The sequence below is a fragment of the Schistocerca cancellata genome, chromosome 6 (genome assembly GCF_023864275.1).
Source record: "Schistocerca cancellata isolate TAMUIC-IGC-003103 chromosome 6, iqSchCanc2.1, whole genome shotgun sequence".
In the NCBI taxonomy this organism is placed as follows: domain Eukaryota; kingdom Metazoa; phylum Arthropoda; class Insecta; order Orthoptera; family Acrididae; genus Schistocerca; species Schistocerca cancellata.
Window position 1 is genome coordinate 685,568,351 of NC_064631.1, and position 129,822 is coordinate 685,698,172.

The 129,822-nt window shown below is 38.5% G+C and overlaps 2 protein-coding genes across 2 annotated transcripts; one reads left to right on the forward strand and one right to left on the reverse strand.

The window, feature by feature from the left end:
* The first annotated feature begins 25,358 nt into the window (after window positions 1–25,358).
* Window positions 25,359–26,242, forward strand: LOC126088473 (piggyBac transposable element-derived protein 3-like). The gene is made up of 4 exons (XM_049906615.1): window positions 25,359–25,553; window positions 25,616–25,866; window positions 25,927–26,042; window positions 26,106–26,242. The coding sequence occupies exons 1-4, from the start codon at window positions 25,359–25,361 to the stop codon at window positions 26,240–26,242; spliced, it is 699 nt and encodes a 232-aa protein (XP_049762572.1).
* Window positions 26,243–39,603: 13,361 nt separating this feature from the next.
* LOC126088474 (chromodomain-helicase-DNA-binding protein 1) lies at window positions 39,604–121,603 on the reverse strand. Its single transcript, XM_049906616.1, has 30 exons — window positions 121,577–121,603; window positions 121,364–121,491; window positions 121,087–121,255; window positions 115,743–115,882; window positions 111,218–111,415; window positions 110,261–110,436; window positions 109,938–110,107; window positions 109,188–109,347; window positions 103,478–103,719; window positions 89,974–90,087; window positions 88,776–88,940; window positions 80,264–80,544; window positions 79,952–80,087; window positions 79,402–79,617; window positions 79,041–79,265; window positions 75,921–76,070; window positions 74,020–74,262; window positions 73,041–73,208; window positions 70,559–70,688; window positions 70,328–70,476; window positions 69,099–69,306; window positions 67,765–67,924; window positions 64,264–64,498; window positions 57,713–58,093; window positions 57,418–57,596; window positions 57,167–57,308; window positions 56,819–56,958; window positions 56,346–56,735; window positions 41,749–41,856; window positions 39,604–41,631 (listed from the first exon to the last, which is right to left on the reverse strand). Exons 1-30 carry the CDS (start codon window positions 121,601–121,603, stop codon window positions 41,382–41,384), a joined length of 5,580 nt encoding a protein of 1,859 aa, XP_049762573.1. The 3' UTR covers window positions 39,604–41,381.
* Window positions 121,604–129,822: the final 8,219 nt, after the last annotated feature.

Here is a 129,822-nt window from a genome sequence, read left to right on the forward strand (position 1 = left end):
CGGAGGTGTGTGGTCATCGAGGTGCTCATCATGGATGATGTGGTGGATAGCCTCCGCTGGTGGGCAAGAAAGGCATTCGATGAGCAATGTTTTCGCCGTTAAATACTTGTGCGAGGTGGGCTGTAAGAAAAGCAGATCACTGATGAGGTCTGGATGAGCATGGAGGTGGCTCACCAGCCAGACGAAACGTGTGTCGTCTCGGGTGTAATGGCCGGTCCCATTGCGACAGTGAGCGGAAGGCGATCATGGTGTGACCACAGAGGGATGATTGTGGAAACTGGCACGATGAGGCGACTGGCGTCGCCGAGACGGCGTGCGGGGAGGAGGGGGGGGTGTCGTGACGTCAGGAATATAAGGATATGCAGCCCCATGCACTTGATTGTTTGAATTACGGTTCTCGAACTTCGTCGGCACATCAAACCAAACTGAAGGAGACTGCATAGTGGAGGGGTGAAACACAAAGTCCTTCACTCGATTATCGGTCACAATGTCACTAAGCGGTGTGCGCTGTCTGTGCAGCAGGCGTTGCTGCGTGGTAGAATTTGACAGTGGCCATGTTGGGCCGGTAACAGTTATGTGGCTGCTGGCATGGCTGAGCGTAGGTTATTGTTCACTTTTAACCAGACGCACATTAAGTACACTTGTATGTTCGTGATCGGAAGCAAAATCAATTAGGTGTACTACGCTTGCACTGGAAGACACTGGTAGATCCATTGTTCCAAAGACAATGTGAACCAGCACACGAAGTTTGTTAATGGTGAAAAGCAGTACAAAATAATTTCCGAAAACACGACGATGATGTCGGGGTCACCACTGTGGGTATTACGTGTTGTAGAACCGTAATAACACACTACTGCAGTCAAATGAACATTTATTTTAACACTGAACAAAGCGAATATAAGAAAAGCTGTCGAACATGGCCCGCAACGAGACATAGACAAAGTGAACTAAAAGTAAAGTCAAAGAACATCAGTTCAATGACGTGGCGCTTCACATCAGAGACACCACTGATCCGTTGTTTTCATAATAAGCGCGAATGCCAAAACAACGATGTGCACCGATCCAGACCATGTTGGCTACTTAAAGGGGTCAATGACTGAACAAGGGCAGACCACGTGCAACTGCCTACCCCTACCACAGCCCCAGCGGTAATCGATAGAAACTGCTTAGTTGGTTCTGCCGCACCCTGTACCTGATAGCGCCATTTCCTGGGTCGAGCGAACATCTGCGTGTGACACTGCCTGCTGCATTGCATCCAAACCTCCACAGCCTGCTGACCATGCCACACATGTGCAGACTACTGCTTTGCTCAGGCAACCTGGCTCCAGCCTACAGCTGACGTCCCATGTCATTTCTGCTGATTGAGACACTGACCCCCATGTGGCTAGTGCTGACAAATTCTCAGCTAGTGGCTCCACCCCACGTGACCTTTTTATCTTGTAAGCCATAAACAATAGCACGGTGAACCACATTAACACTACACCTGACCTACCGGTTAGTCAGCACACACCTGGCCTGCCGGTTAGTCAGCACAGCAGATGTCTACCCCCTGACTGCCTCCACACAGCGAAGGCAGCGATGGATGAGTTGTTACAAGCTGGCATTATTCGCCCATCAGATAGGAGATATGCATATCTCTGATGTTGCTCCAACACATTCTCATTTTTTCATCAGACATAGACACAACTCTGCCCTCCTAAAAGCAAGTTCTCAGTGCTCTCAAAACCAAAGGTGTAATGTTCCACACTGACAAATGCAGCTCCATCAGGTGCATGTCACCTTCTTGGCCCACATCATTAATACTCATACTTCCAGCATCCACCTAACTCCAGAGAGCACCGAGCTGATTCATAGCTTACTGCCACCATCTGATTACCATGAACTCCACTGTCTCTTGGAGAGGGTCAATTTTTATTGCCATCACTTGCCCCACACTGCTGCCCAGCAGGAACCCTTCACACAGGCCCTCAAATGCAAAAATATAACCAGTCACAGGAAGCTCATGTGGACCATGGACATGAAGTGTGCCTTCCAAATGATCAAGGATGGCCTGGTTCAGGCAGCCACCTTAGCTCACCTGATTCTAGAAGCTCCCCTGTCCATCACCGCTGATGCTAGCAATTTAGCGATAGGAGCCATACTTCGGCAAGAGGTTGATGGCTCCCATCAACCCTTGCACTTTTTCTTGTTTAAGCTGAATGACACACAGTGCACATTGTCAGCTTATGGGTGGGAGCTATTGCCCATTTTTGAGGCTGTGCAGTATTTCAGAGACATAGACCACCAGCCCATAGTCGATGCTATATGTAGCCCACTCAAGGGCAAGTGGCTCCACCATTAGTGTCACCTCAAATACATTGCGAAATTCACTAAGGACTCGCCATGGTTGACTTTGACAAGCTCACGCAGGCTCAGCAGGTTGACCCTCAACTACAGGACTTCTTAAATGATGCCTCCTCCACAATCTTCATTGAGCCAAAGTTTATCTCAGGTTCAACGCATGCTGTCCTCTTTGACATGTCCCGGGGATGCAAACACTTGCTCACTCCACAGCAATTCCACAGAATTATTTTTGACTTGTTTCACAACCTCACCCACCCCAGTGTCAAACTTACTACTTACCTTATAACTGAGTGATATGTTTGGCCCATGTTAAGTGAGACTGCAAGTTGTGGACAAGGGCCTACATATCATGACAGCAATGCAAAGCCACCCGGCACACTCAGCCCCTGTTAGACACCTTCCAGACACTGAAGGGATGCTTCCACTCCCTGTCCCCATCTGGTGACTACCGCTACCTCCTCTCCATTGTTGACCGGGTAACACACTTGATAGAGGCTCCCCCATCCAAGACATCACTGCTGAAACAGTTGCCAGAGCTCTCATGTCTACCTGGTTCACGCAGTTTGACTGCCCTGTCTTCATAACCACGGACCAAGGTAGGCAATTTGAGTCCTTGCTGTTTGCCAAACTCTGTAAACTATGTGGCATTACCTGTTACAGAACCACCAAATACCATGCTCAAGTTAATGGGCTTGTTGACGGGTGACGTCACACTGTAAAGGCTGCTCTTATATGCAGTGAGGGTAACTGGTCCGATGCACTCCCGTGGGTCCTGTTGGGTGTTTGCACAGTGCATGAACAATACCACAATGGCAAACTAGCCACGATTTTATATGGTGAGACATTATCCCTCCCCAGCGGTTTCATCTCTTCTGACTGTCCCCTATGCCAACCTTGCTTCCCACCTTGGTTGACAGTGTCTGGCATCACACTGCCAACCTTCATGTCCCCCAGCCCTTCTCCCATACCCTCCTAAAATTTTTGTCTCCAAACACCTAGCCACATGTGAACATGTCATGCTGTGTGATGATACTGTCCATGTTGCAATTCAGTCCCCCTTCTTGGGACCACATAGAGTTCTCCAGTGTGGCTCTAACACCTATGATATTTTGTTTAATGGCAAGTCAGTCACAGTCTCCATCAACCAACTGAAACCTGCCTGATATCTCATTGACGAGCACCCTGATATGGACTCTACTATCACAGTGGCACCCCCCCCCCCACCCTACCCCCAACCTTTCTCCCCCTGCAACTCCTCCCCTCCTTTCCAGATGCTACTCAACATCAAGTCCAATCATCTGGCATGGTCTACAGACCCACCTCAGATAACCTTTGTAATGGGATTTGATAATGACTTAGCGCTTTAAGTGCAGGGAATGTAGCTCTTTACTGAATGCTCTACATATTATTTCCTTTTGGGCCAAAGCAACACTCTGGGGTGTGTCATCCTCTATGTCCTGCTAATATCATCAGAGACAAGGTTATCATCAGAAGTTCCCCAGGAAAGTGAGATAGGACCACTGTTGTTCTCTATATATATAAATGATTTGGTGGACAGGGTGGACAGTAATTTGCAGTTGTTTCTACAGTAAGGTATCGAAGTTGAGAAACTGTAGGAAGATACAAGATGACTTGGCCAAAATTTCTACTTGGTGTGCTGAATGGCAGCTTGCTCTAAAAGCAGAAAAATATAACTTAATGTGGATGAGTAGGAAGAACAAATGTGTAATGTTCAGATACAGTATTAATATTGATAATTTTGTTACATTCCATCCTGGATTTTCCATTGTTAGATACAGTATTATTGTGTCCTGTTTGACACAGTCAAGTTGTTTAAACATCTGGGTAACATTTCAGAGTGATATTAAATGGAACAAGCATTTGAGAACTGTGGTAGGGAAGGCTTCAGTTTATTGGGAGAATTTTAGGAAAGTGTGCTTCACCTGTAAAGGAGGCCGCATATAGGATGCTGGTGCAACCTATTCTTGAGTACTGCTCAAGTATTTGGATTTTGTTCATGGTCAGATCGAAGGAAGATATTGAAGCAATTCAGAGGCAGGCTGCTAGATTTTTTACCGGTAGATTTGAACAACACGTATTACGGAGATGCTTCAGGAACTCAAATGGGAATCCCTGGAGGGAAGGTGACATTCTACACTATTGAGAAAATTTAGACAACTGGCATTTGAAGCTGACTGTCAAATGATTCTTTACAGCATACAAACATATTACACTCCTGGAAATGGAAAAAAGAACACATTGACACCGGTGTGTCAGACCCACCATACTTGCTCCGGACACTGCGAGAGGGCTGTACAAGCAATGATCACACGCACGGCACAGCGGACACACCAGGAACCACGGTGTTGGCCATCGAATGGCGCTAGCTGCGCAGCATTTGTGCACCGCCGCCGTCAGTGTCAGCCAGTTTGCCGTGGCATACTGAGCTCCATCGCAGTCTTTAACACTGGTAGCATGCCGCGACAGCGTGGACGTGAACCGTATGTGCAGTTGACGGACTTTGAGCGAGGGCGTATAGTGGGCATGCGGGAGGCCGGGTGGACGTACCGCCGAATTGCTCAACACGTGGGGCGTGAGGTCTCCACAGTACATCGATGTTGTCGCCAGTGGTCGGCGGAAGGTGCACGTGCCCGTCGACCTGGGACCGGACCACAGCGACGCACGGATGCACGCCAAGACCGTAGGATCCTACGCAGTGCCGTAGGGGACCGCACCGCCACTTCCCAGCAAATTAGGGACACTGTTGCTCCTCGGGTATCGACGAGGACCATTCGCAAACGTCTCCATGAAGCTGGGCTACGGTCCCGCACACCGTTAGGCCGTCTTCCGCTCACGCCCCAACATCTTGCAGCCCGCCTCCAGTGGTGTCGCGACAGGCGTGAATGGAGGGACGAATGGAGACGTGTCGTCTTCAGCGATGAGAGTCGCTTCTGCCTTGGTGCCAATGATGGTCGTATGCGTGTTTGGCGCCGTGCAGGTGAGCGCCACAATCAGGACTGCATACAACCGAGGCACACAGGGCCAACACCCAGCATCATGATGTGGGGAGCGATCTCCTACACTGGCCGTACACCACTGGTGATCGTCGAGGGGACACTGAATAGTGCACAGTACATCCAAACCGTCATCGAACCCATCGTTCTACCATTCCTAGACCGGCAAGGGAACTTGCTGTTCCAACAGGACAATGCACGTCCGCATGTATCCCGTGCCACCCAACGTGCTCTAGAAGGTGTAAGTCAACTACCCTGGCCAGCAAGATCTCCGGATCTGTCCCCCCTTGAGCATGTTTGGGACTGGATGAAGCGTCGTCTCACGCGGTCTGCACGTCCAGCACGAACGCTGGTCCATCTGAGGCGCCAGGTGGAAATGGCATGGCAAGCCGTTCCACAGAACTACATCCAGCATCTCTACGATCGTCTCCATGGGAGAATAGCAGCCTGCATTGCTGCGAAAGGTGGATATACACTGTACTAGTGCTGACATTGTGCATGCTCTGTTGCCTGTGTCTATGTGCCTGTGGTTCTGTCAGTGTGATCATGTGATGTATCTGACCCCAGGAATGTGTCAATAAAGTTTCCCCTTCCTGGGACAATGAATTCACGGAGTTCTTATTTCAATTTCCAGGAGTGTATTAACAACTGTGCCCACTAGATATGACCTGGCAGACTGGTCTTGTGTGAACAGAGAAATTCGCCTAACGAATAGTAAACTGAAACACTTTTGCACTAAGTTTACGAATGTGACACTACTGGATACAGACAGGTATGAGAGACACTGCTTCACAAAGCATGGACTACATCTAAATCAGTTTGGCAAAATAAACTAGCAGCAGACATTGGAAAAGCTTTTCATGAAATAATAGGCCTAAACAATAACAATCATGAAAGCAGACCAGTCATAGCCCTAACTAATGAGGGAAACTAGTGAGCTGGGCCAACTCTAGCAGGATTTGGTCCAGTAACAAAAATCTGCAACAAGTAATTAATACACAAATGAAGTTCACTCAAACAGCAATACAATTAAAGACAAACAAAAGTTAACAGTGTTTCATCAGAACATAAGAGGCCTATACTGCAAGCTGGATCAGTTCACAGCAAATATAGAAGACACAAAAGGTATAAACAGTGCCCACATTCTGTGTTTAACAGAACACCACATCACTGCTGGTATTGGAGTGGTCCCTATTCCCAACTATGTTTTGGCAATGTCCTATTGCAGAAACTATATGGACAAAGGAGGAGTAGCTGTATATTAAAAAACAATGTCTTGTTCACGGCAATAGATGTACAAAGATTCTGCTTTGAGCTACATTTTGAAGTATGTGCTATAGAGGTGCCAGACACTGTCTCCAGATTAACAGTTGTGGCAGTTTACAGGGCACCATCTGGTAATTTTAAAGCGTTTGTTAAACAATTAGATACTCTTTTGTTGTACTTAAGTAGAAAAAATAGGGGCATGGTAGTTGTTGGGGATTTTAACATAGTTTTCTTGGTTAATTCTCCCTGCAAGGTGGAGTTTGAAAATCTCATGTGCACGTACAACCTTGTTCCTGTGGTTAGCTCGCCCACCAGAACCACAACCTCTTCCAGTACTCTCATTGATAACGTTTTTGTTGATCAGAGTAAAGTCAACCATATTAATATTGAAATGGTTATAAATGGTTTGTCTGACCATGACGGACAACGAGTTACTTTCAACAGCTTGGGAATTCCTCTGAGTGACACCTCACCTAGATGGAAAACAGTAAGGAAAATAAGTGAGGAAGCTATTCAAACGTTCACATCATGTCTTCAGCATACTGACTGGACACCTGTTTATCTAGCAGAAACTGCTAATTCAAAATACAATTTATTCACAAATGAGATAGCAGGTATCTTTGAAAGTGTATTTCCAAAAAAGTCATACAGAGTCCAACCTGCTAGGTCTGCAAAAAAACCATGGCTCACTAAGGGCATCATAGCTTCCTGTCAGAGAAAAAGACAACTCTACATACCATCAAAGACTTCTAACAACCCTGCTCAGCTAAAACATTATAAACTATACTGTAAAATTCTTGCCAAAGTAATTAAAAACTCTAAAAGTATGTGTATAGCATCTGAAATTACTAATTCTGAAAATAAAATTAAAACAATCTGGAATGTGATAAAGAGAGAAACAGGGACTGTAAACTACACCAAAGACAAAAATATTGTTTTAACTGTTGACAACTCAGAGAAAACTAATAGTGAGGAAATTGCTGAAATCTTTAACCAACATTTTTTAACTGTCCCAACACAGATAGGTTGCCATGGTTCTGTAGATAAAGCTGCCTGCATAATGAAAAATAGTTTTCCAGAACCTTTCAGTCAAATAAGTGTGCTTCCCATTACTGCCAATGAAATCAAAAAAATCATACAGTCTTTGAAAAATAAACATTCTGCTGGTATCGACGATATTTCAAGCAAGCTGTTGAAGGCTTGCTGAGTGAAGTGACCGAAGTTTTGTCTCACATCTGCAACACATCCATGCAACAAGGAGTGTTTCCAGACAGAATGAAATACTCTGTTGTCAGGCCCCTGTACAAAGCAGGGGATGCTACAAATGTGTCAAACTTTTGCCCTATCTCTCTATTAACAACATTTTCAAAAGTCCTAGAAAAAGCTCTGTACAACAGGATTGTGGCACACCTTGGTGACCTGAACATCATTAACAGTCAGCAGTTTGGTTTTCAAAAGGGAGTTTCAATAGATAACACAATTTTCTCATTCACAAATGATGTTCTAGAGTCTATAAACAGCAAGAGGCTGCCAATTGGTGTCTTATGTGACCTATCAAAGGCATTCGACTGTGTAGATCACCAGATACTCCTCAAGAAGGCCTGTCATTATGGAATTACAGGACCTGTAGGGAACTGGTTAAAATCGTACCTCGAAAATAGGAAGCAGAAGATTATTCTAGATGTTTCAGATAGTGTATCACAATGTATAGTGGACTCTGAGTGGGGAATTGTGCAGCATGGAGTGCCACAGGGACCAGTGCTTGGGCCCTTGCTGTTCCTCATATATGTTAATGACCTGCCTTTATCCATCAATAAGCAGTGTAAATTTACAATGTTCGCTGATGATACGAGCATTGTGGTGGATAATGTGTCAACTACTGACTTAGAATCTGAGGTCAATGATATCCTTAAAGAAGTTCTGGGTTGGTTTAGTATTAACTCCCTTTCAATAAACCTGAAAAAAACAAATTTTATCCAGTTCCAGACAACCCACAAAAACCCAAAAGAAATAGTTATCACACAAAATGATCAGATGATAAAGCAAGTGTACTTATCAAAATTCCTAGGTGTATACGTGGACAGTAGGCTGAACTGGGAACATCACGTTCTACAAACACTAAAACGGCTGACGTCGGCAACATTTGCTTTACGAATTTTGTCACGCTTCAATGACATTACCATCTCAAAGGCAGCTTACTTTGGCTATTTTCATTCAGTCATGTGTTATGGCATCATCTTCTGGGGCAATACACCTGCCGCAAAGAAAATCCTCACAGCACAAAAAAGAGCAATAAGAATCATTTGTGGTGTACCCCCACGAACCTCATGTCGAAATCTTTTTAAACGACTTGAAATACTGACAGCAACATCTCAGTACATATATTCACTGATGTGCTTCATAATAAATAACCCCACTCTGTATGAAACAAATTGCCTACATCATGAACATAACACCAGAAGAAAAGAGGATTTCCACTGTGAGTTAAAGAACTTGACACTTATTCAGAAAGGGGTAAAGTACGCTGGAACGAAAATTTTCAATTCCCTACCCAACAGCATCAAAAGTGTAAAGAGTAGTACATCAGTATTTAAACATAGCTTGAAAAATTATTTACTTGAGACCTCACTTTATTCACTAGAGGAATTCTTTCAGAGAAATAAGTAAAACCCAGATTGGAAAGATGTTTTTAAATTTTTTGACACTGTTTACTGTTAAACTAATGTAATAATGCCCTAATGTAGAAATTCCTGTTTTTCTCATTTCCATTTTTGGGTCACTTTTAAACCCAAAGTGGGAAGTTTTGATTACTGTTCAAGGTTAAAATAGATGCAATAATGCCCTAAATATGAAACTGCTATCTTCACATTTATGTTGACTAGTTTTTAAGCTAATAAGTATGACTTTTGTGCACTGTTATTAATACTATAGCAATGTCTTTATTCTATGTATTTTATTAGGTACATTGACACGTTCCACATCTGAGTGACTTGCTCACATGTACAGATCTATGGAACAAGTATATAAATAAATAAATAAATCTACTGCCACCAACATACATTGCACGGGCTCATACAGAGGCATATAGACAGCTGATTTTGCCCCGCTCTGTTAGCAAGCACCATGCCATGCACCATACGGTAGCTTGTGGAATATCTATGTAGATGTAGAATATGGAATCATGAGCCTGCCTCAGTACTTCATTTCACAGGCTTACCAGTACAATTAAGGAAGGCTACACTGTGTTTGCTTGTACAGTATGTCATTGTCAGGTCTGAGATGTGTTTTCCTCAGGAATTGTTGACAAATCAGATCAGCAGCCTGTGCCAAGCACCATTCTTCTGTGCTCACTCCAATACATTCCACAGCATGTTCTTTGCAGCTAAGTCATCCACATTCCTGCGACATCTTCCTGGACAGTGTCCAACCTCAAAATCAAATTTGATTAGCCATAAGGTGCAACAGGTCAAACTACTTGTTGGATCTCGTAGTCCCAGAAGCCATTTTAGTGCTACATGATGACCTTAAAATGCCACCCATGGAGATAATAACAGAATTATGTGATGCCAAAAATTAGAGTGAGCATTTCTTCTTCAGTAGCTGACTATTATTTTTTCACCTTATTGAGTTGTCTAGAAGTGTATGCTATTGGGTGTTCTTTACCCTCTCTCTCTTGACTTAAAACATAGTGTTGAGGAAGATCACTTGAATCACATGACAAAATAAACTGTTTTTGATAGTCAGGAAAAGCAAGGATGGAAGTGATGGTTAATAATTCTGTCAATTGTTCTAATGTTGCTTCACAATATGGAATTGAGAGAAACTTTACTCTCTTCTTGAAGAGAGTTGCAATACTTTGAAAAAAACCTTATAAAATTCAAAGTTTTGAAGGTAATGTAACTAAATTTGGCATATTGAAGTCATATGTTTTCAATTGTAAACAACTGAAACTTTTTCAACAAGCCGAGTGCAAATATTCCTTCTTTGAAAAATCTTTCAGAATAAATTAATATATTTTTGTACACAGTTTGATTTACCGTTATTACAAAACAGGATATTGATATATTCTTTTGTTAGATTTTTACAGCTCTCCAAATTTCTGCAAAAAAATATACTAAATCATAGGAATTTTCTATTGCAGAAATGTCTTAATATTGTAGTAAGAATGTTTCACTATGGTAATGACTGATTGCATGCCAAAGTTAAGTGCTGTAATGTCAGTGGTTTGTGAGGAAAAGGCATATAAAGTTGACAAAATGTAAGTTACAGGAAACCTGAATCAAAGATGTGACAGTGTTTGTATTAGGCCATACATTATCTGGGTGACATAGTGCAAACCACATGCATTCTCCTCTTCATCCTCAAGCAGTCCTTCCTTTGTTTGTTCTCTTAGGTTAACCTGATTTTCAAATGGAGTAACAACAATGTCCGTTGCAGATGTGGAACTCCTGTACATAGTGATGGAGAATGATAGATGGCACAGTGGTACAGAGTACACAACTCAATTTATTTTATAGAAACTCAATACATACAGGGATACATGGCACAACACACTTGAGTCATAGAACAAACCAAATTGCTACCTTCAACTATCAGAGATAAGACTGTGAGTTGTTTCCTCTGAAGTGCTGTCTAGGTTGGTCTGGCGCAGTATGTAGAAATGATAGTCATGGGAATGCTCGGGTGCTTGGATGGCACAGCCTGCGTAGGTGAGTATAGGAGGGGAAGCTGGGGAAGATTCCAACCCCAGTACGTGTGCACTGGATGGGTCCATGAGGAACTCCTTGTACAGAGAGGATGGGTGAGTAGTGTCCAGAGATAGCCAAGTGGCTGCCATCAGTGAGATGTGTGTGAGTACTCAGGTGAGACTGTGCAGTCATTGTGGGCCCCTCTGATTACCAGCTCCTTGTCTGTAACCTTGAGGCTAAGGTCCTCTGGGAGGAAGCAGCACACACACCAGTATGGAATCGATATGGGTTAACTATAATTCATAATTTCTCATGTTGCTTGGCCACAATCACCATACTAAATAAACAGGTGAAAACTGTGGCACAGAATCTTGTTAATAAATATTTATTGAAATCTGGAACACCAGAGACTGCAATAACTGACCAAGCCACTAAATTTATGCCTAAGTTATTGAAACAAGTATTACTATTATGCATAAAGAAGTGCAATACACCTGCAAGTGAATGGCACAATAGAAAGAGTTCACAGGACTGTGGGAAAAATATTAAGTTATTACACAAATGATAGCCAGAATAATTAGGCCATCCTTGCCACAATGCATCATGATCACGCACAATTAAAAAATCCATAAAAACAAGGGCTTATCTCCCTACAAGGTTGCTTTTGGCCAACTAATGTCCTCCCGTTTTGAATTATGCCAATGTACTTGGGAGAGAAGTCTCCTCCACTCTAGATTTTGCTAAAATGTTAAAACATATATGGCAACAGGATAAAGAGATGAATGCAAAGGTTCTAGGAACACAGGAAGGCACCCACAACAAAAAGATGAAATTCCCTAAGTGCCATGTTGGGCAGTTAGCCATAGTTAATGCCAAACTATAACTCCCAGTCCAAAGCACAACTATACATGTGAGAAGGATTCATCCATTTCAGGGTAAATCAGAAGCACTGCCTAAATTACTGGCAGCTCATTCTGTAGGGGGAAGAGAAGTATTTTGGGAAAATAAGAGAAAAAAAAATACAACTAAGCAACTGAAGCAGGATGTACCTACAGTTGTTCTATCACATCCACACAGCCTGAGACCACAAGATGGCCTTGTAAGTGAGTCTTTTGTGCCTTCTAAATAGTTATTAGTGATATTTGTGACTACGTATTAGGGTTATGTCTACGTTTCTATAGCTTTTATGAGAGAAGCTCATGTAAATCATTTTGTTTAGATAATAGGTTAAAAGAAGTTTCTGGTGAAATTCTATTTGCAGTATTAGTACAATCTTAGCATATCTAATTTAGTTTAGAAGGTAAAACAGCAATGTTACATTGTGCAGTGTGTTTATTGTTTTGTAAATTATGTAGTTCATGTAGAAGTACTTGTGCAGACTTGCACCAAGATGTACAAGAGGCATTCAGTAAGTAATACAAGCACTTAAAAGGTGGTTTTATTCAGGATTTCAATACACAATGTTATCACTTACTCTTTTGTCTACTAAACCCTATTTTTCAACGTAAGTTTTGTTCAAAGTGACGGCCTTACGTCACCTTACCAAGAGGGCCTCTGCACTCACATGGTTTCACTCTACTGGTTGACATCAGAGCCAACATGTTGCTAGATCAAGAACCCCCCCCCCCCCCCTCCCTCCATCCAGGTACTGTTTCCCATGAACTTGCATTCCCACTGAAAACATTAACCATACAGGGAAACTCTAGAACAAACAGCTGGATCACAAAGGGAATAAGGGTTTCATGCCAGAAGAAAAGACTACTTCATGAAATATGTAACTCAAAAAATTCCTCACCTGTAGTACGCGCATACTATAAAAAATACTCCAAAATATTAAGAAAAGTAATAAAAGCAGCAAAAATAATGCATAATGATGAAATCATTTATAATTCAGCTAATAAATCAAAGGCTATGTGGAGTGTTATAAAAAAAGAATGTGGAGAATACAGACAACCTTGGAAAAATATAACACTATCACATAAAAATAAAAAAGTAACACACCCCTTAGAAGTAGCTACCACATTTAACAACTTTTTCACAGGTGTTGCTGAAAATATGTTACAATCAAACTTTAAGAGCATCCAGGCAAATGAAAATAAAATAAGTACATGTAGAGGATCAATGTACATCAGTTCTGTTTCACAAGATGAAGTAGCTAAAGCAATAAAAGGACTAAAAAATTCCAAATCGGCAGGTATTGATGGTATACCTGCAACAATGTTAAAGAAGAGCGCATCAAACCTAATTGAAGTACTCACACATTTATGCGACTGCTCGCTTCAGGCAGGCACTTTCCCTGATGTGTTAAAAACATCAAAAGTTATTCCTGTATTTAAAAAAGGGGATAAAGACAATGTAAATAACTACAGACCCATCACAATTTCCTCCTGCATCTCTAAAGTACTGGAAAAAGTTATGTATGAGAAACTTATGAAATTTATAAATAAAAACAGCATCCTATGTAATGAACAACATGGATTCAGAAATAAGAGGTCAACGACAACTGCTGTCTATGAGTGCATCAATTCCATCCTAAACCTGTTGGACAAAAAACAGGAAACAATAGGAGTCTTTATTGACTTGTCAAAAGCTTTTGACATGGTGGACCATAAAATTCTGCTATCAAAGCTAGAAAGATATGGTATTCGAGGTCTGTCCAACAAGTGGATCAGTTCCTTCCTGACAAATCGTATGCAGGCAGTGTGCGTCAAGCACACAAATATTGAACTAAAAACTGTATCTAATCACTTATCTGACTATAAACAAATAAAATGTGGTGTACCCCAAGGATCCGTATTGGGACCCCTTCTGTTTCTTCTGTACATAAATGATCTAAGCTTAAATATTGATGCACACAAATCAATCATATTTGCAGATGACACCACGATTCTACTAAAAGGAGACGACGATGAACAGTTACAGCAGACAGTAAACACGGTCACGAAAGAACTTAGCAGCTGGGCACAGAGTAATCAGCTTGTAATAAACAGTAAGAAAACCGTTGCTCTAAAATTCCACAATGTTCCTAACAAGGACATGTTTATCCCATCAGTCTCTATCAATGACGAACCAGTTGGTAACAGTACTGAAACCAAATTCTTAGGACTTTGGCTGCAGAGTAACATCAGATGGAATAAGCATATTGAATGTCTCAATGCAGAACTGAGCAAAACATGTTATCTTCTTTGTTCATTAAAATCATGCTGTAGTGAGAAAACAGTATTGAATGCATATCATGCGTACTTTCATTCTCATCTTAGATATGGGGTCACCTTCTGGGGAAACTCTAAAATAGCTAATAGCACTTTTAAACTACAAAAAAGGGCCATTAGAATCTTGTTTGGGTGCAAGCCTAGAGACTCTTGTAAACCCCTGTTTAAGAAATCTGGTATTCCCCCATTACCGTGTGTATACATTATGGAAACCCTTTTGTTCTTTAAATTAAATGTAATAGGCAAGGACCAGAGGCTACAAAAAAACTGTGGTATACATGAGCACTTTACCAGACAAAACAGGAACTTACATATGACTCAAATCAGCACAGCACTGTGCCAAAAAGGTACTTTTCACATGGGAGTTAAGCTTTATAACAAACTTCCTGAAAACATAAAAGCTATCACTGAGGTCAATACATTTGGAAAATCTCTAAAGTCATATTTACAGCATCACTGCTTTTATTCCATTGAAGAATATTTAAATTTATGAAATGTGTTATATAAATACTTGTGTGTAAAGTGTATTATTGTAAGCTTAAATATGTATGCCTTGAAATTACTTTCAGCCTGTATATTTATAACTTGACTTGTCCAATGTCTTATGCATAAGCTGCTATGTAGACAACAGGACCAATAAAATACAATCTACAATCTACAATCTACCACCAGAGACATCCAGCTGCGCAGTGAGGCGTTTGATTGTGATTTGTCAGTCACCTTGCATGAGAGTGTCTTCACGTTCCAACACTGCAGATGTCACAGCTGTGTGCAGCCAGCCAGCACGTGGGAGATCAGACAGGTTTATGCGGCCTTGTTGCGATGGTGACGGATGCCTCGTGTATCGTCTCACTGACCACATCTCCGTAGACATTCTGCAACCCATTGTGAATATCTGAAATGCTCTGGTTTTCTGCCAGAAGAAACTCAGTAACAGCTCTCTGCTTGGCACGCTCCTGTGTTACAGACGGCCATTTTGAAGACTATGTTTAGCGTTGCCACCTGTCAGAACTTCACGAGACCACAGGAGCTGATGTGGGAATATGCCATGACGTCCCACAATGAAGCCCGCATCTTTTAGACTGAAACTAATTGAGGAAAAAAAAGGAAAATTGCATTACTTATTGAATGCCTCTTGTAGTTTGGCAGTAACTGGGAGTGTGTATGTGTGTGTGACACGTGTCGGCATTGTTTAAGGTTAAAAGTTCATCATAATGAATTTTTTTTCTGGCTCAATTCAGTCATTTAAGATGATGGAGGGACTTCAGAAAGTACTACTCTCCCCCTCAGAGTTACTGCAGTGCTGAACTAGACAAGTCACTGTCTGCCTCACAAACAGAATACACACAATCCCTGAGTCATGCAGGTATACACTGTTTCACTCTGAGATGCCTGCGACCAAATGCCACAAGGAGGTTGTTACAAGGGGAACTAAATTTTTTCAAAAGATACAGTTGCACTGGCTATTCTCAGCATCAAGATTGATAATTGTCATTTGCAAATGCTACAAACAAGGTCATTCTGGTGGCCCACATTGAGTAGAGCTGGAGGGTCAGGGATTCCTGATAAGTGGTACACAGTGTGACATTTCAGGACTGACTTGCCGGTAATCACCCACCAGTACTGGAACCGCAGCCCCAAACACCAATTACTCATTAATCTACCTGTCAATTTACCCTTCGAGATCTTACCCAAGGAGAAGTTAACCTATTTCAATGGTACACTACAGCCACCCCTTCTTGCTTTCTTGGAATGGATGATGGTAGCACAAGATGGTTGTGTAATGATGGAACATCTTCTTCATTTTTGTCTCTTCTCACTCTGTGGCATGAATTCTCTGGCAGCATCCCATGCAAAAATTTTATGCAGGAGATACTCATGGTTTTTTGTTTTCACTTACGCAAGTTGTTGAGAAATATGTCAGTCTTCAACACAAACTGTATTATGTTTTTGTCAAATACATAAACATTCTGTCAGTTTGCCATGTACACACTGTCACATTTTCTATTCACATGTAATTTCTGAGAAAACAAGCACATCATTAAAAAATATCTAATATTGTATTAACCTGTACTTGGTAGCACAAAAATAAAAACTTTAATTACATGTTTAATTAAGATTTAATGACTCCTGTATACTAAAATCAGTTATAACATAAAGCTGAAAAAAAAATGTTGCTTATTTTGTCTTTCTAAGAAATGTGTGCACATAATGTAGTATTACCCCCCATGAACCATGGACCTTGCCATTGGTGGGGAGGCTTGCGTGCCTCAGCGATACAGATGGCCATACCGTAGGTGCAACCACAACGGAAGGGTATCTGTTGAGAGGCCAGACAAATGTGTGGTTCCTGAAGAGGGGCAGCAGCCTTTTCAGTAGTTGCAGGGGCAACAGTCTGGATGATTGACTCATCTGGCCTTGTAACACCAACCAAAATGGCCTTGCTTGCTGGTACTGCGAATGGCTGAAAGCAAGGGGAAACTACAGCCGTAATTTTTCCCAAGGGCATGCAGCTTTACTGTATGGTTAAATGATGATGGCATCCTCTTGGGTAAAATATTCCGGAGGTAAAATAGTCCCCCATTCGGATCTCCGGGCAGGGACTACTCGAGAGGACGTCATTATCAGGAGAAAGAAAACTGGCGTTCTACGGATCGGAGTGTGGAATGTCAGATCCCTTAATTGGGCAGGTAGGTTAGAAAATTTAAAAAGGGAAATGGATAGGTTAAAGTTAGATATAGTGGGAATTAGTGAAGTTCGGTGGCAGGAGGTACAAGACTTTTGGTCAGGTGAATACAGGGTTATAAATACAAAATCAAACAGAGGTAATGCAGGAGTAGCTTTAATAATGAATAAAAAAATAGGAGTGTGGGTAGGCTACTACAAACAGCATAGTGAACGCATTGTTGTGGCTAAGATAGACACGAAGCCCGTGCCTACTACAGTAGTACAAGTTTATATGCCAACTAGCTCTGCAGAGGATGAAGAAATTGATGAAATGTATGATGACCTAAAAGAAATTATTCAGGTAGTGAAGGGAGACGAAAATTTAATAGTCATGGGTGACTGGAATTCGAGAGAAGGAAACATAGTACGTGAATATGGATTGGGGTTAAGAAATGAAAGAGGAAGCCGTCTAGTAGAATATTGCACAGAGCATAACTTAATCATAGCTAACACTTGGTTCAAGTATCATAAAAGAAGGTTGTATACATGGAAGAATCCTGGAGATAGTAGTAGGTATCAGATAGATTATATAGTGGTAAGACAGAGATTTAGGAACCAAGTTTTAAATTGTAAGACATTTCCAGGGGCATATGTGGACTCTGACCACACTCTATTGGTTATGAACAGTAGATTAAAACTGAAGGAAATGCAAAAAGGTGGGAATTTAAGGAAATGGGACCTGGATAAACTGAAAGAACCAGAGGTTGTACAGAGTTTCAGGGAGAGCATAAGAGAACAATTGACAGGAATGGGGGAAAGAAATACAGTGGAAGAAGAATGGGTAGCTCTGAGGGATGAAGTAGTAAAAGCAGCAGAGGATCAAGTAGGTAAAAAGGCAAGGGCTAGTAGAAATCCTTGGGTAACAGAAGAAATATTGAATTTAATTTATGAAAGGAGAAAATATAAAAATGCAGTAAATGAAACAGGCAAAAAGGAATACAAACGTCTCAAAAATGAGATCTACAGGAAGTGCAAAATGGTGAAGCAGGGATGGCTAGAGGACAAATGTAAGGATGTAGAGGCTTATCTCACTAGGGGCAAGATAGATAGTGCCTACAGGAAAATTAAAGAGATCTTTGGAGAAAAGAGAGCCACTTGTATGAATATCAAGAGCTTTGATGGAAACCCAGTTCTAAGCAAAGAAGGGAAAGCAGAAAGGTGGAAGGAGTATATAGAGGGTCTATACAAGGGCGATGTACTTGAGGACAATATTATGGAAATGGAAGAGGAGGTAGATGAAGATGAAATGGGAGATATGATACTGCGTGAAGAGTTTGACAGAGCACTGAAAGACCTGAGTCAAAACAAGGCCGCCGGAGTAGACAACATTCCATTAGAACTACTGATGGCCTTTGGAGAGACAGTCATGACAAAACTCTACCATCTGGTGAGCAAGATGTATGAGACAGGCAAAATACCGTCAGACTTCAAGAAGAATATAATAATTCCAATCCCAAAGAAAGCAGGTGTTGACAAATGTGAAAATTACCGAACTATCAGTTTAATAAGTCACAGCTGCAAAATACTAACACGAATTCTTTACAGATGAATGGAAAAACTGGTAGAAGCTGACCTCGGGGAAGATCAGTTTGGATTCCGTAGAAATGTTGGAACACGTGAGGCAATACTAACATTACGAATTATCTCAGAAGAAATATTAAGAAAAGGCAAACCTACGTTTCTAGCATTTGCAGACTTAGAGAAAGCTTTTGACAATGTTGACTGGAATACTCTCTTTCAAATTCTAAAGGTGGCAGGGGTAAAATACGGGGAGCGAATGGCTATTTACAATTTGTACAGAAACCAGATGGCAATTATAAGAGTCGAGGGGCACGAAAGGGAAGCAGTGGTTGGGAAGGGAGTGAGACAGGGTTGTAGCCTCTCCCCGATGTTATTCAATCTGTATATTGAGCAAGCAGTAAAGGAAACAAAAGAAAAATTTGGTGTAGGTATTAAAATCCATGGAGAATAAATAAAAACTTTGAGGTTTGCCGATGACATTGTAATTCTGTCAGAGACAGTAAAGGACTTGGAAGAGCAGTTGAACGGAATGGACAGTGTCTTGAAAGGAGGATATAAGATGAACATCAACAAAAGCAAAACAAAGATAATGGAATGGAGTCAAATTAAGTCGGGCGATGCTGAGGGAATTAGATTAGGAAATGAGACACTTAAAGTAGTAAAGGAGTTTTGCTATTTGGGGAGCAAAATAACTGATGATGGTCGAAGTAGAGAGGGTATAAAATGTAGACTGGCAATCGCAAGGAAAGCGTTTCTGAAGAAGAGAAATTTGTTAACATCGAGTATAGATTTAAGTGTCAGGAAGACGTTTCTGAAAGTATTTGTATGGAGTGTAGCCATGTATGGAATTGAAACATGGACGATAAATAGTTTGAACAAGAAGAGAATAGAAGCTTTTGAAATGTGGTGCTACAGAAGAATGCTGAAGATTAGATGGGTAGAGTACATAACTAATGAGGAGGTATTGAATAGAATTGGGGAGAAGATGAGTTTGTGGCACAACTTGACAAGAAGAAGGGACCGGTTGGTAGGACATGTGCTGAGGCATCAGGGGGTCACAAATTTAGCATTGGAGGGCAGTGTGGAGGATAAAAATCGTAGAGGGAGACCAAGAAATCAATACACTAAGCAGATTCAGAAGGATGTAGGTTGCAGGAGGTACTGGGAGATGAAGAAGCTTGCAAAGGATAAAGTAGCATGGAGAGCTGCATCAAGCCAGTCTCAGGACTGAAGACCACAACAACAAGGTAGTATTGTTCCAATTCTTTGGAAAAACTTTTTAATGTTCATTAACCTGAAGTTAAAATTCAAAATTAAGTGTTAATCTTTCCAATGGAATCTCGTAGCAATGTCCACTGTATATAAAACCCACAAGGAAACAAACACGTTAATAAAAATGCAAAATAAGTACCGTTTTGTTATTTTTGTAATACATGTCTATCGGTCTCTATCAAATACGTGATACATACCACACAACATTTTAAACTTTAATTATTACTATTGAACTGGAAGCATCTGAATTTGTAAGGCATATTTTTGAGTCTAAATTTTCATTGATAGGATTTGTGGAATTACAGCTTAAGTTAAATGTTTAAACTACATGGAAAAGGGGGAGTAAGAGATATTTTTTTTTTTTCCGATAAAAAGTAATATGCTCCGGTGAGAGACACTCAGCAAAATATGAGTCAGCTTAGTGTGAAAGTGAGAAGACCATTGACAGTCAGCACGAGTGCAAACGATGAGAAAGTGACATAAAATTGGAACAAAACCAATACGATTTAAATGTGAGGTGGCATCCGCATTATTATAAAAATATATAATTATTATTTGCTTTAGCTTTGTAACAATACTGTTATAGATTTTCTGGGGTCTTTTGGTATCAGAAGAGAGACATCTGTCAGCATATGGACTCTGAAACGATTTTTTTGAGAAAAATTAAATGTTGTAAACAGAGAAAGATATTGTAATTTGTTACATACTTTAATACAGTACGTACTGGCCAAAGCACTTTTATTTTATGTTATTCAGATTGTAGCTTGCTGTACCTTTGGAGGAAACAATTTCTAGTGATTGGTGTTGCTGTAAATAATTAATTCTTTAATCAGACAACCTCACTGTACTAATGTGAGACTGAATACAACTTTAATTCCAGGGAGCATTGTAGTTCAACCCCTTATCCTCTGGTGAGTAAAACATAAAAATAAATAAAAAGAAAAACAGTTTCAAGAGATTTCCACCACATATGGGACTTACATTGTGGCTATGATGATACACCTACGGTAATTCTGGGCACTCTGCATGTAATGTGGGAGATGCAAAAAGTTTACAGTTCTTGGTGGTGGATGCATATTTTTTCTGTAATTTGCAGCTTGTTACACTCTAAAGCAGCAACAGTAACATTAATATAAAATGAAAACAAAAATGTATTTCTCTTGAAACACGGATAGCAAATGCACTAATCATAACATTACTAACAGCAGACTCACCTCAGTTTTCAGATATGGGTTTTCTGCCTGGTGTCCTCTCAACCAAAGTTTTGCAAATATTTTACTGCATAACGTGCTTTGTTCACTATTCTCTGATCACACTATCTATTACACACACACACACACACACACACACACACACACACACACACACACAGAGAGAGAGAGAGAGAGAGAGAGAGAGAGCGGCCAGCCAAACACTTTTATGGAAAATAACAGTTCATTCTTTGTGACGGCAAAGAATGCTACAGTTGTAAGTGCCAATGTGTGAAATCAGTCTGGTATAGGGCTCTCTCAAAAACTGAGATGATGCAAAAAGAATTTTCTGTAGGGCATACTCTACATCTGATAATGGAAATACTCCTCTGTACGCAGTCTAGTGCTAAACTCCTTACTAATTTTAGGTTTGTATTAAACTATGAAATGGGAGACAGATGACCTGGGTTGTTTGGGCATGATGAAACCTGTCTTGTGAGCCTGTTGTATATAGGCTTTCTCTTTGAGCATGGAACAGTGTTACTTTACTTACAGGATTTTGTTGGTTTCCACCTGGTTTGTATGTCTTAACAGCCCTGGCACTCAGATGTTGATTGATGCTCATTAACTGCCCAGGTTTCTCATCCATTCATTCACTCATCATATTCTGTAAATCTCATAATGAAGGAAAGCTATCAGGGAAATTAACAGACAGAGGCAGCCACTGTAAAGAATATTATCGACAAATTATGACTATTGCTAACCTACTCACAGTGATAAGCATGAGATTTACTTGGAGACTACTTTATGTATGTATTAAAAGAAAAGTAGCACCTTTTTCTTTTTGTCTTTTCTTTTCTTTTCTTTTCTTTGCTTTTCTTTTAATACTCCTCTATCTCTTACACTACTGAGCTGCTGTTTTTATCTATTACTTCATGTTGAGCATTTGTGTAGCTTTACATGGAACACTATCAGCTATTTAAATACTGAGCAAGCAAAAGATTGTTTAATATAACATATGTGTTTAGTCGAATTTACATTCTTGAGTCCAAATAAACTGTAAATTGTGGGAGTAGTGGCTGATCAGTTTTTTTTTTTTTTTTTTTTTTTTTTTTGCTGTTTGATGGGTGATGACTACCTATTAGACACATAGTCTATATGGAATGTATTTATAGTTCTAGCATTGTGGTAAATTTCACAGCTCATCCTGCATTTGCTGTTAGCGAGACAACAACCATCTGCACGAACAGTTCGACGACGTTTGCAGCAGCATGGACTATTAGCTCGGAGACCATGGCTGTGGTTACCCTTGACGCTGCATCAGACAGGAGCGCCTGTGATGGTGTACTCAATGACGAACCTGGGTGCATGAATGGCAAAACGTCATTTTTTGGATGAATCCAGGTTCTGTTTACAGCATCATGATAGTCGCATCCGTGTTTGGTGACAATGCAGCGAATGTGCATTGGAAGCGTGTATTCGTCATCACCATACTGGCGTATCACACGGCGTGATGGTATGGGGTGCCATTGGTTACACGTCTCATTCACCTCTTGTTCGCATTGACGGCACTTTGAAAAGTGGATGTTACGTTTCAGATGTGTTACGAGCCGTGGCTCTACCCTTCTTTCGATCCCTGTGAAACCCTACATTTCAGCACGATAATGCACGAGCGCATGTTGCAGGTCCTGTACAGATCTTTCTGGATACATAAAATGTTCGACTGCTGTCCTGGCCAGCACATTCTCCAGATCTCTCAGCAACTGAAAACGTCTGGTCAATGGTGGCCGAGCAACTGGCTCATCACAATATGCCAGTCACTACTCTCGATGAACTGTGGTATCATGTTGAAGCTGCATGGGCAGCTGTACCTGTACACGCCATCCAAGCTCTGTTGACTCAATGCCCAGGCATATCAAGGCCATTATTATGGCCAGAGGTGATTGTTCTGGGTACTGATTTCTCAGGATCTATGTACCCAAATTGCGTGAAAATGTAATCATATGTCAGTTCTAGTATAATATATTTGTCCAATGAATACCCGTTTATCATCTGCATTTCTTCTTGGTGTAGCATTTTTAATGGCCAGTAGTGTATTACGGATTAGTAATTTGAATACTTAAATGCAATATATAAGCACAAACTGGAAAAGAATACTTCATTTGCTTCTTTGTGGTACTGGCTTATATCTTTACATATGAAATATCATACAGTGGGCAGTAAGGAGTCATTTTCTCTCAGTTGGTCCAATTTATTTCAGATATAATTTGGAAAAGGAGAGGGAATTAGAACGAGGTTCTAATTATCCTGGTCTCCACAGAAGAAGTTGATGAAACTTTGTCTGACATATTTGATGTATGTCAGGAGCTTGAATTTGTACTTGTTCCACCAAATGATGGTGAGGACACTGATAAAGATGATACAGGCAGTGATGCAGAAGGACAACCCGCCACTGTTGCTGATTTAGGGAAGAAGGTTCTGGAACAAACTGCACAGATAAGATCAGTAAATACTGATGGCCTTGTTGAAAATGTTACATGTTTATCCACTCAAGTGGAAAATCCCTGCTGTTCCAAATCATGACAGTGGTCCCGGGTTAGGAAAACAAGACAATGGATAGAAGAAAGACTACACTCTTTAAAAAAATTGAAGTATATCGTGAGGCTACACCTGATATACCGTATTTACTCGAATTTAAGCCGCACTCGAATCTAAGCCGCACCTGAAAAATGAGACTCGAAATTGAGGAAAAAAAATTTCCCGAATCTAAGCCGCACCTGAAATCTGAGACTCGAAATTCAAGGGGAGAGAAAAGTTTTAGGCCGTACTTCCAAATCGAAACAAAGTTGGTCAGCCGTAGTAGTTTGGTTCGAGTCGTAAGCTTAGCAGTTAAGCTTTACCAGGTAGCCGTCGTTATGCATCAGGCGCTCCGTCCGTATTTATACGGGTACCCTTCCTTTTTCACGTGCTTCGTCTGGTTTGAATTGATTGCTTATTTTTCTTTGATCTGACAAGTGCAGTTCTCTTTGTTATAGGTGTTTACGTCACTCTAAGCTGAAAATGCATTACTGTACTGTGTCATGCATTGTTTGTCGCATTCTGAAAATGAGGGTTTACAGCCTGTCGCCGCTCGCGGCATGGCTTGCTTTTGTGCACGCTACCGCCGTTTACAATAAAAAAAAAAAAAAACAAAGAGAGGAATCGTCTAATTAGCGAAACAATGGCAAGAGACTGCTATTCGTTGCTACTTACACTGCTGCTTTCTTTGATAATGATCAACAAGAACCAAATAATAGATTGCATATGATAGAAGATGTTCTGAACGAGAATTTAGCGAAAATTTTTTCCGTTTGAAAATCTTTGCAGACGCCTCTTTAGTACATTACATTATGCACAGAAATTAGAGTCATCTTAGATTTAAAAATCTAGTCAATTTCCGTGCTTCATTTCTGACTGTGTCACTATTAGGCATAAGAATAATACGAATATGACATGGTATGTATATTCTTCCGCGTCTGCTGCTGTCTCACTCTAGTTTCGTAGTTTATTAGGCGGACAGGATTTAAATGAGATAGCAGCAAACACGAAAGAATACATGGCAAAATGTTTATATTCGTATTATTCTTATGGTGAAGACAATACTGTATGTGATTCACAATTCATAAAAGTTCCTATCAGCAACCATTTCTTCTCAAAGTTAGGAAAAAATTCAGAAAGCAGAGTTGGCCATATTGACAAATATCCCAAACAGTCTTGCCAGTCGGATTTTCGTAGTACATTGAAATGCTGCTACGTTCGAAGAGGAACAATACGGAATTTGTATTTACTTCGTTGGATAATGTATGAAAATGCAGTGGTCGAAACTCGGGGCGGAGAAAAAAAAGCTCGTCTTCCACCTTTTTTTTATTTATTTACTGACACAGAGGTTTCGGTGCCAGTATTTGTCTTTGTGCCTGCGAAGCATGCCTGTGTACCGCTACATATATTCGACGACAGAAGTTAGTTGTGGTGGCACCTACCAACATTTTTCAGAACTTCCGCGTACTTTGCACTCGATTCTAAGCCGCAGGCGGTTTTTTGGATTACAAAAACCGGAAAAAAAGTGCGGCTTAGATTCGAGTAAATATGGTAATAGAACATCTCCGCACATCAAACTTGACTCCAATACATCTTTTTCGTTACGTTTTTGGTGCTGAATTGGTTGAGATTCCGACGAGAGACATAGTAAAATATGCTGCTCAAAAGGGACACAACATACAAATAAGTCAAGATGACATCTACAAAGACATTGCTATTTTGCTGTTATCTGGATATTGTAAGGTAATGCATAGACGTATGTACTGGGAGACCAGACCTGACATAAACAATGTCCTTGTTTCAAGTCTATCTCCAGAAATACTTTTGACAAAATTCATAGATTCTTCCATGTCAATGATAATGACAGCATTGAAAAAGATGATAAAGTATATAAGGTTCGGCCATTAATTTCACATCTAAATAAGAAATTTCAAGACATCATCATAGAGACTCTAGGGTCAAATTTCTGCTTGGATGAGGCCATGGAGCCTTATTACGGCTACCATTTTATGGAACAGTTTATAAGAGGCAAGCCAATTTGTTGTGGTTTCAAATGGTAGTGTTTAGCTACATCTAATGGATATCTCATCAAATTTGAGCCATATGTTGTTGCAAGTCAAAGAGATCCCCATAAGCTACTGGGACATTCTGTAGTTGAAAAGCTCTGTGTGGGCTACATCCCTCAGAACAGCACAGAGTACATTGATAATTACTTTAACTTTTTCCCTACTTGTATTTCTTACTTCAAATGGAATCAAATGCATAGTAACACTGATAAATGACTGCATGGAGAAGGCACCCATGCCAGATATAAAGAAGGTCCTACTCATGTGTTACCTGATACAGGGAATTCTGTCACACTTGAAAGATTGAATGACACTAGTCAAGTGACTCGGGGGACAAATGAATGGTCTTATGCCAGAATCAACTAAGCGACATTTAAAAAAAAATTGAGCTCTTCACCATTTTAAAACGATAGGGTTTCATTTTGTCTTATGACAAAACAAACTATCTGACAACTCACCTCGTTTCGTTGCTGTAGCAAGGGATTTCTTTGGCAGAAGGTTGGTACTATTCATTCTCTTATTCCAAAGTGAACCATGCAGCATCACAAGATGGCTACCATGGTATATAGCTCAGGTGCACGTTCCTGCGCAATGGCAGAAAATGATGATAATTGTGAAGACGAGTCGTGTAGTTCTAGTTCTTCTGATGTATATGAACCTAGTGATGGTGCCTCTCAATCATCAAATGGTAAATGGATTTTAATAACTAGTGATACTTTAGTTTATAGAATAAACTCATTAATTGGAGGTTATGTTGTTTACCTCACATGTCAGAATGAACCATGGCCACAAGTAGTAAATCTAAGGTCACTGCACAATCGTTAGTGAGTGTATGTCGATATTTTGGCCAATGCTGCCATAAATAATGAGGGGAGAGAAAAACTGACCCCGTGGAAAGAAATACCTCTTTATTTAGGGCAGGAAATGTGATTTAATGTGGAGATGGTTCACTCTGGCAGAAGAGTTCCTGAAAGACTAGTATTTCGCATATTCGTCAGCTACCAAAGTAATGAAATGGAATATGGTAACTTGGTCACATGATTGGCATTCTTAATAAATCAGTTTTGAAAATGAATTTGTAGATCTAAGTAATTTGTTTTTCAGATGAACATGAAATTTCTGGCAATAAAAGAAAAAAAGGGAACAGGGAACAATGGAAGAAAACCCCAAGGAAGAAGAAGTGAAATAGTGGGGAAACTTACGTTAACAGTAAAGGGGAGACTGTCCCAGGAAAGACGTTTGTTGATTTTAATTGTTCATGTAGACAAAAATGCTGGCAAAAAATAAATTCATCATCATTTAAGACTGATTATGCCTTTCAGCGTTCAGTCTGGAGCATAGCCCCCTTATAAAATTCCTTCATGATCCCCTATTCAGTGCTAACATTGGTGCCTCTTCTGATGTTAAACCTATTACTTCAAAATGATTCTTAACCGAATCCAGGTACCTTCTCCTTGGTCTGCCCCGACTCCTCCTACCCTCTACTGCTGAACCCATGAGTCTCTTGGGTAACCTTGCTTCTCCCATGCGTGTAACATGACCCCACCATCTAAGCCTGTTCGCCCTGACTGCTACATCTATAGAGTTCATTCCCAGTTTTTCTTTGATTTCCTCAATGTGGACACCCTCCTGTCATTGTTCCTCTCTACTAGTACCTGCAATCATCTTAGCTACTTTCATATCCGTAACCTCAACCTTGTTTATAAGGTAACCTGAATCCACCCAGCTTTCGCTCCCATACAACAAAGTTGGTCGAAAGATTGAACGGTGCACAGATAACTTAGTCTTGGTACTGACTTCCTTCTTGCAGAAGAGAGTAGATCGTAGCTGAGCGCTCACTGCATTAGCTTTGCTACACCTCGCTTCCAGTTCTTTCACTACGTTACCATCCTGTGAGAATATGCATCCTAAGTACTTGAAACCGTCCACTTGTTCTAACTCTGTTCCTTCTATTTGGCACTCAATCCGTTTATATTTCTTTCCCACTGACATTACTTTTGTTTTGGAGATGCTAATCTTCATACCATAGTCCTTACATTTCTGATCTAGCTCTGAAATTGTGAGGAGAAAATAAAGTTTTTTGACACATTTTATGGAAGTGGGTCTTGGGATGTGCAGACATCAATAATATATGGTTCAGTTAAAAATGTTCCCATCCAAAGGAAGCGTTCTAAAACCAACAAGAAGAAGTTTTCTAGGAAGTATTATATTCCTAGTGCGGATGGAAATGATGTGAAGGCGTGCAAAGAAACTTATCTAAAGACACTACAGATTTCTGGCAGCAGGGTGCATCGAACCATAGCCAAAGCAAAGACAAGCTCATTATGTGACCAGTGTGGAAAACACGTACCTCATAATAAAAGTGCTGACTCGGTTATTATTCACATCTATAATCATATTAATAGTTTTCCCAGTACATCAAGTCACTACTGCAGAAGAGATTCATCAAAAAAGTACTTGGACAGTAGACTTAATCTTAGTTTGATCTACAGATTATTCATTGATAAGCTGAAAGAAGAAGATCCCAATGTTAAACCTCTCAGCCAATCACTGTATGAAAAAGTATTTAGATGAGACTTCAATCTCAGTTTCAAGCCTCCTCCAAAGGATACATGTCAAACATGTGACAGACTAAACATGCTAATTACAGAGGAGACACTTAGAGCTGGTGAGGCAGACACTGAGAAGCTACGAAGATTAAGAAAGGAGCAGGAATGGAATTGCACCACAGGAAGGCTGAAGCTGCAAGAGATTGTCTGAAAAGGGATATGGAGAACTCCAAGACAGAAGACAATCGTACAGTTTTTTCATTTGATTTGCAGAAAGCATTACTGCTGCCAAAGTTGACAACAGGTGTTGCATACTATAAATGTCAACTCTCCTGCTTTACTCTTGGAATTCATGACTTTAAAAGTGGAAAGGCAGTACTGCATTGCTGGAATGAAAGTATTGCTTCAAGGGGAGCTCAAGAGGTAGGCTCTTGTGTATTGAAGTATGTCGAATCTCATGATATTGGTTCAAGGATGGTAGTATGGTCGGATTCGTGTGAGGTGAAAAATAGGAATTTTAAAATTATGACAATTTGGATGCATTTGGTTCAGAGTGACAAAACTAACATTGAGGAAATTACGCACAAATTTGCTGAACCTGGTCACTCGTATCTTCTGAATGACAGTGATTTTGCAGATATATAGAGGAAACTATGGCATTATCCAGAAATATTTGCCTCAGAACAGCTTTATTGTATTATTGAGAATGCCAGAGTCAAGAAAGGTAAATTTGAAGTAGTAAAAATGGATTGTAGTGACTTAAAAAGTACTATGCTATTCGAAAAAGCAATGACTAACAGAAAAGTAAATCTTTCTGGAGAAAAGGTTGAGTGGCTTAGGATTAAGGAAATGAGATTTTCAAAAGAGAAGCCAGGGATAATGGAGAACAAATACAGCCACAATGACACGAAAGAATACTCTTCAGTGAATTTAAATAAATGCTTAAAAGCTCGCCACTGTTCTCTCAGTCAAATTACACTACCTACACTGTATCCATTAGGGTGCACTCTACGCCCTGAGAAACTGAAAGATATTCAGAGCCTTCTAACATACGTACCCCCAATATACCATGAATTCTATAAAGGTCTCAAAATGATCAACAAATACAGAAAGTTGAAGATACAAAATTCCTGGGTGCTTACATAGACAGTAAATGTAATTGGTCAGTTCACATTCTTCATCTATGTAAAAAAACTTAGCTCGGCAACATTTGCATTACGGGTAATTTCTTCAGTGGCTGAAGTTGGCACCATTAAGGTTGCCTACTTTGGCTACTTCCACTCATTGATGTCATATGCTATCATATTCTGGGTGAACCAACCTCTTGCAAAAAAAGTTTTCACCATCCAAAATAAAGCAATCAGAATGATGTGTGGGGTCCATCAAAGACACTCTTGCAGGCACTTGTTTCAGAAGATAGGTATCCTAACAACTGCCTCACAGTATATTTTTTCCTTGCTGACCTTTGTGTGCAAAAATTATTCTATCTAGACAACAGTAAATTCCATGCCTATAACACCAGAAACAAAAACAATCTACATTTCGAAATGAAATGTCTCACTCTGGTACAAAAAGGAGTTTACTACTCCAGCATTAAGCTGTTCAATGCTCTACCACTACATATCAAATGTGTTCATACAGAACTGCCAAAATTTAAACAAGTTCTCAAAGATTACCTGACAGAGAAATCTTTTTTATACTGTGAATGAATATCTGAAAGAAAATGTATACCCTCACTAAACTTATTGTGTCTAGAGGTAGTTCAATTGATTTTATTGTGCATTTGAGCATTAGCACACTTTTTGTAACAACAAATTGGCTGTACCTCTATTTACTCTTGTAGGCCTAATATCTGATTTAACTTTGTGCTCTTATCTTTAACCTTTATTTGAAACTCCTTTTTCTGTTAAATGGTTGTTATGTTATCTAGCTGGCGTTGTATCTATTACTGTATTTATAGTATGTCTTACTTAAACTATGTACAATTTGGCATTGAATTGTCCTTGTATTTATTGTAAGTTTAAATTGAAACCTGTACAATTTGTGATTGATTCACTAACTGGATCTACGGAACAAGAAATAAATAAATAAATAAATAAAATAAATAAATAAATGGCTGAAGTATCAGAAATGAGCAGTGACAGTAATGAAGAAGATGAGTAATGGGGAAGCATAATCATCGCCTTAAGTATATTCCAATGTCCTCTCCTAATTCTAAAAATTGCTTAATAATGCTGTATTAAATGAATGCTGAAATTATATCTGTGTGTTTCAGTTGCCAAATAGATCTATATACGAATATAATAAAAAAACAAGAAAACTTTACTTTATATTTCGTACTGAAGTGCATTAATGTGATGTTACATCAAAATAACCTGAAGTACATGGATATTTCACATTGTTTCTCTGTAGTTTTAAGTTTCAAACTGTACTCGTAATTAAATAATGTGCTGCAAGGCTCAAAATGCTTGTAAAAGTTTTTCACACCCATTATGCACCAGACCACATGTATATTCATAAATATTTTTGAATAAATAAGTTGCTGTAAATTCATAACTTCAGTTATTCCTCGAAACTAACTAAATGTCACTTAGTTCATTCTGGCAAAAGACCACTCAAATGTACTGGATGAAGGTGTATTAGGTGAAAGTGAATGCTTGAGGTGGACTAGAGAATCAAGAGAGAAGGTTTCCATACCACAGCCTTCCCTTGTACAGGAATATAATCGCCACATGGGAGGGGTAGATCTTTTTAACAGTCTACAAAGTCTATACCACATTCGAATAAGATCAAAGAAATGATACTGGCCAATGATCAGGTTCTGCTTAAATGGTGCTGTTGTGAATATGTGGATCCTATACCGGCAGCTAAATAACAATGTAAACTTACTGAAATTTACCAGACGTATTGTACTTTCAATTCTGACTTCATCCAACATTGAAAAGTCAAGAGGTGTGAGGCCAAGATTTCTGTCACATGTTGCACACATGATTGATGAGCAGAGCAAGCAAAGAAGATGTGGACAGTGTGTAAATGCACAAAATTTCACTGTGTAAAGTGCAATGCGGGACTCCATCCAAAGCAATGTTTCATTTTGTATCAGCAGCGCTAAGAAGACTAAGTTGTGTAATAAACTACAATACACATGAGCTTTATGTGGCTTTATAGACATTTATATCACACTCACAATCTGGATGATTAAATTGATACCGTCATTCCTGGTGACACCATGTTTAACCACCTTACCATGTGGTGGTCACTGAAACGAGTGTACCAACTTTCTTCAGAGAAGCAAAATAAGATTCACATGAATGTAAGACCTCCGGAGTAATATAACAGATGTGGAAAGAAAGTATCAGCAAACAAAAAGGTTCAAGGACATATATGATTCACATCAGCAAAACTGAGCGGTGAATGTCCTCTGACATACAATTTTACCCATTCAGACATACAGAGTGTAATTCTTACTTACTGCTCTGAGGAAAGCACATCATCAGCAAGTATATGAGACAAATTATTTGTGACGTTACAAGCAGCTGCTTTGACTGCCGCAGGACAGACTGAATCTGACAGTTTGGCTGTGGGCTGGTGTGAATGTTTTTGTTGGGGCAACCAGCTGAGCAGAAGTAAAGGCAGCTAGCAATCTGCGAGACCCAGCACTCATCGGCGTTTTTCCATGTAGGAGGAGAGGTGTGCTCCGGTGACATCATTGCGGGATGAGCTGATATGGAGAGACTTGTGACTTGAAAAGTTGTCACTAAAATGATTTTAATGAAAATACATTAAAACTCGAAACAAGCATACTAGAGAAAAACCAATGACAGTCTTGGAACCGTGGCAGTGGTATGAGCTCACTGAACGTAAATCCAGGTCAGAAGCACTAATAGTTAAAAAGACATTATTACCATTATTGTTAATAGTAAATTACAACAACTGAATCCATTACAAAAGTCACACTCCAGATGAAAGAGGATAAGGCCTGGAATATAGTGGACAGATTATTTTCCTAATGAAACAACTATAAAAATATTATAAACAGTTTAGTTTTTTTATGTAAATAGTGCCGTAACTATAACTCCTCCACAGAGACACAAATGATCTTATCAGCATGAGTTCCCTTCCTTAATATTCCAATAACTTTTGATGTGTATTGAACTGTAGTTGTGATTTATAAAATAGGTCAAGTTAGTTTTTTGACTAAGAGTGCCTAATGTTGTGATTTATGTGTTTGAAATTTATTTTAAATTGCTCAAATAATGTGTGAATGAATTTGTTAAGAGATTGGAAAAAGACTGCTAAGTTTTTCATATGGTTTATCATGAGTAATTATATGAAATTATTACGAAAATTACAATGATGGTCAGGATGAAAGTATCTGCACTGAACTGATGTGTGGTCATGTGACCGAACCTTTAAATATGCATGCAGGGGAGAGCTTATGGTCTTTTACCTGTCATCTTGCATCTGGAGTGTTGATGAGGTATTTCATCTGGAGCAGATATATATTCTGCAAATGCTATTTTTGTGTGTTGGGACTTGTTCATTGTGATTTAGCGCATGGTGCCAGATATAATGCTACATCTGCACAAAGTAATACTAAAATTTGCACCGGTTATAGACACAGTTCAGTTATTCAATGAGTTATTTGTTTGTGGGCAGCATTCGCATATATTGCAGTTTCTTTAAAAAATAATTAAAGGAGACTTATATAAAACTTAAAATAAATCTGTTTTGAGCAATGTTATCATCCTTCAGGATTTCAACCAACATACCCAACCTTATTGATGTTAGCTAGCCACGCTCAGTGTTAATGCCCGTACATTGACTACGCCCTGGGAAACGAGTGAAAATGTCACATAGTTCTTTAGCAAAAGATTGACTGGTCATCAGCAATCTCAACAACAACATCAGCCATTACACATCCATTGCTGAACAAGGCTGCCTCAAGAACTTTCCATGCACAACGGTCTTTAGCTACATACATCTGTAATGATCCTTCATGTTTTCTAATATCATACACCCACCTTCTACAGACATATTGTCTATGACTCTTTCTCTCTTCAAATTTAGCAAAAAACTGTTCTGGTCTATCTACAAACTACTCTTGAGGCTGAATATCCTGTCCACTTCTATTTCATTTTCAGTACAATCATAATTATATCTTCCACTTCAGTAATATGTTCTTTGATCCATTTGCTTGTTTTTCTGTCTCTAGTGGTAATTTGAAACCTGCATGTCTCCAATGCTCACTGAGCAACCCTCAGCTTTACACAGGTTTCTGCATTTTTATGTCATCAAAATGAGTCAAGATAGTACATAAAATTGTTTCTTTTCCCTCCTTTTCTGACACATTGGAAGCTAAATTTTTAAAACTAATTATCAAAAGCACACCAGGCCAATTTCACTCTTACAATAATTTTTTTCTCTGTCCATCCAGTAACTGTCTTCAAATGGCCTAAGTAAATAAACTCATAAACTAATTCTTTGGCTTCATTTTTAATTTGTACCATGTTCTACCCTATATGAACCACGGTGGAATGGCTAGTGTGACTCAGGAGTACAGATAACCATACTGTAAAAACAATCACATTGGTGAGGTAACTGTGGTGCAAGTTCATAAAGAGCGGCAGCAGCCTTTTCAGTAGTTGCAGGGTCAACGCTCTGAGTGACTGACAGATTGTAAAATTAGCCAACTGTGCTATGTAGGCACTGTTGACACCTGAATGCAAGAGAACCTGCAGCTGTTACATTTACTGATAGCATACAGCTCTATTGTGTGGCTTAATGATGATACTGTTTTGGGTAAAATATTCCGGAGATAAAATAGTCCCCCATTCGAATATCTGGTAGAGAGGTGGGGGGAGACTAGCCATTAGGATGTGGTCATCAGGAAAGACAAAACTGGTGCTCTCCCCGTCAGAATATGGCCAATTACGTACTCAAATTGGATAGGTAGGTTAGGCCAGTATTACACTATCAAATTTCTTTGTCAAAGATTTGATCAAAGATGTGATCAAATATTCATCAAATGTATTTGACAAAGATCTTTGACATGGTGCTAAAAAGGGGTATTACACTGTCATCATATTTTTCATCGAAGTTCAAGATGGCTGACAACAACAACTTCTTATTAACCACAGTAGTTGCATGTAACACAATTGCACTGTGTGCACATGCGGAAGAGACGCGGGGGAAAAACAGGAAATGTACCTGGGTGAAGCTGTGGGTTTTACGACGACATGATAAAAGCATTCAACAAAACTTGTTAGGTGAGCTAATAGTGGAGGATGTCAAGTCGTACATCAATTACTTAAGAATGGATAAGCATAAATTTCTGTATGTGCTCAGTGAAGTGTATCCTCATTCATAAAGCACAATACTCACTTAAGAACTGCTATATCTGCAGAAGACAGACTCACTGTAGGAATCCGATTCCTTGCTACAGGAGAGAGATAGGTTAGGTTAGGTTAGATTAGGTCGGGTCAGGTCAGGTCTCCAATCTTCTTAATCTATTTTCATATTCAGGGTGCCTCAGGTTGTAAAGCGCCTCATCAGCTTCATACATCTCTATTAATTTTATAGTTGTTGGTACACACCAATTGTATTTACCGGCAATGTTTATAAAAACATTACAGATGACAGAAAGCTGCAGCGATGCTAGCGCTCCACGTGGTAACACGTCACATTGCAGTGAACAGAAGACAAGCGACTTCTTTGATCAAACCTACAGCGAGGCACTAGATTTGATCAAATATTTGATGGCATTTGACAAAGTTCCCTTTGACAAAGAAATTTGATAGTGTAATACCGGCCTTAAAGAATTTAAAATGGGAAACGGATAATTTTAAGTTAGGTGTAGTGGGAATTAGTGAAATGTGATGGCAGGAAGAACAGGAAATTCGGCCAGTCAAGTGCAGGTTATAAACACTAAAACAAATAGGGGAGATGTGTTGAGGAAGGGGAGGGAGAGGGGGAGGGGAGGGGGGGGGGTGAGTAAGAGAATATGTATTGGGGGCAAAAATGTGAAAGAGGAAACTGCCATGTAGAATTTTGCACAGGGCGCAATTTAATCATTCCTAACACTTGGTTTAAGAAGCATTAAAGAATGTTGTGCACCTGGAGAGACCCAAAGAAACTGCAAGATATGAGATAGATTATTTAATGGTAAGGCAAAGATTTCCAGGGGAGATGTTGATCCTGACCCTAATTTACTGGTTATGGGTAGGAAATTAAGGAGATGGGACCTGGATAAACTGAAAGAATCAGATGTTGTTGGGAGTTTAAAAGGGAGCATTAGGCAATAATTAACTTAAAACTGTGGACAGGAATACAATTGAAGAAGAATGGGTAAGTATCAATGATGAAACAGTGAAGACATCAGAGGCAAAAATGCGATGCCTAGCAGAAATCCTTTGATAACACTAGATACTGAATTTAATTGATGAAAGGAGGAAGTAAAAAAATACAATAAGTGTATCAGATAAAAGGTAAAACCAATATCTAAAAAATGAGATTGAACAAAAATGCAAAATGCCTAGAAGAGAAATGCAAAGCTGTAGAAGCATGCATGACTATGGGAAAGATAGACACCACCTTCAGGAAATTAAAAATCTTTGGAGACAAGCATATTTTAAGAATTTGGATGCCAAACTAGTACTAAGATAAGAAAAAAGGGTTGGAAGCAATGTGCTCCCATGCTGGCCACAAGGCTGGTAAGTTCTTGTGGTAGGGCATTCCATTTCTCCACTATCATAGCTGACAACTTGTGGATAGTCATTGGTGCACGTGTGGGCTGCAATATGTCTCCCCGCTGCATCTCACACCTGCTTGATGGGATTTAAAACGGGGAATGGCTGGGACAGTCCCTTAGTGGAATACTCTTCTGTTCCAGGAACTCCTCCATCTGCACTGTTTGATGTGATCGAGCTTTGTTTATCCATAAAAATTGAGTGCACCCCTGAATTGATGGACAGGGGTTAGTGCATATAAGTGTTCAAAGATTTGGAGATCAGTACACCCATGCAACATTATACCTCACCACTCCATAACACCTGCACTACCAAAAGGATTGTTTGACAGTGTTCCTTGGTGCATTAAATGTTCCCATTTCTCGCCATTTGATGGTACGCCCAGAACTGCTACTCAGACTGAATGCTCTCTTCTGTGAAGAATATGCAACCCCACTTCTCACTAGTCCAGTTTCTATGCTCTTGACACCATCATAAATGGTGCCATAGATATGTCAATGGAACACAACATACCCTGTTAAATACGGTTGCAATGCACCTGCTGTTTGAGAGGGGTCCCTTCTTGCCTGTTGTACAATGCAGCACTTATCTGCTGGTGTAGATGACCATGGTCGACTGCCTCCTCTCCTTCGTGCAGCAGTGCCTGTGGTTTGGAATGCTCCCCATGCACATGACACAGTGCTGTGGGTAATATAAAAATCCTGGGCTACACTTGTCACACTTCATCCTAGTCAAGTTTCCCAACGATTCTTTTCCATGTGAAGTCATCCAAATGTTGTCCCTGGGCCATGTTGTAATGAAGAACACCACCACAGAGCATTGTGACTGCTTACTGATTGGCACACATTATCTTTTTTCTATACCTTCAAGTGCTTCATGCTGCCGGTGCTACAGTCACACTGACCTCGCACAGGTGACGTCCAACTTTTATGTGGATGACTGGTAGATCTATGACAACACATTCCCAAACCTACATTTATTTCATCTTCATCTTCTCTTCAGGTATTAGGCATGAATTGCCTGTTACTGTACCAATCACTGTTGCAATCTCCCATGACACTCATAATTTCTTGCCTTTAAGGGAAGTCTCTCACTCTCCATTCTTTGTAGATGTTCATTCCATTTTCTTCTGTAATCTTGAATTTTATCATTGAGGCTGAAGATTTGCAGTTGTTCTCTAATATCTTGATTTCTTAGCCTGACTCCTCTTGTGCAACCTTTAACACCTCTAAGGAATTTCATTTCTTGTGCCTGAATATGGCTTTCTTGCTTCTTGGTAATCACCCATGGCTCACTTCTATAGAGCAGTGTGGAAACTGCAACAGTTTTGTAAAATTTAATTTGAATGTCTTTCCTGGTTTTGTTTTTTTAGGTTCCTGTTGATTGTTCCACATACCCAACTGATTTACTAAGTTTAATTTCAATATCTCTGCTGTAGGCATATGTTATTTCACATCCAAGATAACTTGTTTTAGCAAGTAGATTCCTTTCTGAAGGTCATCTTCCTTATCTACTAGGATCACTGCATCATCGGCATATAGTAAATTATTTAAAAGAATGTTCCTGTCTAGGTAGATGCCTTTCTGAAATTCTGATTTCCATATGTGTATTATTTCATTAATGTAGATGATGCACAAAGTTGGAGAGCCGGCCGCTGTGGCTGAGCGGTTCTAGGCGCTTCAGTCCGGAACCGCGCTGCTGCTATGGCTGCAGGTTCGAATCCTGCCTCAGGCATGGATGTGTGTGGTGTCCTAAGGTTAGTTAGGTTTAAGTAGTTCTAAGTCTAGGAGACTGATGACCTCAGATGTTCAGTCCCATAGTGCTTAGAGCCATTTGAACCATTTTGAACGAAGTTGGAGAGATTCAGCAGCCTTGTCGTACCACTTTGTTAGTTGGTACCTCATTAATTGTTTTACCATTGAGATCTAGAGTGATATTTGTGTCTTGATATAAACTTTTTATTGCATTTACTAGATGCTTTCGATATCCACGATTCGTCATTATTTCCCAAAGTTTCTGTCTATCAACATTGTCAAAAGCTTTTTCAAAGCCAATAAAAGCAATGTGTGTTTCTTTATTATACTCTCTCTGTTTTTCTATTATTTGTTGTAGAATAAAAACTGCATCTATTATGGAGCGTCCTTTTCTAAAACCCATTTGTTCCTCATGCAGTACTGCTTCTGCTATGTTTTTAAGTCTTGTATTTAAAATCTTAGCATACACCTTGTATGCTGAGTCCAGTAAACCTATTCCTCTATAATTACTGCATAGGCTTTTATCTCCTTTTTAAAAATTGATATCACTCTAGCTGTTTTCCAGTCTTTGGGAATACTCTTCTTCTTCCAACATAGATGTAGCAGTCGTTTGTGTAGCATCATTCCTCCATATTTTAATAATTCAGCATTAATGCCATCACTTCCTGTTGCTTTTCTGTTCTTAAGTGACGTTAGTGTAGATGTTAATTCGTCAGACTGTATTTCATCTAATCCTTTCTCGTCTAGTTGTTCAATTTCAGTTTCTTGTGCTGTATTATCATACCATAATTCACTGTAATGATTTATCCACTGTTCTTCTTCAGTACTATTTATTTGTATCTTCTCTCTTTCTGTTATACCATGTAATTAATATACTATGTCACATTACCTATCTCATCCTAAAGTCTCGCAGAATAGTTTATCATCAGTTGCTGTCTTTCATGTTATTCTTTGTTACAGACTTGTGATATGTTACAGAGACAGAAACGAGATTTAGAAGAAATTGGCACCCTGCTCTATAAGATGAAATGAAGGACAGGTCAGTTGTGGTGCATAATGTACTCGCTATTTTTCTTGGTCCTTTTTAGAAAGAAGTTTGGGGCATGTGAATGCCCCTTCCCATACAGATTGTTTCTTTTTTGTGAAGATGTTGTAAACAGCCTCTAAGATGAATCAGGAACTACTTCTCCACTCATTCTAGTACGAAAAGCCTGAACACAGTTGTGCAAAATAAAATAAAAATATCAGCAATGCTACTGCTCACAGTAACATTTTATTACCAAGGGTAGTAAACACCAAACATAATGCGAACTATGCAAAAAGGCAAAGCCAACTACCATTACACGCAGAACACCATTACATCCGACCACTAAAACACTTACAGCCTGGTCTTAGAAGTTCTGTCAGTTCAGAAAATGATGGATGGAGACACCAAAAATTAATGTGTACATTGTATATGTTATTTGCCGTAATTTTTGGCAGTGGTTTTACAATTTTCTCAAACAAATTTTCCTTTTGATACAGTTAATAGAGGTATTAACAATGCAGTGCAACTACCGTTTGAGGAGCAAACTCATCAACTCACACACTGTAGGTACCCAATTTTCTGTTTTGTTTATCAAATTTATAGCTCACAGGATCATCTGTAAAGTGATTAGGTATACTAGTTTCTAAATCGTAAATACAAAATTATTATTCATCTTGTGGAACTTTTATTGCTAATTACAAATAGCAAAGTTTTCAGATATAATGCATACATAAAATTATACGACAACAGATCTTTGCCGCTGTGCTAAGTGAACAAACCAACAAATACTGACAGAAAATTATAAATAATTATTTCTTGGAAAGTCAAGCAGGAAATTTATTCAACATCTTGATTTTCTATCAAGCAAATAGCAAGAAAAATCAAAATCATAATCACATCATAGATAACAACAGCACAACAGAAACTACAATGAATTTGTATCACAGAGTTCACAACACAAAAAGCTTATGGAATGTCACTTTAAGCACTAATTGGTTATCAGGCACAGTGTGTTACAGTCTTACCATTTAATTACAAAGTAGTTATGATAATGCAGGTGATCTCTCCCCACCCACCCTAGAGACACATTGAGCACTATTGGAATATACAGGAAAACAACTCTAAATTTAAAGTTTCATCTGATAACAGTTACTCTTACCTTGTCACAAACAATGAAATACATGAGATCATTAAAACCAACACTAATAATTCAGAGCAGAAACAAAACACTAAGTAAATATGATTTCAATTTTTGGGCATTAAATTCAAAATTAAACAGCAGTTTCTGCTAGAAGCTATTATACAGGTACATCAGATCTGTAGCTAACGTAATCAGTTGAACAACTGTCAAGAATTACACATGCAGCAAAAAGAATAAAAATTAGCTTAACACATCTCTAGACAAAAATCAACTGAATTATGAAAGCACTGCAGTAGCCTCACCTCTTTTAGGACAATATAATAAATAGACTTCATTCTACTACCACTTTGGTTCATTTCATGTCTTGTTATATATTAGGGTACCGACATGCCAATGAATGAAAAAAGAATATAATTTTTTTCAAGAATAATAAGAAAATTGATATTATTAAAAATTAAACATTAAAATGAAGCTTGCAAGGAATTATGTTGAAAAATTGGTGGGGACTAAATGAACTATGTTGAAAAACTGGTGGCAACTAAATTTCATATTTCAGAATAAGGCATTCCAGTTTTTAATTTCTTTATTTGATTGTTTTAGGAAATTGTGTTTGTTTCACAATAACTAAGCATCTTTAGACTGTATCATGGTAACTGCCCTGAACTGATTTTTAAGCTCCTGCCCCAATATTCATAAACCAACTCTGTGCCTTGGAAACCATAGTGCTTATACCTTTCCATTTAGAGTTTTTTGACTAATGGAAATGGCTTCACTGCTTCCAGTACATTTGGAAACCTTTTTAATTCTCAGTTTTTTATGTACTTATGTTCACTATGATGGAGTTAAGGAAAGAGAAAAAAAGAGAAAAAATCACACACACTCTTCCAGGTGACAAAACACATCATCACTGACTCACTTAAGTTTGACACTAAAAATCTTGAAAAACATTTCTTGACAAAGGAGCCTGTATACAGTCTTTGGAAGGAAATGTCATGCGCGCAATCTAAAAAATTATATTTGGAGCTTTATAATCACACTTTGTTTTGCTGTCAAATACAAATTAAGTATATGTACACGCAGTATATATTACTATTTTTCAATGTAAACACAGTTTAGCAGTCCATAAAAACTGATGAATGTCACACTGACGAAAATAAAATTTCACGATTACTATTCACAGTCGTACATGGCACTTGCCCATTTCAATAGTTCACTTCTCGTCTATTTTACAAACAATATACAAATATTTACAGTTGCTCATATTTTACACACGACATTGCACTTCACTACGAATTGGGAGGGGGCGGTCTCCGATCGTAATCTCTCTCATAATCTCTTCGGTAATCCCTTTCCTTTCCCCCCCTCCAGTCGGGGGGAAAACCGCAGCCAGGGCCAGCAACACCCATTGGTCCAAACCTTTCCCTGGCATAATGTGATGGAGGAATTTCACTGGGAGGATAGCCAGGGCCTCCAGAAAATGATGAAGGAGGGGGAATATAGTGATTGCCATAGTTTGATGGTCCTGCTGCATGGAATCTGTAATGCAGTTATTTACTTCAGTTACATTTGCAGAAAAACAGTCTTGGATTTTATATCAAGGAAAGCACAACATTTCAATTTACTTTATTGAACTAAAAAAAACAAAGCAGGTACCTTCTTTTATCCATTCGATGATTTCGATCCCTTTCTCTGTGGTAAGAGCCCCCAGATCCGGGTGGACGCTGGTAACTGTCATACCTATCACGCTTGTGTTCACCAAATCTATAACATTAGAATAAAATTAATTAATAACAATAATGGAAAAGGAGCTGCAGAATATGTAGGAAATTTTCTTAAGCTAATGGCTGAGAAACTATTTCAACAAAGACATGTGTGTGTGTGTGTGTGTGTGTGTGTGTGTGTGTGTGTGTGTGTGGGAGAGAGAGAGAGATACTGATTTTTGAAAATGAGGTACTGAGCAGTTGAGGAAGGGGTTGGCATTGCCATCCCCAAATTAAGGAAAAATGGTGGAGAGCGTAGGGAGGGAGCTGGTGGTATTCTCTAAGTTGACGAACATACTCCATTCATTTTGGTGGAAAAAAGCCCTGAGTATCAATGGAAAGTCCTGGCTGGAATATCAATAATATTATGAAAAGAATAGACTGCTAGTCACCATAAAGATGACACGTTGAGTTGCAAACACGATGAACAGACTGTTAAGTATAAGCTAAAGCCTTCTTCGGGAAAGACAAACGCAAACACATTCATACAAATAAGTACACCTCATATATTCACATGACTGCTATCTCTGGCCAGACTCTGGTACTCTCCCTCTAAAGCCTATACACTTGCATTCAGGCCTGGCCCTGCCCAGAATTAGCACTAATGTGTGTGTGTGTGTGTGTGTGTGTGTGTGCGCGCGCGCGAAGTGTGACGCTTTTGCCAAAGGCCTATATGTAACAGTCTTTTCATCGTGCCTGTCTGCAACTCAACTTGTCATCTTTAAGGTGAGTATCAATCTATCCCTTTCATGATATTGGTGAAGTAAGACACAAGGCATGGAAAAATTCTTGAAAGTTTCACAAAGGCCTAAAGGACTGGACAGTGTTTGATATTTTCTCAGAAATGAAAAGGCACATAAATTACCTTTCCACAATTTTTTTTATTGACTGCAAGGGAAATCAGCACTTTCTCACTCCCGTGCCCATACATGAATGTTGTTGCTATAGGAGTTTTTTCAAAATACCTCTCATGTCAACCTGCACTGAATTTCATATTTTATTTGTACTGGGTGAAACTCCTTAATCATCATACAATACTGTTACTACTTTAATTGGCAACAGAATTCTGCATCTTCTGGGTTCAAGCAAAGAAACATTTATGGCATATTTTGGCTGTCCTTCCCTTACTCGCTTACACATGCAGACAAATTCATTAAGCAAAGGGAGGACTAATAGTTTTCAGATGCTGCTACAAGAAATGGATACTTACAGAAACTTTAACACTGATCACTTGTAAGTTTTTTTTTTTTTTTTTTTTTTGCAGCTATAATGAATCTATGAATTTTGCTTTTACAGAAATCAGTTTCAAAGTAACACAACAGTGCCTATGATTAAAGTTGTAATAAGTAGATCCTGCACCCTTAGCAGAACTGCCAAAGCTGTGCCTCCCCCCCCCCCCCCCCCCACCCAAAATTACCTTTTGGCAATTTTTTCTACAAAGATTTTGCGAATTTTATCATTTTGTAAGTAGGTTCAATAAAGTGATGTAGTATTGGCAAATATACTTACCAGTAATTGAAATACAGTGAGGAAAAATATTGCAGACAACAAATTGAATGTATCACTGTGATAATAAAATTATACATTGTACAAGCTTTATAAAGAAACTGAAAGTAAAAAAAAAAGAATACCTTATTGTTTATGGCCACTAGTATACACTGGTTTTGTTATAACGTGTACTAAAAAACAGATTTTATTTGCTGCTCATAAATTACTGACAGTTGATAAATTATTAATTAGGATTAAAAGAAAAGAAGATATAATTAAAAGTTGAGAAAATATTCCTTTCAGAAATTGTGTTTTGCTATAATTTTGCCCTTCAATGCCTTGCTTTGAGTGAAGTAAACTCAGTTATTCTGTCACTGGAGTCAAGTTTAGCAGCTGTATTGTATCTATCAACAACATAGCTAAATTTGACAGTCTGCATTCACCCATAATTGACCTTAAGTAGGTTTCTATTACCTTCAATGTGCAGAAACCTTATTCACTATGTGCTGTAGTCACTGGCATTGTCATAAATATCCTCAAAGCTATTTTGATAATCACCTCTTAAACCATACTTAAAAAAAAAAAAGCAGCTATCCAAATGGGAAGCTGTGTCAAAGACCTTAATCAGCTTTTTCACCTTGATCTTGACAGCAGCTATTTCATTACCTAGCTACATGGTGCCAATACCTTTGCTACATTTGGCACCAAAATCAGCTGCATCTTTTTCAAGATAAGATACAGAGCTTCCATTTAGAGCACTTCCAGACGAGAAAATTCTACTGAATAATACGTTTGTTCACGTGACCATCTTTCGCAGCAGCTGTTAACATCTGCTATTACAGGTTATCTTTTTAATTAGACTGCAGTCAGCTCAAGACAGATAACCTGTAATAACAAATTCTACTGAATACTTTGAAACAGTGCATCACAAACAGTTTCTCAGCACAGACCAAGTGTTCTGTTTCTCCAACCACCCTCTCCACCTTTCTCAAAATGTTAACAGTAAAACCACACTGGATGGGTATACAATTACGTATTTCCACCCACCTTCTTGCCACAGATGTTTAAATTTTTTTTGCCAAACCAGGTGGCAAATTCAATGCTATATCAGGGTAGCACTCTTTCTTTGCAGTGAATTATCAGCACAGTCCAGCAGCTTCATTTTTTGCTACAAACTCAAAAGAGATTAATATGAGCAGATCCTCTGGAACATTACACCAATGAAGTGCAATACTTATCATGTATCTCTCTAGCCCATTTACATTTCCAATCTGTCATTTAGTGTTTGTTACAAAAGATAACTCTTGCTCATAATTTGTGAGTATATTGTTCTTGGCGAACCTCCTAAAAATATTATTAAAATTTCTTTAGTTATTACCTTCAGGGTGACTCTGCATGTAGTGTAGTTTTACAGGCAGGTTAAAGTGTAAAATGTAGAGTGCAGATTGCAGCTGTGCATACATTCATGTGATAAGCCTTGTTTTATCATCTCATGATTAGTTTGTATATGAGTTACCCATAACATCCAAAGCTTGAACTAACACTGTGTAATAATCTTTACAGCATAACAACTTAACAGTGAAAATAATAAGTTTAAAATTTCAGAACACAGCCATGTCAATTGGAAAAGTAATACAGGGTGTAGATATCTACCAATGAAAGCATTATATTCATATGTGCACATGCAGTCGTGCTCAATTTTTCCTGTGAGCTTATACTGTTCTGATACATTGTTTAGTACACCGAAACACAATACCAGTAAAGGGATGTACTCTCTTGGGGTAACAGTAGCATGCACAGTGATTAATATTACTTGCCAAAGCAAACTTTAGATTGATCGGTTTTAAGCAACATTGCGTGTACCTCCAAGAAACAGAAACAGAGATCCTAACATTCCAACTCGAGTATTCATACAAGTGAATGTGGGCAGGAAACTTGCACTGTATAGTTACCACTTCAAGAATGAATGAGACATGCTCAAACACGGCAGGCAGTCAGTTGTATATGGGCTGGTGTTGCACAAGCTGTGCTTTGTCTACCAAGGAATGGCCACTTGTTAAGTTTATGGTAACATTGACCACTAGTGAAGCCACACACCTGAATGTGATGACAGTAAAGATTTTTGTCTCTTTATGATACTGACAATTTTGTAATAAAATAAAGCTTCTATAAGAATTTTCCTCACTCTAAATTTCAACAGCTTCCATGCTTGAAACCATGATTGCACCTATGTTCCAAATCATACACCTGTGTGTGATATTTGTTTCTGCAACAAAGAGAAGTAAAACAACTTACTTGACTTCAAACTTTTGTATGCACTTTTCACCACCTTTTCCACTGGCATGTGTCCTTCCGTCTCCTTCTCGTCTTCTGCAAATGCAATGGCATCAACAGCAAGTTGCTGTACCTGTATGTGAAGACTTTCCTGTTTGCATAGCTGGTGACAATGCACACTGCTTTCTCAATAGGAACGTGGCTGCACCTAGTACAGTGACCAGGCCAGTTCCCACTATGGCCACGTCAACGTATCGCTTGTCCACTAATACTAACTTTAATAAGATAGCAGTGTGAGAGACATGTTTCAGAACGGCTACTCTTTCTTTCAATGTTCTGATGATGACATAACAATAACTTCATCACAGGAAATGTTGGAAGAGGTATATAAGTGGAAACAGGATTACAGCTTGGCCAAATGAAGTGTGTGCCTGGAGGCAGAATTGTGCCATCTTGTACTGCAGCAAGAGAGAGAAAGAGCTAGACGAGAACTCAGTGTAAACAGAAAATTGAACGATCAGAATGCTTCTCCTCTGCAGAGAAATAATACAAATTTGTGACAAACAAAGGCATCTTGGTATAACCGAAAACAATTTAATGATGAGGAAATGTCAGAGCATGTACACAGTACTGTAACTCAAAGAAATCAAATATGATGCCCAAACTAGCTTTGCAAAGACATATCATGCTCAAAGTGTTTATTTGCTATGGCACTGCTAAAAGAAAAACACAGAGAATACAATTTACCAATGTACATCGCTTCTACCGAACACAAACGTAAACGAGAAAACACGCACTAGAATTCTAGATGACACCACACAAGCCAAGATAAGCTGTGGCCTTAGACAAGGTTGTCCACTGTCATCAACACAATTTCATTTTTATGTTGATGTCATTAATGAATGGTAGAAGAAAATACCCATATATTTCAAAATGAATGACATCACTCTAAATAAAATGCTCTTTGTGATTGATCAAGTGATTTTAGCAGACTCAGAGGACGATCTCCAATGACGACAACATATACTTGTGAAAGTAGCACAGGAATATAATTTGAATATCCCTACAATGAAGAGTAAAGTGATGGTATTCCAAAGAAATGAGCTAATCTTGACCAATATAGTTATCACCAACAAAACAACTGAGCGGGTCAACAAGTTTTATATCTAACAATGAGTTGCGATTTTACCTGTTCGTCACATCACTACATCACTTCAAAAAGCTACAAATGTTTCAGATTTAGTGTGGAACAATAAAGTGGGACTTTCGGAATAGCACACAGGAGACACTTGCAATATTTTAAAAAGTAATGGCCTTGGAAAAACTGCTTTGTGGAAATGAATGCTGGATGGACTCTAATGCAACAAGAGACCAGAGGTATAGAAAGTGCAGAAATAAAATTCTTTAGAAGCATGATGGGCTGCACCTCATTGGATAAGAAAGGAAGCGAAGACATTAGAAGAGAACTTAAGACATTTAACTTCAATGAGGAAATAATAAAATACAGAATGCAATGGAGGGAACATGTGGCAAGAATGGATGGGGTGAGAATACTACAGATGTTGCTCAACTACAAGCTGAAACATATAAGCAGCAATGTTGAATGGCCATAGAAGAGGTGGCTAGATCAATACTTCTGAGGGGAGAACAAAGCAATAATACTTTAATCCTTGATCATAATGATGCTTCACACCTGTTGTGTTGCATGTACAGACTTTGAGTATGTTGTTACGCCATTGAAAGAAACTTTCAGAGTAGTGATGCTGAAATGTAAGTGTTTCATTCTTTCTAGAGTAACAACAAAATACCTAATGCATAAGTAAGGGCTACTTCCAGTGCTCTTACAACACCATGTACTTGAGCAATGCCAGGGCCTATTGCAGAGAATACGTTTGTTTACTTGAGCATTCTACTTAGATGAACAGAATCAGCAAAATGACTAACAACTCCTGTAATATTATAAAACTGCCACAGGAGGTCCCTCTCCTCCCACCCACTTGCCCAACAGCAGACGTACCAACCAAAACTTGGGAGCAGTGAAAGTACTGTCTGGAGGGGCATGTAAATTACTCATCCCCACCTTTTACGGCAGCTTCCTCCAATGTCACACTTCCCTCCAGTACTGAGTCAGCAGAAATTGTGAACCAAACACAATGTTGCTAAATAAATAATGTTAGCAACAGATGGCTCTTGGATAATAGTAATGTGTTTATGAGCAGTAACTTTCAGAGTCTTTAAGCAGTTGAAGTCCCTTAAAATGCTCAATGAGTCAATAAAATAGCTTCAGATATGTGATTACTTTTTAAATGAGTTAATATGTTAGAGTTAGATATTTGACATTAAGCATGTAAGCTAGAAAAAGTTCAGAAAATATCTGAAATTATGCTTAAAGTTTGTTGGAACTTGTTAAATGTTCTCATTATGGAGTACTAGATGAATAGAGAGCTGGTAACTTGAGCTTCATTTTAAGTAAAAGCAAGTTTTTCATGCATCTCAGTGTTTATGACATCATGTCTCCTGAACTTTGTCATACAATGTTATAACTTTACAGGTATATTCGGTGGTATAAGTTGACTTGCAAAGTGTGTTGCAAATAGAGTTTGTAGTAAAGAAGCCTAATGCTGGAGTTTCACTGCAAGAACAATGAAGATGTAGTAAGTGCTGAACTTCTGTCCTTACATCTTTAATGGGAGCAGTTGGGATGGGGAGGAGGTGGTGGTGGTTGTTGGGATGTTTAAGGGGGACTAAACAGCGAAGGTCATCAGTCCCCCATTCCAAAATCAGGCGAGCCGAAAATCGACGGAGCAGGTAAAAACCAAAGGGGGAGGAGACGACCCCCCAGGCGCTAAAAGAACACAAATGGAGCAACAAACATTACAGACAAGAACAGGACAGAGGAACACCAGACAGAAAGAAGCAGAAGAAAGGAAGACGGCCGGAGACTGGTTGACTGACCACGAGAACAAAAAAGGGAAAGAGCCAACCATCTCACGGCACACCAGAACAGCAACAGACACAAGGACAAAAGACACAGAAAAGGAAAGGTGCAGGACCTCCCTAAATCGAACCATAAAACGGACTACCACGGATAAAATTTAAAATGGCATCAGCCATGGAGGCATCGTCAGATAAAACCAAAGCCAAAGTGCCCGGGAGATTAAAAGATTGCCGGAGTGTGCGCAGTCGAGGACACTCCAGCAAAATGTGGCCGACCGTCAGCCGGGACCCACACCGACACAAGGGGGGATCCTCCTGACGCAACAGATGGCCGTGCGTCAGGTATGTATGGCCGATGCGCAGCCGACACAGGACTACCGAGTCCCTGCGAGAAGCCCGCAGGGAGGAACGCCACACATCGGTCGTCCCCTTGACAGACCGCAGTTTATTCGGGGCTGTCATGCCACGCCACTCAGCAGCCCACATCCCAATCAGCTTACGGCGCAACACCATCTGCTGGTCGCGAGCCGTAAGGCCGACCTCCAAAGCCGGGGCGTCGATCGCCCCTTTGGCCAGCCTGTCTACACGTTCGTTCCCTGGGATGCCAACATGACCGGGCGTCCAAACCAGGACCACCGAACGACCAGAACGGGCAATGGCGGAGATGGGGAGGAGAGGTTAGGTTTGTCTGAGAGAAAAAATTTCATAAAGAATTGAAATTTCATTTAAAGTTTAATATTTTGAACAAGGCTGTGCTTCAGTAACTGTCAGAGATCAGTAAATGAATCCAAAGCAAACCAGTTGCAACAAAAGGTGGTTTTATTCAACCTTTTACCATGGTTTTGACGGATGTAAACCTGTCTTCTTCAGAAAAAAATTGTAACAAAATTTCACATTGGAAATCAAAATAATGAAGCGATCTGACATTTATCCAATGAAAATATGCTGTCAGTGTACATCATTATGGGCATTATAACATATGCTGACCCCTACAATCTGGATTTGCAAGTAAAAGTAGTTAAAATCCAGAAATAGAACCCATCAAATGGATTTTAACTACAGCAAATAAACAATGTTTTCAGCCTTCAGTTGCAAGGTAATTTTATTTGTTTACCTAGGTTTCGATTCCAGTAATGGAATCTTCTTCAGAACCTATAAATTAAACCACATATGGACATATATTACTCACTAAAATGCATTATCAGTCTAATGATTGAATAATGAAGAAATTGTGATACTGACAACAATGAAATTATTTTGTGAGCCAAACACTGGCCATGTCACAGATTAAAAATTAAAACATTAAAGACGCATAATCATAAGATTATGTCAGTCAAAATTAAAACCATTAGGGCGAACGTAGACGGAGCTGCGCCGGCCATAAATCAGGAACACACGTAAGCGGCTCGAAAACTAGGTGTCGTGAGCCGTTACGCGGCGAGGCTCGGCCGCGGCCAAGCGCATGCGCAAGCGCAAGCGCGAGAGACAAACTGTCTCAAAATTACTTAGAGCAAATATACATATAAACAAAATGTAACTGAAAGCTGTCTTTCAATTGGACATACCTATCTATTGGTATAGCAACATTAAACAATTTACCTGAGAACAAACTACAAAGCCAAGGTATAAATTATTATTATTATTAAATATTATAGTAAGAGGGGGTAGCCCCACTACAGTAACTAACAATTAGTGTCAAAACCATGTGTGCTGAGCATAAAATGTCTTTAACATAAAAAGGCCTTAGCAACTATGTGTCATTACCAAGCATATAAGGAAATACAAAGACACACATGTACAATCACATTATAATAAAGGGACAAAGCAGATAGGGAAACAGCATCGGCCATTCGAGGCAGACTGTGGGTCAACTTCACTGAAGTAAAGGTTGAAATCCTTCGAAATAACTTCTATTCTTTAATTGCAGCTGATCATTAAGTAAGTTGTCCCTATCAATACTAAGATGTTTAAAAATTTGCAATTCTTCGAGGGTGTCTAGCCTGCATCCCTTTACTTCATTATGCAAAAGCTCTGCGTCTTTTAGAGGCTTAGGAGCATGCGCCTTTTGGACCAGATGTTCAGCAAATGTAGATCCTAGGATCTACATTTGCTGAACATCTGGTCCAAAAGGCGCATGCTCCTAAGCCTCTAAAAGACGCAGAGCTTTTGCATAATGAAGTAAAGGGATGCAGGCTAGACACCCTCGAAGAATTGCAAATTTTTAAACATCTTAGTATTGATAGGGACAACTTACTTAATGATCAGCTGCAATTAAAGAATAGAAGTTATTTCGAAGGATTTCAACCTTTACTTCAGTGAAGTTGACCCACAGTCTGCCTCGAATGGCCGATGCTGTTTCCCTATCTGCTTTGTCCCTTTATTATAATGTGATTGTACATGTGTGTCTTTGTATTTCCTTATATGCTTGGCAATGACACATAGTTGCTAAGGCCTTTTTATGTTAAAGACATTTTATGCTCAGCACACATGGTTTTGACACTAATTGTTAGTTACTGTAGCGGGGCTACCCCCTCTTACTATAATATTTAAAAAAAAAAAAAAAAAAAAAAAATAGAAAAAAAAAAAATAATAATAATAATTTATACCTTGGCTTTGTAGTTTGTTCTCAGGTAAATTGTTTAATGTTGCTATACCAATAGATAGGTATGTCCAATTGTAAGACAGCTTTCAGTTACATTTTGTTTATATGTATATTTGCTCTAAGTAATTTTGAGACAGTTTGTCTCTCGCGCTTGCGCTTGGGCATGCGCTTGGCCGCGGCCGAGCCTCGCCGCGTAACGGCTCACGACGCCTAGTTTTCGAGCCGCTTACGTGTGGTCCTGATTTATGGCCGGCGCAGCTCCGTCTACGTTCGCCCTAATGGTTTTAATTTTGACTGACATAATCTTATGATTATGCGTCTTTAATGTTTTAATTTTTAATCTGTGACATGGCCAGTGTTTGGCTCACAAAATAATTTCATTGTTGTAAGTATCACAATTTCTTCATTATTCAATCATTAGACTGATAATGCATTTTAGTGAGTAATATATGTCCATATGTGGTTTAATTTATAGGTTCTGAAGAAGATTCCATTACTGGAATCGAAACCTAGGTAAACGAATAAAATTACCTTGCAACTGAAGGCTGAAAACATTGTTTATTTGCTGTACATTTCACAGTTGCTGACACGCTGCAATATGTTAAAGATTTGTGGATTTTAACTACTTTTACTTTATAAGCCCTGATCAGATTTTATGTTAAAAGTTTAACACAATAAGAGAAGTATTACATTTAAAAACTGTGTGTCTTGAAGCAGCATAACTGACAGTATACAAATACAAAGACTTTATTCATCCAGTATTTAAGAATGAGAGTGCTTAGCGACTTCCAACAAACTTTACACATAATTTCAAACATTTACAAAACTTGCTGTAAAGAAGGCTAATCCAGTTGCAGACAGGCACAATTAAAAGACACGTACATATATTTTTTGGTCACAGCCTTCATCAGTAAGAGACACACACACCATTCACACACACAAACAAGCACACCTCACACACACACACACACACACACACACACACACACACAAACACAACCGCCAATTCCACCATCTTGCGCTGAGATGCAGGAACTGGCGATCGTGTGTACGTGAGATGTGCTTGCTTGTGTGTACGAATGATGTGTGTCTCTTTTTTATTGATGAAGGCCATGGGCGAAGGCTTTATGTAAGTGTCTTTTAATTGTGCCTGTTTGCAACCTGACATGTCTTCTTTACAGTAAGTAGCAATCTGTCTCTTCCTACATTGTAATTTCCTATACAGAGTTTCCATTGTTTGATTTACAAAACTTATTCTCACTGACACCCACCAGGGTAATAGCCTGCAACAAAATGTTAAGCAAACACAGTGGAATGTGGGCCACTGACCACTAGTAAAGCAGCAGGGTACATTCGGTCATGATGAACAGAGCCTCACGTCATTACCTCCAGCCCATCTCCATAATTACTGCAGTTCTCCAGCTCTGAATTCAGTTGGTCATTAGGTTTGGTGGTGTTCGTACCAAAGCACTTGATTCAATGATTATTATGGTGTAGTGACATCCATATATTAAATGTTCCAGCACGTCTCATGAATATGCAGCTTGTTGTTACTGAGATGGCAACATCCAAATAACCATAATCTGCCGCTCGTATGACTTGCATTACCCACCTACCACATCACTGATGGTGAGGTTGAGAGTCCTCCAATACCAGTACATCTTGCGGTGTTTATTGAACTAATTTCATTGGCACTGCTGGTTGAGAGGACCGTCCGGAGCATCAGTATCTGATTGGTGCTGCAGGCATTTCTCTTTCGGTGCTGCAGGCACTTCCGGGTACCAGGACCTACCTGTCTGCTGAGGCCAGGGTCAGCTGACTACATGGCTTACAACAAGGAGGTACGTCCCAGTGAGTCACAGCAGGTTACCATCATCTTCCACAATGGGATCGAGGAACAATGACACAGTGTGGGGGAATAATATCACATTACAGCTTCATCTGCCAGACAGTAGCTCGCAAGACTTTGGCCAAACGGCTGGTTTAGAAGCCTTTGCTACCACAAAAGCCGAGCCAACAACAGAAGTTAGCGAAATCCCCCTGTGGCACTGACAGAAGGTGTCAGCTGGGGCTGATGTGATGACGTAGAACTGCAAATCTGAAAGACTAAATATTAACTTGCTTATCATGGTTTACTAGTGCCAAAAGACATTCAACAGGTTCCACAACACCATTCTGACTACGAGATGAATCCACTCGGCACCCCTACACTTCTTTACTACGAACTCTATTCACAACATAGTTTTCAAACAATATCCACACATACCACTGAATGTACCTGCAAAATTATATCATTATACAACATGTAGTTCAGAGGTATTACATCATAAACATTGAGATGTGTGAAAAATTTCCTTTTGCTCAAATTAAATACCAGATTACCCAGATCATATTCATCTAGTGTTTCATAATAAGAGCGCTTTGCAACTTCCAACAAACTCTAACCACAATTTAAAACATTTTCTAAAAATTCTCTCACTTACATGTCAAATATTTAATACATTAAGTCATTTCTTAAGTAATCACATGTTTGAAGCTGTTTTATATGTGTCAGTTCGATTCTTTAAAGAATCAGGGGTTTACTGGTAATTGATACTTGGAGGAAGCTACACATCAGAAATGACAACTTGACAATAGTGTGCATTCACAGTCACAGGAAGAGGAAATATGCTTCTTCTCATATGCAGAAGATAGGAAAATGAGGGATAGGAGCACTCACGCACCACTCTCTGCGAATTTTTAAACTGCTTTTCTTTGTTGTTGTTTTCACAGTCCGTTTTTGTGTCCATCACCACTCTATGCTTACACCTTTGACTAGGGTCTTATGTTGCTGCACTTTCACTGTGGTCCTGCCTATAACGATTCTAAGAAAGAATGTGAATACTAATCACTATGTTCATACTTGGTGGTTAATTACAAAACAGTGTATCTGTCTTTTCCTTTTTGCCTTTGTTGTTTCCTTTGCCTTTTCCCATCACTAAAAGAGATGTGTGGTATCATTAGAAGAGGTTTATTTCACAAAGCGAGAGCTGTACGTAAAAGACAGCCATGTTACTAATAAAATGGCCTAAAACATTAATTTCTTTGGAGATACTTTTGAATAGAGTAGGAGATGTCCTACAAAAGGCCTTTAATTCAGTCTTAAAGTTCACTGCATTACCTTCAAGACATTCAATATGCTTTTGCAGTTTTTGAATACACGTGTTGTCATGTACCTGACTCATTTCTGAACTAATGTTAAGTCCATGAAGTCTTTGTAGAGGGTGTTTCAGTCCTCATGTTATATTATGCATCACACTATTTTTGAAAGAAGGGAAATCCTGATGCTGACGTGGGACACCAATGAACATATATATTGTGAGACAGGTGTTAAAATACCATAATATAATTCTTATAATATGCTTTTGTATTATGAGAATACTTTCCTCTTAAAGAGAATATGCCTCACAATATAGTTCTGTAACTCATTAGTGAATGCAAATATGCTTAAAAAACTAGTTTCTTGCCAGCTGCGGTGGTCGAGCGGTTCTAGGCGCTTTGCGCGACTGCTACGGTCGCAGGTTCGAATCCTGCCTCGGGCATGGATGAGTGTGATGTCCTCAGGTTAGGTTGGTTTAAGTAGTTCTAAGTTCTAGGAGACTGATGACCTCAGATGTTAAGTCCCATAGTGCTCAGAGCCATTTGAACCAAACTAGTTTCTTCATTTTTAAAGCACTTATTGCAGTAATCATGGGTACTGCAAATGCAGCTGAACAAAATGTGCTTCAATAATTTTAGGGTGTGGGTTTTTCAGTTAAAGTTGTATTCTGTTTGTAGTCCCAAAAACTTAACTCTTTCAACTTCCTAAATTTTGTTGTTTGTGAAGTTTTATGATAAGTACTGAACTGTATGTACTGGGCCTTCTCAAAATTTACAGATAATCCATTTGCCTCAAGCCAGCTATTTCTGTTTCTGAATATTCTATTGGCTCCATTTTCAGCAAGAATACTTCCACTACTTTTTCTTCCTATACATGTATCATGTGCGTAATGAGCAAGAATTTTAATATTCGCAAAATGCAACTGGCAGATCATTTATATTTTTGTGAAATAATGGAGGACTCAAAATAGAACTGCAGTACACTATGTCTAACTGCTTCAAATTCATACTGGAAAATAAAAGACATGGAATTAATACACTTCGCTTTCTGTCAGGCAGATAAGATAAAGGAAACATCAAACTACTGTACGTACCACTTCATAATATTTTAACAGCTTAAAAATAAAGGAAAGTTGTTCTCAGCATCGGGATTGGTTTGGACAGTACAGTGTTTATCACTGCACACAATACTGCAGTTGGTAGGCCTTCAGCTTTCTTTCACCCGAGAAGTGGCTCATTTATCTAATCACAGGAGTAACCACTGTTTATGCTAATGTAACTTTACATAAGACTACTTTCTACAAAAATCTGTAAGGACACTGAATGTCCTCAAGATTACTGTTTTGGAAACAGCTACACAGAGAAATATCAAATTCATTTTCACTACACTTATTTTGTTTTTTCTCACTTTTGCACTTTATTACGATTACTAGTTTTGGCTTTAGCCATCTTCATATAAGTTACAGCAAATTTTTTTTCATGTATTTTTATTATGGTTATAGCTGTAAAACCTAAATAAATATTCAGGTCAATCTTTAATGTTAGCTCATGTGTTTTCTAAATGACTGTTTATTTTAAAAGAATATTATTCAGTACGTGAAACATTATGAAGCACACTATCTGTCTTGTCTACATATGATTACATAAAGGCACCAATACAGTCCGTCTGTAGCACTTTAAATTGTGATGTTTACTTATTGTAGAGAAAAATTTATGACAGAAAGTGGGAAAAATTGCTACATTTGTACATAGTACCTACGTTACTCACAGAGGCTACACAAATGTGAACTGCAGATTACAATGTTGGTTGTGATGCAGTTGCAAATAATAATTGTTCTTTTACATGTGCTGTAACAGATCTGAAAATGGCTAATGCAGAAACTGGTAATCATAATGACGTCCATATGTGATCAATGATTGAAAAGAATTGCACTAAACATGGCCCCATAATCACTGGCTCGCAATGTGACATTATGTTTGTCTTTGGAAAAAAAAACACCAAATTCAAGAACAGAGCTATGATCAGCAGAAGTTCCTCTACAACTGCCCACCTGTCTCTTGGTTGCTGTGAGCCAGCCCAGCGGTCTCCACTACCATCCATTGGTATGTGCCCCCTGCCATGGGGGCTGGATACTGGACGGCCATCTCCACCTCCAGCAAACTCATGCCTGCTACCGTAAGCAGCGGCTTGTCCACTGGTACTGTTGCTGACTGTACGTTGGGGCGATCGCCCATTGGGGTCTCTCGGACGTGCATATGCTGTTGAGCTTGAACCAGGGGGAAGGCTGCCCCCACTGTCTTTGCGCACGCGGGCTTCTTTATTCCGGTCTCTGTCGTGTTCACGCGACTGTGTCCTATTTCGATCGTCGCGCTGTTCTCCACTTTTCTTACTCCGTTCCTTTTCCCGACCACGTTCTTCTTTGTCAAGACCACGTGCTGAGCTGCAATATTATTGAAGTCATATATAAAATCTGCTTAATCTTGACAATGTTTGACATAACAAAGGCAAAAAACAAACTGTTACCTAGATTCACTAGGAGCATATGGTCTCTTAGCAGGACTACCAGAATGCATTCCATCTTTCTCTTGTTCTTTTTCATCATCCATTCGCCGCTTGTTGTTTCCACGGACTTGTGAGTTGTCTTTCTCTGGTGTAGTACGTGCCTTTGAGGAAAGAAAATAAGGATGTGTTTTAAATTATAAGAAGTGTGAGGAAATGCACGCAAAGAACAGGTTTATGCAGTGTATCAGTATCTCAAAACAATCCTATCAGTCATTCATGATATGTAAGCATAAAAATCTATTAGCAGACCCAGAAAATGATGTAAGTTCAAAATCAATTTAAAAAAAAAATAATAAATAGATTGGTTACCTCTTCTTTTTCTCCTTTTTCAGTTTTAATTTTCTTGTCTGCCCCCTTCTTATCTTCACTCTTTTTAACTGCATGTTTATATAGCTTGAATAGTTTCTTTGCATCAAATTCAGTGAATTTTGAAACAAAGTACCACAAATTGCTAAACAGAAAACAAGAAAAAAATAATGATGAAAAAGCCTCATTTCACCTTTAGATCAGATGGTCAAAACATAAATGGACTTCAGAAGTCACATAAATGGACTGTTTACCTTCTCCATTCCTTAATTTTATCTGGTTCTTTATACTCTGACAGGCAACGATTTATTTGATCACCTATTTGTAAAAGGCACTGTCTTGTATGATTCAACTGCTCTTGTTCTGGTAATGAAGTGTCAGGATTATCTAAAGCTTTGAGTGCTTTCTTTACAGGCCTCATTTTTTCCTTACACTAGAACAGAAAAGAATGCATTAAAATTGCGTGAACTCAAAGTGTCACTGTAAATATTAGCATGTTCATAATAATTAATTCACTATGAATATAATCAAAAAATTGAACTGTAAAACCTCATTAAATATTGCAGGGTCTAAATCGCCTATCACGTCCAGAGCTCTGGGCTCACTGTTTGCAGTAAAGTGCATTGGACCAGTTTCTTTCTTGTTCTTCTTGACCTGCTTTTTCTCTCTCTTCTTTTTTACATCCTTTTTCTCCTCTTTTGGAGTTTCTTCTTTCTCTTTTTCTTCTTCCTCACTCCTTACTTCGTGGTTCTCCGATTTTGGTTTGACAACTTTATCTGGAGTTTTTTTCGAAACTTTCTTGGGAACGACTGCGAGATTATTTGCTGACAGGTTCGTATTTTCATCATTTGAGCTCGGGTCATCCTCAATTATTTCCTTTGTCAGAGCAGGTTTAGTTTCACGAGGTTTCTTCTGTCTTCTGGGTTTTGTCTGTAATTAGGATAAGATTATCACTGGCATTAAACCAAAAGAAATGCAAAAACCAAACAAATAAAATTACATTTTAAAAAGATAGCAGAGTAAAAAGTTAAAACCAAATAACTTCATATGTGAAGTTACACGCTCACTACATACAAGCACCAAGTGCGAAAATTATGCATCCTAGAAAAGGAAAATTAGGAAGCTGCTCATCGTGGTAAAAAATCCTGGTCAAGGATTAAATCAAGTTAGGCTGCCCAGAAGCAAATCACACCATGTAGAAAACTGAAACTGTGGCAGCAGAAAGGAGGTACAATTCCCCCCGAGAAAGCAAACATGTACATTTTTGAGTTTTAAAGTATTAACCTTGTCCTCTTCATTTAAAAGACAGAAACACTTTCCTCCAAGTCATAGGTCACTAAAGGAATGTAAAGTGAGATGGTTGGTTCAAATCTCTGAGAGGAAAGAAAATCCAAAAGTCAAGAGCTACCAATAAATTATAAAAATAACAATAAAATTATGAGACAGAATTCGTGAAGGCAAAATTCTTAATACTGCTGAAAAACACAAATTGAAATTACTTACCTTCAAGGGGGCAAAATTCTTAATGCTGCTGACAAACACAATTTGAAATACAATTACCCTAACTTTTGGAACTCAGTTCCTTTCTTGGGGAAGGTTAAAAATAAAAAGGAAGGGCAGATCACTCAGACCACAGGGAGTGACAAACTTGTAGTGAGGACAAAGGGAAACAAAGTTTTATCAAGTGACTTTTCTTTTCGTGCAACAATTGAAACATTTAAAAGTCAAAGGCAAACCATAAACTACCACTGCACACTGAATTATCAAAAGAGCAATGACGTGCACTGTAGGCAGTTTTGGCTACAACTTTTCTATCAGCATGTATTGTTAAACATCGTAATAACCACTTCTTGTGATCAAAATATTTATTTTTATTTCAACTTTGATCATTTATCATTTTCAAGTACACATTTGCAAAAAATAAAAATTATCAAAATTTGAATAACAATAAAAAATTGATAATCATAAGTTGTACTTAAGATGTTTAAAATTACTTGGAGGTTGTGGGCTTGTCCATTCTCAAGCTACTACGTTCATTATTGAAATATTTTACTCAAAAGTATATCGGTATTGCTTAGTTGACATCTCTCTTTCAAATAGCAGAACCATGACTTTCAACTCTTCTTAAACTGAAATTTTCCTAGAATTCACATGTACTCACTGCATGGCTTTTTATGTACAACTACATGACTGCTCTACAATTCACAGTTAAGTGCCTGGTAGAGGGCTCATCAAACTACTACTGTTCCACTCTCAAACAGCACATGGGGGGAAAAACGAACACTTAAATCTTTCCATACAAGCTTCAGTTTCTCTTATTTTGTTACAATGATCATTTCTCTCTATGTAGGTAGGCATCAACTGAATATTTTTTGCATTCGGATGAGAAAGCTGGTGATTGAAATTTCATGGGAAGTTCTTCCCACAGTGAAAAATGCCTTTGTCTTAATGATTGGTACCCCTACTTGAATATCATATCCTTGACATGCTATCCCCTGTTTTGGAGTAGTACAAAACGAACTGCCCTTCTTTGAACTTTTTCAATGTCCTCCGTCAATTCTGTCTGCTAAAGATCCCATAACGCACAGCAATACTCTAGAAGCAAACAATGGACAAGTGTAGTGTAGGCAGTCTCTTTAGTAGATTTGTTGCATCTTCTAAGTGTTTTGCCAATAACACACAATCTGTGGTGCACCTTCCCCACAATGTTATTCACGTGATCATTCCAATTTAAGTTGTTCGTAATTGTAATTTCTGGTTGAACTGACAACCTTAAGAATTGTGTGATTTATTGTGTGGCCAAAATGTAATCAATTTCTTTTAGTACTCATGTGGATGACCTCCCACTTTCATTATTTAGGGTCAATTGCCACTTTCCACCCACCTAGCTCATTTTGCAAACTTATTTACTAGATACTAAATCAAGGCATCGCAGTGAACAGTTTAAGAAGGCTGCTCAGATTATCTCTTAAATCATTTACATAAATTATGAACACAAGAGGGCCTATAACATTTCCCTGTAGAAAGCCAGAAGCCACTTCTGAGACAAAATAATAAAACCAATCATACAACTGAGATAATACTCTATACGCACACAATATGATTAGAGACCACTTATGAGGAACAGTATAAAAAGCCTTCTGGGAGCCTAGGAATATGGAATCAACTTGAGATCCTCTGTCAATAGCACTGATTTCTTCATGAGAATAAAGAGCTAGCTGTGTTGCACATGAGCGATATTTTCTGAATCCATGCAGACTGTGTGTCAATAAATTGTTTTCTGTGAGGTAAATCATAATGTTCAAACACAGCGTATGTTCCGAAATTCTATTGCAAACCAATGTCAGTGGTATGGGTCAATAATTCAGCAGATTACTCATATTTTCTTTCGTGACCTGTGAAACTTCCCAGTCATTAGATACAGATATTTCACTGAGCGAATCGTTGCAGATGACAACTAGGTATGGTAGTATTATATCAGCATACACTGAAAGAAACCTAACTGGTATACAGTCTGGACTGGAAGACTTGTCTTTATTAAGTGATTTGAGTTGCTTCAATATACCGAGGTTATCTACTTGTAAGTTTCTCATGTTGGCAGCTGTTCTTGATTCAAATTCTGGAATGTTTATTTCATCTGCTTTGGTGAATGAGTTTCAGAAAATCGTATTTAGTATCTCCGCTTTGGTGGTATTGTTATTACAGCCACACAGTGAAATATTGATTGTCTTGCTTCTGGTGTACCTTACATAGACCAGAATCTCTTTGGATTTTCTACCAGATTTCGAGACAGAGTTTTGTTAAGGATGCTGTTAAAAGCATCTTGCACTGAAATCCATGCTGAATTTCAACCTTCTGTAAAACTTTGCCAATTTTGGGGATTCTGTGTTCTTTTAAATTTGGCACACTTTTTTCATTGCTTCTGCAACAATGTTCTGACCTAGTTCATATACCATGAGGAGTCAGTTCCATCTCTCATTAATTTATTTGGTATAAATTTCTCAATTGCTGTTAATACTATTTCTTTGAATTACGCCACATCTGGTCTATGCTTACATAGTTAGTTCGGAAGGAATGCAGAGTGTTTCCCAGAAAGGCATCATGCAAATTTTTATTTGCTTTTTCAAATAGATATATTTTATGTTTATTTTTTATGGATTTGGATGCTAACAGTAGTCAGTTTTGCTACAATGACCTTGTGGTCACTAATACCTGTATCCATCATGATGCTCCCTGCTTGCTCAGGATTATTTGTTGCTAGAGGTCAAATATGTTGCCACAACCATTTACACAAGTGGGCTCCTGAACTAAGCGTTCAAAACAATTTTTGGACAATGTTTTATGGCTACCACCAGCTTTCAACACATATATTTTTACCAACATGTCAAGGGTAGACTCAAATCACTACTAACTATAATTGTACGAGTGAGGTACCTATTTGAGATGACACTCAAGTTTTCTTTGACAATGTAGGAAAAGACAGATTGCTACTCACTGTGAAGATAACATGCTAAGTTGCAGACAGACACAATTAAAATACACTTACACATAAGCTTTCGGCCAAAGCCTTCATTGGAAAATGAGAAAAACACACACACGCCATTCACTCAGAAAAGCAAGCACACCTCATATACACATGATCACCAACTCCCGCAGCTCAGGCCAGAATACCAATGACAGTCATGTGTGCATGCGGTGTGCTTGCTTGTGTGAATAAATGGTGTGTGTTTCTCTTTTTCCGGTGAAGGCTGTGCCTGAAAGCTAGTGTTTTATCTTTACAGTTAGTAGCAATCTATCTTTTCCTATATTGTTGATATTCCTACCTGGAGTTCCCATTGTTCAAGTTTTCTTTGGGTTTTCAGTAACTGCATCATCTGAGTCATAAAAAAGAACCAATTACTAATTTTTCTTGATTCAAAAATCTTTAATAATGGACTGACAGAGATTGAATTACTAATTTATTCCAGTTGTCAGGTATAACCTCTCCACACATATTTACAGGAATGACAACTAACTAAGAGGTTGAAGGCATGAGTGGGCATGGAAAAACTGTCTGTTTTGGGGCAGCCAGTACCCAGTAGCTGGGCATGCTCAGCAAAATGACCTCACTGACTATTTAGATCCTCATACCCAATGTAAGTTTCCCAGAACTCAGGCAATGGAACTTGCTCTCTATCATATCCCCACAACCTGTGACTCCCCTGAACTTAAACCCCATTAACATTCTATTCCCCCACTCCTTTCTTTTATTGTTACTACACGGGTTGCCCAGAAAGTAATGCACCGCTTTTTCAGCCGAAAACACTGATACGTAAGTGAAACGTTATGGATGTATTATTTGAAGTCTCCTGAGTGAGTGAGCCAAGTTTGCGTCACTTCCAACAGATAACGTAGCTGCAGGACAGTTTCAAAATGGTGTTTGTAGGTGATGTGTGTTACAAGCAATGTGCTGTCACTGAATTCCTCACTGCAGAGAAAGAAACTGTGGGGAATATTCACAGATGCCTGTGCAAAGTCTATGGAGCATCTGCTGTCGACCGAAGTATATTGCTGGGCACAGAGGTTGAGGTTATCAGAAGGCAGTTCGACGGAGCTTCACGATTGGAAGTGGTCGGGGAGACCATTCACAGTTGTCAGCAAGCTGATGTTGTCATTCATGAGGACAGATGCATCACGACTTGGCAGTTGGTGCTGCATCTGTCAATCAGCAAAGGAAGTATGATATAATTATCCACACTCTTGGATATTCAAACTTGTGTGAAAGATGGATCCTGCAGTGTCTAACAGTGGATCACAAATTGCACAGAAAAAACATTTGTCTTGATTTGTTGTGAAGTTTTGAAGCTGAGGGGGAGGTCTTCTTGTCCGGATCGTGACAGGTGATGAAACTGCGTTCACAATTTTGAGCCCAAAAGAAAATGACAGTTGATGGAATGGCGGCATTTCCACACCCCACAGAAGAAAAAATTCGAAGGAACTGCTTCCACCGGTAAGTTCATGATCAATGATTCTCATTGATGTGATGCCAAGAGGTGGTACCATTAATTCAGAAGCATATGTCAACACATTAACAAAACTTAACGCACACTTCTGGTGACTTCAGTACCAGAGCAGCCCAGGAGATGTTTTGCTGCAACAAGATAACACTCAGTCCCACACAAGTCTGAGGACTGCTGAACACATCGCAAAACAGGGCTGAACGGTGCTATCCCATCCACCCTACAGCCCTGACCTAGCCCCCATGGTCTTCCTCTTAATTGGGCCATTGAAGGATGCTATTCATGGAAGACATTTTGAGGACAATGAGGAGGTGATTCACACAGTGAAGCACTGGCTCCACCACCAGTACAAGGATTGGTACTGACAGGGCATAGACGCCCTTGTTTTGCCCTGGAAGAAGGCCGCAGAATGGGATGGAGATTACATGGAAAAATAGGGTGTGTAAATAAAACACCATTCTTTCAGGTGTGTGATTCTAATCATGTTCATTAAAGAATTGTTGAATAAAAAAAAAGTGGTGCATTACTTTCTAGGCTACCCAAGTATTATAGAATTTATTGATTTATTGTCTAGTCTTTACAACAGGTGGGTCCTTTCCAACCAGGGCCTGAGTGATTCACCATTCCTTTCTAACCTTTCCCAATCTACCAATTTTCCTTCCTGAGGAAGGAACTAATAGTTACAAAAGTTTGGCTTAAAGTTTCCACTTTTAAATGTGCCCATTGGCAGCACTGTAACTGTCTCCTTCTGAAGATATGCACTGGCCAGCCATGTTGTCTCTCTGCTTTTTCTACACTTTATATTATCACAACGGCCACTTATGTTCTAGTAGTTTTGGTGAAATGATTACAACATTGACAGTCTAATGATTAAAGGCTTGAAAGCCAAAATCCATTGCTGTGCTGACTGAACATTACTATAAATGCTACAAAGCTATAGCCAGTGAATTAACATCTTGTAACTCAAATTAATATAAATATTAAATATGAAATTAGCAAGAAAATATTAGGAAGCAAACTACACAGAGCTATTAGAATTCACAGCCTGTGAACCTTTTCCATACAATCCAGAGATATGGCATTATGATATTTGTTACTTACAACACATGAATTATCCAGCTGCTTCTGCAAGATGCGAAGCAAGTAATCAGCTCTTTGCTGTAAATGTTTGGCTTGAGGCTTCTTGTCTTCATTTGCAAGGATTTTATCTCCAATGCCCAATGAAGGATCCATTTTTATTGCTTCCCATGATCCCATACCATACTGATAGACACCTTGCAACAATTTTGAATCATCCTCTATGTCCCAAGGTACGTCATAATTAGCTGGTTTCACTCTGTTGACATAAAGTTTTGTTTGTTGGTGACAGATGAAGTAGGCAAATTAGGTTGCAGTGTGCACTGGACTAGCAGCACTCTAACCAACAAATAAGCACATTTATAAAACACTTCTCCTAGCAAGCCTTTCGGGTCTGTGAAGAAAGACAAGATTCATAATCTCTGAATCACTGCAGCCAAAAACTGGTGCAACACATGGTATTCAAAACATTTATTTTCTGACACAACACAAAACAATCAGTTTCATGTAACACTAACCATCTACAAATCATGATCTAAAGATTGTCAATATCGGTTGAAACCAGTATCATTCTGATTTTTACTAAACAGAAATACATGGTAAGAAAGACGGTGTGTGCGAGTGTATACCTGTCCTTTTTTCCCCCTAAGGTAAGTCTTTCTGCTCCCGGGATTGGAATGACTCCTTACCCTCTCCCTTAAAACCCATATCCTTTTGTCTTTCCTTCTCCTTCCCTCTTTCCTGACGAGGCAACTGTTGGTTGCGAAAGCTAGAATTTTGTGTGTATGTTTGTGTTTGTTTGTGTGTCTATCGACCTGCCAGCGCTTTTGTTTGGTAAGTCTCATCATCTTTCTTTTTAAATATATTTAGAAATACATGGTAATATATACTATCATAGTTCTTAGAATAATGACTTCAGGACGGGTCAACCGTCATAGCTATCCGCACACACGTGATATGTGGGGTGATTCTTGAAATGATCATTCTAAGAATTTTGACAATATATATTATCACACGTGTGTGTGTGTGTGTGTTCATAGTAAACTTGTGATGCACAGCTATTCTGTTTTAACATCTATTGCTAATGTTTGATGAGCATCCGTCTAACATTCTTGCATTTACTGAATGAACCAATGACAAAATGTGGCACTCTACTTTGGATTTCTCTATCTTGGTTATCACTGGTCCAGTTTTATCATACACCACAAATCGTACAGTTGATACTGGAGACGTCAAAGAAAAGCTGCAATAATACATAGTATTAGTAAACAGTAGGCAAATTAAGATTAGGTACTTACAATTTAATTCTTAAATAACTTTTTTGTTACACATTCAGAAATTCTTTTACAGAACAGGAACTGCACTTTATTAGAAATGCCTTCAGCTTAATTTTAAATACTGGAAAAGTAGTAAATTTATTTCCTCTGGTCTCTTAATGTGTAGTATTACACCAATGATAATTATGCACCTATGACAGGCTGCTGTTCCATGATATTTTTGGTGTATATTTGATTTCTCTCTGGTACAATAGTTGTGTACATTTTCCTTCTGTAGTAGTTTGCCCATTTTCAAGAGAGAGTCTCTAGTGAACAAGATAGTTTCACACATGAATGAAAGTGGAACATTCAGAACACAAAGCTCAGTAAAATGAGATTTACAGGACTCTTTCCTTTTAAGGCCATAAATTATTCTTAGAGCTCTTTTTTGCATTCTAAAAGCCTTTGGCAGTGAGCTGAGTGTCTCCAAAAAATGATCTTATATCGAAGCAGTGAGTAGAACTGTGCATAGTATGTCTGCAGCGCTGTTGTTTTGCTTGTAGTTGACTTCAGTATTTTTAGATCATAGCACACAGACGAATGTTTCCTAGATAAGTTATTAATATGTGTGTCCCACTTTAAATCTTGCTGAACCCACAGACCCAAAAATTTTGAGACACTGTCATTTTCTGAGGGATCATTTATTAATCTGCTTGAATAGACACTTGATCAGAGCAAGGAAATAAATGAAAGCTGATCCACACAGTTTTTTTTCAGTATTTACAAGTGTGTATTTTGGTGAAACACTCAGAAAGTCTTTTCACAGAACTTTTTTGTGCTGTCAACTGTAAGGTTTCTGGGCAGGATCCAAAAAGCAATATGCTGGCATCATCAGCATATAATAGGATACTTTTTTGGAGACTCATGTATTCAACATCGTCCACATAAATCAAGAAGAGTATTAGACCTAAGATTTAAGCCCTGCGGTATGCCTTATTTGATTGGTAACTCGCCAGAAAGGAAGGAGCTGTTTCTTGTTTTATTCTTAGTGTTGAATACATACTGATGTAATACCTTCTGCTTGTGGTCTTTTAGGTACAAACACAACCAGCTATGTGCTACACTTCTTACTCCTTGTCTTTGTAACTTTTCGAGCAGAATGTGAAAAAGTCCAGGATGTTGCAGGCTTTTGACAGGTCTAGAAAATTATCTGCAGCTAATTTATGTTGATCAAGGGATTTTAAAGCACAGTCTAAGAATTCTAAAATTGCCGTCTGTGTACATTTAAGCTTTCTAAAACCATGTTGTTGTTATGGTAAGAGGAGATAGCTGTGACACAGGTCAGTAGTTTGATATTTTCTCATAAGAATCTTTCTTTAGCAATGGTGAAACATTTATTATTTTGAGACATCTGGAAAGACACTAGTTTCTAGAGGGAGGTTGAAAATTTTTACCACTGTTTTTATTATGTGGTAAGCACATGCTTTTAATATCAAATCGAGTATTTCATCAAGGTCACTTGACATATTGCTTAATGATTTAATTTTACTTATAATTTCATCGGGATTTGTTTCATAAATATATGCAGAGGCAACCAAGCTCACTGATTAGCTGGAGGAACTTCGGACTGGTCCTTTACAGTTTGATGGAATGAGGTCTTCAGCTAGGGCAGTGACGTATTCGTTGAATTTTGTCACAATTTATTTTGGGTGACTTTCAAGCACTTACTTCTATTTGTTAAGAGTACCACAATGATGAGCACTATTTGAGAATTTTTCACACGAGAGTATTGTGAGCCATCGTTTTTGTGAGTGAATTATATTTCTGTAGGAATATCTCAATGAATCTCAGTTTGCCACTTGCTTTTTGTACAACTAGTGTTATGTGGTCGGGCCTGCACCCAGTCAGGACTGGCTGAATTCCTGAAGATGCTCACTATTTAGAATGGTTTGAGGAAGATGTGTACCTATTTTAAATGATAAGGATGCAGAAAATGTTAGCCTGTCTTTGCGTGGAAAAACAGAAAGAAAAAAATCCAACAGCTCACTGACCCATTTCTTGCCACTAGCAACGTAATGTTATAACAGTTTGCATTGATTGAAAGTCATAGCTTTACAATAAATGACAAACAGGAGACTTCTTTATGCAAATTTGGATATAATATCCTTGTTCAGTTATGTGAAATTACCTGTGTAACATTATAAACATTCTCAGAGTTCCACTTTTTGTAATATGTTCTATGCTTCCAATATGTGATATTATAACATACCTTGCAGCCAACACCCATTTCTTCCTTTCCGAAGGATCTGCAGGCAACACTTCATCCAATGGCTCAAGCTCTTTCTCGCAAGACATAACACTTTTTGCATTAACAGATACACCTCCAAGTTTAAATGAAGGACCTCTCCCTCTTCGTTTCTGGATAGGACCTAATAAAATGGAAGATCAAATGCGGAAATAATTTCTAAGCACAGAAAAAAAAGTAAATTATAACTGTATTGCTTACGATAAAGAGGTTTCACATTTCTATAAGTAATATAGAACTATATGATTATGAATCAACAACTCGACTTGTGGAACAGCACATCAGTCACGTAGCAAGCTCAATGTGCAAGGCTCTGAAAAGGATGAGTTTCCTTTTGACCTACTATTTATAATATCAATTTGCACTTTTTTTATTTTATTTTTATACCAGTTGCTTCTTTTACTGCTTGTTCTAACACAATTTTGTAGCACAGCTGAATATATCCATGCTGAAAAAAAGGCCAATTTTCCCGCGGTTTAACACACTGATTAGTATATTACACACATTTATCCCCACTGGTGTGCAAATACCACAATGAATTCACCAGATGAACATGAAAACAAATTATTATTTGTGGCTAAGATATGAACTGAGAATACATTTATTCCATGTCTTGCAATCTAGAATAACAGTAAAAGAGACTGATAACTGAAGTTACAATACAAATATCCTGCCCAAAGCATTCCTGTATCACTTTTAGCTCCTGTTACACGAGCCACATGAGTTTTCCTAAAGATACAGCATTCTGAGTACCTTACATTCCCCGTGCAACCCATCACTCAAAACTTGAAATGAACAATGTTTCACAGTTGTATGTTGGCATTTGTTTTATGTAAAGTCTGCACATTTTCTATTGCCACAAAACAAATACTTTATTTGTTAGTTAATGCTGTTTGTAGCACAGTATTAAGAGATGGGAAATGATTTATAATTGTTTTGGTACCTTTTTAGAGTATCTTTATGAGCAAGACTATTTCCCAGAAATAAAAGACAAAAACACTCATATACACCTGAAGGAGAAAATGTCATGTTGTAATCAACTAATTAAACTTTTTATTTGCATGTAAAATCTCTATTTTTGCTATTTCTGCTGCATACTTAGTTGGTTGAGGAGAAATAGGTTGGAGGAGAGAGAGAGGGAGGGAGGAGGAGGAGAGGGAGGGGGAGGGTGGGGAGTGGAAGAGAACGGGAGGAGGGAGGGGAGCATTACAGTAAAATGACAGTGACATAAGATACACATTATTTTATTACAGCTGCTGTATGGTTAACAGTGCACAACAACGACAGCATGATCTTACCTGAGAGATTACTATCTTCATTGTTCACATCATTTTCTTTAGATGCTGTCTGTTCTTTCAGGGCTGTCACACAACGCTCTTTAAGCAGCTCACCCAACTTTCGAAGTTCAGCAAGAGGTTTTTCTTGAAGTTCTGCATCACAAGCCACAGCTTCCAAGCGTTTCAGGGGTGCTGCAAATCTCTTGTAACTCTTGACAAAGCGCCTTATCTATAAGATCAAAGATAATAACCTTACTGTTTTGAAATTTTCACTCACTATTGCAGTGTTCCATACAGTTGACATGACTATGCAGAACCGGGGTCCAAATGCCAACTTTTACTTTTCAATCACAGCTCACAAAAATAAGTCCTGGTATGCCCACAATTTTAGTCTATCAGGTGTGTCAACAAGAGTAGCAATATTACTTTTTGGTATAAAATTTTTTATGAAACTTTAGTGACTACAAGTAATAACAAATTATTAAGAGATATAATGAATTATGCAATCTGTATAACAAATTGCTGCCAAAAATTAGATGTTACAAACTCCTTGCTTCTGAAAATCATGTAAGAATGCAATGGAGGTGGATCACTTCGTTAAGGAACACAGCATAATGAGTGTAAGCTAAAAATATGCCTATTGTCACTGGCACAAGCACACAATCACGTCACTGGCATCAGACGACACAGGAGAGGTTTTGGGGAGGGGTGGGGAGAAGGAGACAGAGAGAGAGAGAGAGAGAGAGAGAGAGAGAGAGAGAGAGAGAGAGGATATATTCATAGTATTACATGCCTTGACAAATTCAAGTTCAAAAGATGAGTTACAGTAGCCCACAATTTTTTTGGGTATATCAGCTACACAATATTTTCTTTACACAGTTTGTCTAGAAGTGATGATCTCCGATAAAATTTTGAAAAATCTATGTCACAGACCCACTAGCCACAGTTAGAAATGAAACCTTTCACATACATGAAGGACGTTAAGGAACCAGAAGCTAAGAAATGTTAGTTAACAGCCCACATATAAGATTTGCCTCTGAAGATAAACAATCAGAAAATCTTGCTTATTCACCATATTGCCATCGATTTTGCTTGGCACAGGCTGGGAACAAGGCCCAGCAGCTTCAAAGGAACAACTGGAGAGGTGCATGAGATCCAACACACGGCGTAGTGCCGAGAAGTTTACTTTAACTTTTAGTTCACGTATTAATATAGTGTACAGAGACTGGAAATGTGAAGCAGAGGGATACCTCTGCATCTGTGAAGCCCTTGATGCTCTCCCGAGGAAAGAGAGGAGGCCTGCCTCTCTTTCTTGGTCTTTCGTCATCACTACCTCCTTCTGATGAGTCAGATTCTTCTCCTTTCTTACGTCTTTTCCTCCCACGTCCACTGCCTTCACCTGTAGTATTGACAATTCACAGTAAATGTCTAACAAATATATAAATAAGAATATAATATTCCCAATGCAAGTAGCAACATACCCTCACTTTCTGACTGGTTTATCTGTTGCAGCGTCTTCCGGCTCCTCGGAGGTAAATACAGGTCATCCATTTCTTTCTGACGTTCTTCTTCTTCCACCTTCTTTCGGATAGTTTCAGGTATGATTTCGTCCTGTTAAGTATATTTTTCAGTTATAATGACAAAGAATATTCCAACGGATGGTAATTTTTTTAAATTTCTAGCAGAACTAACAATCTTGTTTTATAAAGCATATTTTGATGACTGACGCATCATCTTCTCCAGGGGCTCCAAATAATGATCTTTAGGTGTGTGTCCACTAGCAAAGTAACTTGTGCAAGCTCTTGCTGAATTGTTAACATTAGAACAAAAACTTCCACAAGTTTATGTCTACAAGTTGCTTGGACAAGTTAATTTCAGCAACTTGCTGAAAGTATATGATAAGTGTTGACACTAGAGATGCATCCTGAGATCGGCAAGTGGATGTTTACAGTGTTGTGATAAAAACCAGGGCAGCTGCCATTGTTGTTGCATTACTATTACAGAAGAAAAATCAGAAAATCAAACAGTTAAGAAAAAAAGTTTGGGTGAAGAAATGGATACAGAGGTGTACCATACTTATTTATCAAGAACCACCATTGAAAAAATTAAAATCACAGGAGTTCATTCAGATTAAAACTTTATGAGGATGTCACATGGAATTATCAAAAAACTCTTGTCTATTGTACAATAAAATATTCAAAACCAGGATAAAAATACGCTGCAAGCTATATCAGCAACAGATCAACTTTGAATTATTCTTTGACTTTTGCAAAAAGTATCTGTTTATTTTTATTACACATGTAATGAAATTGAAAATATGGTGCAAAAATTCTGCACGCCAGAACACAAGATATTGCCTTTTAGTTACTCTTCAGTTTTTGCAAACATTATTTATTACAAATGTAATGCACTTATATCTACATTAAGATTAAAAATCAGCTAAGATTTAACGATATCTCTACACCCATTCTACTTTCCCATCTGGTGAAACAAAGTAATTGGTTAATTTTTTCAGTCTTCCTTGGCTGATGGTGACCAAGTATATTTGAGTTCCCATGCTACACTTGTTTCAGTTCACCTGTCTTTGTGACATTTTCATTTTCCTCAGTGAGACTCATGCCAATATTGAACACACAAAACTTTTGCAAATTTGAAAAAAACTTTCAGCAACTGTCAAGTACTTGCTGCAATATGAAAGAAACTGCTTCCATCAACTTGCGGAAATTGCTTCTGCAAGTAGATGGACAATGCACAAAATATGCTTAATGGGAAAAAAAAGACACAAAAAAATAAATAAAATAATTTATGTATCTAATCCAATGAAGATGATTTTCTTCAATGATTTAAATATGAAAATGAAAAATATCACATCATCTTCATTTGAGACAGGAAAAAAAAAGAGGCCACCAGTTCTAATTAAATAGATTATGATTAAGCAGACAGCAACATGATCTGATTTCAGACTGGAACTTGTAATTAAATGGTAGAAGAACTGGAGATTTCCTGAACAAATAAAAAAAAAAAAGAACAGGAAGGGGGAGAAGAGGCTTAAAACTGAGAAAAAGAGGCTATTGAGAGAAAAGTTTCGTGTGAGAAGTCCCAGCTTGCTTATGCCACACAGGTCCTATTAATATTGCTGGTCCTTGTACAGAAATGGATTCCCACATCATTTCTACATCTTCTCCATGAGAAATACGCTAAAATCATCAGCAGCGATATTAACTGCAAATTTATTATACATCAAATTTTGATGGGCAGTGTTCCACATAACTACAAGTGCTTGGGCTACAAGAACTCTTTAGAAATGTAACTACATTGACAGACTCGTTGTAGTACCAGTAGATATCTTCTTATGATATGAAAGCAATGGGGTATCTCACCCTCATTATCATCTTCACAGCTTCATGAATGATCTCTGATACATGTTAGGCTTAACTCTGTTATATTAGTACCCCCCCCCCCCCCAACCCCCTGCTGGCATGTCAGTCCTCCTATCTGAGCCACACTTTCCATTCTCTGTTTCTGATACTAATATTTTTTCATTCATGTTGTCATATGTTTGCTATATTCTGGTCCTCTCCTCACTACTTCTATTTTACTGCTGCTACAGTTTCTTAATACTTCATTACTGAGCACCTTCCTGCGAAACTTAGGAAGACAGTTTTCTACAATATTTCAGTTTTGCTTCCTTCCTAGATCCCATGAGTTCAAGAAAATCTGTCTTCTTCTTCACCTTCACACCCTGCAAAAGCCCCCACTTCCTTCATACATGCTTTTAAAGCTAAACAGAAATGCTTTGTTTTCGAGAAGCTCGACATTATATCAGATGTATATTTCTCACCATGAACATGGTAATTATATATTTGAAACACATTTCCTCTATCTTAACTCAGTGTGTATATTAACAACATGCAACACAAAGTATATACATTAACATAAAAATGGACTTTGAAAAATGCTAACCCAATCTTTGCTTTCATCATCAGGTTCATGTTCTGTTACAGCTATGTCCTTGTCTTCCTCAAATGCTGCGAAGCTTGCAACTTTGAAAGCAGATAAAAGCTCATCTCCTACAGTAGCCGGAGCATCGTCACGTGTTTCTGCCCTTCTCAATATTTCATCTATATCACACTGCAATTAAAGAAAAGAAATGTACAAAAACAACAAGATTAAAAACTAACACTCTAAAAACATGAATACAAATTAACAGTCAGAAATACTTAAACCAAACTTTTAGATAATATTTTCAAAATATAAAAATATGTTATGAGAATTATATATGCTGTTAGTTCTAGAAGATCCTGCAGATATGTCATGAAGGAACTCTGTTACACACACACACATACACACACACACACACACACACACACACACACACAAACTTGTCTGTTAACATGACCAATATGTTCTTCTCTAAAGTAATACAATCCAAGGATATCAGAACCAAAAACAGCCTCTACATAGACTTTACGAATTGAACATTAGTTCAGAAAGGAGTACATGTGTACATAGTTACTGAACAACTTCCCATAGCATGTAAATGTCTTGAGGGTAATGTAGTGGAATTAAAGAACTTGATGTTGGACGACTTTTCTTATTTCGTAGATGTATTAGGTTCAAATATAATTAATATTAGCACTCTAGTACTATGTTCCTTAAAGGTAGGTCATTTAATATGTGCCATTTAAATAAGATGACTTCTTTTCACATCCCAGAGTCTTCTCTCCCTAGAATCAATTTAATGTAATATAACTGAAAGTGTTAACAAACTATCAATAACTTCCACTGCAGTTCTCTTGTTTAGGCCGTGTGAACAGTAATAATTGTGAATCTTTTTGTTGTGCCTATCGCGACTCAGCATCTAAGCTATATGATGATTGGAAACTTTCCTTCTCTGGTATTGAACAGTTATAAGTATTTCAAGGAGACAGTAGATACTTACAGTAGGCTCTTCATCACCATCCTCTTCATCTTTGAATAATTCCTCAGCTCCAAACTTGAGTATTGCTGTAAGCTCTTCTTTATTGAATGGAGTCGTAGATGAGGAACTTTTTTTATCCAAAACGGTTCGCCCAGTTGTATCCATCCGCTGAATTACGAGGTGGTCCAAAACCATTTTTTGCTTTGCACGTTCAACAATTTCCTCCTCCACTGAGCTTCGTGTTACTAATCGATATATATTAACCTGTAAACAATTTTTAAATATGTAAATTTTGGACAGAAGTAAAGTGAGCTACAGGTCATATCTTTTGGTTTATAATCTTTATAAATGACAGTTGAAATGCACAGATGTCATGAAGCTAGTATTTGCTCCTCAGTAACAATTACAGTGGAATAAGAACAGAAAAATTTTCATCTAGACAGCAGGAGTTATGAACAGAAGTGAAAGACAAAACAAACACTAGCTTCAATAAACACTAGTTACTTCAGCGAGGGTGTGTATCACTTTGAGGTGTGTTTAGGAGAAGTTCCAGCTTAATATCTAAGCAATGGGAGGAGGGAATAAAGATGAAAAGCAAAGTGAACAAAACTACACGCACACGCACACGCACACACACACACACACACACACACACACACACACACACACACAGACAGACAGACAGACAGAGAGAGAGAGAGAGAGAGAGAGAGAGAGAACTTACACTAGGTTACACACTTTTTCAGCTCTACAACAAACATCTATATACATTGAGTAAAAAAATGAAAAAGAGGAACTATGGTCATATTTCTTATCTGATAATGCATATCCCATAATGGATCAGACAATCAATGATAAGCATTTAAAACCCATGTAAAAATCAGACAATTAAACTAGCTTTTGAACTTTTGCTAGTTTTTGAGTTTTACAACAAACAACTATACTAACACAGACATCTGACCTTTCATCTCCATAACTCTGTGGTGTATGTTCTTGTTTTTAGTAACGCTGGAGCTGAAGAAGGTGGGTAATTGGTTGAACACTAATGGAATAATCTGACCTTTAAGTGCACCTATTCCTCACCTGTTATTCATCTGTGAGTAGCTGACTGTCCTAAAGGCTGTGGATAATATAACAAATAGCCAGACTGAATTTTTCACTCTGCAGTGGAGTGTTTTAATACAACAAATATATTGCAGTATTATGAGGAAACATTTGTTAAATGCTCTACAACAGATCTGATATGAGAAAAAAGGTGGTAGAAAAACAATGCTTTTCCCAGCAAGTGATGAAATCTGTAACCATCTACGAAACAATTTGCTTATTATGACGACACAAGCTGAGGCTAGTTGCTGGAAGAAAACCTGGGTTATTTCATTTTGAACTCCATACACGATATTCTTAATAGATCACAATCCTTTTCAGATACACGATTTGCTGCATTTACAATTTGAATCATAATACTGACTTTTTCTGGTACGCACAACAGTCTGGATAAATTCAACAAATGACATGTTCTTAATGAAGTACTCATTTAAACTAACAGTCTTATGGAAAGAGGAACAAGAAGTGATTTTTGAGATGTGTCACTTAGCGACTGAATACTATTCTCCACAATTTTGGTGTATTTTTCACAGTGTTCCATTACTTTTAATGCAAATTTTACCTTCGAGATGTGGAAATAACTGATATCAAAATACAAAAACAGATAATAGCACCTTTTGCTCTCAGAAAGTAGGAAGAATCCAATCTCCTCCAAGAAATTCTCCTTGTTTCTCTTGAGAATGAATCTGTGATATGAAAGCTTTGAGTGCTATAATCAATTTTTATGAGTTTCCATCACCTGTCCTGAAATCAAGTACTTGTTGGACCATTTCTCTCTCTCTCTCTCTCTGCATATATGATTTCACTTGCATGCCTACCTGATTTTTCTGTCCAATTCTATGAGCACGTGCTTGTGCCTGCAGATCATTCTGAGGATTCCAGTCAGAATCAAAAATAATTACAGTATCTGCAGTTGCCAAATTAATACCCAGACCACCTGCTCTGGTTGACAGCAAGAAACAGAAATCCTAGAGAAAGGAAATAAAACATGAAATTAAAAACAGAAGTTCTCACTGAGCTGAGGTACAAAACAGGCACATTATGTGTGAGTTGTTAAGAATAAAACAAATTACAAACACATTATATTCACTATTATAATCAAAGATTTGATTGCTGTAATTAGAATATGATCTTTCTATTGATAGGCAGCAGGTTATGAAGGCATTGCCTCTGCTATTCCCATGAAGTAACGCACTGCATATAAAAGTGTTATGAGATTACAGCAGACTGAATAAGGAATGCACGAATATTAAATTGTAAGAGGACAAGTTTTGTGTTAAACCAAAGCAATAACAAGTGCTTTCAGAAGAAAAATGTAACATGGCAAATTAGTAAGGCAGTGACAAATGGAAAATATCAAGAGTCAAAGTGTGAAGGAGGAATTGGTTGCAACAGGAAAATATCTCTTAGATTTGAAATTCTGTCTACCTAATTCTTATCTTTCTCTTACCAGCAGCTTCCTTGCTTAAAACATCTGGCAGCTTATTGCTCATACTTGAGTATCACTGTTAAATTAGTTATTACAGCAACTCCAGAGATAGTTTTAAAGTCGAAAGCACGTGATGAGTGGTGGAGCCATCTAAGCACTCTACGTAAGCGGGACCTCCAGCACCTAGCAGCCAGTCACCGACTCACCTCGGAAGATGTTGCCTGCAGTAGGCAACAAAACGTCAGGAAGGAGAAGAAGTTTTATATATGGAGCACGGCAATTCAGCCTGGAAGTTTTATTAATGAAGACGCCGGCCGTGAAAGCTTACATGTTATGATTACACGCCTCTACGGGGAGGATATGTCGATTATGGTACGACGACTGGAGAGCCTACATAAGAAAAAAGCCCAACAACTTTGTTCACTCACTTTTTTGCTACGTTGTCGTGACAATGGGACAGTTCCGAAGTTTTTCAAGGCGAGAAGAATGTTCCATTCAGCGCAAGCAAACCGTATTTATTTACGCATGGAATTGATGATGCTGTGAGAGCGGATCCAATAAACATGTCGAGAACTTGCAGTAACTTGGAGCTGTGCATGCACTCATGTGCAAGTCAATTGTGTATTTTGGAACTACTCGAGATGCAGTACGCACAGTGTACCTCTATTCCTTATTCTACTGTATTCTGCCTATAAAAAAAATCACTGACATTTGTCTTTTTCTGTGTTAGTTTTAGATGTCTGTGATGCCTACTTTACAAAGGTCCATCGAGATCAATTCTTGGTGCCTCTATGAGATCAATTCTTGGTGTGTCTACAGCATTTATGTTCTCTTTATATGGGGAAATCATTTTCACTTGCATTCTCTTGGTATGTAGAAAGTAAACAGCAGGCAGCTCAAAATGTGCCTGAGGGGTGAGGCAGGGTGTGAGGGAAACAATCCTTTCCCTCACTCCCTTCCACCTCATGGCTGCCTATCATCAGTGGTATTGGCTGAAAGGAAAATACTGCCCTACTAGCAAACGTCATTGTTTGCTTGCTTTGCTGTGTCTTGTTTGGTTGTTTGTATTCAATCAGAACATGCATTAAAGGGCAGTGCATAATGCACAGTGATTAATTTGAGTACACTATTAATAGTAATAACTGTATGTAACTACCAAAATGTATTTTTTTGCCACACACATCAAATCTAATTTACTTAAAACTTGTTAGTGGAGGTGATCTATCTTCTGATTTTCACTTAGGAAGGGATGTCTTGCCTGCTTATAGATTAAGTTTTACCTTAGACACAGCATAAGTGCCAATGGTGAAAAATTTTGTGGAACAAGAATCCAGATAATAAATCTCACTGTAAGCAAGAAACAGACAATAAATCATTTCCCTGGTATGATGTTTTAACTGAATAAGATGAGATATGTGTTGGGTGAGGGTGGGGGTTGGGGTGGGGGGGACTGAAATGACTTGGAGAGTGGTAGAATTCATTAACTACTTATTCAGATGCTACCCCTTCCATAGAATTGAAGAACTGGACCATTATTAACCTGGAATTTAACATATTCACATCCCTTGGATGTAAACAACTTAGTCACACAATGTTGTCACAACTGCACTAACAATAGCATGTTTGGAACAGAGCATACCATTCTGTAGTAGATACATCCAAATGCCCACCTGATTTCCTACTGTGGGCACTATTCTCAATAACGGACATTACATAAATCTAGTTTAGCTTGCAATCCAGTAGCCTTAGCATTTTGAGCTCATCTTTCTTTTCCTTCTTCTCATTTCAGGTGGAAAGATAGAGGACACAGAGTAGTACTGGAAGGGAAGACAGGTGGCTATTGGCAGCAGCACCAAAATGTGAATGAATTCTGGCAACACCATCAACTACCAACAATTCTGACACCTGTCCCTTATACTCTGACATCTGAGTGCACAGCATTTACAGTGTGCTGCAGGAGTTATCTGAGTATGCTGATAATGTCACTGGAGCCTTTACAGACCTCACATTGTAACAAAAATAAAAGCTCGATTTCTTGGCAAACAATGCCATCCATAAAGGGCATTGTTAACTGGAACAAATAACACTGTTATTTCAAAACAGAAACGAGAGGATGAATATCAGCAGGGAAGGTAACTGCTGCTGACTGAAAGACACTCTCTCTTCATAGAATGAAACTGATGAGCATGTGTAGAGATACAGGTGATGGGAGCCACCCACAATCAGCTAAGGTGTTTAACTACTGGCATGTACCAATAATGTGATGATAACTGGCACTGAGGTATTCTTAATAATTACTACAGTCCAACTGACATTTCATTAATAATTTTTCCTTTCTTTTTTAAATTTAGCATCACATCATTGCATGGCAATATCATCACATTAACATTTGTGCACTGCAATATTTTTCTTGAATAGTTATGTAGGTGTGTGTAGTTTGTGTGATTTAATATAAAAATGAAATTCAGAATGTCATACTCTCTCCTGGATGTGTGTGGAATTCTGTTACCTGTGACCCATCAGCATTAAAGTGGTCCAGAGCTTGTTTTCTCAATTCTCCTTTAATACTCCCATCTAGTCTTTGGAAGGGGAAGTGCCTCAGCTGCAGGTACTCTCCCAAAATGTCCAGCATCCGCACCATTTGAGAGAATATCAGAACACGATGACCTGTCTCTTTCAGGCGAATTAACAGTTTATCCAGTAGCACTAGCTTCCCTGAACCACGGATTAGGTCCTAAATGTGACAAAAGAAATACACAAATGGCAGTTAAATTGGAAAGGAAGCACTGTTAATTAATATACACCTGAATGGCAGTTTTACTGGAAAGGAGGTACAGTAAATTAAAGTTACAAAATTAAACACAGGTTACCTGTAAATAGTCTGTGGGAGGAGGTTTCTGCTCATAATCCAATGGCTTTATGAGAAATGCATGATTACAACATTTCTTTAGTTCTATAACTATATTAAGAAATGTTGATGAGGAACCCTTTACACCTTTCCTGAGTGCATTGTAGTTCTTTGTTAAAATCCACTTATAATACTGTTTCTGGAGTGAAGTCATCTCCACTCGTAAAATTTGCTCAACCTGAGAGAAAGAAAAAACTACAATATAAAACCAAAGTCTATCAATAATTAATAACAAAAAGAAAATACATAAACATTAGCATCTATGTAAGTAATTAACCAGAAGTGGTCTAAAATAGAATCAGGTTTACTCATAACTGCAGTACACTTGCAACCACACACCTAATAGAGAAAATATATAACAACACAACAAGCATAATACTATAGCTTGAAATTAATTGTAAAATAGTACTATTTAATTGGCAGTTAAACACATGAAAGGAACCTCTAAAAGCTAGTTATTTATGGCCATAGAGCAGCTACTCAGCAATGTGCAAAAGGAATTTTTCACTAACCTTTGCTGGGAGAGACTTCTCAACATCTTTCTTCACTCTGCGTATTATGAAAGGTTCTAATTGTTTGTGTAGTTTCGAGTAACCTTTCTGTGCGGCATTGTCATGCTCCTTCTCAAAGTCTTCCCAACAATCAAACCTATGACCAGAAAATATTTTTATTAATGCACAAAACTGGAGTAATAGCACCACCACAGCTAACTATATTGCAGTCCAAGAATACTTCCATAAGTTTTTTTTTATCATATTGCATACATGACAAAAAGGCACTACATGCTTGAAAGTTTAAATTAAATGTATGTATTTGGTACAAACTTGTTAGGCATGATGAAATGCAGAAGACTCCACAGCTCTTTCAAGCTATTCTGAAGAGGTGTCCCCGTTATAAGCAGACGATGATTTGTATCAAACTCCATAAGGGCTTTATAAAGCAGTGAATCATCATTCTTCAGTCTATGGGCCTCATCTACGAGTAAAGCAGCCCAACTTACGCTTCCCAGAAATACTTTGTCTTTCAAAACTATTTCATACGTGGTTAGGATTGCATTAAACTTGAGACGCTTAGAACTGGCATAGCACCATTCGTACTGGCGTATCTGGAAGTAAAATTTATTGTTCAGACTTGCATTTTGGCTGATAGTAAGGTATGGAAGGATGGATAGGAGGACAAAAAATTACCAAGACAATCTCAGACAGATTCCAAAAATTAGTTTCCATTTGCACACATTTATATACATCAACCTAAAATAACTTGGGAAACAGACTCAAATGTGAAATATATCATGAAGCCTCCTGTTTACTCTCTGTTCAACTATGCATATAATGTTTATCTTCGAACAATTATAATTTATTTATACTTCTTATTGTGTTGCACAATTAAAATAAAAGTTTCAAGTGTACGAATCAAGTCAGTACATTAATAAGTATTAACAAAAAGTGTAAAATGAGTTGTGTCGCCTTCACTGCAACGAACGGTCACTCTACTGAATTTTTGACGCACTGTGTGCATTTCACATAGATCTACATTATGGCACTGACAAAAAATATAAATTCCAGTATCTCGTAGTATACACGATCTCTCTGTCAGCAAAAAATTCCTATAAAGTGTATTATATCTTTGGTTTCATCGTAAAATATCATCAATGTTAATACTGAGAAGATACAATCATTGTGAGGTTACAGAAAGCACAGCATTTGCATAATTGGCATTTTTAATGGTACAAATGAATGTGATAGTTTAGTGAATGACTATGGTAATTTAGTGACAGCTTAATCTAAAGTGAGAAAAAATATACTGTTAACAACCACTTTTTTTTCTTTCTCCTCTGATTTTCATTCTATTTTCAATACTATTGCACAAACAACATGTAGTATGTGCATATTACTTCAAAAAGTTATTAAAGTGGAGTTACATTCAAATTTATTATCCAGATAATTAATTTCAATATGCCGATACCATTAAGATGCATAATTAAAACATCATTAATTAAAATATATGACTAATTGAAATTGTGATAACAGCATCTGGTGGAAAAACATTTTGGGCTAATCAGCAAACTCTGGAGGATTATTACCATTCATTCGAAAGCAATCATTCAACTCTTTCTGAGAACATCCTTTGAATTACCTGAAACTAATTCTATCTAGCTATCTATGTCCGAATCCCGCTCCAGCTACTGCCGGGTCTGGCTGCTGACGAGTCCTCTCCATTTGGCTCGGTCCTCCCACCACTTTTCTTCCTCCACTTGCTGCCAGGTCACACCTCTCCTTTCAACAGATATTCTCACTCCCATTTTCCACCGTGTTCTTGGGCGCCCTCTAGGTCTTTTCCCATCCATCTTTAGTTCTTCCATAATTTTGGGGAGTCTCTGCCCTTGCATCCTCTTAACATGCCCATACCATCTTAACCTCTTTCTTTCAATTTCTTCTCTCATACTTTCTTGCTTGAGGTCCTTTCTAATCTCTACATTCCTTATTCTGTCCATTCTTGTTTTTCCCTTAACTGCTCTGAGAAATTTCATTTCCCCTGCTTGCAGTCTGCTCCAGTCCCTTTCTGTCATTGTCCATGTTTCTCCACCATAGGTGACAATAGGGATGTAATAATTCTTACACATAAGGAGTTTTGCTCTTTCTGAAACTTCATTATTCCAAATCAGATGTTTTATTGTTTGTTAGAAATTGCCTCCCTTCTGTAACCTCCTTTAATTTCGTTAGTTATTCTTCCATCCCTAGATATTTCACTCCCTAAATAAGTGAAACTTTCTACCACTTTGAGGGGTTCTCCATTCAAGGTAATATTTCCGTTGATTCCTTTCTCTCTTCCAAATACCATTACTTCACTCTTATCTTTATTTATTTTTAATCCATACCTTTTCATTATTTCCTTCCACGCATCAAGCTGTAACTGTACAACTACCTCTTTATCACCCCATATTACCATATCATCTGCAAAAATCATCTTTGTCTTTTTCTTTTACTATATCTTTAACTGCCCTATTCATTCCCTCCATCACAACATTAAAAAGCGCAGGAGATAGAATACTTCTTCGCTTAAGTCCTTGTCTTATTTCGAAGTATTCAGAGTTCCCCAATGATGTTCTAATTCTACAATTGTGGCCTCTGTACATTGTCTTTATAACATTAATGTATCCATCTTCTATATCTATCTTCTTCAGTTCTTCCCAGAGTCTTTCCCTGTCAACTGAGTCATATGCCTTTTCTATGTCTATAAAAACCATTATCACCCTTTTGTTACACTCCCAACTTTTTTCCATCAGTTGACGGATAGAAAATACCAGGTCAATCGTGCTCCTTCCTTTCCTAAACCCATGCTGTTCTTCACTCAGCTCCTTTTCTATCTTTTCACTTATTCGATTTAGTAAAATCCTTTCAAAAACTAATTATCTTATGAATATAATATATTAATCATATAAAGCTCATGTTCCTGATACATATGGAGTCTCACCTTTATCTAAAATAATGATATAGGAGTCCGGGGTTCGAGTTCCAGTGCTGGTACAAATTTTAATTCACTACTTCAACCTACATCAATATTGAATATAAACGTAATTGAACAGATAAAAATCTACTCACAAAGCAGCAGCAAAAGAAAACACACATAAAAATTATGGAAATGTGCAAGCTTTTGGAGCCTGAGGCTTGTTCTTCTGGCACAAAGTTAGAAGGGAAAGCAGGCACATTTTCATAATTTTTATGTGAGTTTTCTCCTCCCAATGGTTGGCGAGTATTTTTTTTATCTACCCTATTATATTATAATTCCAAAAATTGATTATTTTTGTTCATACAACTAACTTACAAGATAATTAACATCTTAATTTCTATTTCCCATTTTGCCCCCTAGGCTTGTTTGTTTCTGAACTTTGACATTGTACTTTTGTTGCTCAATTTTTTCCGATCTGATGATACCCCTCACTGATTAACTAAATCACTAATTAAGATTTTGCATAAATTACCATTATATCAGATAGTTTTCAATATGGCACTTGTAATCATACGTAAGGTATTCCCAACGGGGACGTACAAAATGATTCCATAAACTCTTTCAGATCCCTAGATTACCAAATTTTTTTGTAAACCAAAACCCAACCGATACTTTTAGCCCACTCTGAGTAGCAAAATCTAAGCCAATTGTTTTTCAAACAATGTCTGTTCATATATTAAATATCAGTCTTTAAAAAGTCGGACGTGAACTACTGCAGTGTACTTTTATCCAGTAGATTATTATGAGACATGTGCAAAGTGTGATGTTTAGAGTAAAAATGAACTGTGTTCTATTTCACACTTGATTGTCTTGTTGAGTGACTTGTTAGAATTAGTACTGATTCTTGGACAGTGTTTCATTAATTTGTGCTTCAATAACCCTACAATTTATAATAGTAACTCTGTCACTGGACTCTTGGTTGTCTGTGATCGCCAACCTGACTGTAAATTTAATAATCTCATGAAGTAAAAAAAAACTGGTCATTATCTCAATGATACAATTTTGAGGCATATAATAAATGCGTAAAAAAAGTGTAACCTAAATTGTGGTTTTGGGGACTTTTTTGAGCAAACACCATCAAATACAGAATCAGATTTTCAGTCTGAAGACAACAGACTGATGTGCTACCGAGGAGGCGATGGAGACTACAGAAAAAACTTTGATGTCTTTACAATTTGGTGCCCCCATTTCCAGGCCACTTTGCTGTAGAAGCATTGTATTACAGAAATCACCGGGTTAAAGACAGAGAAGTGTGGCAAAAGTTACAAATGGATAGACAATGAACTTAGGATCAAAAGTGAACAGTGAAAAACGTTTTGTGTGGCACAAATGAAACAAAACTGTGAACAGAACAGTATATTCAATGTGAATAACACGAATAAAATACATTATGGTATTATGTAGCTGACATACAAATAATGGAGGTATACGGAGAGGACTTCAGCCAATCTGGAAGGATGACATCGACTTCATTTTGGACAGCAGCCAATAAGCAGGATGGGGGTACAGAATATAAATAATGCCACATGCTGACACTGGAGTTACGAAGAGGAGCAGTAACCATAATTATGGAAGACAGCAGCAACAACTTGTGCCAAGACAGTTAAAGGCAAAAGTGTTTGTGTTATTAAGTGTTCAATAGGTACTGACAATTAGGTGTGACAAAGGGGCTGAATAACGTGTTTGAGTGTAGAATAAATCAAAGTTCTATTGTTGAGAACATAAATTATTATAGAAAATAATGACAAAAAATGAGTACAAATTAATAGTTTGAAGGAAAATATTGATAGTGACATTAGAAGTGGTTTTCAGGATTTAAATAGTGCACTAGATTCAATGCAAGTTTGTAAGAAGAGAAAATAGGCAAGTTTGAAGAAAATGTGGGATCAGCATTAGATGCTTGGGGTCAGAATTTGCAGGATAGTGGAGATGAGATGGGAAAATTATGTTATAAGCAGATGGAAGTTGAATTTTGTCAGTCTGATGTAACAGAAGTAGTGCAAATTTGTTCTCTTGGTGATAATAATATGAAATCAATGAAATGCGAACTGATACTGTTGATACCGAGAAGGTGGAGGTATCCAAAGAGAATGTGGATGTAAATACAGATGAATTTGAGGGTGTTGAAACACGGTGTGTGCAGTTTTTTATTTCAGTTGCAATAGCCAAGAAGTCAGTTCCATAAAACAACAGGAAATAGAACTATGCAAAATGAAAATTAGCAACTCTGTCTTAAAGTCAACAAATTGTGACATACTTGCTGAAGAAGTCACCTTTGCATACAGCAAAGCACCTGTCAGGACTTCATCATTTACTTAGTAAATGTAAGTAAATAAACTTAACAGTAGTGAGTCAGTTGAAATTTCTTTGGATCTCTGTGAAAAATTGTAAATTTTGCAAAAAAAGAGAATTTTCAAAATTGCAGATATGAATTTAAAAGAAAGCCTACTATTGTATAGAGTGAACATACTCAGAGTTGAATAGAAAGTACCATTTATGACATATTTCTATTCCTCTGTTAGGTCGTTTCTTTCTCCATAGTATGTTTCCAGTATTTCATGTATAGCATTCTTAAGCTCATTTTACATAATGTAGCAGTGAATGACTCACCAGATACAGTAGCTGCATGCTGTATTTGACGTGCCTTACTGACTAACACGTATGCCTACTTACTTACTGCTAGCACACGGCCATTAACACTGGTCTTGGTCATTCTTTTAGACATTATACAAAATAGACTCTGAACAAATAAATGCCTAATGACCAGTTAGCTTTAGGCCATTGTAAATCTTTCCATAGCAAAGCAGCACAAACAATTTGTAAAGAATCTCCAGAAACTCAAATATGTTTTCCCTTCATGTTTTCTGTAGATAGTGGTTTGACTTGAGCACAGCGAAAAAATTACTAGACTCCAGACGTTGCCATCATTTACAGGTCACAGAAGTACACTTTTAACTGTAAACTCCTCAAAAGCTGTAGCTTTTTCAAAACTGGACAGTGGTGACCAGTGTGCAAGTTTGTCTCTTCACAAAACTTAAATTGTGCAATAAAAGAACTGAATGTGTGAAAATTGGAAAAGTAAGATTATCAGGCTGAAAGGAAGCAAATCTCATCTAAACTATAAAGAGACAGAGAGGCTGAACGTACCAATATTGCGAAGATACAACTGGTAGTACTGCCAATAGAAGCACACAGGTTATTCATTACACAAGCATGTCAATTAGTGTTTTGTCTTTTTATACTCTATCATTTGTCTTCTTGGATCATCAGTTGCAATTTGGAACATTGCTCTAACCTGGGGTACATAGAGCACTTGTACAACTCCACATGAATTGTTTGCATTGGAAATGGAGTTATAATGCTCTGAAACTTGTCTGCAAAATAAGTTCTTATGTACAATATTTGTGTGAGGTTCTTTATATTCCTCAGCTTGTGAAGACACCAACCTGTTTTTCTGTAATTTATGTTACCTCCTTGGCAGCACATCCGTCTGTTGTCTTCAAGTTGAAAATCTTATTCAGTACTTGGAAGTGTTTGCTCAAGAAACGTACTCAACACCACAATTTAGGTTGCCCTTTTTTACACATTTATTAGCCTCAAAGTTGTATCATTGGGATGGTGATCAGTTTTTTTTTTATATCATGAGATTATTACTATTTACAATCAGGATGGCTGTCAAAAACAACCAAGAGTCCAGTGACAGACTTACTCAGATAAATTATAAAGTCACTGAATCAAAAATTAATGAAACACTGTGTAATTATCAGTGGTAGTTCTAACAAGTCACTAAACAAGATAATTAAGTGTGCCACAGACCACAGTTCATTTTTACATGAAACATCCACCAGATACACTGTAATAGTTCGCTTACTTCAGTCATTAATGAAAGTCACAACACTCAACAATAACTCATTCAAATGACAATAGCAGTATAAGCCTCCTACCAACAACAACAAATTTCATACAAAATATCCATTAATTTGAGTTACAGAAATCACTTGGAAGTTGTTAGACATCGATATTACTAAGCTTTTGTCTGCTGTTTAAATTTTGAGACTGTCCATTCCTTGAGGAGTCAACCAATATATTGCTTCCTCCTACATATATCACATGAAAAGACAATGAACTTAAAATCAGAGAGAAGTACTCAAGCTCACACGGAGGCTTACAAGCAACTGTTCTCCCGTGAACCATATGCAACTGGAACAGGAAAAGGGGTGAAGTGACAGTGGCACACAAAGTACCCCCTGCCACACACTACAGTGGCTTGTGGAGTATAGATGTAGATGTAGAAAGTAAATGGTGAAAGTCAATGTTCTGATGGAAGGGTGTTATTACAAAGACATTACCTGCATGTCATACATGGCACGAAAAATGTAGCATCTATTTTTGGCAAAATTTGTATCTATTTTCTGCAAAATTTGTGTCTACTTTTTTTTTGTTAATGATCAAATGCTCAAATTTCAGATGTTGTCACGCTACACGAGTGAAGATAAACAAAGCCGTATTTCGTTGGAACTGACTGTTAAAAAAAGTGTTGATTGGGAAATTTTTGATGGGAATGTTTGCTTTTGCAAAAACTTTTAACACGTTTTTCTTCCAAAGTGGCCTTTGTTTTCTTCTTTTGGCTGTATTTAAGCTTTCAAAAATTATCGTTCTGTTGAAAAGCAGCAGCATTTTCCCATCATTAGCTGAATGTTTTTACAATTTAAGTTGTTTCTGGACATTATTTGTCATTTCATGCCCAATTTGATGATTTCAAAATCTGCAGACGATTAATTTCGAACTTTCATCAGTATTCAGTGTAGAAGTAGAATGGAATTATGATAACTCTATTTTAATGGTAGGGGAAAAATGGAGTGCAGGCACTACAGGCTATAATGGCAGACGACCCCATGTGTAAACATACTAGAATTCTGACTGCCAGAGGGGAGCCCCACCTCCATACCGCAGGGCAGCAGTCCACAGCAGAACTGATATATTGTCTCGGGGATTGCTGATATCTTCTGGTGCTGTACGAGTTGTAATCAAATTCTGTGATGGGTGACTAGTTGTTTCACATATTTCAAAATAAGAAAAGAAAACAATTAACAACACACATCACAAAGCAATTGGAAACTGCTACCACGCAATTGCTTGTTGAGGTTAGCCGAGTATTGTTAATGACATAGTTCAGGCTCAAACTCTAGTGGTATTCCACGCATCCACAGTTCAAAACATCCAATACCTAGTTTGCAATGTTAAAAGTGTCGAATTTATACAATCTTTTCAGCTTTCGTTAACAAACAAATGTATGTGTTTCTTTGATATAAAATGCTACGTTTCACGGCTGAGTATTACATTGCATTAAGCGGCATGTATCTTAAACAGACCACTGAACTGCTCACAAGTGGCATGGCATCAGATCATTGAGTGCATTGATACACTGTTGCATTTGTGCACTTTTAATTTTGCAAATAGGTTCTCACGCACATTATCTTTCCAAACTGGGATTCACCATATGATACACAATACAAGTAACTGAAAATTTATTACATTTTCGATATTTATGTGCAGAAAATAAAGCTATTTCAAACAATCTCTGATAAAATAGTTCATTTAGATACAATTCCCTATGAAATAGCATATATTAAGTAATTTCACGTTTTCATATTTTGAGGCAGGATTCACTTCTATTTCATATTTATCGCAAAATGTGAATTTTTCCAGTCCCTAGTCATACAACGTATGTTCTAGAACCTTCCATATGCTGCTTATATTATTGAGTATATGTACTGTGAAAATATAAATAAGAACTTGTTATCTAAAAAGCATGAAAATACTTACTATATCACGTGAGGATATATCTCCTAAGTATGTTACTACATTCATTTCTGGAGCCCACTGAGAAAATTCTCGTTGCCATGATGTCATGGTTGACAGAGGGACTACCAGCAAAAAAGGTCCATAAAGTTGGTGAGTATGGAAGAGGTAGTATAGAAGGCAAATTGTCTGTAAAACATATAAGGTAAATTAATGAATATACTATTCACTGAAATACATATGAATGAGTAATACTGAAACTACAAAGGAATTATCAGTTGCTTATTTCTTCATATCAGAGCTTTCTCCAGCAATAAAAAATAGAAGTCCTCTCAGTAATTCTTCTGCGGCTGTATTGCTTTCATAAAATAATGAACAACCGCCTTCAGTCACAATCGTGATTTTATTTCAATGCACTATGTAATTCAAGTCCTGGGGTCTCATCTTCTGGTGCTTTGACAATTTACATCCATTTTTCTGGATTTAGGTTAATTCTGGTCCTGGTAAAACTATAATGGTACATTACAAAGTGGGCACATTGTGAATATAAGTTTATGAAGCTAATACAAATTGAATAATGTCTTACTGTTTCTAGTGGTGGATACATGGTCGTATCCTCACAATGGGCCTGTTTTGTAATATACCACTGTAATCTCACCAGGACCAGAACTAACTTAAATCTGGAAAAATAGTTGAAGTAGACTGCCAAAGCACCTGAAGCTGAGCCCCCAGAACTCTAAATACCTCATGCATTGAAATAAAATCATGATTGTGACTGAATGCTGTTATTCTTTATTTTACGAAAATTTCTATTTCTGACTTATCAACTGCTCGCAGTGTGACTTAAATCCTCCCCCACGCCTTCCTCTATTTAACATGTGCATGGACTCAGTTCACATACTTCTAAGTGTGTAAATTCATTTACGTATTCTTTTTAAACTTTGTCGGGATGGGTTCTGTTCAAGATCAGGATACTACTTCTACTGACAACTGTTAATCAGATCTTCAGTACACTGAACCAGTTTCATTTCAAACACATAAATATTTGAATGGTAGAACTGAAAATAACATTTGTGACTTGTGGATTCAGAGTATTTTATTAGTAAAAGTATGTGAAGTGTCAAAACCACGAAAGTATTTGTCTGGGACTTTATTGTCAGGCTAGAATAAACTGAAGAAAAGGTTGAAAATTCAGACTTTTTTTCTTGCAGAAATAAAGTACCTGTATTGTTTTTCCCAGGCCCATTTCATCAGCCAATATCACAGAGTTCTCTTTGCACCAGGAATGTATCAACCAGTTGAGACCATCCAGTTGGTAATCTCTCAAAACCAACAGCTGAAACAAGCAAAGTTAAATAGTAGATGGACACATTCCATGCAACTGTACAACATTAAATCATATGTGGATGTTTTAAATATGGACAACGGTAAGTAATAAAGTAAACACATGTGTGAAAAACACATTCACAAATAAACACTATAGCTGAACTTTTTTCCATTACACATAGATTATTTTGAAGCTGGAGAGTGAAATATTTAAAGGAAGACATAAGTGGGAAACAGTAACCATAAAAAGAAAATTAATTTGCTGTAATCATTAATAATTAAAATAATGATGTTTTGATAACATGCTGGATGAGATGTACAGAGCCATTCCAAGTGTGAAGAAAAGAAAGATGTCTGAAGATGATGGTTCTAAAAAGAAATGGTTAAGGCTAGAAGCAAAGCAATACAAAAGGAACTTGTTACACTATTTACAGAAGATAATTTTCCAAAATTGTAACAGAGCTGTAGCTGTTTTACTATGGTGATCTTGTTGTAATTTGGTATAATTTTCGCAAAACAGTGGGGGAGAGTGGGCAACACAATGAACTTACAGTCTCCTCATCAAGACAAACAAAATATTTGCTAAAGGTATCACAAAAAATACACAGAAAGCACAGGACTTGAATCAGCTAAAGTAACAAGCTGGGGTTAGAAGTGGGTATACTAAAACTAACCATTTGCAAGCTGTGAACAATTGTATAACAGTGCAATGCATATGAAATACCACTTTTCCTGAGATTCACAGATACTGAGAAGTCTTCTAACTCTATTTCAACAATATGTGCATTAACAGCTGTTCACAAGACAAGCATGGATTCAACCTATATTAGCATAATGAAGTGTATATACATCAAGTCTATTACTTCCATTACACTTCATCAGGATAGGAGGAAAACCAGAATTGGAAGCAGAGTCTGCCAAGGATGATTCATATCACCAAACTGTTGACAGTAGGGGCAAGATGACATTTTCACATCTCTAGTTCAGGTAGACGACATTAACAAAACCATGCTGGAGCAACAGAGATGTTTGTTGTAGATATTAGTGCATGGAAACATCTAGGAGGAAGCCTTTACTTAATGTCAAATGGCTGTTGTTGTCGAGATGATGAAAGATAGTTGCTATCTACAAGCTGTTCAATGTACAACAATGGTCCTTTTTAAAATACCTATTCCTCTATAATATATACTCATACAGTCGTAAAAATGATTGTTATTGTCTGTTCTTTGGAGCTGAACAAATATTTTGGTACTGATACCTTTAATGAAGAAGTACACAGATCAGGACACTGCACATTGTTGTTTAGATATGATGAGCATTGTCTAGTCTGTTTCTTTGTGATTTAAATAATAAATCTTGTTACTTCACTTTGACACTATTTTGAAACCTGACTATGGTGAATACTGTTCATGATATATATGAAGTTATAAATGAAGGACAGAAAACAGAGTAAAGAATTAGCAATTTTCAGTTAAGACAGTTTGCTCTTAAAAACAGCAGAAACAAGGGGCATCTTGTTGACAATGAGGTCATTAGAAATGGAGCACAAGCTTTGGTTAGAGAAGGATTGGGAAGAAAATTGGCAGTGTCCATTGAAATGAACCATCCTGGCATTTGCCTTAGATAGTTTGGGGAAATCACAAAATACCTAAATCTGAATGGGGATTTAAACTGTTGTCCTGCAAAATATGGGTACAGTATGCTAACCAGTGAGTCACATTGCTCTGTAGAAGATTAGCATCTAATATCTTCTCAGCAACAAATGTTGAAGAACTGTCACTTGGGTTCTGTTACATAATAAATGATGATATATGTACAATTAACACTGTGATAAACTGTATACAGAGGGTGTGGCATGGAGAGAAAGAATTAAGTGAAAGTTGTCACAGTAAAGACATGTTACAGAAACAAAAAAAGTATGATCAACAGAAATGTGAAATGGATGAAACACAGATAAAAAGAAAGCCAGTGAATAAGAGTGGGAAGGAAGTAAGGTGGGCAGCTATGGGGAACAAAGAAAAGCATGATAACAAATGAATGTTAACAATATGGATAAATATATCAAGTAAAGATATATTTATTACTTTTTAAATGTTATTATTACAAACCCCCCCATGAACCATGGACCTTGCCATTGGTGGGGAGGCTTGCGTGCCTCAGCGATACAGATGGCCGTACCGTAGGTACAACCACAACGGAGGGGTATCTGTTGAGAGGCCAGACAAACATGTGGTTCCTGAAGAGGGGCAGCAGCCTTTTCAGTAGTTGCAGGGGCAACAGTCTGGATGATTGACTGATGTGGCCTTGTAACATTAACCAAAACGGCCTTGCTGTGCTGGTACTGCGAACGGATGAAAGCAAGGGGAAACTACGGCCGTAATTTTTTCCCGAGGACAAGCAGCTCTACTGTATGATTAAATGATGATGGCGTCCTCTTGGGTAAAATATTCCGGAGGTAAAATAGTCCCCCATTCGGATCTCCGGGCGGGGACTACTCAGGAGGACGTCGTTATCAGGAGAAAGAAAACTGGCGTTCTACGGATCGGAGCGTGGAATGTCAGATCCCTTAATCGGGCAGGTAGGTTAGAAAATTTAAAAAGGGAAATGGATAGGTTAAAGTTAGATATAGTGGGAATTAGTGAAGTTCGGTGGCAGGAGGAACAAGACTTTTGGTCAGGTGATTACAGGGTTATAAATAAAAAATCAAATAGGGGTAATGCAGGAGCAGGTTTAATAATGAATAAAAAAAATAGGAGTGCGGGTTAGCTACTACAAACAGCATAGTGAACGCATTATTGTGGCCAAGATAGACACAAAGCCCATGCCTACTACAGTAGTACAAGTTTATATGCCAACTACCTCTGCAGATGATGAAGAAATAGATGAAATGTATGACGAGATAAAAGAAATTATTCAGGTAGTGAAGGGAGACGAAAATTTAATAGTCATGGGTGACTGGAATTCGTCAGTAGGAAAAGGGAGAGAAGGAAACATAGTAGGTGAATATGGATTGGGGGGAAGGAATGAAAGAGGAAGCCGCCTTGTAGAATTTTGCACAGAGCATAACTTAATCATAGCCAACACTTGGTTCAAGAATCATAAAAGAAGGTTGTATACCTGGAAGAATCCTGGAGATACTAAAAGGTATCAGATAGATTATATAATGGTAAGACAGAGATTTAGGAACCAGGTTTTAAATTGTAAGACATTTCCTGGGGCAGATGTGGATTCTGACCACAATCTATTAGTTATGAACTGCAGATTGAAACTGAAGAAACTGCAAAAAGGTGGGAATTTAAGGAGATGGGACCTGGATAAACTGAAAGAACCAGAGGTTGTAGAGAGTTTCAGGGAGAGCGTAAGGGAACAATTGACAGGAATGGGGGAAAGAAATACAGTAGAAGAAGAATGGGTAGCTCTGAGGGATGAAGTAGTGAAGGCAGCAGAGGATCAAGTAGGTAAAAAGACGAGGGCTAATAGAAATCCTTGGGTAACAGAAGAAATATTGAATTTAATTGATGAAAGGAGAAAATATAAAAATGCAGTAAATGAAGCAGGCAAAAAGGAATACAAACGTCTCAAAAATGATATCGACAGGAAGTGCAAAATGGCTAAGCAGGGATGGCTAGAGGACAAATGTAAGGATGTAGAGGCTTGTCTCACTAGGGGTAAGATAGATACTGCCTACAGGAAAATTAAAGAGACCTTTGGAGAGAAGAGAACCACTTGTATGAATATCAAGAGCTCAGATGGCAACCCAGTTCTAAGCAAAGAAGGGAAGGCAGAAAGGTGGAAGGAGTATATAGAGGGTTTATACAAGTGCGATGTACTTGAGGACAATATTATGGAAATGGAAGAGGATGTAGATGAAGACGAAATGGGAGATAAGATACTGCGTGAAGAGTTTGATAGAGCACTGAAAGACCTGAGTCGAAACAAGGCCCCGGGAGTAGACAACATTCCATTTGAACTACTGATGACCTCGGGAGAGCCAGTCATGAGAAAACTCTACCATCTGGTGAGCACGGTGTATGAAACAGGCGAAATACCCTCAGACTTCAAGAAGAATATAATAATTCCAATCCCAAAGAAAGCAGGTGTTGACAGATGTGAAAATTACCCAACTATCAGTTTAATAAGTCGCAGCTGCAAAATACTAACGCGAATTCTTTACAGACGAATGGAAAAACTGGTAGAAGCCGACCTCGGGGAAGATCAGTTTGGATTCCGTAGAAATGTTGGAACACGTGAGGCAATACTGACCTTACGACTTATCTTAGAAGAAAGATTAAGAAAAGGCAAACCTACGTTTCTAGCATTTGTAGACTTAGAGAAAGCTTTTGACAATGGTAACTGGAATACTCTCTTTCAAATTCTGAAGGTGGCAGGGGTAAAATACAGGGAGCGAAAGGCTATTTACAGTTTGTACAGAAACCAGATGGCAGTTATAAGAGTCGAGGGGCATGAAAGGGAAGCAGTGGTTGGGAAAGGAGTAAGACAGGGTTGTAGCCTCTCCCCGATGTTATTCAATCTGTATATTGAGCAAGCAGTAAAGGAAACAAAAGAAAAATTCGGAGTAGGTATTAAAATTCATGGAGAAGAAGTAAAAACTTTGAGGTTCGCCGATGACATTGTAATTCTGTCAGAGACAGCAAAGGACTTGGAAGAGCAGTTGAACGGAATGGACAGTGCCTTGAAAGGAGGATATACGATGAACATCAACAAAAGCAAAATGAGGATAATGGAATGTAGTCAAATTAAGTCGGGTGATGCTGAGGGAATTAGATTAGGAAATGAGACACTTAAAGTAGTAAAGGAGTTTTGCTATTTAGGGAGTAAAATAACCGATGATGGTCGAAGTAGAGAGGATATAAAATGTAGACTGGCAGTGGCAAGGAAAGCGTTTCTCAAGAAGAGGAATTTGTTAACATCGAGTATAGACTTAAGTGTCAGAAAGTCGTTTCTGAAAGTATTTGTATGGAGTGTAGCCATGTATGGAAGTGAAACATGGACGATAACTAGTTTGGACAAGAAGAGAATAGAAGCCTTCGAAATGTGGTGCTACAGAAGAATGCTGAAGATAAGGTGGGTAGATCACGTAACTAATGAGGAGGTATTGAATAGGATTGGGGAGAAGAGAAGTTTGTGGCACAACTTGACTAGAAGAAGGGATCGGTTGGTAGGACATGTTTTGAGGCATCAAGGGATCACAAATTTAGCATTGGAGGGCAGTTTGGAGGGTAAAAATCGTAGAGGGAGACCAAGAGATGAATACACTAAGCAGATTCAGAAGGATGTAGGTTGCAGTAGATACTGGGAGATGGAGAAGCTTGCACAGGATAGAGTAGCATGGAGAGCTGCATCACACCAGTCTCAGGACTGAAGACCACAACAACAACATTATTACAAATGAGGAAGCAGCAATTAACTCAGCTGTTACAAAATTAAATACAATCTTACCAGATTTTTCAATTTTTCATTCATTGTAAGTACTGATTTACTCCAGCTCTCTCAGAATTCTAATACAAGTAACAGACAATCTACTTTTAAAATCAAGTCAGTATATAGTAAAGACTCTAAATAAGATTAAGAACCTCATTACTGGTGAGAAGCTCCTCTTATCATGGGTTATTATGTGTGAGAGATCACCCCCCCCCCCCTCTCCGACAGAATTCCTTTGCATATTATTTCCCATTCTCTCCTTTACAAATTAATATTTTTTATATTTTCAGCTCCATAAAAAATGTGTTAACCCTTTCGCAGCTACTGGCGTACATGTCTGCCTCGAATGTAGAAAGGCCAGACGGCTACAGGCATAGATGTACACCCAGTGGATGGGAAGTCCAGATGACTACAGGCATTCATGTACGCCCGGCTGGTGGGAAAGTCCAGATGGCTAATGGCATTAATATATGTCAGAGCTCGGGAGCAGGTAAACTTACATAATAGAACAGCTACTTGCTGTTGTCTGCATTTCTGACAAAAGTGTCATTATCTGGTCATGCTTTAGTTTTCACCTCCCCTGGGCCCTTTCTGCTTACAAGTCTAACATTCGGTCAGTCCTCTTTTTGCTTCTGGTGAGACGACAGCATTCATTTGTGTGGCCTTTGCCATGTGGGGGGAGAGCAAAGCCAATGCCGACACCAGGCAGAGGTGGTGACATAGCTATGCAGCCGAAAGAAAGAATCAACACGTTAAGTTGGTTGTGGACATGAACACATGTTGCTACATAGATACCAATTTCAGGCACAAGTTACGCATTCAACATAATGTCCATTGAGAGAGTGAGATAGAAATATATTCATTAGCTCTTATTACATCTAGCAGTAACAGTAACACCTATTGCACACTTGACAATGCAATTAAAGAGTCTGTAACAAGTTGTTAAGAAAACACAGCAGAACGAGAACAGCTGACCACTAGCAAAGAAGCAGGCCACATTTGGTCATAACGAACAGAACCTCACGTCATTGCTTCTCCAAAGCACTCAACTGAATGATTACTACTGTTTAGTGACATCCATGTATTAGATGTTCAAGACTTCTTGTAAACTCGCTGTTTGTCATTTCTGAAATGGCAACACCCAACTAACCATGACCTGCCACTTGTGAAACTTCATATTGGCTGCCTACCATCAATGACAGAGAGACTGAGGGTCTTCCAACTCCCGTACATCTTGCGGTGCTTATCGCACTAGCATCATTGGCACTTCTGGGTGAGAAGGTCATCTGGCGCCTCTGTTCCTGATCATCGCTGCAGGCATTTTCAGATGACAGGTCCTAGCTGTCTTGTGGGGCCAGGATCTGCTGACTACACAACTTCTGTACACAGCAGTACATTCCGATTGGTCTCCACAGTCACCGTCATCTTCTGGAGGGGGAAGGGATGGAGGATGCTCTAACACAGTGTTAGGGCATAATCTCATGCTACTGCTTCACCTGCAGGCTACAGACATCAGTACACAAGCCTTTAGCTGAACTGCTAAAGCAGCAGCCTAGCCAGTCAAGCTGACAACAGATGTCAGCGGAATTTCAACAGATGTCAGCAGAATTTCACTGTCATCAGTACGAGGCGTCAGCCGAGGTTGACTAGAAGACACAGAACTATAAATTCAAATAAATTAATACTGACTTGCTAAGCATGTTTTACTAGTGCTGAAAGATGCTCTACAGATTACATAACACCATCCTGACGACATAGGTGTGTCCCTGCTCAGCACCCCTACACTGCTTACAAGCGAGCACTACTGGGCTTAGTATCTTACTGAACTGGAGAGCACACGCAGGAGTGGCCTCCTACCTCAATGTAAAGGGTGGAGGGGGAGACGGTAGGGAAGCAGCAGAAAATTGTGAAGCCATACTTTGTCTCAAATTTGTAACACATGTAATGATAGTTCAGACAAAATGATGTGATGTTATTATGACCCAGCTGCTGAAAATGCTACGACTCCATGAGGTGTTGGCAATATATCCATTTTAAGTGAGTAGTAGAAGTGTGACCAACTGCACTATGTGATCAAAAGTATCCGGACACCTGGCTGAAAACGACTTACAAGTTTGTGGCGCCCTCCATCGGTAAAGCTAGAATTCAATATGGTGTTGGCCCACCCTTAGCCTTGATGACGGCTTCCACTCTCGCAGGTATATTTTCAATCGAGTCCTGGAAGGTTTCTTGGGGAATGGCAGCCCATTCTTCATGTTGTGCTGTACTGAGGAGTGGTATCAATGTCGGTTGGTGAGGCCTGGCACGAAGTCGGCATTCCAAAACATCCCAAAGGTGTTCTATAGGATTCAGGTCAGGACTCTGTGCAGGCTGTGCATTGTGAACAGGTGCTCGATCAGGTGGAAAGATGCAATCACCATTCCCGAATTGCTCTTCAACAGTGAGAAGCAAGAAGGTGCTTAAAACATCAATGTAGGCCTGTGCTGTGATAGTGCCACACAAAACAACAAGGGGTGCACATACCCTCCATAAGAAACACGACCACAGCATAACACCACCATCTCCGAATTTTACTGTCGGCACTACACATGCTTGCAGATGATGTTCACTGGGCATTTGCTGTACCTACACCCTGCCATCAGATCGCCACATTGTGTACCGTGATTCATCACTCCACACAACTTTTTCCACTGTTCAGTCATCCAATGTTTACAATCTTTACACCAAGCGATACATTTTTGGCATTCACTGGCGTGATGTGTGGCTTATGAGCTGCTGCTCGACCATGAAATCCAAGTTTTCTCACCTCCCGCCTAATTGTCATACTACTTGCAGTGGACCCTGATGCAGTTTGGAATTCCTGTGTGATAGTATGGATAGATGTCTGCCTATTACACATTATGACCCTCTTCAACTGTTGGTGGTCTCTGTCAGTCAACAGACAAGGTCGGCCTGTACGCTTTTGTGCTGTATGTGTCCCTTCACGTTTCCACTTTACTATCACATGGGAAACAGTGGATCTTGGGATGTTCAGGAGTGTGGAAATCTCGCATGCAGACGTACGACACAAGTGACACATAATCACCTGACCATGTTCGAAGTCGTCAGTTCTGCGGAGCGCCCCATTCTGCTCTCTCACGATGTCTAATGACTACTGATGTCACTGATATGGAGTACCTGGCTGTTGGTGGCAGCACAGTGCACCTAATATGAAAAATGTATGTTCTTGGGGGTGTCCAGATACTTTTGATCACACAGTGTATATTTTTAAAATGTGGTTTGTCACTGTAATGTGATGCTTTCACAGTTCATATTGTATTAAGAGTCTTTAGACAAGAGTAAGGAAGGTTATGACTTAACGTACTGCTGGGTTTAAGGTCCAGCGTAAGTATAGGAAATTGGTTGTAGCCTTTTCAAAGAAGCTGTCCCTTGAATTTGTTTTAAGGGGACCACACCCTGCCTATCTAACCCATGATAATTTAGGCAATTATTTGACCCATTTCTGAAAAAACTATCTGATGCAGGACCTTAATATTTTTACTGTATGTTACATGATGATAATAGAGTCAACTGTACTAAAATCTATTTTATCCATTTAATATTTTTAAGAAATACTTTTTTAAATTTATCAAAAAAAATATTAAGTTTTTTTCTGCAGGAAATATTTTTTTGTGAACTTCCTAATGGGGGAATATTAATGAATGTAGTACCAGAGGTGGCTTTTTATGTTATTCAGATTCTCTGAAAATTTCATTCATTTATCTATGATAGTTTCTGATATAACGGGGCATATGTACTGGAAATTTTAGTTTGCGGGAAATTGACTTTAAAGAAAAAACTTTTGAAATTTGGTACTTACAGTTAATTAAAACTGTTCTGCTGCATATGATGGCCCTTCTTTGGCCTCTAGTCGGTCTCCCAGTTTCTTTTTCACCCTCCTGGATGTTTGTCTTGCTTTCTTGGCCATATTAGATGCAGACCTGTCTGCATTGCCTATCCTCATTTTATCACAATGTTGCACCCCAGTGATCATATTCCCAGATTTTTCAGTACCCAACATTACCACACTTGAATGTAATAACAGCATCATGAACTCCTAGTTTCATTGTATGCATGCCTACAAATACAGTTTTACGAAGGTGGTTCCAAATTATGCTGTTGAAACATTCATTTGGGTTCTGTGTCTGCCTATGCAGACATTTCCTTAGAAGGTCAGGATGAGTCAAGTCTCTGGAAATAGGTTTAATTGCTGTAATAACAGCAGCAGGAAGAGAATGCTGGTGAGAATAAGATTCTCCTGTTGCCTGAGCCCTATCATATTTGCACCACGAATTTTCTCCTGATGGACACAATCCATGACATGGCTTATCATCAGTAGAGGACTTATGGAAGAATATGGGCCAAACATCTCTCTTCATTGCCTCCAGATTTTCTTTATTTCTCCTAATTGCCTGCCCATAGTATACCTGCAAGTTTTCTATTTCAGTTTTAGTTAACCGACCCTGTCCGATCAACAATTTTCCATCTTCTAATTTTCTTCCTCTCATATCAACAGTTTTTCAGCCTTATTCCCAAACGTTTTTGAACATGGCCGACAAATTCTGTTTTGCTAATAATGGTATCTCCATATTGCTTAGAGTTCACCACATTGTTATATGCCTTACTGTCACCATCGCCCAAATATTTGGTGTACCGGGGAACGGCCATGGGAACCAGGATGGCTCCATCCTATGCTAACCTCTTCATGGGCCGCATGGAGGAGGCTTTCCTGAAGACCCAACAGCTGCTTCCCCTGGCCTGGTATAGGTTTATAGATGACATGTTTGTGGTCTGGACTCATGGTGAAGAAACACTCCTTAATTTCCTCCATAACCTCAACTCCTTTTCGAATCTGAATTTCACCTGGTCCTTCTCCAAAACCCAAGCCACCTTCCTGGATGTTGACCTTCATCTTGTTTAAGCTCACATCCACACCTCTGTCCATATCAAACCCACAAACAAACAACAGTACCTTCACTTTAATAGCTGCCATCCATTCCACATCAAACGTTCCCTTCCCTACAGCCTAGGTATTCGTGGCAAACGTATCTGCTCCAGTGATGAATCCCTCAACAATTACACCAATAACCTGACCAGTGCTTTCCTCTCCCACAACTATCCTGCAGACCTTGTCCACAAACAGATCTCCCGAGCAATACATTCCTCCCCGTCTAACAACAATGTTCCTACCCCCAGACCACACAGAAGCATCCCCCTTGTCACCCAATATTATCCTGGCCTCTAATACATCAACAAATTACTCCGCCAGGGATATGACTTTCTCAAGTCAACCCCTGAAATGAGATCATCCCTTGACAAAATTCTCCCCGCACCACCCAGAGTTGCCTTTCGTCGCCCCCCTAACCTCCGTAACATCCTGTTAAACCCTACAATATTCCCAGACTACCTTCTCTACCCAGCGGTTCCTACCCCTGTAACCGACCCCGCTGCAAAACCTGCCCCATGCATCCCCCCACAACCACCTACTCCAGCCCTGCTACTGGTAAAACATACACAATTCAGGGCAGGGCCACGTGTGAAACTACACGTCATTTATCAGCTGACATGCCTGCACTGCACAGCCTTTTACATCGGTATGACAACAACTAAACTGGCTGAGCGCATGAATTGACACAGATGAACTGTCCGCCTAGGAGATGTCCAATACCCAGTAGCGGAGCATGCCTCCAGCATAATTCTAGGGACCTAGGAATCTGCTACACCGTATGTGCCATTTGGCTTCTTCCACCCAACACCAGTCCCTCTGAACTGCGGAGATGGGAACTTGCACTCCAACACATCCTTTCATCCCGCCATCCCCCTGGACTGAACCTACGTTAAACAACCTCACTCCCATTTACTCTTTAGTCTTCTCCTCTTTCCCTTTCCTCTTTAGCCATTCACGCATCTTTTCATCCTACATAGTTGTGTTTATCTTTATACTGTATACCTCTTTACTTCTGTATGCATCCTCTTTGGTTTGAAGCTGGCACAGTACTTCCAGTAGAATATCTTTGGCTTCCCTCTGACAACCATGCCTCCATCCTTGCTACTCTCCCTGTTTTCCTTTCCCTGTTGCTCATAACCTGGGTTGTGAGTAACTGAATCCACTTTCCCTTCTTCCCTTTCTTTCCCCTCTCTCCTCCCTGATGAAGGAACATCTGTTCTGAAAGCTAGGAACATAAATTTTTAGTTCTGTTTTTTGCGTATCTATCGGCTGTACTGAGCTAAGTACTGGCCAGCCCCTCTATATCTTTGTTAGAGATATAAATATAAAAAGACTGGCATACTTTGCTTATTTTCATTCTATTAAGTCATATGTCATCATATTCTGGAGTAACTCATCAAACCTAGAACAAGTTTTTATCAGGCAAAAGCATATAGTAAGGCTCATTTGTGGTGTAAATTCAAGAATATTATGTAGAAACTAGTTCTGGGAACTTTGTAATCTAACCACTGCTTCTCAGTATATTTACTACTTAATGAAATTTGTTGCAAGTAGTACATCTCTATTTCCAAGCAATGGCTCACTGCATGCAGAAAATAAAGACAAAATAGAACCACAATTATGAGAACAACAACAAGGATTTCGGACAGGAATATCTATTAGAGATGCCATTTTTACAGCAAAATAGGTAGCAGAAAAGAAATGGGAATTTAGCAGACATCATAGTTGCATTCCTAGAGATACAAATGGCTTCAGACACTGTTAAACGGGAAGAGAAATGACTAAGTCTGCATAGACTAGAACTGTCAAAACGACTGCAACTCTGGGGGGGGGGGGGGGGGGGGGGAGAACAGAATGGTTATCCAGATAATGAGATGGTATGGGAAGAAAATGATCAGAAATTGGAAGCACAACTAAATAACTGCCAGATGGTATCTGAAGAAGCAGGCATGGAAATAAGCTTAATAAATGTGAGGTAATGAAAATCAGCATGAAAAATGAAAAAAGACTTACGTAAGTTGTAACTGCAAAATTATTAAAGAAGAGGCACTTTAAAATTTCCAAGAAATAAGTTAACCAGAAAAGGAAAAACCAAGGAAGAAATTTCTGACAGGATAGAAAATTGTTCAAAGTTTTATTATTGTGTATCAGACATAAACAGTAAAACGAAAATGGCTGCCAACACAAAGTTTATGATAGACAAATCACATTATCTATCAGTTTTGACATATGGATCAGAATGTTGGGCATGGACAAAGAAAGATGTGGGTAGAATACAATTGACAAAGATGCACTTTATATAAGGGATCCTGGGTAAGACGAGACGGGAAAGGATAAGAAATGAAAAAATAGAAAACACACTTCAGATGAGCCCCCTGAACGAAATTAAGGAAATTGGTTGGTTGGTTGATCTGGAGGAGGGGACCAAACAACGAGGGCATCAGTCCCCTCGGGATTAGGGATTGTTGGGGCAGGAAGCCGGCCAAGCCCTTTCGAAGGAACCACCTTGGCATTTGCCTGAAGCGATTTAGGGAAATCATGGAAAATCTAAATCAGGATAGGCTGTGTCAAGAATAAGATACAAAGAGAATAGTATGGCAGCAATCATGTTGTAGAGCTTGGTGGCCTATAATTTGGATAATGTATGTGATATTTTATTCCTTGATGTCTGCTGCCTTAGAAAAAATGTTGATCACAAATTTTAGTAGGATTGGGGTGGGGGGGGGGGGGGGTGGGGGTGGGGGTGGGGGGGTGGGGGTAGGGGTAGGGGTGGTGGTGGTGTACTTTTGTTTCTCCACTACTTTGTAGACTTGTATTTAGTATTATAAAAACTTGCTGTTTTTTAAAAGCTAACAATTCAATATCAATCATTATATGATACTGTCAACTCCATTTTATGGTGTTTTCAAATGCGTGATATTTACTAGTTTTATTTTATTAAAAAACAGCATTTTCACTCGAATTTTCTTACCTGATCACCACCCATGTATTCAGGCTGAGTTTTGACTTGAACAAACTTGGGCCGATGTTTCAGCACTCGACAATGTTTTGATGGCGTTCTTTTAGATTCCTCACGTTCTCTGAATTCTTTGATTTTCTTGGGCCATTTTTTTGAAATAAGAGCCCCATCTTCCCAAGTAGCCTCTGAATATGGCAAACTCTCCCATTTTATGAAATAATCTGGGTGTGTTCCTTCTGGCTTCTGAAACTCAGCTAAAGTATAAAACAACATAGGCTTTAAATAAGAAGTTTGCAGGTAAAAAATTTACATTTTGGAAGCTACAATATTCAATAATTTTGCATGCTTAGAGACCACGGTTGTCTTCACTTGTCAATGATCCACAGAATTCTATCTCATTATATGTTTCTACTGTCTCTTTCCATCTGAAACAATTATATAATGCCAATAACGGTTGTATCATTCTTGGCAAGAGCTTACGGGGCATTTAATACTAATGGTGCACGTACCAGTAGCAACAAAATCAACTAACCATTCAAATTTTCAATCTTAACAACAAGGCATTAATGCAGTGTCTTCCACCATTCAATAACACTAATGTAATGAATTAATTTCACTGAAATGAAGTGAATGAGATTGATGGGAATGAAATCAGTGAAATATATAATGAGACTTTCTGGCAGATTTAAACTGTATGTGGGACTGGGACTCGAACCTGGAAACTTTGCCATTTGCAGGCAAGTGCTCTACACACTGCTCTATCCCAGCACTATTCACGACCGTTCCTAACAGCTTTCACTTCTGCCAGTGCCTCCTCTCTTACCTCCAAAACTTCACAGAAGTTCTCCTGCATATTTTGTGAGACTAGCACTCCTGGAAGAAAGGATTTTGTGGAGACATGGCTTAGCCAGAGCCTGGGGGATTGTTCCCATAATGAATTTACAGTTGTGATGGCGGGCCGGGAGTCGTCAGTCAGGAGAACACTTGCACACAGAAACCAAAAGTCCCCCAGGTTCCAGTCTCGGTTCAGCAGACAGTATTACTCTGCCACGAAGTTTCAAATCGGAGCACGCACCACTGCAGAGTGAAAATTCATTCCGCATATAAAGAGACATTAGGGGTAGTAATGTCATATCTCAAGAAGGAACTATATTATATTTAGCTCTGGGCAGGAGCATGTAGAAGAACTGTGCCTCAAATTTAGTTAACCAAGCACGAGATAGATACGTAGCTAACATAACAGTTCATCATGGAAGGGACCCTTCATGGTATACAGTCTCTGTTAAGAAACAGTAAATACTGTACAATATGAATGAACGTATATAGATACAGATAGAGAGATACTAAAGAAAACACATTTGCCTGTCAAAAGGAGAAGCCTTTAACGACTACCATAAGAAAAGGCAGTCAGTGACCAAGATAATGTCCCAACACTTATGGACGACACAGAAACTGAAATTAAAGAAAGCAAAGCAAAAGCAGAAGCACTGGTGTTTTCAAATGATCCATGAAAACTGAAAACCGCAGAAGGATTATAAATTTAACAAAGGCTCAGGATCAGGTGGATCTCTACCAGATTCTTTACCAAATTTGGAACAGAGTTTGACCTTGTCTTAAGCACAATATACTCTAGATTTCTCAAACAAAAAGCAATGGCAGTGATTAAAAAATGCAAAGGTCACACCCGTCAACAAGAAGTGTAGCAGAACTGCCCTACAAAACTACTGTACAATAGGTTTGATATACATTAATTGTACAATGTTAAAACATATTCTGAATGCAAACACTGTCACATATATAAAATATCTTGTTTTTAGTTTTAGAACTTCAGTTTTGTTTATCCTGTTTGAGATTACTTTTACATCTGTAATACTGTTTTCATATTTCTTGTTTCCTATGAACTCCACACATTAATTTACTTTCTGCTCTGTTCCAGGTTTTAGTTATATTTGCACTTCTATACCCAACTTTATTTTACGTAACTCTTCTTTCAACATCACTTATCTGTTTTGGCCCATAGTTCTGCATGTTCTTGCTTCTACATAAAATTAGTAGAAGTAGAATTCTATTTTATTTTATTTTATTTTAAGAAATGCTACGGCATAGAAATAGACCCAGAGCTAGTCCCATTATTCCTTTATCCTACTACTTCCAACATTCTTTCACTGGGGTCAGAATTCCACTGTCCTAACTGCTCATATATGGCAGAAGGGCCTCCAACACTCCTGCCAATGTGCACTACCGTGTCAGGGTCCTGAAGTTTAGTACGACATGCATACACAGTTAAGCAGAGTTATGCTCAAGGAAGTCTCTGCTTATGGCTGAGGGCTTCTAAATGTCTCTGCCTAAGATTTATTATATTTATTTTTGTTATGTGATTTGGTGGCACAGTGGTTAAGTGTCAGACTATGGATCCAAAAGTCTTGGGTTTGATCTATGATCAGTCCTATAACTTTGTCTCTCACTTATCATTTCTTTCACATCTGGGAATGTCTGTTACTGTGGAAATCTTTGCAGTGTTCAAACCAGCTTTCGGGCTGTCGACAGCTTTACCTTTTTCATGTACCACCATTTGAGTCATAACAGATATTTATTTAAACAAACTGTTCTGGATACAACATTCGAGATTTATTTCTTTAAATATTCTGAATTAACTACACTACACCATCTTAAGCCTGTTGCTACTTTCATGTATTTTTTTAAAAGTATTCACAGCCTGAGAACATTTTATCCTTCAGTATGTTCAATTCTTGCTTATGCCTTTACATCTCAGTTGTTTGAAACTTAACAAACAAGTGTGGAGCTCTGCTATCACTAGAAGTAACATTCAAAACATAATATTGACTTTTCAAAAGTAGTTTTATATCTTTTGGTGATAAAGGTGAGAAAAAGAAGAAAAAATGGCTCAAACAAGAGCAGGTGGAGACGTTTCTGTAGATAAACTGTAATTAAACACGAAGCAGGACACATCACATGAACAGAATTTAATACAAGCAGAATACATCAGATACAATGTAAAATCTGGACAACTGAGAATTTCCTTGTCACAAGAAGGCATTCAAGAGCACACTGCTCAGAAAGCGAATTCAGTGTGGTATTTACATCTGCGTGTAGACATACCTTACACTTCAACTTTCAATAACACCTGAATTAATATAGTTACTTTCTATGAAACATTTATAAGGACAGACTACTAGATATCAAGTAAAAGAAGTGCTAAGCAGTAGACAGGCATGTAGAAAAGGCATACAATTTCTTAGCTTTCAGACAATCAGACAAATTCCTTCTTCAGAGCTGCCCCAAACACACACACACACACACACACACACACACACACACAAAGTGTCTCAAGTTCTCTTTAGAAATACATTCTTCTATTATTCAATGGTAATAAAATAAATCATTGCAGTCAACATTTCAAGTAAGACTCTCTTCTCAGCTGAGGTTATTTGTCCCCCTGAAGTGCTGATGGTGAACCTGCCCGCCATTCAGTCAATGTGTATAGTCAGCAGGGATCTTGGGCGAGGAATCATGTATTCTTCCTGATACCTATGTGAACTGTTGTGGCCTTCAGTCCAAAGACTGATTTGATGCAGCTCTCCACACTAATCTATTCTCTGCAAACTTCTTAATCTTTGGATACATACTGCAACCTACACTCATTCAAACTTGCAGTCAACCAATACCTTCTTTTAATCAAGTTGTGCCATAAACTATTCTCCCCCCCCCCCTCCGTACAAATTCAATTCAGTATCTACAACTACATACATACTCAGCAAGCCACTGTATAGTACTTGGAGGTTGGTACACTGTACCACTAACTAGTCATTTCTGTTCCTGTTCCACTTGCAAATAGAGCAAGGGACAAATGACAGTCTATATTCCTCTGTACAAGTCCTATATTTCTTTATGTCTAATTCCATTGGGAATTGTGTGCACCACGACCGAATTATTGTCAATATATTTTGGATAATTGGCAGCAACAGCTGTACAGATTGAAATCCTTTATTTTACAAATTGATCTCGGTCACTGTGTGACCATCTTCAGTGCAGACTATTCAAACCTTGTAGGCTCAAATCATGACGACACAACATTTTCTATGAGGTGTAACATGTACTGGGATATTGTTATAATTACTTCCAACAGATATCTTCACTTTTGAAATTGCAGAAAAACCTTTCTTGTGACCTTAGCAGTTGCCGATCCAACACACAGTGAGCTCACTGTATGTTGGATACCGAGATATTTAATCGACATGTCTGTGTCAAGCAGCACACTACTAATGCTGTATTCGAACATTATGAGTTTGTTTTTCCTACTCGTCTGCTTGTAACTTACATTTTTCTACATTTAGAGCTAGCTGTCATTCATCGCGTCAACTAGCAATTTTGTCTACGTCATCTTGTATCCTTTTACAGTCACTCACGTCGACACCCTCCCATACAGCACAGCATCATTAGAAAATGGCTGCAGATTGTTGCTCGCCCTGTCTTCCAGATCATTTATGTTTAAAAACAAAGATGATGTAACTTACCAAATGAAAGCGTTGGTATCTTGATAGACACACAAACAAACACAAACACATACACAAAATTCAAGCTTTCGCAACCAACAGTTGCTTCATCAGGAAAGAGGGAAGGAGAGGGAAAGACGAAAGGATGGTGTCTATCAACATACCAACGCTTTCGTTTGGTAAGTTACATCATCTTTGTTTTTAGATATATTTTTCCCACATGGAATGTTTCCCTCTATTATATTCATATCATTAATTTGAACCCAACAATTATGTTTGTTATTGTCACTGTTGCATTTCGAAATCTTTTCTGTCATCTTACTTTCTCTTCTGTAGCACTACATATCAAAAGTTTCTATTTTTTTCTTTTCTGTATTTCATTTCTGTACAAAGCTTCACTCCAGACAAATATCTTCAGAAAGACTTCCTAAAACTTAAATTTATATTAGACATTAACAAATTTCTCTTTTTCAGAAATGCTTTTCTTGTTGTTGGGGGTCTGCTTATTATACCTTCTTGACTTTGGTCATTGTCAATTATTTAGCATCCCAAATAGCAAAACTCCTCTGCTACGTTTAGCATGTAACTTTGTAATGTAATATCCTCCATCTGCCCAATTCAATTCGACTACATTCTGTTACCCTCATTTTACTTTGGTTTTGATTGATCTTACAACCTCTTTTCAAGAGCCCTCCATTTCATTTGTACAACGTCATTGGCAGACATAAAAGTTCTTATTTATTTCCCTATGAACTTCAGTTTCCTTCCAAAATTTCTCCTTGATATCCTTTACTGCTTCTTAAAGATGCTCACAACTCGACTAACCTGATTGCTCACTATGCAGCTTCATATCTTTTGTTGTATGCCACTTCTATTTGGCGAGTCCCAATCAATCATAAAATACATACATCCAGGCTTTTTCACCAACACTCAAAATATGTGTTTGATATCTGTGAAATGTATGAGGAAATTTGGTATGCTACGATGCAAAGTTGATCACATGACTTCTCTTACATAATTCACAGTACATGAATATGTGATAAATGGGAAGGTGAAGTAAATCCAATGGGGAGGGAGGGGGAGAGAGAGAGAGAGAGAGAGAGAGAGAGAGAGAGAGAGCATATATATGTGTGTGTGTGTGTCAGATGTCTGGAAGAATGATTATTAATTACTGAAGTATAACTAACGCAATGCTCAGGAAGACCTACCTATAATCCTCTCCACATTATTATAACTTTTCAGAAGTTCACTCATAAGTTCCATTTGGCAATCAAAGTATTCAATGTCCTCAGGGGTTGCATGCTCTTTCCACATTGACAATTCTTCTTCGCGCTTAATATAGTTCTCTAGCTTTTTTATTCCTTTCACCTATAAAAAGAAGGTAGCAAATATAACCCTGTTGGAAAAACAAATATGGCACATACAGTGCAGCAAATTTAGGCAGCAACAATATTGTCAGATTTACATGAATTATTTCACATTATCAATATTATGATAAAGATAGATTGCTGCTCACCATAAAGATGACACATTGAGTTGGAGACAGGCACAATGAAAAACACTATTAAACACTGAGATTTCAGCCGTACCCACCCACCCTTCCACCGACACACGTGCGCGTGCGCACGCCCACACTCACACACACACACACACACACACACACACACACACACACACACACAAAGCGAGCACACCTTACACATGTAGCGAGAGTGGTCAGAGAAAGCGGTTATGTGTGCATAAGGTAGGCTTGCTTGTGTGAATGTGTGTGCATTTTCTATTCTGAAGAAGGCTTGAAACGAAAGCTCAATATGTAACAGTCTTTTCGTTGTGTCCGTCTGCAACTCAATGTGTCATCTTTATGGTGATTAGCAGTCTATCCTTTTCATAATATTGTTGATATTCCAACCTGGACTTTCCATTGTTTGATTTCAAATTGTGCCAGAAAACCAACATACCTTTTGACTTTTTAATGATTCTTCTGATTCCCATGTGTTATGAATATGCGACCAACCTTTCCATTTTATCAAGTACTGTAATTCACTATTCTCCAAATCAGTAGGATCAAAGTCTTTGTTGGGGTCACCATTCTCTTCCACAGCATATACAGTCGTCATATTGCCAGTAACTAGGTATGGAAAAAATAGCCATTATATTGATTACTACATCTGAATTTTAAGGCTGGATACTGATCTTTTTTTCGGAAAAGAGAACCTCAAGATATGCAATGCAAATTTTGTGGTTAGAGAACGCAATGTTATGAATTTAAATGATGACATACCTCCCTTTTTACCTCTCCTCCACGCCAACACTTTTTCAATAGTTTCAGCGTTGTCAGGTTCTGCTGGAACAACAGGCTCTGTCCAGTCAACTTCAACCAGATCTTCTGAATCTGTTTTCTCATCTTCAGTTTCTTCTTTGTAGCTTACACCAGTTGCTGCTCTTCTGTTGGTATGCCTGTACATATTACAACTTCAACTTAGAATACGGCAGGATATGAGGATTACAGACGAGTTTTTTTTAATTTGGTGACAATTTATCATTTCAAACAAAAATTACTCTTGTGGTAAATTACTGTTAGTACAGGTACACTGAATTATGAAATTTCTATAGTTCTAACTCTTCTTGTAATTCACTTTGTGCTAACTCTACTCATTCCTGTTATCCAGATCCTGCATAGAATGTAAGAGCTAACACAGTAAAATAGCACTTTATCATGATAAATAGACAAATAAGTACTAATGTAAAGCAAGGAAGATTAACTTAATTATTTCTTCTCCTACTAATTTTGCAGTCATGGGCCCAATCCCTGATAGGGATGGGGAATTTTCCTTGTTCTAGATCCTCCGTGACAGCCCCAAATCCACTCACTCTGCTGTCAAAGTGAGTATCAGGAATCTTTCCTGAGAATAAAAGGCAACCAGGGTGTGGGGCCCACCACACCATGCCCTCCTAGCACAGCAGCAAATAGAAAGGCTGCACTGTACCTGCAGTAAGGTCAATAGTCTGGTCGCAGGCTTGCAACACAGAATTTCTTTACCCACTCATTTTGAAGCTAATCAAACACACTTTCAGTGTCTTGACAGCAATTCAAAATTATTTTGATAAGGATATTTTATGCTTTTCCCGTAAGCTTTGCTCCTCTTGGGATTAGTAGTAAAGATTGCTTAAATAATTTTAATCAAATTTGCTTAAGATGTCTTTCATTATTGAAGACTGTAGTAATTTTTGAACTTGCCTTTGGTTCTCAGCATCTTCATCTGTATTAAAACTTGATTCATCCGAAGTCTCACTGTATTTCCTACGTGAAGACTTCTTTCCTTCAGGTTTATGACGCACGGGTCTTGTCTTTCCCTTCCTTGAAGGTGGTTTGCTCCTAGGAGGTGGCACGCCTTCATCTTCAGACTCTGAGGTATCAGAATTCCACGTATTGGAGCTGCAAAGAAAATCATTATGTTCAGAGGAACATTTAGTACTCCAACAATAAGAACAGTGAAGACTACACATGCTATTCATAAATGTGGAGATGATATTCTAAAAAAAGCTAAATAAGTACAAAAACTGAGAATACCAGCAATTATTTGTCAGGTCAGTTTACATTTCTGGGTTTACTGTTCTCTTAATATTTCACTATGATGATTGGTATGATTCAGGAAAGTCTACTTAAAGATAGCTGGCTTAAGATACGAAATACTTTCTCTCACTTATGACTCCAGGATTATAACCGAATGCATAGCCAGGCAATGAATACTTCAAATTCTCCAAATCAAGGCATTTGATTTTACAAGGAACAACAAAGTTTTTGCCAAATTACACAACAAAACTATCAACAGTCACCACCAGTGATGCTGGACAATTAACGACTTATACAACTTCTCATTTTCAACCTACTGCATATCATTATAAATAGGAAATGAAATACAGCAAGCCTTCAAATTATTACAGCTTAAATTGTTCCTAACACTGCAAAGGTGTGCCCTTTGTATTCTTGAAGCACACAATGCCATCTTGTTAAACTCTTATGGAGTGTTTGTGTATAACACATGCGTGCGAGCGAGAGAGAGAGAGAGAGAGAGAGAGAGAGAGAGAGAGAGAGAGAGAGCTGCCACGCATGGGTAAGAAAATTTGTCACACACTAACATTCATTGTTCTAACAATATTCTGCACAAAGGAAGAGAGTAACTTCGTACGAAAAAGTAAAAAAAGTACCATACTTTATTTTAATCTTTCACACTTACATGACTACTTTGCAATTCATACTGAAATGCATGGCAGGTGGTTCATCAAACCACCTTCAGACTATTTCTCTACCATTCCAGTTCCACATCTAAGTCACAAAGACTGAAGATTTCACTGAAAGCTTGTCATCTGAGCTCTCAAGTTAACTGTGCACAATCTCAACATGCCTGTTTCAGAGTTGCCAAGCAAATGATGAGCAGCTGCATCATAAAGATGACTAAGCATTACATATACTCAGAATTAACATACCGTAGCGCAATGGTTATACAAGCGGCACTTGACATACAGGTCACTGAATTATGTGAAAGACAAGAAAGATAGATCTTGCAAAAATCAGGAATATGTGGAACAGCAATGGGCAGCTAGAACTGTTGAAACCAGAAGCCAACAGATGTGCAGTGAGATACTTTATTCAGCTTGTCTAACTTAATACTTCTGGTCCTACCAGAACAATGAATAGTTCCCAGTGTGCGTACTTTGAAATACATACGAAAAAAAATAAAATAAATAAAATTACTGTCTTTCCTTAAATGCCGATGAATTTTGGGGCACATGTATGACCTGCTGTTGCTTACATCCTTTTCAGTGCACTACTGCTATAGACAGTATTAGCAAACAGCTGTCATTATCCCCAGTGGTATCTCGAACACATTCTACTCGCTCTTGTTTTCTGTGAGACTGGTTCTCCACAGCCTCCAGCTGGATAGCAGCTGAGGTACAGAAGTTGTCCTGCAGTATTCGTGTGGGATGCCCCACTCCTTAATTGTCAAATCACAGGCAGTCCACTACATGTATGCAATAGTACCTGTGCAAATACTGCAGACATATACACTCCTGGAAATGGAAAAAAAGAACACATTGACACCGGTGTGTCAGACCCACCATACTTGCTCCGGACACTGCGAGAGGGCTGTACAAGCAATGATCACACGCACGGCACAGCGGACACACCAGGAACCGCGGTGTTGGCCGTCGAATGGCGCTAGCTGCGCAGCATTTGTGCACCGCCGCCGTCAGTGTCAGCCAGTTTGCCGTGGCATACGGAGCTCCATCGCAGTCTTTAACACTGGTAGCATGCCGCGACAGCGTGGACGTGAACCGTACGTGCAGTTGACGGACTTTGAGCGAGGGTGTATAGTGGGCATGCGGGAGGCCGGGTGGACGTACCGCCGAATTGCTCAACACGTGGGGCGTGAGGTCTCCACAGTACATCGATGTTGTCGCCAGTGGTCGGCGGAAGGTGCACGTGCCCGTCGACCTGGGACCGGACCGCAGCGACGCACGGATGCACGCCAAGACCGTAGGATCCTACGCAGTGCCGTAGGGGACCGCACCGCCACTTCCCAGCAAATTAGGGACACTGTTGCTCCTGGGGTATCGGCGAGGACCATTCGCAACCGTCTCCATGAAGCTGGGCTATGGTCCCGCACACCGTTAGGCCGTCTTCCGCTCACGCCCCAACATCGTGCAGTCCGCCTCCAGTGGTGTCGCGACAGGCGTGAATGGAGGGACGAATGGAGACGTGTCGTCTTCAGCGATGAGAGTCGCTTCTGCCTTGGTGCCAATGATGGTCGTATGCGTGTTTGGCGCCGTGCAGGTGAGCGCCACAATCAGGACTGCATACGACCGAGGCACACAGGGCCAACACCTGGCATCATGGTGTGGGGAGCGATCTCCTACACTGGCCGTACACCACTGGTGATCGTCGAGGGGACACTGAATAGTGCATGGTACATCCAAACCGTCATCGAACCCATCGTTCTACCATTCCTAGACCGGCAAGGGAACTTGCTGTTCCAACAGGACAATGCACGTCCGCATGTATCCCGTGCCACCCAACGTGCTCTAGAAGGTGTAAGTCAACTACCCTGGCCAGCAAGATCTCCGGATCTGTCCCCCATTGAGCATGTTTGGGACTGGATGAAGCGTCGTCTCACGCGGTCTGCACGTCCAGCACGAACGCTGGTCCAACTGAGGCGCCAGGTGGAAATGGCATGGCAAGCCGTTCCACAGGACTACATCCAGCATCTCTACGATCGTCTCCATGGGAGAATAGCAGCCTGCATTGCTGCGAAAGGTGGATATACACTGTACTAGTGCCGACATTGTGCATGCTCTGTTGCCTGTGTCTATGTGCCTGTGGTTCTGTCAGTGTGATCATGTGATGTACCTGACCCCAGGAATGTGTCAATAAAGTTTCCCCTTCCTGGGACAATGAATTCACGGTGTTCTTATTTCAATTTCCAGGAGTGTATTTCTAAGTGGCAATTGTTCATATCAGGTGTTTCTTTTTTCCAATTCTGCACTCAGAAATATGGTGGCGATGCCCAAGATGGAAACAGATAGTGAAAATAGGAATACCATCATGGAGTAGATATAAATCAGAAGTTATTTAGCAAGGAAATGTACAAGCAAGCGAGTGGAGCAGGACACACTGACTAGATTTTTACGGTTTATGGTACTGTAACACAATACCAGAGGGAAGACTCCTACAACTCCGAACATCTTAGCTTGAAGTACATCTGGAGGAAAATATTTCATTTTTGTGGTTTCTATGGTACTGGAAATTGGGTTTGTCAACTGTCAAGTATTTTGTTATGGAGAACAAGGACCATCCTCCCTCAACTGTAGTTACTGTTTTGATGTATTTGCCATTGATTACAAAGCAACTACACCTTCATTTTTGGCTCCTAAAGCATTGTTATTGATGTCATACATTACCACAAGTATATTCTGTTAATGTACTCCAGCATCCTCTAGTATGGAAACTACAAGACTGTCAAGTTCAGAAGAATTTGCAGTGCATGAGAGCTGAAGCGTAAACACTACAAAAGGTGCCATGAAACTTCAAATGTTGGCATTATGCCATTATAACTATGAAACCCTGAGTGGTAAGTTCAGCCACTTGATGAATAGATTTTCTTTCTTCACACACCATGTCACCTTTCCCTCACAAACTGAGAGAGTTATGCCCTAGATTATTCTGTTAAGTTTTGGTAACTGTGAGTAGTATGTGTGGAGTATGTGTTGTGTCTGTGCAGCTGAGATGAGAGAGAGAAAGGATAAGGTGGAACTCTGCAACAAATGGTCACCAACTGTAATGTCCCCATCCCATGGATGAATCACCATACACAATATCACATGGCCCCCATCATGACACAGTGGGAACATTTGGAGTTTAACCCTGAATAGTGAAGCAAATTCTGGTGATCAGGAACTTTTCTCCATCACTCTCCTTGCCCTTACCGGTCCAACCCTGATGGTGAAAATTTCTTTCACCACCTCTAAGTTGAGTGCCCCTGTACAAATGTATGTTAGTGTGCTTGACTATAACGGTAGTATGCCTCTAATGAATATAAAGAAATTCATTTAAGGGAAATTCTTTTCGACAAGTTTCATGGAAATTAAAGTTTTTTTTTTATGAATGATTATTTTTAGAATGGAACAATCTAATTTTATAAATGAGTATGTACAATGCAGCATGGTAGAGACAAAACTACAGTAGACATGTTCCTACAACATACTTCTTTGAAGACCGTTTAACTGTAGACTTTTTCTTCCCCCTGTCACTGGAATCACTTTCAGCTGCATTTAATCTCTCAGGTTCCTTTCGGAAACGCCCTGATCTTCTTATTCCATATACATCTGGATTGTCTTCCCAGCACTGAAAAAGTAACAGATACATACACGTATACATATAAACACTCAACAGTCTCTAAATAAAACTTTTTGTATGCATATTGAAAAAACCAAATGAAAGTATTACATGATGTAAGAAAAAGCCCAAGGAAAAAGTATAAAACTATTGTTACCAGTCACAAATATTATTGTGCTGAAACTTGTTCATTTGTGATGGATTTCAGGCTCTGACCAACATAAGTAGTACATTGTCATTAATACAGAATGGCTAGTGCTTTGGAGTGACAATTCACATTTACAGTGGAAATTATGCCATTCCACTACAAATGTGGCAATAGAAAGTGCTAGTAGAATGTAAATAATTTTGTTGAGATGTTACCTTCGCTTCTAAATTACCATCATTTCAACACTGATTTGCAAATTTTATCACAAATCTTTCGGGACTGTAGGTTTTCAAATTCTGACTGGATTCATTTCTTCAAATGCTCAACAACATGAATTACGATTGAATAAAACTCATGTTTTAGTATTCCCCAGACTGAAAAATCCATGGGTGTGAAATTTAGGGATCATGGTGTTCATTCAATAGCACAGTACCCCAACAGCAATCCATTCATCACAATTTTCATTGAGAAAGTCTCACAATTACTCCATAAGGCAGGGGTGCTTGATCTTTTTGCCTCATAAACTTTTCCTTAACTGGCTGGAGATGCTCAATAAGCATACAACTTTCTAGTTCTAACAACCTGAAGCATATCTAGGTAATTTACAGGACTGAAAATACTGTTAAAAAATAATGCCTGATCACCCCGCTGGCGACAATCCCCACCCATACTCTCTCTTCAGGAGAATTTAACTCTGTCTCCATTGCTACATAATGATTTGTAGAATCCCAGTGGACACAGTTGTGACTGTTCATTCTGCCATTTGCCCTAAAATTCACTTTGGCTCTCCAAAGAATACTTCTGTAATAAGTGGGATTGGCTTCTTGTTGGACTGTGTACAACTCGCAGAATTCCATACACCTTTACAGATCACCACCATTTAGGCACTGAAGAGTGCAGTATGCATAAATTTCAGCCTTTTCTTAGTTCTTTGTAGACTTGTTTTTGCTATTCCATACTCTTTGGACACTTTTGTTTGGGATTTAGTCAGTGTCAGCAAACAGTATTACATGTTAAGATTCTCTTCTGTAGTAACAAACTTTAGTCTACCTGAACACGGAAGCTCCACTATCGATCCAGTCTCTTCAAATCTTCATTGAGACGGAGGTTGGATGCTTGGAAAATGTTCCACAAACTAATCAGAAACATTACTCTAATTTCCATGTTTCCACCTTATTTGTAATACAAATACACACTGTTCTGTGGTTGTCTTTCTATTCATTGTTTCTCAGGTAACAATAGACAACATAACTTCAAACTGCTAGTGTCAACTGACTTATGGGTACTATGCACTAGTCAACTTCACAACAGACTACCACTACACTAGGAGAAACAAAGTACAAGAATGGCTAGCGACAACTGACTTATGGCCTATTTCATAGGTACGGTAACTAGACAAACATTATCTGCACTGAGAGTGCCAGTTTTGCTCTAAATCAGCAGCATTTCTACATTAACAACAAGATTTTGTAAAAGTTAGTCATTACTGAATTGTATTGGACTCGGAGTGTATGCAGTGTGTGATGAGTTTGCAGACCTTGATATGGATCACAGATAAATAAATTAAATGGATCAAAATTTGTGATACATAGCCGTTCCATTAATAAAAAATTAGAACGAAGTGCAGATAAGAGAGAAGATAGGGAATAAATGAGAAATGGATAGCAGGATGAGGTATTGCAATCAGAAGTGCATAAACCTAATTTTCCACAAATTTACAGGAGACAAAAAGTTCAAATGACATCTTACTAAATTGTAATGGAAGAGTTTTCATTTTGTTTGCTCTGTGGTATAGTTTTATAAATTCCATTTGCACAGTTCTGTATATCACTCATCTCCTAAAACAGAAACTTTTTTAAGAATATGGTTTGAATGCCTTCAGTTGTGACTTGTACCTTTTCACCAAATCTATGGGGACTTATACCATTTTCAAAAATAATGCAAGTCTTTAAAATAAGAAAGTGACTGTACCTTACTGACACTATACTACATTAAAGAGAAGACGAACATTTTAAATTATTTTTATACTACTCACATCTGGAAGAAGCCTAATAACATCATGAAAAGCAGTCCAAAAACCACAAGCCAATAATGCTTTGAAATCCTCTGGTATGTACCTTTTTATGTAGGTTAAATTCATAATAGTGCTCTCGATACTTTGTTCAAACTTTCATTTTGGTGGACGCTAGCCTGATGGTGTTTTCTGGTGTGTCACCTGGGAGAGCATTCCTGATGACACCAGTTAATATTATGTTAAGGTAATGCAAATGGAATGCACCAGGAATTAGCGATTGCATAACAATAACATTTTTTCTTCTTCTAACTAGTGAGGAGGATCCCTAACTCAAAAAAGGCTTCAGTGTATTGTAATCAGTTTCTTTCATGACATGTCAATTCTTTTAAAGTCACATAGAATTTCCAAACTTTTCTTGCAAAGAAGATCCGCCACATTTTCTTCAGTAACTCTATCCACTTCATATTTTTTTTCCATAAGGTTCTTTCACCATGATCATTACATCATGGGTGTACCCTGCACATATTTCAGACAGGATCTAGTGACGTGGAAAGTACCTTTTTGTCAAAGTTTTTCCTGTATACTGGCTTTTGTACTATAATATCAAGAAAATGAGCTGCCTGGTGTATCTGATTTTTGAATCAGCATGTTTGTTTTTGTGCAGGTCTCTCTCTCTGTTGTTGTCATCAACAATACTAGAGAATGAACAAAGCAGTTTTAACAATAGTGATTACAAACTCCTTACTAATACCAAAACTGTTCATAAAATATGCTTTACAAATAAGAAGCATTTTGTCCACAGATTAATGGGTGATACTTGTGGGTTAAGAATCTCATTTTCTGCTTGTTTGTACCTCCTACTGTCTTTCTTTCTGCCTGCTTTGCCAGAGTGATGATAATGTTGGTGACATAAGCACAGTGGAGGCTCAATTACCCAGACCTCAGTTGTACAAGTTTGTGATAATCTGAATTGTCAACTGTGAGCAAATATCTTTGCAGTCTAGTCCATGCGTGCATGGACATGATGCTGGCATTACCTGCCTGCACCACCTCTGCCATCCCAATGGATCAAGGTATTATTGAAACATTAAAATGACTTTTTAGAAAACAACTATTACACTGACTGATACCTGTTAATGGAGATAACATAGAAGTCATCTTGTCAATTTTCAAGTACGAAAAAACTGTTTACATCAAATAACAATTACTAAATATTTTAAACAAAATTAAACTATAGTCACTGTCTTATTAAACTTTTGTTAGGTATTTCACAATTAAGGTTGCAGTATTTTAGTAATTTTAAGAAAATATGTATGTATGTATGAAGATGTGTCTCTAATCTCTTAATAAATACTGATTTTTGTTGATTTTAATAAGTTTAATTTGTTTTTGTTATTCTGAACATACATCTAGTGTTATCTTTTATTCCTGCAAAGATAACTATATGACAACATATGCAAGTGACAGTGATTATCTTTCTAGACTTAATACTATAAAAATTGCTCTTCTGCATACATTCGGTTGTCCAGATTTTTGAATAGTCAAATGACTCACATCTACAACAATCATCCACATTCCAAAATTCTCAAAGAATACTCTCCCTTTCATTGTCTGTGAAACATTCTTTACACCTAGATTTATGTTCATTCAATTCTTTGTATTGTTCGACTTGTACCTGAGTTCCACCAGTTTCAATTTTTTACTGCTTTCTGTTCAGTTTTATCTCTCACAGTTTCCCACTCACATCTGGCTTTTTCTTTCTTTGTTTTACTGTTGCGATTATTTGTCTAATTTTTTTATCATTCTGTAGTGAAAACTGGGATATTCTCTGAACATCAGAAGACATGAACTTAGTGAAGTACAGTAAAATAAATGTTTCCAGGCACACAAGTACAATCAAAATGAATGAGTTAGGAATATTGCTGTATGACATACTGATCCCCACAAAGGCAAAAGAAAGATGTCCTGTTAAAAATTACTTCCTGAAATTGAATTTTCTTGTTTGCTTGTTGACAGCTGTCACTATACTATTCATTCACTACTCATAGGCACTTCCAATGAACTTCTTATATTGAAGAATAAGGCTCTGTATTTACTCAAGTGAAACACCAATAAAGCACATGCTCACAACTTAACCAACAACAGTCTGGAATCAGACAACCTAATAATAATGGAGGGTCAGTAAAGACATACATCCCATAGCTCCATGGAATTTGGCAAGTGCAAAAACAACAGTAAAGGTAACAATGGCTACAAGTACATGTGAAACACTGTACTATATTTCTACTCATATCAGAAAACTGATGGATGGGTGGGAGGTTTCAAGTCACTTACACTGATTAGCCAAAACATTACGACATTGCCACTGTGAGGATGGATGCCATCTGGTGACACTGCAAACATGTGACTCAGTAATGAAAGTGTAAGAGGAGCAGAGATGAATGGACACTCATTTTAGTGACAATACAGACCACAAATTGGGAAATCCACCGACATACGAAACTTTGACAGCGGGCTGATTGTTATGGACCAGCACTAATGAAGCTGGTCAGCTGTTCACATGCCACTGTCGTGAGCAGCTGTGGAAGGTGGTTAAAGAGTGATGAAAACATCAGTACACGACAAGCAGTTGGACGTCTTTGGTTTTGAAATTGTTAGTTCATCGTTTTATTAACTATGCACGGGTGGGGCACAGGCAAATTAAAATGGACTTCTTAGTTTCTGGATAGAAAGAATTTCTTTGAATAGGATTATATAATATGTTCTCAAATTAAAATTAGCATTAAGGATGGACAAGTGAAATGAGCTTTTCTTTTGCACAAAAATATAATAAAAATCTGAGATGCTAGACTTGGACTTGAAATACATATTAAACTTGGATAATGAACAGGAATGTAGACAGAAACATTCTTGTTTAGTAATGTGTCCTTGTCGTTTAATCTGCTATCTGATTTTGAAACAAACTGTAAGTTGATACAGAAATGGAGGTTTTTTTAACACTATAATTTCACAGAGGAAGGCCACACAAAACCTTTCGACTGTATCGCCTACCTCTGAGCTGTTTCTCGATCTTGAGCTTCTCTTCGTTACCTGCTTAATGTCACTGGCTTCTTCCTTCTTGATGGTAACCTTCTCGCAACTAAAATCTTTTTCAGAGCCAGATTTCTCCGATTCTGACCCACTGCCACTACCTGAACCTGATTTTGATGACTGTGAACAACTAAAAGAGAAAAGTAATTTTTATTACCATTTTGTTGACATAAACAGATAATGTATTGCATAAATGAAATTATTTGACAGTTTAAAGCTTTACAGTTAGAGGCTTTACCTGTCCGATCTCGATCCAGACCCAGATTTAGATGAACCGGCACTACTTTTTGATTCATTTTCAGATGCTGACCCAGAATTCCTTTCAGACTCAGAAGCAGAGTCTTGTGGACTATCATTACCAGAGTCCTGCAGAGGAAACAAACATTAATTTTCTATGGCTTCCAACAAAATGTAGATATGTTTTAAACTTCCACTATGCTCTATACACAACAAACAAATAAAATTTTGAACACTGCATGTTTCACAACTATAAACAGGATGAATTAAGATGGGTTATAGGAAACAATGTGTCAATGTGTACCACTATATGACATTCACAAAGGACGCTCTTTTACAAGAAATGAAGCACTTGTGTCTAGTTCACAAGTTAATACAGGTAATTTATTTGTGAAGTGTTTCAGAGGTTCTGAACATTGATGTCAAGCCACGGAAATGCCATGCAAATAAAGCTCATAACACATATGAATTCAGTACACTTCTGCTAACCTGAAGCATCAAAGAAGCATTAGGTAAATTACAAATACAAACTTAAGCATTTAAAAAAACACACACACGCATACATTGGTGCACGCCACTTTCCATCTGGTAACCACAGTGTTATTTACACATGGAAATTGGCAAGCCAAGATCCTATGAAGTCAGGTATACAACCAGAAGAAATGCCAAAAATTATATTGCAGTCTTGTTTTCAAGAAGAACTAACATGCTATATCAAATATAGAACTCTGAAAAAGGTGAGGAGTCACTGATTCCATTCATCACCTGTTTTTAAGTGAAATACAGATTTTCACACAACAGACTTTATGGAGAAAGGCCAAATTAGTTACTTGAGACTCAGAATATTCTCTCTCAACATCCTTATTGTGGCTAGAAACTCAGCAGACAATGCTGAAAGACTGCCAAAGCAATGACATACATCTGAGTAATGACAAAAGTTTGTTGTCGAAATCCATGGCAATATGGCCAAAATTTAGAATTACGGCCTGGAAAACTTGAATTTCCATAGCAGTAAAAAAAAAAAGTGGTATTTATAGTACATAATCAGCAAAGAAAATTCAAAGACATAAGTTTTAAAAAGAAACCTCTTTTAATCAAAATACATGGAGAGATAAAAATAAAATTTGCAGAATCAAAACATACAGAACTCCTATACGGCATTGAAAGTAGTATCTGCATCTGTACTCTGCAATCCACTGTAAAGTGCACTACAGAGGGTACTTTCCACTGTACTGCGTATTAGGGCTTCTTCCCACATCATTCAAGCACTGAGCACTGGTGGAATGACTGCTTAAACGCTGTGATTCCTCTAATCTTGCCTTTGTGGTTCCCATGGCAGTGATACATAGCGGGTTGTATAGTAAAATTGTTAGCAGGGTTTTACTGATTTTCAGAGGATCGAATTCATGACATTTCCAGTGCTACTTAGTTAAACTTGTGACATCTTATTTTTTTTAATGCACCTACATGAAAATACTTGCAGCATTTATTTTGCTCACAGTAAATTAATATTATTATGCTATTTATATTAGCTATTATGTATTAATGTAACATGGGAAACTTTTTGGCTAAAAAGAAACCAATTTAATTGTCCTTACTGCATTTAAAATGAGATTAAAATTCTGATAGTTTTATATTAATTATTGAGAACCTTTGAAGAAATACCTTTCCAAAAAAGATGTCAATCAAAAAAAGGAAGTGAACAGAATTAAAGGAATACGTGTTCTAACTGATACTTCTGCAGCAACACATTAGATGGCAGAACTGTTGTAGGGTGGAGCTACAGTTTAGATGTAGTTTCCATGAGCTGTTAACACCTCGTATAGCTCTGCGATAATGAAGCCAAATATCTCACTCTGAACCGCCCCCCCCCCCCCTCCCCACCAAGGATCAAAAACCCAGTAGTAGAGGCTGTTCTATCATGGCTTTCACAGAAAGATATAAAATTCCCCAGCTTAATGGGTTCTGGTGAATCTTTATACATAGTATTAAATGGACTCCTGGATACAACATTCTTGGGGGCAGAGTTACTTGCCACTCCCATCTAGAACTGCACCTGACTGACACACAATACAAAATTCATGACCACACACTCAGTTTTATTACTTTCATGATGACCTGCTCATTTTCATTACTTTTTCACGACTTTCATGACCAGCACACACACTGGTTCAGTACCCAGTCTCTGGTTTTAACACACAGTACTCATGTGTCAAGAAAGAAGTATTATTAAATACAAACAAACAATAAAACCTACACAAAAGGGCATAATCAACCAGAAGTTGCATTGTAGCTATTTATTTACAACTAGCTTTGATAATACATTACCTTATGAGTGATATAATCAAGTCATACTGGCTTACTATGATGAGCCATTGTCATCACATAAAATCAAGCATTATGCATTTTATGAGATTTTTGCAAATATCACAAGACAACTGTTACACTAAAATAATACTATCAAGCCAGTCATCATCATATGAAATCAAGCATTAAGCATTTTATGAGATTTTTGCAAATGTCACAAGACAACTATTACACTAAAATAATACTATCAAGCCAGTGGACTTTACAGTAAGCATATAGATCATTCCATACCAAGTGGTTTAATGGTTCCCACCATACCATTCCGGATTTTGTTCTAATTTTGTAGGCTGTGTATGTCACACATAATTCTTAGATCTCAATATACAGTATTTGTCCTTTAGGACTGCCTGAATTTAGATTGTTAAAATCTAGCAATGAGGGTAGAAAGTTTTCTTATTTTTAAGGCGACATCTTGCATTGTATAGTTAAGCTACATCCTACAGAGTTGGTACATTAATACAATAGCTTGAGTAGCATTAGGGATACTATATTACTTGGCAGTAACATGTCATATGAAAGTTACTTTTGTCCGTACGTTTTGTACACCACTGTATAATAGTCACCAGAGCAGGGCACTCAAAGTTGTCAAGAATTTCAATTTAATGAAAAATCCTCAGAATCCATGTGAAGTTATTTCCTGAAGTAATTGCCACAGAAAGCTCTGTTTTGGACAGTTTTTTAAAGTTTGCTTGCAAGATCTGTAATATTTAGCATTTACGAGTGGACAGTTATTGAGGTAACAGGGGACAAGTTTGTTCCGTCCTTCACATTTAGGTGACTTTAAACTTCTGTGTCTCAAAAGGGCCACTGCTAATGCAGTCTGCTCAATGTTCATAAGAAATATGTTTTTCTTCATAAGGTACCTTAATATCACTTTCATACTCTGTCAGATATACACAAAATGAGTTAGTTTCATGCTCATGTTCTGTGGATCATGTGGACAATAAACAATAATGGTGAGGAATGAGTCTTTTACATACACATGACAACTTAATGTACAAAATTGAAAAAGCTTTTATTTCTTCTTACCAAAATATCTGTTGTTGTGGTCTTCAGTCCCGAGACTGGTTTGATGCAGCTCTCCATGCTACTCTATCCTGTGCAAGCTTCTTCATCTCCCAGTATCTACTGCAACCTACATCCTTCTGAATCTGCTTAGTGTATTCATCTCTTGGTCTCCCTCTACGATTTTTACCCTCCACACTGCCCTCCAATGCTAAATTTGTGATCCCTTGATGCCTCAAAACATGTCCTACCAACCGATCCCTTCTTCTAGTCAAGTTGTGCCACAAACTTCTCTTCTCCCCAATCCTATTCAATACCTCCTCATTAGTTACGTGATCTACCCACCTTATCTTCAGCATTCTTCTGTAGCACCACATTTCGAAAGCTTCTATTCTCTTCTTGTCCAAACTAGTTATCGTCCATGTTTCACTTCCATACATGGCTACACTCCATACAAATACTTTCAGAAACGACTTCCTGACACTTAAATCTATACTCGATGTTAACAAATTCCTCTTCTTGAGAAACGCTTTCCTTGCCATTGCCAGTCTCCATTTTATATCCTCTCTACTTCGACCATCATCGGTTATTTTACTCCCTAAATAGCAAAACTCCTTTACTACTTTAAGTGTCTCATTTCCTAATCTAATTCCCTCAGCATCACCCGACTTAATTTGACTACATTCCATTATCATCGTTTTGCATTTGTTGATGTTCATCTTATATCCTCCTTTCAAGACACTGTCCATTCCGTTCAACTGCTCTTCCAAGTCCTTTGCTGTCTCTGACAGAATTACAATGTCATCGGCGAACCTCAAAGTTTTTACTTCTTCTCCATGAATTTTAATACCTACTCCGAATTTTTCTTTTGTTTCCTTTACTGCTTGCTCAATATACAGATTGAATAACATCGGGGAGAGGCTACAACCCTGTCTTACTCCTTTCCCAACCACTGCTTCCCTTTCATGCCCCTCGACTCTTATAACTGCCATCTGGTTTCTGTACAAACTGTAAATAGCCTTTCGCTCCCTGTATTTTACCCCTGCCACCTTCAGAATTTGAAAGAGAGTATTCCAGTTAACATTGTCAAAAGCTTTCTCTAAGTCTACAAATGCTAGAAACGTAGGTTTGCCTTTTCTTAATCTTTCTTCTAAGATAAGTCATAAGGTTAGTATTGCCTCACGTGTTCCAACATTTCTACGGAATCCAAACTGATCTTCCCCGAGGTCGGCTTCTACCAGTTTTTCCATTCGTCTGTAAAGAATTCGCGTTAGTATTTTGCAGCTGTGACTTATTAAACTGATAGTTCGATAATTTTCACATCTGTCAACACCTGCTTTCTTTGGGATTGGAATTATTATATTCTTCTTGAAGTCTGAGGGTATTTCACCTGTCTCATACATCGTGCTCACCAGATGGTAGAGTTTTGTCATGACTGGCTCTCCCGAGGCCATCAGTAGTTCAAATGGAAGGTTGTCTACTCCCGGGGCCTTGTTTCGACTCAGGTCTTTCAGTGCTCTGTCAAACTCTTCACGCAGTATCTTATCTCCCATTTCGTCTTCATCTACATCCTCTTCCATTTCCATAATATTGTCCTCCAGTACATTGCCCTTGTATAAACCCTCTATATACTCCTTCCACCTTTCTGCCTTCCCTTCTTTGCTTAGAACTGGGTTGCCATCTGAGCTCTTGATATTCATACAAGTGGTTCTCTTCTCTCCAAAGGTCTCTTTAATTTTCCTGTAGGCAGTATCTATCTTACCCCTAGTGAGACAAGCCTCTACATCCTTACATTTGTCCTCTAGCCATCCCTGCTTAGCCATTTTGCACTTCCTGTCGATATCATTTTTGAGACGTTTGTATTCCTTTTTGCCTGCTTCATTTACTGCATTTTTATATTTTCTCCTTTCATCAATTAAATTCAATATTTCTTCTGTTACCCAAGGATTTCTATTAGCCCTCGTCTTTTTACCTACTTGATCCTCTGCTGCCTTCACTACTTCATCCCTCAGAGCTACCCATTCTTCTTCTACTGTATTTCTTTCCCCCATTCCTGTCAATTGTTCCCTTATGCTCTGCCTGAAACTCTGTACAACCTCTGGTTCTTTCAGTTTATCCAGGTCCCATCTCCTTAAATTCCCACCTTTTTGCAGTTTCTTCAGTTTCAATCTGCAGTTCATAACCAATAGATTATGGTCAGAATCCACATCTGCCTCAGGAAATGTCTTACAATTTAAAACCTGGTTCCTAAATCTCTGCCTTACCATTATGTAATCTATCTGATACCTTTTAGTATCTCCAGGATTCTTCCAGGTATACAACCTTCTTTTATGATTCTTGAACCAAGTGTTGGCTATCATTAAGTTATGCTCTGTGCAAAATTCTACAAGGCGGCTTCCTCTTTCATTCCTTCCCCCCAATCCATATTCACCTACTATGTTTCCTTCTCTCCCTTTTCCTACTGACGAATTCCAGTCACCCATGACTATTAAATTTTCGTCTCCCTTCACTACCTGAATAATTTCTTTTATCTCGTCATACATTTCATCTATTTCTTCAGCATCTGCAGAGGTAGTTGGCATATAAACTTGTACTACTGTAGTAGGCATGGGCTTTGTGTCTATCTTGGCCACAATAATGTGTTCACTATGCTGTTTGTAGTAGCTAACCCGCACTCCTATTTTTTTTTATTCATTATTAAACCTACTCCTGCATTACCCCTATTTGATTTTGTATTTATAACCCTGTAATCACCTGACCAAAAGTCTTGTTCCTCCTGCCACCGAACTTCACTAATTCCCACTATATCTAACTTTAACCTATCCATTTCCCTTTTTAAATTTTCTAACCTACCTGCCCGATTAAGGGATCTGACATTCCACGCTCCGATCCGTAGAACGCCAGTTTTCTTTCTCCTGATAACAACGTCCTCCTGAGTAGTCCCCGCCCTGAGATCCGAATGGGGGACTATTTTACCTCCGGAATATTTTACCCAAGAGGACGCCATCATCATTTAATCGTACAGTAGAGCTGCATGTCCTCGGGAAAAATTACGGCTGTAGTTTCCCCTTGCTTTCAGCCGTTCGCAGTACCAGCACAGCAAGGCCGTTTTGGTTAATGTTACAAGGCCAGATCAGTCAATCATCCAGACCGTTGCCCCTGCAACTACTGAAAAGGCTGCTGCCCCTCTTCAGGAACCACATGTTTGTCTGGCCTCTCAACAGATACCCCTCCGTTGTGGTTGCACCTACGGTACGGCCATCTGTATCGCTGAGGCACGCAAGCCTCCCCACCAACGGCAAGGTCCATGGTTCATGGGGGGGCCAAAATATCTACAGATGTGAAATAGTAATTCCTACCTATCACCTTTAAACATTACACTAACAGCAGTTCTTTTACAGAATAGGAGTTGTCAAGGAGACTGTTTGTTTTCAAATTTTGCTTTGCTGTCTATCAGACACTTTATATCCCTGGATAAGTTATCAAAAATTTTGATTGCAGCATTGTGTACCCCTTTCTGTGCTAAAGACAATCTCAATGTGGAAAAAAAATTGAGTCATTTTTTCCTTCTCGTTTGTAATTATGTACATCATCCATTTGACCTGCAGTGGATTATTTACAACATACTTCATTAGAGAATAAATATACTGTGAAGCAACAGTCAGACTGCCCAAGTCTTTAAACAGATATATCTACAAGATGATTGTGAGTGTGCATCACATATTAATCTTACCACATATATTTGAGCAAAGAAGACTTACTTTCTTTCTTAAAGATTAGTTATCCCAGAACATTTCTCACATGACATTACTGAAAGAAAATAAATGGAATACTTCAACTTACTGGATTGTCTCTCCCCAAGATTTGCAATGATTCTAAATGCAAATGTGGCTGAATTAAATTGTTTTGGGAGTTCTGAAATGTGCTTTTTCCAGTTTAAATTCTCATAAATACAAACACTTAAGAACTTTGAAAGTTTCCACCCAATTTAATATTTTCTCACCATGTGTACCACATATCATTGGTGTAGTACCCCTAGATGTGCAGAACTGAATATGTTGTGTCCTTCAGGGAAGACAATACAGTCAAATGCCTTAGGTACATCACAGAAAATACCAACTGGCACTATTTTATTATTTAATGCTTTGGCGAGTGAACACTTAAACGACATTCTCAGTAGAATAAATCTTTTGAAATCCAAACCATAATTTGCTGATGATACTATTTTTGAACTGGTGAGAAACTATTCTATATTATGTCACTTTCTCACAAATTTTGGAAAATGATGTCAGCAGTGAAACAGGACTACTATAGTTATTGATATCTCTCATATTGCTTTGCTTATGGAGGGGTTTGACAATGATATATTTTAGTCTCTCTAGAAAAATACCTTGCATTAGTGATGCATTACATAAATCAGATAAGACATGGCTTAGTATATGGGAACACATCTTTAGTACTCTATTGGAAACACCAACAAAACCAGATGAGCTTTTATTTTTGAGAGAATGTATAATTTTCTTAATCTCAGAAGGATAAATTCTCAAGGAAGAGTTACATCCAAGATTGTTCACAGAAATTTTTGTAAACAACCCTGGAACTTTTTAATAATTTTCAAGAAACAGACTGCACAATCTGCTTTTCTGTACTGTTAGCTATTTCATCAGTACAGCTTCTGCTGTTTGTGAGGAAAGACATAATAGTAACAAAGTATTTCTCCAACAGCAGTGCATGAAAATGAATTTCAGTTTCAAATTTTTGGAGCTTGTCTGCTTAGTTCAAGTTCGCTATAAAATTCCAGATTATTTTATTTTGCACTGAAATTAAGTTTAATTGTTCTTATTGGCATTGTTTTATATTGTCAGAGAGGCTTACATGAATGTCTTATTGGCTTTGTAGTCACCTTGGACTTTAAGTCAGCCACAAAGTTGAAAGTATTATGTGAATTTTCTGCTGAAATTTTCTCAAGGTGCACTGACCTGCAGCTGAGTCACAAAGACTTACTGCTCTCAAAATGTGAGTTTCTACAGAGGCCATGTTGCAATCGTATTTCTAGGAAGAGATTATCATGTTCAAAAAAGTTTACAC

Excerpts from the sequence above, each read along its gene's own strand:
- LOC126088473 (XM_049906615.1), top strand. The coding sequence starts at position 25,359 with ATGGTAATAGAACATCTCCGCACATCAAACTTGACTCCAATACATCTT. Across the intron at positions 25,867-25,926 it reads ATTTGTTGTGGTTTCAAATG|TCAAAGAGATCCCCATAAGC; the intron begins GTAGTGTTTAGC and ends TGTTGTTGCAAG. Across the intron at positions 26,043-26,105 it reads CTTTAACTTTTTCCCTACTT|GCACCCATGCCAGATATAAA; the intron begins GTATTTCTTACT and ends TGCATGGAGAAG.
- LOC126088474 (XM_049906616.1), bottom strand. The coding sequence starts at position 121,603 with ATGCAGTGTTCAAAATTTTATTTGTTT. Across the intron at positions 88,941-89,973 it reads GCCTGGGAAAAACAATACAG|ACAATTTGCCTTCTATACTA; the intron begins GTACTTTATTTC and ends TATGTTTTACAG. Across the intron at positions 79,618-79,951 it reads AGAAGTCTCTCCCAGCAAAG|GTTGAGCAAATTTTACGAGT; the intron begins GTTAGTGAAAAA and ends TCTTTCTCTCAG.